This window comes from Xenopus tropicalis, chromosome 5 (genome assembly GCF_000004195.4).
Source record: "Xenopus tropicalis strain Nigerian chromosome 5, UCB_Xtro_10.0, whole genome shotgun sequence".
Classification (NCBI taxonomy): domain Eukaryota; kingdom Metazoa; phylum Chordata; class Amphibia; order Anura; family Pipidae; genus Xenopus; species Xenopus tropicalis.
In genome coordinates this window covers 43,403,410-43,547,588 of record NC_030681.2, presented here as the reverse complement: position 1 = coordinate 43,547,588, position 144,179 = coordinate 43,403,410, and the positions used below count along the sequence as shown (strand labels likewise).

Genomic DNA, 144,179 nt, shown 5'->3' with positions numbered 1-144,179 from the left:
TTTCATTTTTTCTTCCGGTAAACACACTTTTACTGATGAGCGAATCTTTATGCTTTGCCACAAAATTTGAGAAACTGTGGAAAAACTTGTGAAACGGTGAACAAATTTGCACAACCTCGCCTTTTTTTACGAAATCCATTCTCTTATCACTACAGATTTTATTCTATGCTGTTTTTCAAGGTTGTCACATTTTAGGGTTGCCACCTCACCCCCTTAATACTGATATATGGAATCCTTATAATGCATAGCGAATTAACTTTAAATCTAAATTCATGGCTGCACAGAAATCACCACAGTCTGCAGAATACCTCCCAAGTAATTGCCAATTATCATGAAGGATGTGGATTCAATATATGAGTAGTGATGTTGTGGTGCTCTTAAAGTGATACTGATAGCAGGCAGGCTTGATCTTTCCATTGCCTGCCTGCTTCAAAGGGCTACCCCCCCTTTCTGCTCTTCGCACGAAGAATTTAAATAGCTTTCCTGTGCCTGCCTGCTTCTAAGGGTTTCCCTCCCTCCTCCCCATTACACATAGACAACGGAGCTGAACTTGTCACACACCAGCTGAAAGCAGAAGGGGCATTGCAGGTTTGTGATTGGGCATATTTATTCACTTGGGAGGCATTTAAATTTAAACCCGGAAGAGGGGAACAAACATGGCTGCTCCGTGGGTCTGTAATTCGTGCTACCATAATTATGAAGCGAAAAAACTTTGCAGATTTAGTTTATAAGGAATTTAAATCTGATACAAATTAAAACACAACAGCAGGTGTAAAAAAAATTTAATTTGCTGTCAGTATCACTTTAAATTCTATCCCATGTACATGTGTGTGTGGCAGTTTTTATATATTAGGTCAAGCGTGTATATTAATGTGCTTGTGTGACTGAACAGACATTTTCTATACATATTGAAGAAAAATGATTTATTCCTAAGGTTTGTAGGTCAGCTTCTCCTTTAATAACTCATACACAAGCCACTAAAGGCTGTCCATGTACACCAAGCTGACAGTTTATTGTTTCCCAGAAGGACCTGCCTGGCTGATATCTGGCTGAAAGTTAGGAAGAAATCTATCAGATAGGTTTGAAAATCTCATCAAGCAAAGACCATATTAATGATTTGATATGGTAGGCGCACAATGGTCAACCAATTTTTGATTGAATCAGTCTGATTTGGCCCAGCATGTGGGTAACCAAATGTAAGAAGTCTGCTTGTTTGCTGACTTTAACAAATAAGCATGTGTATGGCCAGTCAATATTATACTGGCTAGGCCTAGGGTTGCCACCTTTTCCTGTGATTAATGAAATGTGGGTGGGGCTGGTAAATGGCTGGATTAATTGGGTGAATTGGTGAACTGGGCGGGGTTATAGGCAGAGCAGAGGTGGGCCCATAGTTATAAAGGTGATTGGCTGCGGAGAGAGGGTCAGGGAAGGGAGGGATCTATTGGCCATTACTAATGTACCGGCAAGTACCATTGCCAGCCCTAGCTCATGACTTACTGGCTATTATTTATTATTATTAACATTTATTTATAAAGCGCCAACATATTCCGCAGCGCTGTACAATAAGTGGGCTAGCCTGGTCGAATACTGGCCAGGTGGCAACCCTAGCAAGGCCTGTGAAATACCAACTGGATTGCAGTCTTATTTATGAACATGGAAACCATTGTAAAAAAAATAGTATATTCTTTCCCAGGCATGCCCCTTTGCATAAGCCAAAATTGTGGCCATTGGTTTTACTCTCTGTGCTGTAGAGATATGGGTAACTGGAATCAAGGTGCTAGTAGAATGGGAACAAGACTTCAGAGCACATGTTAGGGTGACTTTATTGTGTTTATTTGATGATATTAATGGAAGTTGTGTCTTTACTTTGTTTTTTTTTGCATTAAAGCTAAGGGGCTGTTCATCTCATGCACCAGCTGTTTCATAAATATTTGTGTTTTTCTCAGTACAAATTACATAATGCAGTGCCAAATGTGACCTCTTAAAGGTATTTTTCAAAGTAACCTAATATCCTTCTAGACAGTATAGCCACCTCAATGCTTCCTCATATTAAAATACAATATATATATTTTTTTCTCCCCAACTTAGCTTTGGGATAGTATCCCAGTATTCTGCAACTGCATTCAGCATAACTTGGAGCGAGGAAAGCAAAAACAAAGTTCAGCATTTGTGCTCATTAAAAGGTGCAGAAACCCCTGTTTCTGAAATCAAGGATGTTATGGCAGCTTCTGGTAACTTTAAAGGCTTAATTTCCACTGTTTTTAAACCAGAAGTTTAGTTATTTTGGTATATAACTATATATAACACTAATTAATTTGACCCCACCCCACACCCTGGTATGTGCCTCATCTAGCGCCAGACCTGAGTGGAGAGGAAAGAGAAGAAAGTCAAACAGCTCTGTAAGGGCACTGCCACATGTGGTGTTTATCTGCAGGTCAAGAATCCACCCCTACGCTCTAAAAATCCTACTAATGTGCCTGCATTTGATGCCACTGCAGACACATAGGGCAGATTTTGGTGCAAAACTGCTTGGTTATACAGTTTCACACTGAAATCAGCTGTGCAGGCACACAACCACATATTGGTTTAGGAAAATGACCCTGACGTTGCTGGACTACAGCTCCCCACATGCTTTAAAGGGGACATATATCCTAGTATTCTCCATAATATTATCAAGGGATAAAACATGAAGGTGGCTTTAGTCTATGAACCATAGATATGCAATTGATGCAAAAGGATCTATCAAGGAGACTTCACTTGAATCTCTTACACTTCTTAGTTCCATATGATTATAGCTGAAGATGTGAAGCAGAACTGCACCAAATCTGCCCTTGTAAAGTCTGATTAATGTGTAATATTGGCATTAACCACTTGCTAATTCCTATGTGTTAGATAACAATGTAATGATTGATGTACCATTGGCTTGTTCACATGGCTTGTTACATTAAGATAGGGGTGTATACATTGGAATGCTAGGGGGTGGCAAAATCAGTTTTCAGGAAGGTATATATGCAATTTTATATTCTAATTGTATTATTATTATTATTGTATAATAATATTAGCATGCTTGGATTTAATGTCCAGCATAATCTGGATAAAGTATGGTTGTGCAATAGTGTTTGGATCATATTTATGAGAACATCTGCATATTTCAGAAAATTGCTGAAATTAATATGAAATACATTTTAAGCAATAAGAAAAATAGATATTAATAATGCAGTCAATACTGAAAACTGAAATGGGCTAACCAGAACTACGTGCGCCTGAAATTGAAATGGTAACCTAAACCTTTCTCCTATTCTGCGCATTCATCTTGCTATAACCATATAACGAAGGAATATTCTTGTTATTACGTTTCATTAAAGGACTGAAAATGCTCTACACAATCATAAGAAAACAGTAAGTGCTTTTCAATCATCCCTATTGTTAATATTTGGTTGCTATGGCAACTACTTCAAAATGATGTTGAGTGATATGCTGTAGCTTTTTTTTTCACCAAGCATCTGTCTAGTTCCCTTTGGAGACCTTTCATCAAGAGAGGCATATTAATTTCCTGATGGCAAATTTAAAGACCTTTATTATCTTCAAATGGTCCTCATAGGCTTCTGATCATCTGGCACTTCTGGATGGATTGTGAATTACATCGGTATTTCAAAATAGTTCTATACATTATTTAAATGTCATTTGAGTACGTTTATTATTTATTCTAGCCCCCCCCCCCATACTGAAAAATAAATCTGTTCCTCAGTTTTCTTGTATTGTTAAAACTAATGGTTTTTACTCTATGTTGCTTGAGTCTACAGTACCTCTTAATTAATCACTAACATTATATATATATATATATAGGCCTCATTTATATATTAATATATATACATTTATGATAATGTTTTGCCCTCAGGGTCACTGTTTGTCTGTTGAAGGTCACATTTAGTGGGGGACATGTTGCCACACTACCCACTTTTTGCTGTTGTATGGTAAGCCGAAATGCAGCCTTCCATTTATTTACAGTTGTTATTTTCCCTCTATTTACAGGACTTATCTTTATAAGTGGATTAAGCAAATCATATTGGAGAAAGGGAGAAAGTATATTTGTCCTCAAAAATGCAATAAACATAACCCATAAACAATAGTTTCTATAACTATTTAGTGAGCATTTGAAAGAGGCTGTGTTGTATCTTATGAATAGTAAGGCTTTTTTATTTTGTATTTCTCCTCCAGCTGATTAAAATAATACAACTCATTTATGTCCACAAATGCAGTAAGCAAGATGCAATTTCAAGGTGCAATTACAATATTTTTTCCCATAATGCAGTGTTTTTCCCCAGAATTCCAGCTTCAGGAGCAATACACCTGAGAGAATTGTATCTGGTGCATCAAAATTTATGCAATTGTGCTCGCACTTTGCCATTATTCGGACAAAATTGTGCTGAAAGTTCTACAAGTCTGGCTGACATACTTTTCCGTTGTCTGGCACAACAGTGACACGTACAACTGATGATATTGTTCTACCTGAAGGCATGGGCTCTCATGCTCATGTGTCCAAGGCATCCACCAACAAACAGCATGGGCGGGTAGGTCCACCTTCGCCGAAGCTAGGATGAGGTCCACCAGGCCGTTGGACTCCCCTTCGCCTTGCAGCTAGGGCAATTCTGCATAAGTCTTGGCCTGGGGTCAAGCCCAAAGGACTATGACATCCACCCAGCATGCACAAATCAAACACAAAAAAGGTGCTAAAGTGTGCGGGTGCAATTGCCTTGGTTAGGCTCCAGCTGGCAGCCGGAAAGAAAAAGGGGATGGGGCAAAGGAAGTGAAGCATGATAAAGCAGAAGGTGCATGTGCAAAGTCCCTGAATTAAAATAAGTCAGGCACTCTCTCTTATGGGAACACAGCTCCTCCACTTTCATCAAGCTTCTGCTTGCCAACCTAATGGCCAGAGGACCAAGTGTTTCTCTTTCGATACTACACTTGATCTTAGCCAAAAGGCCAAGAAGTGACCCGTACAACTGATATTTTAGATGCAGATGCATTGCCCCTGTTGATGCATGGTGCTGAAGGAAATGGTCTTGTGGTGGCAGTAGCTCTGGGATTCTTCTGCGCCAATAGGTGCAACTGTGTTTGATTTAGAATTGGAGGCAGGAAGGACTGAGGGTCACAGAGCACAACTCTATGGAACTGCAAGGAGCACAATTTTACAAGTATCTTCAAGGAATGGGGTCTTACACGTAGCTGAATGCGGGAAAATTTGCGTGAATGCAAATGTGCTTGTGGATGTAAATGAGTGTCTGTCATTTCTGGGTGATGATTCAAAACAGGTTCATAGATATTTTTAGTGTGGCAACAGCTTTTCATCGGTTGTAAGACAATGTACAATATCACCACCCATGTGGTGCTATAGATAATTCCTGGTCACTGAAACATAATAAACTTTGAACAACCTGTATCCTAGAGCTACTCCCTTTAAATTAGTCTGACAACAGCATGATTGAGGTCATGGTCAGCTTTAGGAAATCACTTCTTCAGAGAAATGTACTTAGTAATTACTGTAGCTGTAGAAGCCAGACATTAGAATGCTCAATGGGTTTAAATGATTATTTTGTCTACAAATGTTTAAATGGTTGATAAACATGTCTATTTTTATATTGTGGTTTTAAATACAATAGATATACCATAAAGCAATCATAATGTTTTATGCATAACTGCTTCAATTGTTGGAAAATACATTTTTTTTTTATACTATATAGTTCCTACCACACTACATTGTAATTTAATATATTTTGTGTATTTTTGGAAAAAATCATAAGAAGGAGTATACAGTATGTCCATTATTTTAAAAAGGGCTTTAGAAAGAAGTTTTGCAATCAAATACAAGGCACTCATGCCAACAGCTTCAAGTCAAAGTCAAACTCTGTTACATAAGGGGGGGGGGGGGGGGTTCTAATTAAGTGCTCTTGTACAAGCTTATTATTATAGGTTAGCATGTCTTCACAAGTATAACAATGGTAATAAGACATTTGCAACATAATGGCAAAGAATCAGGAGTGAAACAACATGTTATGAACAAAATAAGATCTTAGGGATGATTGCAAGACTGAACATTTTAAAGAAGGTATGAAAAGGCTCATTAATACTGTAGTACAAAAGTCACTCAGGAAGTACTATGTGACGTCCATTAGCTTTCACTCTTTAATAAGATGTGTTTTTTTTGTTGCTTCCCTCTGGCATTATTGATTTAACAAAGTATGAACTATTTCAGATTTCTGAATGGTCTCTTGTGGTGAAGCATGAAAAGCTTTGCTCAAGATATTTTTTTTTCTTGCCCTAAGCATGATCTGCACTAGGAAAATACTTGACATGGGGACTCCACAATTGACCCTTTGCTTTGAGGCACCCCATTGAACCCCCTTGTTACATACCTTAATGAAACACCAGGAGTCAGAGGTGGAGTAAAATGGCCACAGCTTTTATTCACATTTTATCAAATAAATAGGACCTTGCCAGCCTAACCCAAGGCAGTATTCTAAAGTCAAGCATAGAGGGTAATGTCAACCAACCACTTCGCCATGCTGCTTCCTTAGCAGTCCATCCACTCTGTACACAAAACCCCCCAGCCCAGAGGGTATGCTCATCCGACCTTTCTGACATGCTGCTATAACCGTAGCTGGGTGAGCATGTAGCCTTGGGGTTAGACCGCCACACTGTGGCCATGCCTTGGGTTTACACCGCCACACTATGACCACGCCTTTGGGTTAGACCGCCACACTTTGGCCACGCCTTGGGGTTAGACCGCCACACTGTGGCCATGCCTTGGGGTTAGACCGCCACACTGTGGCCACGCCTTGGGGTTAGGCCACCACACTGCACCCACTCACCTTGGGGGTTAGACCACCACTCTGTGGCCACTCACCTTGGAAGTTAGACCACCACACAGCAGCTGCCCACCTTGGGGTCATCAACACCATACAGCAGTTTTCCTGAGGTTAATTAAACATGCTCCTGCTAAAATCATTGGAGTTAGACTTTGAAATGATGGTGGCTGTAGTGGCAACTAGCCAAAGAAAGAAATATTGTAACTGATAATCTTGTCAAAACTGGGATAGGGGCTATTAGTTTCTCCATTGCCTGCACCCTTAGTCCTCATTCATCCCCCCCCCCCATGTAACCCAATGTAATAGACCCATCCTTATGCATAAAATTGCCAATATTGCCAAACAGCACTAGCGAAAAAGAACTGCATACATCTTAACTGTGTTAAGCAATTTCAAGCTAAATAAATAAATTAGCAGCTTAACAGACTGACAATATAGTACTAAGAAGGTATGAAAGGTAATCAAAGGGGTTTCTAGATGATTACCAAATGTTATAAACTGCTTTTTTGCCTATACAACTAAAAACTGAGCTTTATGAAATTGAAAACTAACATTGCACCGGCATTATGTGAAATAGTCCAGGGGTGCTAAATGATAACCTAAATGTATATAAATATAGTAAACCTACCTCCCCCAGCACACAAAGGAAAGCTGTAGTGAGCAGGCCTTTTATTATATAATCTCTGAAGCTACCAAAATTCTTTATATATGCACAAATATGGTGAATTTGCATTTTACCCCAAGTCATTTACAAACTGAGTGCTGTGAAACTGAAAGCAACATTTTACAGGAGCTTAATGATATTTTCACAGGTGCTGCTGACTGCAGGCCAAGTATATATACATACAGTAGAACTGTATCTGCTCCAGGCACACAAACAAAGCGAAGCATAATGAGCCAGCCCTATATGATATGATTAAAAAAGGAGTAGCTAAATCACATTTATATCCGCAGATATGGCAAAACTCTATTTGCCCCGGTTATATATAAACTGGGCTCACACACACACACAAAGCAAAGGCCAGGCCAGTTACTGTATTTATGCTTTGCACCTATCCCTGACTCAGCCCCACAGCTCTCTGTATACTGTAATGCAGGGCTCCCTAACCTTTCTTACTCCTGAGCCACAGTCAAATGTAAAAAGACTTGGAGAGCAACACAAGCATCATAAAAGTTCATGGAGGTGCCAAATAAGGGCTAAGATTGGCTATTAGGCAGCCTCTATGCACACTATCAGCTTACAGGAGGCTTTATTTGGTAGTAAATCTTGTTTTTATTCAACCAAAACTTGCCCCCAAGTCAGGAATTCAAAAATAACTACCTAGTTTGGGGGCACTGGGAACAACATCCACGAGCCACTGGTTGGAGATCACTGCTGTAATGAGTTGCAGTAGCAGAATCTCAGTGTTACAGCCTGGATTTTTATATAATATAATACAGAGTATAATACAGAGGATACTTTTTGGGACCAGGCTGATTTCCATACTGCTAACAGCAAGTTATGGACTCTCCCAGAATACTGTCTCCAACATATGGTGATATAATGGCTGCAAAATTACCCACTATAGGGCTGATTCACTAAAGTGCGTTAAAACGTGCGCTATTTATAGCGTGCAATAAAAATTTTATCGCGTCTAAATTTTCGCCACCTAACGCACGACTCACTATAAGCATACTTGCGCATGCGCGCTAATTAACGCCTATTATTATGTGCGCTAATAGTCACCGCGTATAAATAGTAGCCACATATAAATAGTGCATATAAATAGTAGCATATAAATAGTTGCTGTATATAAATAGTGCATATAAATAGTAGCATATAAATAGTAGCCACATATAAATAGTGCATATAAATAGCAGCATATAAATAGTAGCCACATATAAATAGTGCATATAAATAGTAGCCACATATAAATAGTAGCATATAAATAGTAGCCACATATAAATAGTAGCATATAAATAGTAGCCACATATAAATAGTGCATATAAATAGTAGCATATAAATAGTAGCCGCATATAAATATTTATATGCTATTTATATGCACTATTTATATGTGGCTACTATTTATATGCTACTATTTATATGCACTATTTATATGTGGCTACTATTTATATGCTACTATTTATATGTGGCTACTATTTATATGCACTATTTATATGTGGCTACTATTTATATGCTACTATTTATATGTGGCTACTATTTATATGCACTATTTATATGTGGCTACTATTTATATGCTACTATTTATATGCACTATTTATATGTGGCTACTATTTATATGCTACTATTTTTATGCACTATTTATATACTGCTACTATTTATATGCTACTATTTATATGCACTATTTATATGTGGCTACTATTTATATGCACTATTTATATGTGGCTACTATTTATATGCTACTATTTATATGCACTATTTATATGTGGCTACTATTTATATGCTACTATTTATATGCTACTATTTATATGCACTATTTATATGTGGCTACTATTAATATGCTACTATTAATATGCTACTATTTATATGCGGCAAACTGGAGGCTGCATCACTCTGGGGCCAACACAGACTTGAATAAATAACACTGCAAAGTTCATATTTTATTGCCAAAAGCTCATTATCTGTACTTTTCTATAATTACCGCCTGCCTCAAGTAGGTGTTAATTTTCGCATAGTTTAACGCAATATTTAGCGCATGTTTGTGAATCATGCGTTAGTATTCTTTCTGCACACTAATTTACGCATGTGTTAACATTACTGCATGTGGTTGCGCGCAAATTAACGCATGCAATAATACTGTAGTGAATTGCGCGCTAATTGTCGCGTCTTTTTTAACACAAAAAAAAGTGCGATAAAAATTAACGCACTTTAGTGAATCAACCCTTATGTGTCTTCCATTTAGGTAATTATGAGCCTACTATTTTTGCCAGTACTTTTGTATTAGTAATACTACAAGCACTTTCAGAAAACTATAGAGTGTTCTGTGCTGCCCCTGTTTGAAAAATAATAATAATAAAAAAAAATAAATAAAAAAAAAAAATATATATATATACAATATTTTTTATTATTGTGCTCATATCAATAGAGTTTAAACTATAGTTGACCCAGTTAATGTTATTTGCTGTTATTAAATGTTAATCCAGTTATTGTTATTAAATTGTTTATTTTTATTTTATACATTAGGATTACCATCTTGCCCCTTTAAAAAGGACACTTATTAAATACACATGCTGTAAATTGGATGCATGGATCAAGGATTTATGTGCAGTCATGCATCCAGCTTGTAGCATACAGTATGTATTCAATAAGCTTCCTAAAGGGGTGATATGTAACCCTAATACATAAATGAAGCAGAATCTGGGACATGTGTCACTGAGCTTGTTTATAGGTGGGTAGCAGCAGAATATATCAGAATATAGCCTAGGGTGGCATTACAGGTAAATCTAGTCATTTGATTTTCTAGAAGTCTTTTTGGTTTATATTCCGTATGAGGAAGCCTTCAGTTGCCAGATGACACTGTTTGCCAATCATCACATCAAACATCCCTAAGGGCACCCATTTTTCTTAGGTTATTGTGAATGTCACATTTTTCTCTGGGGTCTACAGTTTCCCGATCTATCTAGATATAACAAGAACTAGAGCTCAAAATTGTTAATAACGTCAAATTAAGAGTAAGTATAGTATCTTGTCCAACATCTAATGAGGACCATGTTTCACTTTGTACATTCTGTAATCTCCTAAGAATGTCCCAGGGTATTCAGAGTAGCACACATGGATCTAATTGACTTATCTGTTTCAATGCTCTTTGAAGATATTCTTTTTGCTGTCAGTCATTTCCCTAGTTAATTACTTGTGAGACTTATTCTTATGACACGAAAGAAGCTTAGAAAATGCTGCTTTTACCTGTGAGAAATACAGTATATATTTTTTTTGTTAATCTAGGAATATAACAGATCAAATGCCCCACAGAAAATAAACCAACTTATTTGTGCATGGAAGCAATTTTACCCCTGTATAATCTAAAACTTAGATTTGTGTATTCATTTTTAGTTTAATTTTTTTTGCTTATTTGTCACACCTAGTTAAAGGTAGAAAAAGAGATGGGATAGAGAAAGAGATGTGACCGATATATATCCAATATAAATCTTATTTTTTAATACAGTTATATGATCTATTAATGGAGAAAAAAAGGTTAAAGCTAAGTAAGTTTTATCAGAAAGGTCTATGTAAATACACCATTAAACACTCACAGTAATGTTGCTCTGAGTCCTAATGTTGCCTATTATGTACACAGGGTTCTTTGTATTAGATTTCCTTCTCTCAGCTCAGACTTACAGGGCACAGGTTTGAGCCTGTTCAGCTTGCTACTCTTTCCACTTTCCCCCTCCCTTCTCCCTCCTCCCTTTCCTGCTGTAATCTGAGCCCACAGCTACCAGGCAGCAGAATGCAGGCAGGGAAGTGACATCAGACCAAGCTACAATGGCAGCTGCTATCTTAAACAAACAGAGAGCTGTTTACTCAGGTATGGTAAAGCATTTTGCAGAATAACTAGCATACTAGTTTACCCTATTGTGGCTAATCTATTGGCAATAAACTGCCTTTTCCTTTAACAAAATGCTCAGGACTTAGGGTTTTCTGGATAAGTGAGATCCCTTATCCAGAAAACCCTACTATATTTTAAACCACCCTAACTTAAGTCTGCTAAAAATCCTTTAAACATGAAATATACCCAATAGGATTGTTTTTCTACCAATAAGGATTCATGCAGCTTAGTTACCATCACATACAAGCTACTGTTGTATTATTACAGAGAAAAAATTAAAACATTTTGAAAAATTTTAATATTTTTCTTAAAATTGGCTCTATAGGAGATGGCCTTCCTGTAATTCTGAGCTTTCTTGGTTTCCGGATAAGGTATCCTATATACTCATTTCTGTGATAAATTCTATTCCAGGGCCGCAACTAGGGGTAGGTAGAAGAGGCACCTTCCTAGGGCACAAAGGTGGGGGAGCGCCAGGTTTGTACCTCTTTTTACCTACCTCTAGTTCTGGAACCTTTCCCCCCACGGCAGCGGCCCCGGCAACCCCACCACCCTGTGTGTGCGCATTGTGTGCTTATTTGCGCATGCACGTGCCCATACACACGGTGGGGGGGACTGGTTGGGGCGGGCCAAGCCAATCAGGTTGCCTAGGGTGCCCGGGAGGCTTGGCCCGGCACTGTGCTATTCTATTTATTATTCTAGAACAACCATTATTACCACATAAAACTGTTTGCATTATTATTTAATATAACCAAGGATTAAAAAAATATATAATTTATGCACCAAGACCAAGGCAGAATAGATTCTGAAACTGCTACAGATTATAGTGATATATCTACAGCCCTAGGGCTAGTAACACAGTGATCTTAGGCAAGCTCCTTTGAAATTCACATATAGCTTTTCTTTCAATGCAATCCACTTGTTATTAGATGTTTTCTTTCACCTTTTGCTGTTACGTTATACAGGGCACAAAGAAAATACACAACATGGTGTGTATTCTGTTACAGCTAAAAAGAGAACTGAAATCAGCAGGAGAGTCCAGAGGTGTCATTTTAAGTGTGAGATGAATGTAACAGTCTTTCAGTTCAGTATCTCGAGAGAAGAAAACTGAAAGAAAAAAAAATTAGAAGAAAGAAGCATCAAGTGTGTCCAGTGGCGTCATTTGTAGTAAGGTTGGGATTGCTGATACCAAATGGAACCAATAAAAACAACAGAAATATTATTAAAAAGATTCTACCAATATATGTTGATGTGAATGTATTTTAGGGACCTTACTTTACATTTACCCTTGTGAGTTCCCAGGACAATGATGTGTGACATGTCCACACAGTCTTTGTAAGTAAAATGGAGCAGAACGTAACATATAGTTGGATGGCGGCTAAAGGACAGCTAAAATTTCATCAAGGGTTCTTATGATCATGGATATCTTAAAGGAGAAGTAAAGGTAAAAACTAACTAAGCTCTATCAGTAAGGTCTATGTAAATACAGCCATAAGCACTCACAGAGTTCTCTGTCAAAAGAAACACAGGATTTTTTGTCTTCTTTTGTGTAAACATGTTCTTCGGTATCAGACTTCAGGGTTGAGGCATGAGTCTGTGCAGCTCTCTCTTCTCTCCCTCTTTCCCTCCCATAAGAATTCATAAGAATTCAGTCCCCCTTCCATCAGAATGTGTGATCTGAGCTACCAATGACTAGCACTACAGCAGGAAGCTACTGAAACCAAGCTAAATTGGCAGTTGCAATCTCAAACAAATGGAGGCAGCTTCTGGGGCTGTTTATGCAGGTATGGTAAAGCTTTCTGCTGGATAAATATAGCGTTCTAGGTTGCACTAATTTTGCTAATTTATTGCCAGTAAATTGCTAAATTGCCTTTCCTTCTCCTTTAAGATGCTTTTCACTTCTGAATGCATCAATTTTTGCTAACTTTTGTCCTTAAATAAGTTTAAAGGCATACTCTGATTTTAGTGGTATTAGGAGCAGATTTATCAAAATGTGAGATTCTATTCTACATCCACATACTTATACCAACCTATTTATGCACTTGAATATTATGCTTGTTAAAATTAATAATAATCCAAGCCACTCTGAAAGGCATTAATTGAATCCTTCATCACAACATCACCCAGTCGGCATTCCCAACCTCACTGCCCTCACTGTGAAGAACCTAAAGGTGTGGCCTCTGGTGCATTGATTGTTTTTATGGTAAAAAGGACACCTCCCCCCTCGCTATCTGCCTATAATCCCCACTAATGTACTTGTACAGAGTAATCATGTCCCCTCGCAAGCGCCTCTTTTCCAGAGAAAACAACCCAAACCTCGACAGTCTCACCTCATAGTTTAAATCTTCCATCCCCTTAACCAGTTTAGTTGCAGTCTCTGCACTCTCTCCAGCTCATTAATATCCTTCTTAAGGACTGGAGCCCAAAACTGCCCCCCATACTCAAGGTGAGGCCTTACCAGGGACCTATAAAGAGGCATAATTAATAACTTAAAAATGGCAGCTGTCCAAGAGGGATTTAGTATCATTAAATTAATGGGCTGCTCTCTAGTGTTCTCTGGGGAAAAAGAATGCGACAAGACAAGACTAACATCTATCAGTCTAGCAGAATCATGCTATTCATAAAGATTATTTAAGACATGACCCCAAGATTAGCGTTGCCATGGATCTGCAGTAAATTCCCAGTAGAGATATGATTTCTGGTACACACAAACACCAATTCACGGAAGCCTTCACACAAACACACCTTTACAGTTCATGAGAATATCTCATAAATGTCTGCACAGTGACGCCAACACAAAATGATGTCTTTAAGTCTTTCCCTTGTATTCTAGTATTTGTAATTATTGTCCTTAAAAAAGGGAAGAATTGGCAATTCTCCAAAGTTTTCATCTATTTGCATAACTTTCATCTCAGTGTTTACAGAACACATCTACCCACTCATTATATAGGAGGGCAGATTATTTTCAAACCATTTATCATCTAAAAAACACATTTCATTTCATGCAGATGTTTCCATGCTCTGTCAGCAGTGGAAGTGGGAATGAAGCTGACAAACTTCCTCTGAGAATCATTTTGTATTTTTAATTTCATAGAGAGGTTGATTTCTTTAATAAACTTACTGACTGCTGCAGCCAGTGTAACTGAATGTCCTGTGATCAAATGCATTATTTAGCATGAAAATGCTTTGGCCTCTCTTACTGTTATTGAAGTTATTTGTCACACCATAAAGCTCAATATCATTGCCATTCACTTCAGAAGACTTTTAGGATATTATTTTCTTCTTTTTATTTATTTGTCTGAGGACAAAAGAAGTTTGAGTAGACTTACATTTTAGCCCACTGAAAATTCCTAGCTCTATAAGCTGCACTCTGTACTAGGAATCATCACCAACGCCCAGTGGCACAACTACAGGGGACCCCGCTGGGCCTGGGGGGCAGGGGCTCAGCTTCCTCTACAGTTATAGAAATCCCCCTCCCCAGCTGCTCTCCTTCTGAAAGATATTGGGCAGCACAAGCTGGCAGGGAGTGGGGGGGTCCAAACATGGTGCTGCCCAATATCTTGGCCCCCCAAAGATTTTTTGGCAGGGGGCCTGGCGTGGGATAATTATGCACTCCCAATGCTGTTTGTTCATGTACTGTATGTATTGGCTATTGTTAGTTTTAATATGTGTAAATAAATTGTTTTCACTTTTCATCTCTTTTCCTTTAAGTATACTGAGTATGTATGTATAAGGGGGCATTTACAAAAAAAGATGCTCAGGTGTCTTATCAACCTCATCTGATCAGTTGGTATGTGTGGGGGGCTGAAAAGGTGTATAAAATGTGGACTGGACAGTAGTCAAGGGGGGGAGCACACGGAGACCATCTAGGGAGCATTTGGGAACAGAATCTGTAGTGACTGGGGCAGCATGTGGGGGCTACAGACCAGAGGGAAGCCAGGATCAGCAGGCTAGAGAAAAAGAACCAGGCCACCATGTTCTGTGTTTGGTAGATATAATAATGTAGACATTTCTAATCTAATCCCCACCAAAACCACACCATTTGTACTGCATATATCCCTCCATTTGCCAGCACCATCACATTTTTCTAAATCAAATAGCAGCTTTCAGCTGGCGGCCATTTTCTGCCCATTTTTCGGTATCATCAGTGACATTAACATCTGCAAATAGCACATGTGTGCTGTGAAGTTCATGCAATCAAGAATGCAGGCTTACACAGGCAGAACTTACTTTGTTAAAAGGCCTGCTTGGAAACCAGCAGTGCTGTCTCTTCATTGGCTGCTAGACTGGGGGGTGTGTTTGGCTCTTGGCTTACTGAGCATGCTAAGTACTTCTCAACTCAGGTTACCAAAGTCAGTTCCTAAGGGAGGGGCTGAGTGGGTTAGAGGAGGAAAAGGAATCCCAAGTGATTAAGGGAATGTAGCAGCCTTACTATTAACCTTTGAACAACTGGAGTGAAAGGTATTTAAAGAGACTGTTCACTGATTCAATTTTTGTGTGGGGGGGGGGTCTCCATGTCTTTTAAGGGTGTATTTCTTTGGCTTTAATTCTGAATCGCCCATGGTGTACATGGAGGAATTAAGCACAGTGGCTTGTTCAGTAGTCCCCTGTAACCAAAATAACCCCAGTTTTTTATGGAGTCACACTTTCAACCCACATGTTTTACTACTAATATACTTAAAGGGGGTCTGTCATCCTGACATAATCCTTTTCAAATTAAACATGAAAGCTAAATTATTTTTTTCTTATAAATACATCCATGCCTGTTATAAATGTATTTCAAAATCTCTTCTGTCAGTCATATATTACCAGTTCTGCCTCTATGGCTCAGGCACAGCAATCCCTTTCACTTTCATTTCACTGCCCCCCTCATTGTCTGTAATTTTGTAGCCTGTGCATAGACACATGTATCAGCTCCTCTTTTCTAATGCATAAACGTGATTTTGGGTAGTTGCCTCGGCAACAGCTTTCAGAAAATGACTGCACCCTGCTTGCTGTGATTGTGGATTCCAAAAGACAAAGGAAACAATATTTAAATATTTTATATAGTGTCAGAAAGTTTATTTTGACCAACTGGCACAATAAAATAGGATTCTGAATTATTTCTTAGAGTGACAGGACCTTTAATAAAATGTTGGGATTAGTCTTTTAAAGTGAACCTATTGGAAACTAATAATTGCCTTGATCATTGTTGCTTTGTCCCCTCTGACTTGTGAAGTTTTTCTCTTCTGAGTTAAGCCACATAGGGGGTTGATTCACTAAAGGTTGATAAAACAAGCGCTATTTATAGCATGCATTAAAAAGGTTATCGCTTCTTATTTTTTGCGACTTAATGCTCAATTCACTAAAAGGACAGGCGTCATAATTAAGACGCGATGCTCTTTGCGTTATTTAACTTGCGATGAGTGTTTTCCTTGTGTTAATTCCTGTTGCGTGGGTTATTTCCCGCTGCGCGCAATATATTTCGCCGCTTGCTATATTAGTGCACGATTTTCTGCACGTAACCATTACTTTTGGAAAACTACTGTTCTGAAAATGACCATTTCCCTGCAAACTGGAGGCTGCATCACTCTAGGGCCAACACATACTTGGAAAAATCCCACTGCAAAGTCCATATTGTGTTGCCAAAAGCCCACGAACCACAATTTTCTTTAAGCACCGTCTGCCCCAAATAGGTGTTAATATTCACACAGACAAATGAGATATTTAGCACGTTTAATGCTTCATATGTGTTTGTGAATCATGCATTAGTATTATTTCTATGCGAGAATTAACGCAATGCGAGGTAAACGATGCATTGCAATGCGATTGTGCATTTTTTTGCGCATGCAATTGCGTCTTAACGCATGCGAAATGACTTTGATGAATCGGGACTTAATTATCGCATTCTTAACGCAAAAAAGCATGTGATAAGCATTATCGACCTTTAGTGAATCGGCCCCATAGGGTGGCCCTTAATGCTCTCAGAGTTGTTTCCCATGGGAATACATTTAGAATAGTAATACCATAAAAAAAAAAAAGAAAAAAGGTTGAAATCTATGAATGTTTAAGTCAAGCTTTTTGGTCACTAGTTAAATCCATTAGCTCCATCATAGTATGCAGAGAAAAAATATATGAAAATATTTACAAAAAATGATATCTGCTCTGAGATTATTTGTAGATAGACAAAGGGTTGGTGAGCATTTGCTGCAATGCGCTATCTAACTAACACCTGTCATTTGTCAGTGAAAACACAGGAGCTTGTGGGACTTCCTTAGCTCTGGCCCCACAAGCCAAACATAGAATGATATCCTGATCATATTTCATCTTGGGGCCCCATACTGTGTTCAGTATTGTCTGACGGCTTATCTGACTTGTTGCCTGTCAGTAGCCTACACTGATCTTCAAAGCCTGCCTGACGGCCATGAAATGCTACCGCCTCCCAAGCCTGTTCCCTTGCCGGCCCTCCAGCCTGAATGCCAATCTCTGCTACTGTTGCCATTTGAGCCTGTGTATAAGTGTATGGGGAGGCACATTTATCAACATGATTTTTGTGTTTTTTTTGAAACCATGAATAAACTCATGTTCACTAAACCACAAATGTCTAGTCATTTATTAAAAGATCTGGATTAAAAAACACGATTGAATTAAAATGGAGAACGAAAACAAAAAACTATTTTTTTGTGGTTTTTATGTTTTTCCTTGAAATTTCATGAACTTACAAACAAAAACCTTTAAAAGTATGAATTAAAGATTGTTACAATTTGCCTAAGACAGCTCCCTTTGACTTCTACACAACCTTGACAGCTATTAGATGGCAAAGCTTTGGTGGTTTTCATGGTTTTTACACTTTATAAATCATGAAAAATGTGTTTTTTTCACTAAAAATGTGAGTTTCAGCACAAAAAAAATGAACTGTGAAAAAACAAAATTGAAACGTTAGTAAATGTCCCCCTAGTGTTTCTAACGTGGCTGCCTATACTTCTATTTACTGTTTTTAAAATATTGAGATTACATTTTACTACTTTAACAACTATTTCACTTATTATTTTTTTATTGGAAACGGTCTGAAACTTTCTGAATAGCCAATAACACTAATAAAATCAGCTGATGTGCAGAGGAATAGTAATAATTTCTGCTTTACTACTTTTTCAATAAGCCCTTTAATGTGAAAGCACTCTAGAACTATTTCCCTGTTTGTATGAATGTGGAGAGAAGTCTTGAATCCTTATTAAAATCTGCACAAGTTGTGTGCAAGGATATTGCTCTTCTGTTGTCCTTGGAGAATCAAACTCTTTATTCATATACACGGGTATCAGCATTCATATGTGGGTCCAGATGATGGAACTGACCCATCTAGTTATCAGCTCACTTTGTCCTTGGCCAAGACAGGATCTACATGTTAATATACACAGCAACTGTCGCATCCGCACCCCAATCTACCTTTCTTGTCATCTGCCATTATTAAGATGCATTCATTTCTTAAATTACTTTAAAGGACAATTAGAAATCAATACATTTTAGTGTCTAGCAAAGGAGAGAGTTTCTAAAGTGTCAAACTATTTCTGCAGTATTGTATAAGACAACCATTTTTGTTTTAAACTTAGTCTGTCACTAATTGCTAAGGCAGTGTAGCAGGTTATGAATAATGGGTCCTGTCATATTCAAATTAATATACTGGAAAACTATAAATATATCATGCAACTTTTTTCATGCCGTATTAAGAAGTGCACATTTCTAAGGGCATTTCTGTAGGGCAAAATTACACCTGCCTCTCACCCTCTGAGTACATATTTGATACCCAACTCTCATTGATAATTCTTGTTTATGGATTTTATTGCAATAATTGTTTTTTAGGCAGCTTTGCAGTTGGTAGCATTATGTTATCTAGTAGGGAACTCCAATGTGTAAATCCCAGCTGTTTCTATTTGCCAATAGTGAAGAGAGAATTTTTTCACCAGGCATGGATTCGCAGGGAATTTCTCCAATGGCAAATTGTTTCAGTGAAAATTTGTGGTGGAAATATTTGGTGCGCGCCAAAAAATTGCAGTCACGTCAAAAATGGGGATGGTCCCACCATCAGTGGGGGTGGGGGCTTATCTGAAGGCATTGATGATGTTAAAGAGTTTCTTAGGAAAGTTTAACAAACAGCCTTATTGAAATGAATTGAAGAATGTTATTACTGTTTGCTATCAACTTTTTTATGCAGATTAAATGTGATCATCTTTAACCCATTCATTGTTTTTCTTAAATATACTAGCACTGGCTATTGGAAAGAAAATGCTAATTATTTCCAGTTTTTTTTATTTAAAGGGGACATTAACCTTCTCCAAAGCAACACTTGTGCTAACCCTAACACTTCAAAGTAGGCATCTAAAGTTTACGCTACATATTCAGAAGGACATTTGATACCAGAAGGCTGTTTAAAAGGCTTTATGGATCATTTATAAATGTTAGAGCTATCTACATTTACATTGGAACTAAAAGATGTCAACGAACATCATGTTATGCCCCAACCAATATTTGATCAGATTGAAACGTTAGACATTTATTTCCTGAGCATGAACTTTTGATCACCAAGTATTCTTAGGGGCCGATTTACTAATCCACGAACGGATCGAAAGTGTCTGATTGCGTTTTTTTTCATAATGATCAGTATTTTCCGATTTTTTCGTCGCCGTCGCAACTTTTTTGTAAATTGTCGCGACTTTTTCTTAGCCATAACGACTTGCGCGAATTGTCGTGACTTTTCCGTAGCCGTCGCGAAAAGATCGGAAAGGTTTGCCCACCATTTACTAGCGCTCAATACGAAAAAGTTGCGACAATTCGCGCAAGTCGTAACGGCTACGAAAAAGTCGCGACAATTTGCGCAAGTCGTAACGGCTACGAAAAAGTCGCGACAATTTGCGAAAAAGTTGCAACGGCGACGAAAAATCACAAAAAATACGAAAAAGTCGCAAAATGTTTGTTTCCAATCCGATTTTTTCCCATTGGGGATTCATAATGGCTACGAAAAAGTCGCGACAGCATGCAGCATGGAACAGCAAGTGAACAAGCTACAAACCAGGTAAAGCAGAAAGCAAATTAACCATTAATGTCAAAGACTGAGCCAAGATGTTTTTTTAGGAAAAAGTGTAGAATTGGAACTGGGTCAGTTTGAGTAAGAATGTATAGACTTTATGGGTGTATTGTTTTGTGATTGTGCTTCTTTTTGTACTAATAATCACGATTTTTTTAATTTAAAAAAACATGATTTATTTGCAATTTATTATGTGTCAAAACTGCAAAAAGCACAAATATAAAAATACATTATCTAAAAGCTCACAAGGTTGTGTAGAAGTCAATAGGAGCTGTTCTAGGCTATTTTTTTTAAGCCCATTCTGAAGTATTTCACTTTTCTTGGTATTGTTTGGGTGAGCTATTTTAGCTATTGAGATGTAAAGTTCAAGATTTGAGATATTTGCATTTTTTATGCATTCTTGTGTCCATTTTTTGATCACAATTTGTAACAATTTTTAATGTTAAGGAAACATTCGAGTTTTTAAAAAATGTGAGTTTAATTGCGGTTGAAAAAACCTCTAAAATTACACAAATACAAATTTTGATAAATTCTTTTAATTTGTAGAGGACAAAAGGCAGCTTCTTACTGTCGGTTATTGTAATTGGTTTATGCATCTATGAGCATATCTGACTATAACAGTGATAAATGTATTTCTACAAAGAACTATACTGATAGCAGATGTCACCTTGGACTCCTGAGATCTGTATTAAAATAATGATAATTATTATTTATAACTAATCCATTTCACTAAGTGATTACATTTTTGTTGGAGTGTTAATCTGTGTATGTGTGTGACCTTAGAAGACATATATTTTGTATAAAGCCTCAGAGCACTTGTTAAGTCTCATATATTAAGACTCATGTTATATTCTTTTATGTTACTTGTGTTATATTCTTTGGTATGCATTACAAAAATGCCTTTTCTAGAAGGCCTTTCTCTTTATTGCAACAGCATGTGCTCCATCTGCATGACTCCACCCCCATCCAGGCGGAAAAGTGAGCTGTACCATTTTCACCCATGCTTAATCTGTGGATGAGATATCCTTATTTCTGTCTCTTAAAAATAAAAAAAGGCTTTTCTTTCTGTCTCCCAGTTATTAAAGTTGGGGATTTATTTTGCCTGACAAAATCAGGCCAGACATCAGCGATGGTCTAATACTCTTTGACTGAGTAGTAGTTATTTATTAATGAGATATTCCAGGCTGCTTATTTAATAAACTTGTTCATAAGTGGCACCAGTGACTGGCTGATATTTTATTTATGATCAACAACAAATCATTAATGCAATCTGATGGTTTCATAGAGTGAGACAACGTACCTCATCCTTTGATCAGCTTATACAAGTTACCGCAGGGCTTGATTTGCTCAGCTCTCCATGACAGACATAACTCATGCAGTTTTATCGAATATTATTTTAACTGAAGGTTTCCTGAAGGTTATAACTTTCACTTTGTAGACACAGTTGGATTGATTTACAACCAATAGCAGGAGGAAAATATTTTGGGGGTCATTTATGTCCTCAAGTGCAGTGTGCAAAGTGCAATTTTGAGCAATGAAGTAAAACAGAAGTCAATCGCACTCACCACTTCTTTGCTGTGCAGTTCTCGAATTTATTTATTAAATATTTATTTATTACTTATTTATTAGTCAGTGTCTATTATCTTATTTATTAGCCAGTACTACAATAAGAACTGCACAGCAAAAGTGGTGAGTGCTACTGACTTTTGTGTTACTTTATTATAGCATACATCTGGGAAGTAGGCACAACCTGTTGCCATTGCATTATACAAGTACATGTTTTTTCCCATAATGCAACATTTTTTTCTCAGTATTTTAGCACTGTTGTGGTCGCAAGAGGGAATTGAACCTGATGCAATAGTGTTGCGACGATTATGTGGTGCTGTTGCAATTACAGCCTATACATCAAAATTAGTGCCAATGCACTCACACTTCACCGTTCACACTTCAACAGTTTCCAAGTGCAGTTGGGGTAATTTCTGTTTTTTTGTTGCAATAGTGAAATCAACAAGTTTTTCAGGTCCTATGTAGGAGACTTATATATGTAGCACACCCGTAAGTGTTGGCTGGAAGTATCTGAGTGTGTTATTTGAGCCGTGTAGATATGTATGGCCTCTGACTTAAACAACTCCCTTCAACACCCGGGACCTTGGCGCCTACTTGAAAGTGCTTACCAGATAGCTGAGGATCTTCCTGTGAAGTGAATGACCAGGACACTGGAGGTTGCTTGCAAACCAACAATAACTTCCTTATTTACTCCAGAACAGAATTCAGCAGTATTATATGCAGGCTCAGGTTTCCCTTTACTTATATCCAAACCAGGGATTTCTATCACTCCAAGTGATCTCCCCTATTCAGTCAGTGATACCTGGAGGTAATAACCTCACTAATTTCCTCGGATGGACCTGAAGCTGCCCAACTAAATAATCTTGTCTATCCTTTCACTCCTAGAACAACAAATCTAACTGAATTAACTAAACTGACCCCTGTAGATACCTCTTAGTGTGGTGAAGTCCCAGAAAGAAGCATATGTGAATCATCCCCTTTTATATCGGAGAACACCTCCACTTAGTGGGCACTCCTGAACTCCAGGGGCTCTGGCTTAGTGGGCTCTCTTTAACCTGGAAAGAATAGTTTTAATAAGCACATTATTAGGATCACCTTTAGGTGTTCACATCTAAATAAGGGTCACTTGACTGGCATTCCTGCCTAAAGGGGAACCTAAGTAAAGGGAATTAAATCTTAGGATCCCTACATATATATATATATATATATATATATAGAGGGAGGATTAATACCTTCAAACCTAATATCAAGATAATTAAAAATAAGGCACTTCCTAATGCATGGCTATAAAAATCAACCAAAACATTGATGATTGTCTAATACTCTTTGTGTAGTAGTTGCTTATTTATAAAATATTGTTGGTGGTTTATTTAATAAGGCAAATCATAAGAGGAATCAGTGACTGGCTTATATTTTATTTATGTTTAATAACACATGATTAATGCCAGATAAAAGATTCCTATAGTGAGGTAACCTCAGCCTTTTGATCTGCATATATCTTCTCTGCGGGGCTTGTTTTGCTCAGCTCTCTCTCAAGAGAAGGGCTCTGTGGGATTTTATTTCATAGTTTTCACTTGTTTGTGAAGATTGGAGCCTTGAATTTGTGGATAGTGATGGAATGATTTAAAACCAACAGTGCATTTTAATATTGTTAGAAGATTTGCTATGTTATTTATTAGAATTGTTTGATTTTGGAGTGCTTTAACCCCTGGTGAGACTGTGCATACTGTACATTAAACGCACAGTTACAAACATTTCCATATTTACAATTACTTTCTTTATTATTTTTAAACCAAACACCCTTTCCAAACGCCATTTTCACCACTTATAAAACCCATATTGCAAAATGAATGCAAAAACAAAAACAAACTATTTACTTAAAGTGGTTCTCCTTCCAAAAACGGATTCTACGTAATGAAAGGAAATATCATTTTAAGAAATACTCACTGATTAAAATTTTTTAATGGTTTTAAAGTAATGTGTAAATTAAATATAGAATAGTGAAAAGAAACGTATGGATTTGCTGCAAAATTTAGCATTTTGGCACATACCTGTATTTTCATCAAACCACAAAAAAAAATTCCATGTAAAAAAGCCCATTGACTTCAATTTGCAAAATGCAAATTTGATTTTTGCCATTTTACTCAATGTTTTTGGTGAAGCAAAACAGGACAGATTCTCTTATCACTATGAACATAATCATACAATGTACAATGAAGAGTAGTTTTAAAGTATAATTATGTTCTTCATTATGCAAAAATGAGTTTTGGGTGGAAAATTTCAGTGCCAATCCACATGATTTCTGTTAAAATGCTGAGATATATTAGCCATTTCATTTGTTTTTATACAAGCATGATTTATACAGTGTACAATTAGAGGCCTATGTATCAAGCTTCAAATATATGAATTGTAGATTTTTTTTTTAATTAAAAAAATCTCAAACTCACCAAATTTGAATGTGTGCTTATTTGTTAAAAAACATGAAAACATTGCTTATATATTTACAAAATAGTCAAAGTAGCACAATCCCATTCTACCCATTATTTTCAATGGATCTACTTTTTAACTTTTAAAAAAATGTAAAATACTTGAATTGGAGTTGCTAGGGCCACTCACATAGACTTTTATATGAAGTTGCCAGTTTTTAGATGCTGAGTTTTACATTCAAGGTTTCTGCAATTAATAATTATCGAACATTTGGTTTTAGGTAATTCAAATGTGTGAGTTTTAGCACAAAAAAGCTAGAATTGGAGTAAAAACTCAAATTTGAATGTTAAATAAATCACACTCAATCCCTTCTACTGCAATTTGCAGAGCCACTGAGGAAGGAGGGAAAGTTATTTAGTTCATCTCTGTACTCTGTTACATAATGTACGTATGTAACAGGTGAAGAGGCTGCTTACTGTGTTCTTAGCCAAATGAGGAGTTCATAAAATAGTGAGCTGGGAGCTAAACTGAAACTCACTGTTCTCCCATAGAGGCAATGTAAATGCTGGACAAAGGTATTACTGTAAAAAGTAATCACATACAATGTCATTGTAATATAATATTCAAATAACTATGGGCTGCATTTATTACAGCCCCAGATAGAAATGCAAGAGTACTAAGTACAGTTTCAGGTGCTCTGCTCTACCTTTCGCCCACTGACACTTACAATAACTGTTACTGAATGACACACAAGTTAGGGGGCAAGTTAGTGCCCATATGCTGCTCCTGCTGCCCTTCTTGAATAGAGCATGGCCAACTCTACTTTAAAGTGCAGGCACCTGTAGCTAGAGTGTAAAGCAGGGCATTGTGCAGAAGTGTCAGGAACATGGTGGTTTGCCATCTTCTGTACTTACTAAATTAACCATTATAAGTTAAAGGGACAGCATTGGTTTAATGAATAGGCTGTGTTGAACATACTTGATGTCTGTTCTTATAAGGGAAAAGTTTGAAAATGAAACTAAAGCCACATTCTACTTCCTGATCCCAAAAATCTAAGTAAAAAAACAGTAGCCCACTGAGAAGCCTCTATATAATGAGTTGCTCTTTATCTAAAAATATGGAGGATGGGGGTTTATTTACATCAATCAAGAAAAAAGGATGTGGCTCCCCCCCAAAAAATGAAAAGTACTAAAGAGAGAGTAAAATTCTGAGACAATTTGCAACTGGTTTTTATTATTTATTATTTGTAGTTTTTTAATTAAATTTTATTACTCAAGTTTGAAGTTTCAACAGCTATCATAGATTTTCTAAATGAAACAACAGGTACAATGTATGTTCAGCACCACCCCTATTCATTGCACCAATGTGAAAGAAGGGGGTACTGTTCCCTTAAAAAACAAACAATAGTAATTTCAGATACTAAATCTGAGCTGTTATGTAGAAAGTACAAAGTATAGTAAAAAAAGCAACATTAAAATCAGTACACATACGCTTTCTGTCATGTTTAACATTTTCTTATCGAGAATACAAAATTAATTTGCAGAAATAAGGTCTTGTTTTCCAATAGCTATTCGAATCTTTTTAGTTCACTCTCCTGACTTCATGACTTATTTCATTTAGTTTCTCGGGAATTGAAAGCTAGCCGTACAAAATAAAACATAAACAAATAAATTGAATAGTGCAAGTCTGCATTAAAGAGACATGGGTCATGACTTGTCCACTGCCCCCAATTTAGCTGACAGGATGTAATGAATTTTAACAGCTTAAATGTCCATTTTCAAGACAAACTAAAAAAACCTATTAAGGAATTACATCATTCTATCCAATATGAACTGCTCAGTTGGGGGGAATTGTGTTCAGATAATCTAGATCTCATATGATGAACATCTCTACAAATAGGTTGATACCATAAAGCCTCAGATTTGATTACAGTGCATTTGTAACCCAGTTACATGTTTAATTTGGTTATAAATATTGGGCACCATGTTAGAATTGAAAGCCATATTTATTATATTTGGCATAGGGACTTAATAAATCAAATGAACATTAATTTGGGTACCAATAGCCATCTCAAATCACTTTCTCTTGTAAGAGCAAGGGCACACTCATAGCTGGGGGTTCTAAACTCAATATTTAATACTCAACAACTTTAAATTTTTAAAAATCATTCTCTTTTCTCTGTAATAATAAAACAGTACCTTGTACTTGATTCCAACTAAGATATAATTCATCCTTATTGGGGGCAAAACAATCCTATTGGGTTTAATTAATGTTGAAATTATTTTTTAGTAGACTTTAGGTTGGATGAGAAAAGCCATCTAGTTGTAAGGGAAGTCATAGCCCTGTTCATTCATTGGCTGATGTAAGCTTGTAGCTTGTATGTGTTCCTTGCTTTGCTTGTGAGTGCAGGTTACACAACCAAGTGGTGGTGTTTCATTGTGGAATTGTTGATTTTCACATATTACATTTAAACTATTTTTAACCTCAATTATAAATTAATGCTTTGAATATGGGCTATTTTATAATTAGTTTTATTAGAATCTGTGTTGTTCTGTGATATAGTTCAGTACATTCAGAGAGCAAGTAAAGCTATAGTTGTTTCCTTTAGTGGATAGGCCATCTTCAAATGAGACCTATTATGTTTTTGCACTATGAAATTGTCCATCTGGGGTTTCTTACTATAGTGGCAAATGCTTATGCAAAAATACTACTGATTTGTTTTTAACTGGCAACTTAGGAAACAGACCTCTTTTTTTTTACGTGAATTATGGAAAATAGCTTGTCGGGCAATATTTGCCTAAAAATGTTGCGTTTTGGGCTACTACAAATGTGGTGGGTAAAGTGACATCACCCCTTTTGCGACATCAGCCATACCCTTGCATAATTGCTTTAGCAGACCCTTGTGATGACTTTTTCAATCTTATACTAAGCCAATGGATAAAGGAAAAAATATATATATAGCTATCTGATGGTAACATTTACAAGATTAGAAAATAAAACAATTTGTTTGTGAGCACTACTGTTGCTTTAACACACTAGGGAGCTATAACTTGCTATGGCAGGAAAACATTTTCATATGGATAATACTACACAGCCCGGTCTAATCCTCAATTAATGCAATCCTCAAGATCAAAGTTAAAGTAACTGAAAATCTTGACTTAAACTAAGGAATCTAAAGCCAGGGGCGTAAGTACAGATGAAGCAGACCCTGCAGGGGGGCCCAGGAGTGTAGGGGCCATGTAAGGCCATAATTAGTGAGCAGTTTCAATATATCTTGATAGAATAGGGCAATTTACCAATAATGGTATACTAAATTGAGTTTGCTCTGCGGCCCAGTAACATCTAGTTACGCCTAAAGCTATATCTCTCTTTTTCTCTCTCTCTCTCTCACTATCTATCTATCTATCATCTATCTAATCTGATCTTGTCTGTCTATCTATTTGATTGTCTATTTGTCTAACAGTGATTATGCAATACAGGTATAGCATCGGTTATCCAGAATGCTCAGAACCAAGGGTATTCCGGATAAGGGGTCTTTCCATAATTTGGATCTCCATACCATAAGTCTACTAAAAAATCAATAAAACATTAATTAAACCCAATAGGATTGTTTTGCATCCAATAAGGATTATTTATATTTTAGTTGGGATCAATTACAAGTTACTGTTTTATTATTACAGAGAAAAAGGAAATCAGTTTTAAAATTCTGAATTATTTGATTAAAATGGAATCTATGGGCGAAGGGCTTTCCATAATTCTGAGCTTTCTGGATAATTGGTTTCCGGATAAGGGATCCCATACCTGTATATTAAATATCAGAATTCATAATTCATTGTTATGATTACTGCTGCAATTTTTCTGTCCATTTCATATTCCCAAAACTGAATATTTGCATTCCCACTCTCCTTCGAATTTTATGAATGAAGCTATTCCCCTCCTAATACTTAAAACATGTAAAATGCATGATTCTGAGATGTCCAGGTTATGGCAATATGAAACCACTAAAATAATAACTTGGGAATCCATACTGCTAAATTTATATTCTAATTTCATTAAGTATAAAGTGTACCATAATATATTATAATTTACAGTTTGGTTATTTCCCTATGGGACCAAATAAATATATATTTTATAATATATATAAATGATATCCTTATAAACGGTGTTTAGTGATGTCATCAATTATAATCGGAGCTTAGTGGTGTAATTTCTGTCACTTCAGCTTTGTCCTTTTATATGGTCATGGAACTCTGAGGTGACTTATAATACCCCTAGATTTTACAATAGGGAATACTTTATTCACTATATAATACACAAGAGCCATGAATATCCAGTAAAGTATATCCTCATAAATGGAACTTGGTGATGCTATTTATAATCAGTGCTCAGTGGCAGGAGGGGCAGCCAACATTGGGGCCCAGTCCATACCACCTGCCATGCTATATGCTAGATGCTGGATGCTAGATAGGACAGCCAATGTAATACTGATGCAAACGTGTATATACAGTATGGTGTTCAGTGATGTCATCAGTTATAATGAGTGCTTAGTGATTCCTGAAACTTGTGTATCATAATAAATGATGTAAAATTTGAAGATATTCAAAGTCATCTTGGAGTTCCATGTAGAAAAGCATTTGATTGAAGATCTCTATATGGTCATAGAGCTCTTGGTGACTTAAAATACCCTTATATTTCAGGGGGTACATTATTCACTATATAAACTATCCCTACCTAACCACCAAGTCAATATAGAAGTTAATGCGTTCTTTATAGACCACTTTCATTTCCAGTTCCTCCTGTAAGACCAAGCAGACAGAATATGTAAAGTTAAGATACAGTTCTTAACTAAATTGGCTCAATCTGCCCCACTGCATTTTTGATCTAGTGGATTGCCCACCTTGTTAGAGTTTGCACATACAGTGGCCTTCATGGTTCTTGTTTTGTGCTTAACCCTGACATTTAAAGTGCTACTACCACTTACAGTATATACAGATATGCACGCACTCCTTTTAGTACAGACAACAATGTGTGCAAACTTATTCTTGCAATGGATCTCAGTGAATGCATGCTAGATTCACTTAACCTCATAAACGTAAAATATTTTATTTACATGTAAAGGTTATTCTGTTTGTCCTGCACCTACAAATAAAAGAATTCTTGGCAGTTTCATAAAGAATGTTTTTATCCTTCGTTGTGTAGTGAGAGCTATGATTGACATCTGACCCCACTCTACATTAACAGAAACTAACGTCATTATATTCTAAAGAAAAATATTTGTTATCCACTATGCAAAGCTAGAATGGCAGCCCACTGGCTTATTTATATCGTAATAGGCAGACAAATGAGGTCACATCCATCCTGCAGATGGCAGCCTTAGGCAATCTCCAAACAGTAAGGGTGATACCATATGCAAGGAGAGATGGGAAAGAGGAAGGCAAGGCAATAAGGCAAGGAGAGAGCATGTACAGATCTGGCAGCAGGGAGAGAGAGATCCCCTGGGATGCAAGATGCAAGATGCAAGATTGGGATGCAAGATTGGTAAAGTGCAGGAAAGGCTACACCAACTACAGATTCCCCTTAGTATGTCAGTCATTGTCAGTCAGGGAAGGATTTTACTCTCCTTGCACTTTAGACTTCTTAGGTTCCAGGTCCAGTAGGCCTTCACTGTAACTAGTGCAGATATAGGGCCCAGGTAGGGACTCAGGGAATTGTTTGATAAGAACCAAAAGGTTCATTAGTCACGTACCTTCTCTGAGTAAGTTAGAGCCCCTGGTTCCGGTGCCCGTTAGGGTCAGTTACCCCTGCTTAGCTAGTGGCCCAGTTCTACCCAAGAGGAGAGCCAGAACTAAATACTAGACTGTAATCCCTGGGAACACTGGATGGATGTCCTTTAACGGATTAAAAAATCTAATGTAATGGATCTCATGGATGTTACACCTTGGATTACAGATAAATGCGCACCAACATAAAGTCTACACAACAAGCAGGCCTGAACTCTCAGTTATATGTGACACACCCCACATATTCTTTAATAACATTCTTTGTAATTGTTCTTTTATGGTTATCATTTACTTAAATAGAGAGTGCAGCATTTGCTCTCATTATAAATGCAGCAAGTGTGTTATCTTTACTTTGTGCCAGGCTGGTAAAGGAAGCCATACCTTGCCAGGCTGCCCAGAAGGTAACAGATAATTTGGTACAATATGAACTTCTTTAGCATTTACAAATCAAGCTAACAGGGTAACAGTTTATTACATTGAAATGCTTTCTAAACCATCTTAATTTTTTCGGTAATAAATGTATTCATAAGCTTATGATTAAGTGTAAATAACAGCGTGAAATGCGTAAGGCTGAGTTTATGCCTGTGTTTCAATAAATATTTTTTGGATTTTGCAAGAGTGTCTGCTCAGGGCAGTGCACTTGGGCCCTTCATTATACAGGTGAGTTACACTGTTGTTAACAGTAAAGATTTTTTGGATTTATTATATTGTTTATGGGTTTGCAATGGGTGCAGAAAAGTTCCTTTAAAGGAGAAAGAAAGTCAAAGTCACTTGGGGGTGCCAAAATGTTAGGCACCCCCAAGTGACTTTGACCACCTACCTTTTACCCCGGGCTGGTGCCCCTGTGAGGAGAAAACAGCACCAGCCCGGGGTAGCTGCAGGCGCTTCCTTCCTCTTGTTTCGCTGCGCGCGCATGCGCAGTAGAGAGAAAAGCCGAACTTAAACATTTTCACCGCTGGCATTCAGGAAGAGGAAGCCAGAACACGGAAGCGCTGCGCTCCAGGTGCCCCGGGCTGGTGCTGTTTTCTCCCAACAGGGGCACCAGCCTGGGGTACGAGGTAAGCGGTTAAAGTCACTTGGGGGTGCCTAACATTTTGGCACCCCCAAGTGACTTTACCTTTCGTTTCCCTTTAAATAAGCAGAGAAAAAAACGGTTGCAGTTTTGGAGTGGGTGTTGAGAGGGCACAAAAAAAGAAATAAAAAGAAAGGAATATGGTATAAGGTTAGATAGGAGAGAAATGCGATTGGTTCTAAATAGAAGGGATGTATTGTAGGGGTGAAAGCAAGTGAGAATATGGTATTGACCGGGTTTTGAGTGTTACGATCGGTGGGAAGGACAAAGGAAGAGGGTACAGGGAAAGATTTGAAGAGGCTGTGCTTCTGTGGTAGTAGTTGGATGTGCTAGCATTTGTGGAAAATTAACAAGTGTGTAGGAGCAGAAATCTCTATATAAGAACAGCAACAAAGTCATTTAAACAGAAGAACCACAGCCAAAGGGAGAGATGAAACACTGCTTTTAGGAATGCTAAACAGAGAAGCAGAGTCAAATTTTGTCAAATTTTGGAACATACAGTATGTACATCTATTGTCTGGGGTGATCTTTGACTCCTCTCTCCTTGTCACATTTTTTTATGCGACATTTCCACAACTCGTCATCTCCATCCTCTTGTCTCTTTGCCATAAAGCTCCATGGAATCTTTAAAGGGGTGGTGCCCATTAAAGCTTAATTTTAGTATGTTATAGAATGTTCTGTTCCTACCAACTTTGCATTGGTCTTTATTATTTATTTTCTTATAGTTTTTTTTAATTATTTGTCTTCCTTCTTTTGCCTTTTTTCAGCTTTCACATGGGGGTCACTGAAAATCTATTGCTCTGTAAGCTTTCAATTTTAATGTTCTTTAATGTTGAACTTGATGGACCTATGGTTGAACTTGATGGACGTATGTCTTTTTTCAACCCAACTTACTATGTTACTAATGTTACTTTATATTACTTATACTTTTATACAGACCCTCTCCTATTCATATTTCAAACGCTGCCTGGTTACGAGGGTAAATAAGATCCTAGTTACCAGATAGCTGCTGAAATACTAAACAGAAGAGCTACTGAACAGAAAGGTAAATAACTGAAAAACTACAAAAAATAAAAAATGAAGACCAACTGCAAATAGAATATCACTGTCTATCGTTTGATGACTGTTGAATGCAAAATTGCGGTGTCAACTGGTCTACATTATACGAATAGTTAATTTAAAGGTAAACTACCACTTTAATGTAACCATACTCATTATATATTTGTATTCATTATTGTAATTTGTATTTATCTATTAATATAATGACCTCATTTGTTGTATTAATGTATTGTTCTGCAGTATAGCACTGTGTACATAAGTAGCGCTATATAAATACAAATATACATACATACATACATCAATTAATGCAATTTTTATCCAAATAATATAGGGGCAGTTTCTAAGGTATTTTGTCACGGTTGTTCTTGTTGGTCTCCTTATTGAACTCCTTGTTTAGACTCCTTCTAAGTCACTTATAACTGATTCAACTGGAAATGATTTACCCAACCCTTAGTGTTGCTGTCTCCATAGAGTTTCCATAGAAAGCCTGAAGATATATCAAGCTGAAGTGGAACACTTCTGGTAATTAGAGGTGATTGTAGCTAATTAAGCAATCTGTCACAGGATGTGAGAACTGCAAAGTCAAAAGTGTTTATGAAGGGGTCATAAAGTTGCCAATACAAAGGATAGATGGTGATGAAAAATAAATAAGGCAGCACAATTAGCAGTAAATGTATGAAGAAACACTCCACAACTGCTTGATAATATGTGTTTAATTTCACTGAGTTGTCTTTTCCAGCACAGATTTTTGCTAATGCCAAATCTGTCCCCCAGGGATTATTTTCCTTTTCTCTGAGTTTTTCTTGCTTTCCCTTTCCTAAAGAATTGTATTCCATTATTTATTCAGAATCTTCCGAAGCACTGTGTTCAAACACTGTCTACTATTCATATTATTTAAATATAAATGCATTTTATAACCTGTACACTTTTTTCTTTGTTTTAAACACATGACAAGGAGACTCCTCAATCAACCTTTGTGCCATCCCTCTGAACCCCCTTAATGAAACACCAGAAGCCAGAAATGAGGTAAAATGGCCACAGCATTTAGTCGCATTTTATCAAATAAATCAGACCTTACCAGCCTAACCCAAGGCAATATTTAAAAGAGAGAATTCCATAAGAGAGCTCTATTATGCTCTGCGGTTGCTCACTCAAGACTTGAGTTTCACTTCCATAGTTGCCATTTCAGATCAGTACTATGTCATCATATCCTCCACTGAGTATTAGGCTGCCTCTAACTACAGAGAGGATGGCCCCAAACTCTGATACCAGCAGGAATTGCATCATTAACCATGAGAGAAGTCCAGCAGCCCTACTGCCGGTCTTGAATCTGTAGTGTCTTGATGATTGAAAATCCAAGCAGGCTGTCACCTAGCACAAGCAGTAGTAGCATCTGTATCTATCAATTCACTGTGCAGTCACAGGAGAGAACCTCCTTTTTACCCTCTTCTAAGTTTACCTATGCAGTACTCTGGCAAGGTCCTACTGTTGCTGTGACAAATACAATTTATCATATATCCACTTTTTGATCTATAGGAAGACAAAAACCCAGCTTGAAGTCAGTGCCAATTATGCCCCAAAAGTGCAAAAATTCCTTTCCGACCCCAATAGCGATCTTAAATGTTTCCTGGATCAAGCATTTGGAATTGACATGAATTAATACAATGGTGACTTTCACATTTCTACTGTTTTAAGATATGTTGATAATTTTAATTTACCAGAACCTTATTATAGAACGAGACAAGGTTCTCAGCATAACTGATGCTTTATTTATTAATCAAAGACAGAGTCTTGTGGAAGCTTTCAGCAACACAGAACAATAGCTGGAATGTTTCACAAACAGCTTCAAGTGAGACCTTGAAAGTTTTAGCCTTTTATAGATCATAGTATACCTTATCTCAAAAGTATATAACACAACTTTAACACAACAACTATAACATAACTTTCTGTGTGCTCTGTGGTTATAGCTGTGCAAATAGCAAAGTGCATGTGGGGGCTTAGCCAGTCAGCACTATCATGTCAGGCCCTTGTGATTTTATAAGATGGCATATTAGACTTATATTTTATACTTCACATATATAGCATGTATACTTTAATCCCCTACCTCACCTGCCTTGGGTTGTCTTAATAGGGGACACTGGGGGATTTTATGTGTCCCTTTATACAGAACTTACATAAGTGAGTGTCACATCCACATTAACATATTAATAGATCTTTTGAGAACATAAAGAAGAAAATTCCTGACATTTAGCAAAATATGCAAAAACAAGGGAGGTTGTGTGGGATATTTGTACCTGCTCAGAAGATAAGGAAGTAAAATGCTTCTTCCCCTGCCTTAACTCTTTCCTTTTTACTTAAAAGACATGTCAACACCAAAAATAATTAAAAAAAAAAAACAACTTAATTCTAAGCAGCTTTGCTACATACATTCATTACATATTTTTAATGGTTTTTTTAGTTATTTGTATATATAACTGCTATTAAAAGCAGTGTGTGTCTGTCTTTTCTATTCTCTGCCCTGGGGGCTCCGGCATTTGAAACAATGTAACACAAGCCAGCAGATTATACAGACCTGTCTAGCTAGAGGAGCCTGGCATATGCAACATTGTTTAAAAAGTAACAACCAGGAGTTCAGCAAATGCTGCTTTCTATACTAATTACATTTACAAATAACTTTTAAATCACTAATAATTTTTAATACATTCATACTGGAAAGTTGCTTAGAATTATGTTTTCTTTTATTAGGCAAAAACTTATTTTTGGGGTTGACATGTCCTTAAAAGCTACATCTGATTCTTCCAGTCTCTAAACATAAACCAGTGTAACTGGCAGCTGATTATTTGGATCCCTGCACTTATAGCTCCAGGGCTTTCCTATCTATCTCCATAACCTTAATACTGTCATCATCAAATATCTGGAACAATATACTCAGTGATCTCTTCTGTGATCAATTTCATGAAATTTTGGTGCTGAACATATTGTCCCAGATATGGCAGCCAGGTGGTATTGTGTAGGCATTGTGCAAAGATAGATTATACAAATTAGGGGGGCATTTACCACATTAATTTTTTTCACAATTTATATTTTCACAGTTTTTGCCCTTTTTCCTGCATCTTTTTTATTCATGATTTGTCAACTCTTTTATAAATGACTAGAAATTTGTGGTTTTTGTTGAAATGAGTTTAGTCCTTGTTTCAAAAAAACATGAAAACCTGAATGTTGATAAATCTTCCCACTTAAAGTGATAACATTTGAGATTTCAATGAACTATTTATTATTAATAGATATTAAAAAAAATATATAATATCAGACATGGATGATGTAAATGAATGTGAGAAGGTAATTAACTCTACTTCTAATCAAATAAGCTTGCTTTAATACAAATATTGACTATATGTCGTACTGAATATTTCAAAGAAGAATAACACAAATAAAAATGATCAATCAATATATTTCTAGGAGCTTAAGTAATAAGTGCACTGACGCATACATGTACAATGTTCTCAAAGCAATAATCACCTAGCGTAAAAGAAAACAAATGATACTTAAGAGTCAGTCAGCTTGTCCTGAGACAGATACTATTGTTAGCTATTATTATTAGATGTTATTGCTATGTGTTCATTATTTTATTTATTTGTTTTAGGAATTGTTGGGCACATATGAGTGTCCAAGGGGCCATTTTGAAAACAAAAGAATGATGGTCTCCTGGGGATGACATACATAGGGTTTAAAGTATTTTATTAGTTTGTAGTAAGCTTATGACTGTATTCTGAAAGTCATTTTGGGGTCATTTTGTTTGAAAGTACAGTTTTGGGATCCCTTATCACCCCCCTTAAACCTGTTATCCATAAAGTTCCAAATTACGGAAAGGCCATCTCCCATAGACTCCATTCTAAGCAAATAATTTTAAATTTTAAAAATAATTCTCTGTAATAATAAAACAGTACCTTGTACTTAATCCCAACTAAGATATAATTAATCCTTGTTGGAGGCAGCACAAGCCTAATGGGTTTATATAATATTTAAATGATTTTTAGCAGACTTAAGTTATGGAGATCCAAATTACGGAAAGGTCCCATACCTGTATCTCTTTTTGAAAGCTACATTGCCATGTATGACAGTGTATAGCTAATAAAAAAATGACAGGAAGGCAAAAAAGTACATTAATTTAGTGACATGGCTATTTCAATTAACTGCTAAGGCTGTTCCACCAATCCTGCTGTAAACTATACAATAAAATATTTATTTCCCTTCCAGTCTTTATCTTTACAGAAACAAGTGAGGACATGTTAATCGATTTTGTAATAATAACACAAATTATATTTAATAATTATTCTTTGCCTTTTTTTCAGGGTGACAGAAATGTTAATGATTTTTTGATCAATGTATTATTGCTAGCTTTGCTGCATTTGATGAAGACATCTAATTAAATTCCACAGAGCAGTGAAATGATGGCACAATAAATATCAGAATTTCAATTTGGGTTTTGTCAGTATTCCTTACCATGTGTATGTCTCATGCATTGGTTCTGTGACATTGGATTATTATTTGTTCAAGTAGGAAAGACGGCACCAAACCTGCACTTTCTCAGCACTTAAAGCACCACTACACATTACACCACATACAGAACGGTACTAAATACTGGATACAGAACAGCTTTGCAAGCACAGAATTATGTTTTTTTTCTCTACAGGTTGGGGTGGGGCTGTTTCTGCAAATGGTAACCTTGGAGAACTCCATCTTTGGTAACTTGTGGCTGCCAGGATTTATTGTTGTCAAACTTTGCTATTTTTTTTCCTACAGGGCCATGCCCCCGCTATTGGAGATGATAGGAAATGGTGTAGACAGCCAGACTGAGGCAATGGCATCTCAATCATGATCCCATATGTTTGAAATAGAAATATTGACATTCATTGTTACTTTAAATGCATTTTCTCTGTTTGAGTGAACTGTTTGATTCTACTGAAACTTGTATTTGAGCCATGATATACAGTAGATATTCACATTAAAGAGGATTTGCATTTTGATTTTATTCATTGATTGGAAGGTTTTTTATTTTGTAATATATTTGCTCTACGGATCTAGTTTGTTGTTTAAAATACCAAATGCCTTTACTAACAATGTGTGGCACTATTGCCTTAACCCATACCAACCAATCACATTATTTCATTCAGGGCTGTATTTATTTACGGTGCCTGTCGTGTTCCTTTATGTGTGATGTCACACCCACCAGACGCCCGGTATAGCGCATACATTGACCTGTTATTGCTACTTTCCACTATGCTACAGCAGTTCTTCATAAAAAAATGGCTTCCAAAAAAATTTTTTTTTCTATACACATAAACCAGAAGGCTCCTTAGAGACAGGGGAAGGGCTCCGATCTGACAAGTTATGAAAGGCAAGGGGTTTATAATAATGACACTGACAAGTATTTTCAAGTGCAAAGGACTTTGGGTTTTTTTTCAGTGAAACAAAATGCATGGCAAATACTGATGTATATCCACACAAATTTTTGCCGCTGGCAGAACCGCAAATTTAATTATAAAATTGTTTCAGGCATAACAGTTTGTTCAACTACATTTATATAAATATGATCTCTAACTGCTGCCACTGTAGAGACCTCCCATTCAGGTACTGAAATAGTTACAAAGCGGCTGGATGCCAGAGCATGCTGTGCAATTTATCAATTTCCTGTATGACAGAAGATCCATCTCATAGCAATCATCTACATTTATTTCATTGATCAATCTTGTGCCTGATGCACATTTGTCATTAATTCGAAAAGCCACGTTGTACGGGAAGGATAAAATGTATGCTCTTTCAATATTTTACTCTTCCTTATTTCTAAAATCACTGTATTCATCTCAATAAAAAAAATGTGCTACAGATATAACAGAGATAATGTATGCTACTAGAGGAATATATATATATATATATATTATTAGGAAGAATGTTAACAAGGACAAGGAAAGGCAAAGTCACTTGGGGGTGCCAAAATGCTTACCTCATACCCCAGGCTGGTGCCCCTGTTAGGAGAAAACAGCACCAGCCCGGGGTACCTGTAGCGAGCGCTTCCTCCTTCCTATTCGCGCTGCTGCTGATTGTCCAGGACAGACGCATGCGCAGTAGAGTGAAAAGTCGACTTCTCTGTTAAAGTTCGGCTTTTCACTCTAGTGCGCATGCGCGTGCAGCGAAGAAGGAAGGAGGGAGCGCTACAGGTACCCCGGGTTGCTGCTGTTCTCTCAAAACAGGGGCACCAGCCCGGGGTACGGGGTAAGCGATTCAAGTCACTTGGGGGTGCCTAACATTTTGGCACCCCCAAGTGACTTTGACTTTCCTTCTCCTTTAAAAGACACTAAACTTAACAGGGCGCATTCACACAGTAAACAGAGTGCTAATTCGGACACACTCACCAAGATTTTTTCCCACAATGCCCATTTTCCTAGAATTCATGCGTCATTGCAGATGCAGCGAGGATGTTGAATTGGACACAATTGTGCTGTGTCTGACTCAACTGTGCTGTGTTTGCCACAACTGTGCTTGAGTTATCAAAATCGATGCAACTTCAGATGAAGTTGCACCACATATTTTCACAGTCTGCCTGTAGTCAGTTCTGGTGAAGACACACAGAGCTACCAGTAGCAGCTACTTGTCACAACTACAAAAATAGACAATGCTGATCATTTACTGATAAATATCTCTATGGGGCTGATTTATCAAAGTCTGAATTTCAGACTTTTAAAAGTATGTTTGGGAAAAATTTGGATGAAATACGAAAATTTCTGATGTGTTAATTGCGTGAAAATTCGCATTGTGGTTGTACAAAAATATCGTAGTACAATCTGAAAGTTCCAAAACTTTCTGACTTTGACTGAACCTTCTGTGCATGTTTTTGGAAGCCTCCCATAGGACTCAATGGCACTCTGCAGCTTCAACCTGGCCCAAGGAAAGTCTCCCATAGGGCTCAATGGCACTCTGCAGCTCCAACCTGGCCCAAGGAAAGTCTCCCATAGGGCTCAATGGCACTCTGCAGCTCCAACCTGGCCCAAGGAAAGTCTCCCATAGGGCTCAATGGCACTCTGCAGCTCCAACCTGGCCCAAGGAAAGTCTCCCATAGGGCTCAATGGCACTCTGCAGCTCCAACCCGGCCCAAGGAAAGTCTCCCATAGGGCTCAATGGCACTCTGCAGCTCCAACCCGGCCCAAGGAAAGTCTCCCATAGGGCTCAATGGCACTCTGCAGCTTCAACCCGGCCCAAGGAAAGTCTCCCATAGGGCTCAATGGCACTCTGCAGCTCCAACCCGGCCCAAGGAAAGTCTCCCATAGGGCTCAATGGCACTCTGCAGCTCCAACCCGGCCCAAGGAAAGTCTCCCATAGGGCTCAATGGCACTCTGCAGCTCCAACCCGGCCCAAGGAAAGTCTCCCATAGGGCTCAATGGCACTCTGCAGCTCCAACCCGGCCCAAGGAAAGTCTCCCATAGGGCTCAATGGCACTCTGCAGCTCCAACCTGGCCCAAGGAAAGTCTCCCATAGGGCTCAATGGCACTCTGCAGCTCCAACCTGGCCCAAGGAAAGTCTCCCATAGGGCTCAATGGCACTCTGCAGCTCCAACCTGGCCCAAGGAAAGTCTCCCATAGGGCTCAATGGCACTCTGCAGCTCCAACCTGGCCCAAGGAAAGTCTCCCATAGGGCTCAATGGCACTCTGCAGCTCCAACCTGGCCCAAGGAAAGCCTCCCATAGGGCTCAATGGCACTCTGCAGCTTCAACCTGGCCCAAGGAAAGTCTCCCATAGGGCTCAATGGCACTCTGCAGCTCCAACCTGGCCCAAGGAAAGTCTCCCATAGGGCTCAATGGCACTCTGCAGCTCCAACCTGGCCCAAGGAAAGTCTCCCATAGGGCTCAATGGCACTCTGCAGCTCCAACCTGGCCCAAGGAAAGTCTCCCATAGGGCTCAATGGCACTCTGCAGCTTCAACCTGTCCCAAGGAAAGTCATGATACCGAAGCTTGAATGAATAACGAAACTTTCGTACTCATTGCGACAAATACGATTTTGTGGCACAAATTGTCGCAAATTGTCGCAAAGTAACGGAAAAATCGCAGAAAATACGCACAATTCTAAAAGTTAGAAAAAATACGATTTTTTTCCATTCGTTCTCATTCGGACTTTAATGAATGGGCAGTGTGTTCTAGCAGAGGCAATTCCAGTATTGTCTATGGCAGGGTGTTTCCTAGTGTTTAGGGTGAAGACAAGGAGCTACTAGTAGCAGTTACTTTTTCACGGTGCCTGAGCTGTAAGCCTGCTTAGCAGTATTCAACTGATAATATCTCTGAAACCACTTGATATAAAATATAGAATAAATGTAATTTTCAGAAGAGCTCAGAGGACCACCATGAATAAGTTTACACAAATTCTTCTTTTTTGGGGTGGGGTTAGAGTCTATTTCTATATATGATTTTGTCTGCAATCTCATCTTACAGTATACTATCTTGAATAAGCAACAGAAATCATCTGGTGCAAAGCAGTTTTATTTTTTAATAGAATAATCAGTGTAAGATTTCATGAATAAACTTTTGCAGATGGCACATTATTTCTTTACACATGGTGGCACATATAAGCGTATCTGTTCTCTCTTAGGTAACATTATCATTCTCCCTTTACATTATGTAATTGCTTACCATTCATGGGATGATAAATATTTTAGATAAAATTGGATAAAACAGTATATACAAATTATATACAGAATACATTTCAGCACAGTGCTTATGGACATGGCAATAAAATATACTGATATATTGATATTTTTATCAAATGTATCTACCTTTATACATCACACAGCTTCATTTATTTTTACAGACAAATGAATTTTAGTGGTGCAGTTTTTATACACATTTTTGAAATATGCCATTTTGGATGCCAAAGCAAACATTATACAGATAATATACAATATCAAACAGCTGATATCAGACAAAAAGATGCACATAACATTCTTGTCATTTTTTTGTTGCTCTTGTAAATTTATTAATACCCTAATACTTAATGAATGCTTAAACCTGTTTCCATTCTAAAATACAAATGTACGCAGTCACAACCATCAGTTCTTGTGATTCATGTTTCCCAATTCCAGGGGCATACTTATATACAAAATCCAGAGTAGGAGAAGATTTATACAAATGGTTTTTACAGTAATGGCTCAAGAAAATAAATGTTTCAGCTTCTCATGTTGCAGTGCATTTAATTCATTTACAGTCCCTGGACAATATTATGTGATATCATGACTACACCACAGGATTTGAAATCTATACAATGACAAAATACTTTCTATATTTATTAGAAAATTATAAAGCAATTTATTGTAAAAAGAATTTTGGAGAAATGTAATAAAGAGCCCCATATTTATTGATAGCAAATTATAGTTTATGTTTAAACAGATGCCAAAGAAATGCAGCCTGCTAATTGGCTGCCATAGGTTACTAGACCTGTTTTGCACTTTTTATCCCTTATTTAAGAAAAAAATAAATGCAGTCAGATTTGTTATTATTTTTTTGTAGGACAAAGGATACTCGTGCAAGATAAACAGTTTTGTTACCAATAGAAGGAGGTGGTTTTAGTGAAGCTATAGATTAAGAATATATATATATAATACACAAGAGTCATGCATATCCATCACATGATTTACTGCAACTGGTGTATCATAATCAATTATGTGCCCCTTGTTGTAAAATATGAGGATATTAGAAGTCATCTCGAACTTCCATAACCTATATAAAAGCACTTCGGCCTCATGCCTTTACATTGTCATGGAATGCCTCGGTAACTAATAATATCATTATATTTTACAATAGACAGTATCTTATTTAATATATATATCTTATAAATTGCAAATGTGTAATGTTAAATAGTCCAGTTTTTATACAAAAGTTATTTATCTTCCCACTGAACCTCCTGTTTTTATAGTAAGAAAGTAAACTTATAAATTACTGGCAAAAGCATTGTTAATGACCACTATACTAAATTGTGCTTTTAACACAGGAATGCCTATGCTGGCACCACTTTATCTCTTCTCTGTATGGGCTAGGAACAAAATGTTATTCCTCCTGGATGTCCATCGTTATGGGAGGACAACTGAAACTTACACAAGACAGAAACTGCAAACTGATCCAATATGACCTTCATAGAAGGCAGGGAAAACAAACATGAGTGAAATCAATTTTACAGTCACCACTTAGTATTTTACAATATAAACAGAAATATATTTTCTTTAAATTTGAGGTACAGTGGCTTTTAAGTCTCTCAATACCATAGGGTAATAGTTAATCTCTTTATCAGTTCAAGTTTTTTTTTAGAGAATTTATTAATAAAATAATTTCAGATTCATTTACTTAGTCTGAAAATGTACTGGAAAGTGTATAATAGAAAATCTAAACACCCCATTGGTTAACACACATATACATACATGATGAAACAAGGTATTATTAACTAATGCAATGCATTATATACTATCTCTAATAGAATTTTTTTATGACTTTATTCTCTTCTAATATACATGCACAAGCTTTTATTCATCAAACAGCAATAAACAATCTGCAGATACTAGGTGTGTCTCGTGCAGGCCTATGTCACCTCCTGCGTCATGAATTGCTTGAAGGTGGGATGTTCCGCCAGGGAGTCTCCAGTGTCGCTGCTGCTCAGCCAATCAACATGCCCACCCACCCGTATTCAGCATGACCGCCCGTCAGTGTTTCATGTGTACACACAGACAGACATGCTGCATACAATGGGTGAAATTGTCCCTAAGTGTAACACACCTAAAAACAAAAACCATTGCATGCAAAATCATGTTTGATTAAATTACAGACCAACAGACTAGATTTCTATAATCCTGAAATCTAATTAATGAAGCAAAAGCTGATTTTCCACAATTAAAAGCAATAAGCTACATTGGTTGGTTTACAGTTCCAGATCACAGAGTTTATATAATGTTATAGTATTACAATATGGCTATAAACCAAATATTAGTCTGTTGTAATCTGCCAGTAAGATATATGACATTTAGAAGAAAAATAATGTTTCCCTACACAATAAAAGGGCATGTCAAATAAAAGTTGCATGATACTTGGGTAATCCTTTCAAAGTAACTCCACAGCATTCACACCTCTGTGAGTTTCAGATGTCACCTTTCTGAAGAGTTACATAGTGCCATTGTTATTGGATTAGTGGAAGAGTATATATGCTGAGGACTTCCCATACCAGTCAGTTGAACTGAAGAAGTTGCTCGGATGAGTAGTGAAACGTCTTCAATGATTACTAAACAAGTCCAGTTGCTTCAAATTTATTTATACTAGATATACCATGACCTGGATGAATGAAAATCTTCATAGACATGTCAGACACCTTTCTTATTTGAGAAATAGAAGAAATAAAAATAAACAAATACTTTGATTTAAATAAAAACTAATTAATTTACCAAAAATAATTGCTTATTGTTTATTGGTTATTTCATATAGTTTATTACTATCTGCTATTTTGCTCCACAGTCCAAAACACTGGAATAGACACTATACATTCAAACAGATCTAATTTACCAGTGGTTGCTGGCTACAGAGACCCAGGCACAAGACATGGCACATTAGATCTGGTACATTGGTAAGGTAAATGTCGCCTAAATAAATTTGAAGGAGAAGGAAAGGTGTCACTTGGGGGGGGGGGGGCGTGCAAAAAGTAGGCACTCACCAGTGATTATATTTGCTTATGTAAGCCCTTGGGCTGGTGCTGGAAAATGGTATCGCCCCAGGGTACTTCTGTAGGGGGCCTCAGGCACCCTCAGTGGTTTAAATGACTTACCTAACATTTTGGCACAACAAATAAATCAAAATCTATCAAAGTTGCTAGGAATAGGGCATGCTTTAATCTATAAAAAGTAAATTTTAATATGAACCAGCCCTTTAAAATACCCGGTATTTGTAAGTAAGAACATAGTGGGAGATATCAGCAATGGTAAAAGTCAATGCCTTTTAAAAATCTTAGGCTGACAATTCAATGGCCTGTCTCATTTAAGCAAGTGCTGTAGTGGATTAGCAAATTATCTTTCAGAAGATAAATAAATAAAGCTTTAGAATCAATACAAGAATGCATTTTCCTTTCAAGCTGTCACCTGTAAAACACCACATGCTGTTTTCCACCCCTCTCTGTTTTAAACTAGGATATAGCTGGTTTAAATCTGGTTTCTGTCAAACCACAGAAGTGGAACATTTGTTACCACAGTCATTACATTCCATGCTTTAGGAGGCAAGGCTTATTTATGGGTTGGCCTTTTGACTGAGTTCATAATATGGCTGTTTCCTATACCCATGTAAACAATAACTGGTTCTGGTCTTGTGTGTGTCTCCTCCGCTGTGGGCCACTATCAGACAAGGCACCAGGGGGGCTTCAAATAAGGGCATGAAGTGTCAACTGCTAATTAACCTGTATATTGCATGTAAACTTCAGTCTGAACGGAGGTGGTGGGAAACAATAAAACTAATTACGTCTACTTCAAATCTACCATATAGATTATAGGTGTATATCTACTATATAGCTCCCAATAGATTGCACTAGTTCTACTGATTTATAGGCGTGTTGATTACATTGGAGACAAACCAGTGAGGTTGCCCATTGCAACCAATCAGTCCTTTGCTTTTGTTTTCTAACTTGTAGGTGATCGTTCAAACTAATTGCTGATTGGTTACTATTGGCAACATCACCAGTGTTAATAAATACACCCCTTAGGGGCCTATTTATTATGCTGTGTAAGATGAAATTTGTTGAATGTGGTGAATTTTGTTGCTGTTTTTTACACTTCATAATAAATTTGGCCCTTAATGTATAGTTTCACACTATGGGCAGGGGGGGGGGTATGGATGTATGTTACACAAAGTGCACAGTTGATTTTCTGCCGCATGGCACATATAGGGGTATCCATTTTCACAAACTTTGGCATTGATCTTGCTGGCACTTTAGAAATTAAATATACTGTATAAATAAAGACTCTGGCATCCTTGTATATGTCTATATATATATATATATATATATATATTTTTTTTTTTTTTTTTTTTTCTTGCAATGTAATAGCAAACTTTTTTACCTTTTTCAATGATAAGGTATGTATATGTAAGAACTGTATCAGACCAGGCATGGGCCTCGAGTACTTGTGGGGAAAAAATGACGCCAAATGGTGCTTAAAGGAATATAAAATCACTGATAAAAGGCTAGGACAGTACCCATGTTAAAGATACAAGCCTGTGCAACCCTTTTAAATACTTTAATAAACAAACTATTTATCACTATGTAACACAGGCATCTAGACACGTTAGGAACTGTTGTAGCACATAACCCAAACCAAAACATTAAATCTATGTTTAAAATGACCTGTACAGTATTAATGTACATTGCCATATGGCTTTTTTTTAAATATAGTTTGCTAATTTACATTTCTACAATAATGCCCTTCTGAAATGTCACGGGCATGTTTCAGGTCTTTTTTTTTTTCTCAAGAATTGCAACTACTTATGACAATACCATTTTTCTTTTTAGTGCCTGGAAAGTATCAAGCTTGAAAACAACAATGCTCCATTGATCTAATGCCAGCAAGCATATTAAAGGCCTGTAGTTATTTGAGTAACTTCTGAATTCATGTCATCTCTTGCAGGAACTGTTGAATCCAGAGATGACATTTCCACTGCTAGTCATACCTGATGATTAGTCCTGTCCACCGTATTGGCAGTGGAGGCACGGTCACGTGTATTGTGCCGCATACGGGTGGAGTTCTGCTGCTCAATGGTTGATGATGTAGGAATGCAAAATTCTCTGAAGCACCTCTTAAAGTTTTCATCAAGAAAAGCATAAAGTACTGGATTTAAGCAGCTGTTTGTGTAGCCTAAGGCAATGCAAACATGCCAGGTGACAGTCTGAAAAAGAGAAGGAGGGATATTGATCAACGCTTTTATAATAACATAAATGTGGATTGGAGTCCAGCAGACAATAAACACTGCCACCACCACAAGGACCATCCTGGTGATTCTTCTCAGGTTCCTATCTTTTTCTTTGGAGCCAGAAAGCATTCGAACACTCTTGAGTCGCAGAATCATCATTCCGTAGCACACTGTAATGATTAGCACTGGCATTATAAAAGCGAAAATGAAAACACAGATTTTCAATAGGTTGTCCCAATACCATGATGGGTGTGGAAAGAGAAGCGCACAGTCAGTAGAACCTAGATAAAAAAATAACAGAAATGCATACATTATTTATATGTTTCATATAAATAACAGTTTCATCTCAGCAAGTAGTATTTATTTATACATGCTATTTTTGAATCCATTTATAGCAATTTCCCTTATAGAAAAAATATTTTCAGACAAAATCTAAGGCATTGTCACTGCTCCGTATGCAAGTTTGGCCTACGGCACATGCCCGCTTGCATCCCTACCCCCCGCCCCCGCTGTTCGTGCATGCGCGTGCACCCCCTAAACACCCCCCGCTGTTCACGCACGCATGCGCACTTGGGGGGGGGGGGGCGTGTGACCGGGGGTGGCCAGTTTTGAAATCCGGCCCTGCATCTTTGAGGCTTGCTAATCTGTGATAGGAGGAGCATTTTGGTGATGCTGAGTGATAGCTATGTAAACAATAGAATCGGTTTCCAGGTGGATTATAAGTGGTTGAACCAATATCCCTTCCCTGTGTCCTGCTTCACTATCAAAAACTAAAAAAATCCTAAGGGTTCCACAGTGTATGGCACTACAATTGATGCTGGAATTGTCATGTACAAATTTTCTTAGCTAAGAGGCAAAGCGCTACCACCTCGCTTCAGTCAGGAAAAATACAGCTTTATTAATGAGAATTATAAGCTACAACTAGAACGTATATATAAATATATCTAATATTCCATAAAATTGAGTTGAACTGGCTCTTTAATGTATCCTTCAGTTTAAAATAGCAAAACATATGCTTATAAGCTTATTTATCAATTTCCAAATTTGTGAATTTTAGAATTTTTTTTCCTATTTGAATAAACCCAAGATTTTATTAAACTCAAATGTTTGCTAACTTGTGAAAAAGTTAAAATATAAAAACTTACAAAAATTTGAAGAACAAACAAAAAAAAAAATACATTTTGCCTAGGACAACTCCCATTGACGTCTACATGAACTCACTAGCTTTTAGATTCTGAAGATTTAGGGGTGATTTATCAACGGTTGATTCTGTTTTTTTCTCGATTTGAGTTTTTTGAGCTTAAATAAACTTGAATTCGAATTATGGTTTGAAAATTCAAATGTCTGATATTTATTAAGTGCAAAAAAACAGAAAATGGAAATGTAAAAAGTCACCATGCAAAAGCTTGAGAGTTTCTATAGAAGGGAAACTCATAGAAACTCAAAAGGGAGTTGTCATAGGCAAAGTTAAGCCATATTCTCAAACTGAAATTGTTTCAAGTTTTTCGAGCTCGTAAACTCCAAAAATTCAAGATATTTGAGTTTTTTTATTGGAATGAGTTTTCCTTATTAATTAATAAGCGACCATTCAATATGCATGTTTCTTTTCTTAGAAAAACAAACTCAAATGCACAAACAAACCAATTACAGCCAAGTTTTTCAAATCTTTTGGAAACCATTATTGGAATTTAGTAGTTTTGGGGCAAACAAAAATCTGAATTCAAATGCTGATAAATCAGCCCCTTAGTGCCAACTTCTAAACACACTTATTCATAGAAATATTGTTAGATAATTTTAGATAAACAAAATGTCTTTATTGATTTGTATATGTATGTAAGTTAAGTACACAGTATTATTAAGGGGTGAAATTGCATGCTCTTCCCACATTGTTTGGTAGCTGACAGGTGACATTGACTATGCTCTGTCCTGGTGTGCATACATCGCTTGTTTTGATGGTGACAGATTGAACTATTCCATATAGTCCATGTTTGCTAAGAATTTTACATTGCCTGTTGTACACATTATACATCAGTATATTTTGCCAGTGTGAATTCGTGATTTACTAGTCATTGAAGAGCAAGGGAACAACAGTAATGCTTCTGAAACTAAGAATGTTCTGATATAAATGGTTTCCGGCATGTGTCATGTTCCTGTCGCTTTGGCTCAAGGTTTCTTAGTTACCTTCTGAAATGTTCAAAGGGAAAATAATTTCTGCAAAATTAATATGAGTGAGAAAGGATGAGTGGTGATTTGTCTTGATAAAGTAAATTGCGTGTGACAGTTTCTTTATGTGAGATATATTATTCAAGGCATTGTTGTTGCAGAACATAAAATAAAGATAGGTAGCAGACTGAGTTTTGAATAGGTATATATAAGAATACATTATATACAGCTGCATTTTAGTATTGCAGTTTGTTCTCTGGGCAAGGAGCCAGTCCTATTTATCACTGTTAACTGGCCCAAATCAATGCTTCTACTGTGCAGCAAACACCTTTCTAATACAGTATAAACAGTACAATATAACTGCCTATAGCACTTGTGTAGCATACAGAAAAAGTATTAAATCCCTTGACTGGGTCTAATATTTTTTTTACTAAACAGCAAATCCTAAAATGAAATTTTGTAATACAGAATCATAAACATAATGACCCAGTCAGAGCACCGATCTCAATCCACTGGAGAATATGTGGTACAAGTACTGAAACTGAATACTTATGCAAACAGCAGATTGATGTTTTTTACAACAAAAGTGTATTAACATAAAATGTTACAGAAAAATATTATTTAAAAAATGAATTGTTAGCTAGTTTGTTATTTTTATTATCAGCTTAAAAGTAAAAATATTCGAGAAAACAAAATTGCAGTGTAAGGCTTGTAATTTAGTAAAATCAAAGCAGAATATAAAGTTTGCCTGTCATATAAGCTGATGCTACAGGGCTGATTATTAAATTCTGATGCTAATTGCACTGGGTTCTGAGCTGCCATGTAGTAATTATCTGTATTTATTACAAATCAGTAGCGAATCTGTCCTGTTATGCTGCGCAGAAAAATTTGAAACAGCGAAAAATTAGCAAAACAACGAAAATGTTGTGCATCAAAAGTAATTGTCATTAATGACACGTGCGACAATTTTCTTTTTACATGGTTGACAATTTTTGGTCATGCACCAAATTTTTCCGTATTAAATTTTGTTGCCAGTTTCACGAAAAAATCCACCAATGCCAAAACGTGGACATTCGCCACAAATCCATGCCCGGTGAAAAATTCTGCAAATCACTATTAATCAGCCTTATATTGCAATATTTATTTCTGTATATACAGTATATTGTGAGTCTCTACCTAAGCTCAGTAAGTGACAGCAGCACAGAGCATGTGCAGGGAATCAGCAGAAAAGATGATGGGGGTTACTGGGGCATCTTTGGGGGCACAGATCTTCCCTGCTAAAGGGCTGGTACAGAACCCCAAAAATACAACACACAACCTTTCTGCCCTACTTCTTTAGTTAGGTTTTAGTTCTGCTTTAAACAGATGTGGCACTCAGTTTTACTACTGTTGGATTTAACTGGCATTTGTTTTCACCGTAATAAAAGCCTACATAAAATGTACTGTACAATGCCTGACAGCCAAAACAAATACTTTTTGAGATGTTAGGAAAATATATTTTACATTTCTAAAAAAAATCAAATGATTAAAAATGTTTCATTTCAGAAAAAAATCATTGTTGTTAGTCACCTGTACCTGTTTAATCTATGTAGCAATTTAAGCTTGGCTTTATGGGCTTTCCTCAAATCCCACGGCATTGTGTATAGTGTCAAGTCAAGTCTTATTGGAAATGTAATGAATTCATTGTGCATAGAGAAATAAACCGTGAACTATAACAATTGAAGAAAAGCACGGCAGGTTGTGGTTAGAGAAAAACTAGTTGATCTGTATGTGGCAACAATGTGATTTGTTCATCTGGAACATTCAATATCATTTATTCTGAATGGAAAATGGATGTGACTGGGGGTGTCAGATGCTGATTCTGTTTGGTTCTTTCTTGCTGTTTTGTACAGGAACTGTGCTGTGTTAAAATTCATTTGGATTTTCATCCTCAGCATTGTCTAAATCTCCTGTGCCAGGCATCCACTGTGATTATTGTTAATATACAAAATAGTCTAACTCAAAACAACATTTCCATCATAGATTCATACCTGCAAGCACTAGATTTAATAAAAAGTTTTGTTCTCAGCATGTATCTCGGCACAACTCTTCACCAAGAACTTTCTAATATTGGAGTTTGTGTTACAATAAAATTTCAATTCCAAAGTTTCAATAACCTATGGTTTGGGATTAACAAATACTGTTAACTATTTTTTTGTTCATATTCATATATGAATACATAATATAATAAACATAATATATATAATATAATAAACATCTACATTTTAATGTGAAAGAATTCATTACTCCTATCCAAACTGAGGAGGAAGGGTTTTCCTACTAGAAAAGTTATTTTTCAAGTGAACAGAAGCTCTTGGATCCATAGTGCTTTACTGGACTAAACATACAAGACATAATCAGGCTCATGCTCAATTTTAATTAAATTATTTGAACTTTATTTACTTAAATGTCATATTATAGAATAAGGTAGGCTGTGTGCATGATGTTGAGGAAGTGTTAGGAACTATTGAGACTTGAACCCAGCATGGCCTGTTCGGTGGCTGTGTAGGTAGATCTCAGCCATAGGAGACTTTGGGCCCCTGGCGTGCCATGATTATTTCTGGGAGTTCCTTGTAGCCTTATTTTCCTGCCTCTTACCAGGTGTAGGCAATTATTTATATTGTTCCCTCCCCCGTTTGGTCCTTGCTGGGTCATTTTTATTTGTTGGTTGTTCTTGTATCTGTATCCTGTTTTGTTCCTGAATTGGTTACCTTGTTATGCAAAGCTCTGCGCTCAAGATTCCTTGTTCCTGTCTCCTAGTAACCTGCTACCCCTAACCTGCTAGATACCTAGCCATGGGGTGAATCTGCACCGCCATGACCTCCCTGACAGGAAGATAAGGCCATAAGGACTTGCCCCCGTAGTTGACAGTTTACAATGCCAGATAGCTCAGGCCGAGTTTGAATACAAACATTAGCCCCTCATTATTCTGGATGTTCATCGCTCTTGAAGTCTCACATAAGATCTCCCTGTACACTTGGAGACACATTTATCATAGTGTGAAGTTAGAGCATATTATTTGATAAATAAAAAATAAAAGAATAGTACAATTTCACTGTGGTGAACTCTTATTTTACACTTGGCTACAACCTACCTTATCTTAATTCTTAATTGCTAAGCAAGAACCATCTGGCTAATGGTGCATAGTCTAGATGAAACACAAGTGTTACAGCATTTTAAACCAACCTCTTTCAGATTTAGTAGTAGCCATGAACATCACAGGTAGCCCAATTGCAGATGAAAGTATCCAGTTGCAGACATTTACTATTTTAGCATTTCTTGGAGTTCTGAAGTCTAGTGCTTTCACGGGATGGCAAACAGCTATGTAGCGATCAACACTCATAGTGGTCAAAGTAAAAATGCTTGTAAACATGTTATAATAATCTATTGATATGACTATTTTGCACACAATATTGCCAAATGGCCACGTTCCCATCAAATAATTTACACTTTGAAAAGGGAGGGTGCTCGTTGCGAGGGCATCAGCTAGGGCAAGATTAAAAATGTAGATGTTGGTTGCAGTCTTCATTTTCGTGTACCTAAAAGAGAATACAAATATAAAAACCTTAATGCATTAAGCCAATATTATTCATAATTTATAATTAATACAGTGATTTATTTAAAAAGACAATCTGGTTACGGGTGCAATGTTTGCTTCAGGTCTAGTAAGTTGCAATAACCAACCAGATTTCTTCTACCTGCAGATTGGTTCTTATGGGTCACTAGCGCTGGTATAAATATTGGACTTTTTATTACATTACCCCTAAGTATCTTGGTTAATCCAACAAATAGTCCTGATTAATTATGGGCTATATGACTTAGTGAAAGATAAAATAATTAATCCTAATGATGCAACAATATATGACCAATATACTGGGTGAAAATGGAGCCTACACTGTTGCATGACAAAACAACATTCACAATAAAGCTTTTTTTGGGGGGGGGTATAATGAAAGTTATAAGAAGCAAACAAACTGTATAAATAAGACTGATGAAGCTTTTATAAGTGAAACGTGTAGCAAACAACAATCTGAAGACCATGTTTACAGCAATAATACAGATACATTGCTTAATAAGATTTGGAGCCGTTTTGGCCTTATTACTTCCTGTTGGTAGAACGCACACAAGTGGAACACAGTGTGTTTAGGCAAAGAAGCTCCAAACACACCTGACACAGAAGGTTCGCTAAAACTCGATCTTTATTATTCCATTTAAAATCAGTACGCCGGATGCGTTTTGTGCGTTTGCGCACTTAATCATAGGCAGTCAATAGTGACAAAACAATGATGGACATAACAAAACCACACCCATCACTAATTGTATAAAGGAAAAATGGGAAAATTAAATCGAGTGGAAATGTTCATAGCAAACCTCTTAATTTTACAAAATAAGTATAAAAAACAATAATAACAGTAAAGTCAATCAAATAATTATATCAAAATAATATAAGTTATTGATTATTGATATAATTATTGTTGATATAATTATTTTGATATATTTTGATATAATTATTTTGATATAATTATCAAAGTGGATGGGGCGATAAGGGGTGAAGCGGGTAAGTGGCTGGTTCGGTGAGATCTGTCCACACTTACCTCTAATGTGGGTGGGTGCCACTACAGTTCATGTTATACTCATTTGGATAGTATCCCCTATGAAACTGATAAATTGACTGCCCATTTTTCATCAATATTTTTTCACCTCTATCAATTATTGCTATTATTTTGATATCACACAAGTTATGAAGGGTTGCTGAACTGTAACTAACCTCTACTTGATTGCATTTACAATGAGAGGTTGCTGAACTATAACTCACTGCAGCTTGACTGCACTGGCATTTTAAAAATACTACGGCTGCTGTTTCAACTGGTATTGTGAATAATTGGGGCTGCTGACTGCACTAGCACTGCTTATTGATTTTCTGGAATTGTTTGAAGGCTTGATTTCTTGCTAAGGAATTCTGAAATGAATTTTAGTAGATAAATTTGAGTGGCCAATTACATTTTATATTTTTATAATGTGTATGAATTGGTAGACAGTCACGCAATCTATTTATATTTATAATTTCTTGCTGAAATTTTAGTTGGTTGCAGACATCAATTTGTGGAATGAAAACTATTATTTAACACTGGGATTTGGTATCTTGAAACCTTATTATAATAAACAAGATACTGTAGTCCGGAGTGTTGCTAGAGGAAGAGAAAAACTATGGAGTGGTTATTTTGTACCTTATAGACTGTATTTTACCATTAATAGAGCCTGAGGAATAGAGAAAGTGCTTTATGACCTAGAAGGATGTATCTGCCAATTAAGGGACTCAACTATATGTTGCACATTTTAGTAATCGATAACCCTCTCATGACTGGGGCCGGCTACTAGGAATTCAGGTTAGTTACCAAAAGCAATGGACATGATAGTCCCACCAGTAATCAGGTGCTTATGATAAAGCCATTCTGAGCTTCTGAGCTGACCAGATATCAGCAGGGCAACTTGTAAATTTATCACCTGTCTTATAAGGCTGGCTTTTTTTAAAAGCGGTGTTATAAATAAAACAATAAATATGCATATGCCATTCTGTTTTGCACAAAACCATACCTGCATATTGTGGCATAAAACACCCTGCTCTGTGAAAGTTTCTTCTTTGCAAATTAGACATATAGGGCCCGATTCACTAAAGTCCGAAATAAGGAGTGCTATTTATAGCATGCGTTAAAAATCTTATCACTTCTTATTTTTCACTCGATTCACTAAAAGGACACTTGCAGAGCGCAATATATTACGCACGTAACCATTACTTTCTGAAAACCACCATTTCCCTGAAAACTGGAGGATGCATCACTCTAGGGCCAACATATACTTGAAAAAATATGACTGCAAACTCCATGTTGTGTTGCCAATAGCTCACGAACCGCAATTTTCTTTAAGTAGCGCCTGCCCCAAGTAGGGTTAATATTCACACAGATTAACACGATATTTTGCACGTTTAACGCTTCATATGTGTTTGTGAATCATGCATTAGTACTATTTCTTTTCGCTAATTAACGCAATGCGTTTTTTTTGTGCATGCGATATGCGGATTAACACATGTGAAATGACTTTGATGAATCGGTACTTAATTATCGCATGCTTTTTAATGAAAAAAACTATGCGATAAGCGTTATTGACCTTTAGTGAATCGGCCCCTATAACGCTTATTGCATAGTTTTTTTCATTAAAATATGTCATTGTAAGATAAATAACGCCAAGAACATCGCTTCTTAATTATGACAAGTGTCCTTTTAGTGAATCGAGCGAAAAATAAGAAGTGATAAGATTTTTAGCGCATGCTATAAATAGCACTCCTTATTTCAGACTTAAAAAACACACTGTAGTGTTTGTATAAGTTTATAAGACATAGCACAAGTGTTTGTAAAGGGGAAAACTGGAATTCATTTCTGTAAAAATATGATTTCAGTTCTAGTGAAACCTAGCTTTACATCAAAGCATTATATTTACATGTAATATTTTTATGTATATAATCTCATTGGACTGTACTGAATTGCCATTTCTAGTCTGTTGCTACTTATAATGCATATATTAATACCTATAATGCATATATTCATACATATGTGAGCAGTAGAGTAATAGATTTGCAGAGAAACTTTAAAGGTTTTTGTTTGATTTGTTAAAAATGTAAATAATTAAGTGACTTGATTCAAATTCTTAAAGGATGTGTAATGTCTATTTCAATATTAGAAGTCACCTTAGAGTTCCATTGTCTTTACCTTACCTTACCATATAATATCCTTATACTTTACAAAGAGGGTGCATTTTTCCCTTTATCTAAACATGAATTTTAGCAGCAACAAGAAGTGACTTTATACAAGCTGACAAATGAAAAAGTAACAGATGCTTATGCCATTTAAATAGCCAGCTAGAGAGGAAACACAAGTGTTGTTTTATGTATCTGATACAATTACAAAGAAAAAGACTGAGTGAGTGAGTGAGGGTTAACAGTACAGTCCATTTTTGAAAAATGAACCAATATTTTCCCACTAAATATAAAAATGGTCTCTGCCCCCGAGCTTGTAGGCATGAATATTCAAAAATGTATCTCATTTGTTTTAAAGTATGGATAGATTAATTAGCGTTGCTTTGAGGTGTGGATTTACCGATCCTTGAGGAGAAGGAATACGACAAATTAGCCACTAATTAAACTAAAAATAACGTTCTTGTAATAATGAAAGCAAAATACGTATTAGAATGTCATGTTCTGCAAACCTTGTCTGGCGATAGTCCTTGGGGATATAAACTGAGATCCTCTGTCTTTCCAGATTAATTCCAGGATTTAGTTTACCAAGTACACTAGGTAATAAAATCAATTACATTTATATCGTAAAAGAAGCTTTTTTTTTCAAGTATATGTATTATCCTACCTTTTTAATGTAGAATATTATCGTATAATAAAATATCTTTTTATAATTTGGTAACCACAAAATGCCAAATAACTTCCTTGTGGATGAATGAGTTCTTTTAGATACAAAAAATGTATTAGGGAACCTGATTTTTAGTTCACTGTTGAATAACGTTCACCAGCACGACTACGCGACTACTGAGCTGCACAAGATATCTTTGTCAATAAATGTGCAAATGCCACAAATAATATGAGTTGATCAGCACTCACGAAGGCAACTTGATTATGGGAGTCAAGCTAACATGCGGTGCAGCCTGCTAGATCACAATAAACTATCATTAATAATTAATTGAATAAATTCTACAATATTATATATATATATATATATATATATAAGGACAGAGAGCCGCACGCACAAGGACTTAGTGATTAGTGAAAAAACTTATTTGAGATATATATATATATATAGGTCTCAATTGCTTATGCAGAGAGAAGTTTTTTGGATCAAAACGCTCAATACATTATCCCGCTTTGGACTGAACGAGTATTGTTCCTACACGTGTTTTCTGAAGCAACGTTAAAGTATGTTCCAAGTGGCCTGTGGTATATATTTTTTGATTAATTTGTTTCTGATAATGTTATTTTACAGTGTTTAGCAATACATATGTAACATTGTTTGCATGTTGTGGCAAATCTTGTATTTTTTGTTAATGTTCTATGCTATATTGTCAGTTCACTTTAACTTGCACTCTGCACTTGAGGGTTAACTCTCCTAATTTTCCTCCTTATGTGTTTTAATATGGTTTCTCCTCGGTACAGGGTTTCTGTCTTTTTGGTGTCTGTTTCACTCACAGGATTGGGTGGAACCCTGTCTCTGGGGGTGTGTGTCTGTCTTGTTATTACTATTTATATTTGAATTGGTTTTAAAGTGACTATGGTCTTGATAAAAGTCTCAGATACAGACCGAAACGTTGTCCTGTCGCGTAATGTATTTATTATAATAAAATTTATGTTTAAAATGATTCCCGGTGTGCACCGATATTCACTAGATTTTAATATATATATATCTACACATTATATTTATATATTAATATATTAATATTAATTACAATATGTATTTATAATAATAGGCCCTTACATTATTTAATTGAATGCAAGAGCATATATTAAACATGGTATTTGAGACATATGCAAGTCTCCTTTCACTGCACTATCCCTTCATAAATGCAGGCAGCATATGAAAAGGTAAATTAAAAGAAAGTGGGTCCCAAGGTAGGGTAGTGATAATGGGGGGGGGGGATTCATTATGATCTTATTAATTATAATAATCTTTGAAATGATCTTTGCATATTTTTCCAGCAACAAGCCTATGGCTCCTACACGTATAAAACAATTAAAGACATATAAGATGTAATTACATTTTAAATGGATTTTTAACGTTAACTGAACTAAAAATAAAATGTTTAACATTTAGATGGCATAATTATGCTAGATATTATAAGCCTTCTTTAAATTACATGATTGTAGAAGTAGTCCCTGAGGAGTTTTTTGACCTTTTTATATTCCATACAGAGAGGTGCAGGATTAACTGTTGGAGCTGCTAAATGTTAATGTTGAGGTTGAGCCAGTTCCATGGCTGTTTTGGCATTCATTCTTTCTGAATGTAGAGCAGAACTTGATCAGATCAAATGCACATTAGGAGTAGAGCCAAAAGACTCAAGCGATTTAAAATCTGCCCCATAGTAAAGAATTATGTCTCACAGAGTAAACAAGATGCACTGAATAGTGTTATAAAGCTGCTTACGTTGAGCTAGATTCAATAAGATGAGAAAGACTTATATCCTTGTTTAATTCCAGATTGTCCCATAGAGCCACATGCAATTCAATGGGAAAAACTTACTGTTTATCACATTAAAACTCTATTGAAGTCTATAGGAAAAACTGGACCTGAATTAGGAGAAAAGATTTCTCTCCTTAAATAGAACCTCGCACATAAATTTTCATGTGTTAAACCATAATGTATGCTTTCTCATAAAACTGAATCAAGGCCAGTGTTTTCCCATTGATTTGATATTTTGTTTTACCACTATAAATGTTAAGCTTTATCCATAAAACAAAACAGTATCTGTAGTATATTTATATCAAAGATTTGTGATTTAGCTACACCTCATAATGCTAGTAAATGTGGGGCAAAGATCAAAGAAAAAATGTAAAATCCACACAGTTGGCACAATATAATTTGGAACAGATTACGTGAAGGACTAAAGCTTCCCTGCTCTATAGAATCAAGTATTTTTTTTTCTTCTTATTTTCTTACTGCTTTATTGTTGTATTCTTTAGGGAGTATAGTGCTATTGACTTCATTTGTCTATTTTTTCCAGCTGGTTTGTTCAGCTATACAGTGTGCTTTGCTCTTAAATTGCTTGTCCTTTGCTTAAGTTGATCTGCTTTACAGGGCTAGTAAATCATTATATTCTCATTACAGCCATCTACAGATTAGACACATAAACATTGTTTCTTAAAGAGATGCACTGTTACTTTGTGGTTTCTTTGCTGACTTTGCAACAATGTTTTGTGAACATATTATGCTTGGCTGTAGGTAAATTATAACCCTGTCCACTCCCGTGTTGGTTATACACACAAGCAAGCAAAATAATTACAGTAGGTGATGACAGGTGAGTTAAATATCCCTCAAATTGTTTCAAACATGAGTTATGGTTGGCAGAAAAATTTGTGCTAAATAGAAAATATATCCCCCCTCACCCTTGTTGACATGAGTTCATTCAGTCGGGCTTATGTAGAAAGGTAGCATAAACACTATACATAAAAATGTATTTTTTTCATGCAGACACAGATGACAGGTGCCATTATAGTCTATGCTCACAGGGATGAGCCCCACACACTTAAGCATGTAGTGTAATGCAACCTCTTAACATTTTAAAATCTGATTTGATGGATTCTGGGACTAAAGGTGGCCATACACAGGCCAATTGTAGCTGCTGATATTGGTTCCTTGGACCAATTCGGTAGCTTATCAGCCCTTGTAGGGGCAACAACAACTGGCTTGCCCGACCAATATCTGGCCTGTTAAAAAATTCAGTCGGATCTGGGACCAAATTGGCTCATTGATGCGGTCCCCATTATAGTCCTTATAATTTGATTTGACCTAATTAGCCTAAATTCCCCCGATATTGCCCACCCGTAGGTGAGGATATCGAGAGAAGATCCGCTCGCTTGGCAACCTCGCCAGGCAAGCGGATCTTTACATGTATGGCCACCTTGAAAATGCTTTGCAGAAAATCTAGGTAGAACCCTCTATGGTAAGCAGAATCCATCACTTCACAGTGGAACAGGGTGAGAGAAGGGTTGCATTACAACTACAGGGATGTTGGAAAATGGTAATGTAAGTATTATGGTTTGTTTTCAATCTGTTCAGCCTTTAATTATTCCACCCCCTCTTCAGCTTGAAATTTGGACTGTATCCACATAAATATTAAGATATAAATATCATTTTTGGTGATATTTTTGAAAGTAGATAAAACACACAAAATGAATTTTAGACCTTCATTATTAAATTCCAATTATGCCTCTTTTTCTGCAAGTATATGCTTGTACATAATGACATAGTACAAGTACTGAGTGGGCTTTATAACTGAAATGTACAAATATGAAGGAGACAATACAATACAAAAAGTGCCTAGCCAACCAAGATGCAGCTGACAAGAGGACAATCATAGACTGGAACAGTGGAGGTTCATACATTGACAAATGAAGAATTTCATTACTGCAAGGGTAGCAAATGAAGTTCAGTAGTACAAATTTCTTTGCTAGAAGTGCAGCTAAATAAAGGCAGGTAAATACTGGAATTGCCTCTCAAGAGGGGTGGGAATCATGGTTAATTAGGGGGCTAAAAATAGTACTGGGCAGAAAAGATAAAATTCTTAAGGGAAAAATCAATTAAAAACAGATTATTTTATTTAAAATGTATGTCATATGTTTTAACAACATCAATGCTTTAAGGCAAAGCTGGATCTCCTGTGGCAAATATCATGACAAAAATAATAACAAACATACATTAATAAAGTGTGTCTTTTTAGTAGATGCAGGTCCATTTGGACCTGGAGCAGAAGTTAGGATAGGAGTTTTGGGAGTATAGGGAGTTTTTTTAATTCTGATACAATATAAGAAAAGAAAACAAAAAAGCACACGTGAATGTAATTTCCATTGAAGGCTATACATATGGGATCCCTTATCCAGAAACCCGTTATCCAGAAAGCTCCAAATTACGGAAAGCCCGTCTCCCATAGACTCCATTTTAATCAAATAATTCAGAATTGTAAAACTGAATTCCTTTTTCTCTGTAATAATAAAACAGCACCTTGTAATTGATCCCAACTATGATATAATTACCCCTTATTGGAGGCAAAACAATCATATTGGGTTTAATTAATGTTTTATTGATTTTTTAGTAGACTTAAGGTATGGAGATCTAAATTACAGAAAGACCCCTTATCAGGAATACCCTTGGACCTGAGCATTCTGGATAACAGGTCCTGTACCTGTACTATATTTTGTACAACTTCTGCACTAACTTTTGATACAATGTAGCAACAGCCACCTGGTTAATTAACTTGTAGGAGCACCTATATGGTACTTCTTCTAGGGTCAGAACCAGTAAATACATATGAATTAACAAATACTGTTAACTAACAAATTTACAGATACCTTTGTATGAAAATATTTAGTTAATGCATACTGGACTATACCAATGAAATTTATAGATGTACTTTAAAGCACTGAAACAGTGTAATTAATGCATGCTGAAAAGCTGCTGTGCAATATTGAGTTTCTTTAATTATTTGCTGCTGCTGTTCAATAATAACGTCTTCCATTTAGGAAAGTGACAGCAGCACAGAGCATGGGCAGGGAATCAGCAGAAGAGAAGATGGAGAGCTATTGGGGCATCTTTGGTCTTCCCTGCTAAAGGGCTGTGTGTGCCTTGGGCTGGTACAGAAGCCCAAAACATAATGGGCAGCATTTCTAGCATTGTAGCATTTCTTTGTTAGCTTCAGCTCTCCTATAAAACAATGGGCAGAATGTAATTCCAACACAAGTCCTATTTACTGTGTTCATTTTTAGCAAAGGTGGATACTGTGTATATGGAAGATCTTAGTCGTTTAAAGTCAAGATGCCATTTCTTTCTTATAAAGCTACAGTATTTTTAGATATATTTAATTCTCCAGGTTAATGCAAAAAGCACAGATAGGAAAATACAGCTCAACAGGCTGGTTAAGCAGAATGTGACCTTTGATGATAATTGTATTAATTCTAGTAAAATTCACTAAATTGTTAATTAGAGAGAACTAAATTTTTGTGGAAAATCTAAGAAACACATAGAACAAATCCAACAATGGAGCTGTATTAGATATAAATATCCCCTCAGCTTTATATAAATAGTTTGCTATGAAAAATACTTCTGCTATTGTGAGGTATACAAAGATATAGAGCAACAAAAAAGCCTTATAATTTGCTCTATTACTGCAGCTAAATAACAGGTTACTCTTGCCACGTACTTTATAGCTTTGTGTATATTTACAGAAAACCAAATGCAACCTAGCATTGTAACTTCGTTTTCATGAACGAATGAATGATGTTGTAATTTCTATTTTTAAATTACACTGAACCATAAGAATGTATTTATTTTAATTACTACAGATTAGTACAGAATATCCAGGCTATATTCTTGCTGTTTGAAAATCATCATAGTATGGAAATCAGTGTGTAATTTACTTTACTTACAGCTATTGCCTATTAAAGCTGTATAATATTGGTTTAAATGTTGATTAATTACATCACTTAGTAGGAAAATCAATATGGCTCATTCTCAAGTCATAAATAGTTAAACTTCCACATTTAAAAATAGATTTTTACTCCATTACCATTTTATTTTGTAGTTTTAATATTTTAAAGTAGTCACTGGGTGTCACTGGGTGTTAATAAAGGGTTGGGTTACTGCTCTGTTAATGTATTACAGTGAAATAATTTGTTAATATGTACGGAACTGATAAATAGAGTCATTGAAAGGAAATGTAGGGCAATAATGCTTCAGGGTAAAATGCACAGCTTCACTGTATATCAATAATTTTCTGAAATAAAGATGTCTCCTATACAGAAAGTCTAACAATAAAATATAAAGCATCAATTATCCAGCATGCTCAGGGCCTTGGGTTTTACAGATAAGGAAGAATTCGGCAATATGGATCACTAGACAGATAAACTGGGCCGGATTTGTGATTGGGGCGTCCAGAGGGCCCAAATCCGGGGCCTCGCCACAAATCCGGGCCTGCAGATAAAAAGGAAATTACTTTAAAAAAATTGAATTATTTGATCAAAATGGACTTTATAGAAGTTGGCCATTAGCGATGGGTGAAAAAATTCAGCAGGCATGGATTCACGGTGAATTGTTTCGCAATTGGTGGATTTTTTTGGGGAAACAAGCAACAAAATTTGCTGCTAGTCCCAAAATTCCCCCCCCCCCCGTTAAAAGAATTGTTGGGTGTCAAAAAGAATTGTCTCTCTCATCAAAAGAATTGTCTCTCTCATCAAAAGAATTGTCTCTCGCGTCAAAAAGAATAGTTGCACATCAAAAGAATTGTTGCACACAACTTTTTTTGACATGCAAGATTTTTGCCGTTTCATTTGCGCCTTTTCTGGCAAAGCGAAACAGGACAGATTCGCTCATCACTATTGGCCATCCCATAATTCAGAGCTTTCTGCATAACGGGATTCTGTATAACAGATCCCATACCTGTTGTTGAAAAAATAGTTATTTTACTGCAACTGAGTAAAATCTTAGGCTTGCCATGTAGTTTATGAGGTTGTGTGTTATTTAAAATGTACTATTTAACTGGCATTTATATAACAATGCACGTGGCTTGTTTCCAGCATTAAACTGAGGTTCAATAAATTCAATTCTTAGGTCTAGTTGGTCAGAGGACAATGCAAGCTTCCCCAGCTGAAAGATGAAAATGTGAGATGATAAACAACTGGAGATTTGTAAGGTTACAGCTCTGACTCAGGACCTGCATTAATCTGGGAATCACTGCTTGCACCATATTTGAGTGAACCATAAGTCCTGTAGGCAGAAGATACTCCTGTGGATCTACCACTTTTATAAATCCTTTGAATCCTTAAAAGACTTAAGGCAAAAGAAAAAACATTCCAGTAAATGTCCAGTAAAAGGAGTAAAAAAACAAAAACTACAAAGACCTTTTAATGGTTAATACCTATTGGCAGCTATGTTTACTACAGCTTAATACGATCAATAGGTTGTTAGAAAAAGCTCTCAAAAGGTTCCGATTTAGGTTTCTGCAAATGCAGCCCTTGACTAGGCAAAATATTACAGAAGCTGAAAAGATGATTATATCATCAGACATGACTGCAAATAATATAGCCAAAAGGAACAAAATATGTTTAATTCAGAACACATTTAACTTTCTCAGCAGAGATTGTTATATTTCTAATGATTATAGTGAACCAGCCTCTATGGAAAGCAGAAGAACTTCATGTCCCATATTCCAACAGTGGAAAAAGGTGTGGGAAGGAGCCAAAGCCAAATGATGGTTGGGAAATGGTCCCTATGAAGCACATAGATAGACAGTATATACACCTGTATTATACCTCTCAACATTTGAAAAACTGGAAAAGGGACAAAAAGATATTGTGCACATAGCATGGCGAAATATTTTTGATCACACCTAAATCCCACTTCCATTTTACAAAATTTTGCAGGTTATTTAAAGTTTGAACACATTTCTGGGGGTCATTTTATGTGTTATTACAGTTTTGCTAATACAGGTCAAATTGCCCTTTAAGCTGCGAGTCTCAGTTCCCCTCAAGAGACCTGTTTAGCTTATTAGTTACAATTGTATTTCAGTGCAGGTGTGGCTTGTTAACTTTCTGGGCTCTCTGCCAAAAGCCCATTTATTTAATTAAGTCTGAGAAACAATGTATCTAAGTGCATGTATAGCTTGTTAAGATTTCTGGGCTCTCTGCCAAAAGCCCACTTATTTAATTAAGTCTGAGAAACAATGTATCTAAGTGCAGGTGTAGCTTGTCAAGTTTCTGGGTTCTCTGCCAAAAGCTACTTTTTAATTAAAGGATCAAAGGGAAATGAAGGACTTTTCAGTAAGAATCTGGGACTGTGGGTTGAGCTGTCAAAAGAGGGACTGTGCCGCAAAAATCGGGACATTTGGGAGGTATGCTGTATATATATATATATATATATGTGTAATAAAAACAATGTAAAGAGCGTATAATTCTTCTTCTACATAATTCCAATTGAATTAGGTCATTTTAAAAAGAGGGATTTTTTTCATTTTCAAGTTCCTCCTATATTGGTAATGTATGTGGGCAGTCTTTCAATCTGGCATCATTTGTTATTTACTTTTCCTAATATTCAGCATAAATATTCCCTTTCTAACTACTAATAATCGTTAATAATAATAATAATAATAATATTCCTTGTATAACTAATAATGGATATTCGCCAAGCTAAGTATTACTGTATACCCTGGCAGGACCCTTGAATAGGAATATTAAATTCTCCTAAGGTTTTCAGCAAGCCCCCCAGTATGTTGCAGAGAAGTGCAAGTGTTCCTTCAGGGAACTGAACATCAGCCTTAAGCTGGCCATACACGCACCGATACTATCGTACGAAACCTTGTTTCGTACGATATTCGGTGCGTGTATGGCATGTCGGCGAGTTGACCGATATCGCAGGAAGCTGCTGATATCGGACGACTCGCCGATCGGCCAGGTTAGAAAATTTTGATCGGGCGCCATAGAAGGCGCCTGACCAAAATCTGCCGTCAGGGCTGAATCGGCAGAAGGAGGTAGAAATCCTATTGTTTCTACCTCCTTATCTGCCGTTTCAGCCCTGACTGTGTGTGGCGGATCTGACGATGAAACATTGTTAGATCGCCACGTGTATGGCCAGCTTTAGACTTTGATCTGTGTAACAAATGGCCTTTCTGTTAGGGATAGATAGGTCTTTTATGTATTAACCTCAAGGCTTATACTGCTCTTTGCCACTTTACTTTAAAATTTACACATTTATTAAACAGGCATCTTCCAAAATCCAAATATCTAACTTCTGTATAAATGTCTCAAGTTTTTAGTGGAATTTTCCATTTCAGATATTTTTGTCTTTTATTGTTCTTTTCATGTTGTATTACAATATTCATTGCATGAAATTAGTGTGAAACCCAATCCTCCCCCCGCCCCCCATTTCAGATGTTAACTTAGTAAGTTCAAATTAAAGGAAACTAATGATATGCAAACCTTATGGAATTAATTTTTCATTCATGTATTTTTTTGACACAAATGTAAATGTAAGCAAGATCTGCAGTGTTTCAAAATGTAATTATCGGATGAAATAAAGGCTTATTGAAGTATGCAAATACAATTCATCCCCTTTGGCATCAAATATGCTTTCAACTTTGCCTTTCTTTTGACATCTTATATAATATAAGGATCAAGGTGAAAGTTAATGCTCCAGGATAAAAAAAGATGATGGGCTTTGAGAAAACCAAGAGACGTGCAATAGAATAATAAGTTAACCTATTCTGTAACTAAAATATGGTGGGAATAGGCCTCAATCTTGGGAGCAACTACACAAAATTGAGGGAAATGGAGTAAGTCATTCACCTATTAATTACTATAACTCAGTCCATATATAACCTGTCTATAACGGAATGTAATGAACTAGAAATGAAGGGCTTTAAAGATGATGATAGTCTTGGTTTTCTGTGATGTTATTTAATTGTTTAAAATATTTTAAGTCTAGACAGAATATGCCTTTATGGTTAATGCCTTTATAAATAGGATTATATAGCTAAGACTTAATTAGTGTTATGGTCAACAAAGTTGAATCTCCTTGCCTGATACTTTGAATACAACCATAAATATATTCCTTGCAGAGTTCCCCTGCCCTGCCAGTCTAGTTTCACAGGGCACCTAACAACATAGATTCATATTTCACAAAGTCCTTCTCCCTATCTAGTAAAGAGGTTAAAATGCATTTGTCTAAGTAATAGTTGCTGTATAGTTTTTGGCAGTAAGTCTAGACACAAAATCAACTACTGTATATACTTGAGTATAAGCCTAGTTTTTCAGCACCCAAGATGTGCTGAAAAAGTCGCCCTAGGCTTATACTCGAGTTGGGTGCCATGGGTCTCTCCAGACTAGCACCCTCTGTCCTTTGTATGCAAATCACACCCCAACCAGACCCTCCAGTGCCCTGGCCCACTCCCAAATTCATCTTCATCTACCATCCTCACCTGTCCCATTCTGCACTAGACATTGCACTTTATATTCTATATGAAGGATTTTAACTCTTTGTGTTTTAGCTTGGTTTCTGATTGAGCTAAGGGGGTAGTACTCTTAAGGTATCATTGTTGATACCATATAGTTTCCCACCCTAGGCTTATACTCGAGTCAATAAGTTTTTCCAGCTTTCTTAGGTAAAATTAGGTACCTGGGCTTATATTTGGATCGACTTATACTCGAGTATATACGGTAGTTATGAATTTGTACAAGTATTCATATCTCTGGTATGTTTTTAGTTTATTGGGTCATTGTAATAATTTGTCGATGTTCACATTTTAGTTGACATGTACAAGTAAGAGGAAATTATTCCACTACACTAATAAGTAGACAGTTCAATAGTACTGTGTTGTGACTTTATGCTTTCCCATAGGCCAATGACTGATCTAGGATATACTGTATGGACACAGCTAACTTTATGCATAAAAAGGAAAGAAAAAGAGTATCTAGTAGAATTAAGTCTAAAACAACTGGACTTTTCGGAGTTTTTTCTTGAAAACGTTTCACCACTCATCCGAGTGGCTTCTTCAGTTCAAATGAATGGTAGGGAATTCCCCAGTATTTAAACTCTTGATGGTAGTAGAGTCACAGACATCCAATCACAATGGTTCCATTGAACTTGTTCAGTTAGGTGTTAGCTGAAACTGACAGGTGTAAGAAGGTATGAGCCAATCACAATGGTACCAAGATTCTCATTGATGAAGGTGTTAATCCTTCAAAGTACATGACTGGAAGTGTGAACTGTTGTGAAACTGCCAACAGCTAACACCTAACTGAACAAGTTCAATGGAACCATTGTGATTGGATGTCTGTGACTCTACTACCAATTAGAGTTTAAATACCGGGGAATTCCCTACCAGTCATTTGAACTGAAGAAGCCACTCGGATGAGTGGTGAAAGGTTTTCAAGAAAAAACTCCGAAAAGTCCAGTTGTTTTAGACTTAATTCTACTTGATACTGTATATCATGACCTGGATGAACGAGAATCTTCATAGACAAAGAAAAAGAGTGCATCCACAATACATAGTAACATAGTAACACAGTAAGTTGGGTTGAAAAAAGACATACGTCCATCAAGTTCAACCATAATGCCTATATATAACCTGCCTAACTACTAGTTGATCCAGAGGAAGGCAAAAAACCCCATCTGAAGCCTCTCTAATTTGCCTCAGAGGGGAAAAAATTCCTTCCTGACTCCAAGATGGCAATCGGACCAGTCCCTGGATCAACTAGTACTAAGAGCTATCTCCCATAACCCTGTATTCCCTCACTTGCTAAGAATCCATCCAGCCCCTTCTTGAAGTTATATAATGTATCAGCCAGCACGACTGATTCGGGGAGGGAATTCCAGAACTTCACAGCTCTCACAGTAAAAAATCCTTTCCGAATGTTTAAATGGAACCTCCCTTCTTCTAAACGGAGTGGGTGCCCTCGTGTCCGTTGGAAGGACCTACTGGTAAATAAAACATTAGAGAGGTTATTATATGATCCCTTTATATATTTATACATAGATATTATGTCACCTCTTAAGCGCCTCTTCTCCAGTGTAAACAGACCCAACTTGGCCAGTCTTTCTTCATAACTGAGACTTTCCATACCCTTTACCAGCTTAGTTGCCCTTCTCTGGACCCTCTCTAACTCAATAATGTCCCGTTTGAGCACTGGAGACCAAAACTGAACAGCATATTCTAGATGGGGCCTTACCAGCGCTCTGTAAAGGGGAAGAATAACCCCCTCCTCCCGTGAATCTATACCCCTTTTAATACAGCTCAAAACCTTGTTTGCCCTTGCAGCTGCTGCCTGGCATTGCTTGCTACAGCCAAGTTTATTATCTACAAGGACTCCAAGGTCCTTCTCCATTATGGATTTGCCTAGTGCAGTCCCATTAAGGGTATACGGGGCTTGCATATTTTTACATCCCAGGTGCATGACCTTACATTTATCCACATTAAATCTCATCTGCCACTTAGCTGCCCAGATTGCCAGTTGGTCAAGATCCTGCTGCAGGGATGTCACATCCTGGATATAATTGACTGGTCTGCAGAGTTTTGTGTCATCTGCAAACACTGATACATTACTCATAATACCCTCCCCTAAGTCATTTATGAACAAATTAAACAAAAGTGGACCCAGTACAGAACCCTGAGGGACCCCACTGAGAACCTTACTCCAAGTAGAGAATGTGCCATTAACAACCACCCTCTGTACCCGATCCTGTAGCCAGTTTTCTATCCATGTGCAAACGACTTCACTAAGACCAATAGACCTTAGCTTAGAAAGCAGTCGTTTGTGGGGAACGGTATCAAATGCTTTGGCAAAATCCAAATAGATTATATCTACTGCATCCCCACTGTCCAGCTTCTTACTTACCTCATCATAAAAAGCAATTAAATTGGTCTGACATGACCTGTCCTTCATAAAGCCATGCTGATTACTGCTCATAATGGCATTCTCCACTACATAATTTTGAATGTGATCCCTTAACAAGCCTTCAAATAACTTGCCCACCACGGATGTCAAACTTACAGGCCTATAATTGCCAGGCTGAGATCTTACTCCCTTTTTAAATATGGGAATGACATTCGCCTTCTTCCAATCCCTAGGTACCATACCTGATGAAAGAGAGTCTGAGAATATCAGAAACAAGGGCCACTGCAATTCTGCCCCTAGGTTGTGTCAGGATCTGCCTGTAACAAAACTCTAGGCTATGTGATTTTGTGGCAGTCCAATGTTAATAGGTATTGCTATTCCCAATCCTATGTCCACACTAGACTCCCTTGTTAAGTCCATGTGGTTTCAATTAACAATGATGACCTTTATAAGCCTGCCTCCTGCAACAGATAGTTGCCCTACGATTGAAGCCTCCTAGACTGACCCAGCCTGTATGATTTCCTGTGTATCCTTTGCCTGGTTCCTTGCCTTTGTTCCTGATTCCTTGCCTTGTAACCTGTTCCTTGCCTTTGTCATCGTGTTTCAGTCTCTATACTTGCCTGATTCCTGTTTGTCCTCCTGGTATTGACCTCTGCCTGTTTACTGGACTTTCCTTGCCTACTGCCTGCCATTGATCTCAGCTTGCCTATTGGACATTCCTTGCCAGCCACCTGCTCAGACCTTCTGTTAGTTTACAGACTTGTTATTGTTTGCTGCCTGCCTCCGACCACTGACCTGGTATAAAGACTAGAGTATTTCATCTCACCTTGCTCTGTATCTGTTCTACTGTTTCCTTGTTTCATCTTCATTAAATCAGGTTCTTCATAATAGCATGGTCCCTGCCTTTCATTAAGTTAAATATGTAGCACCCTGGTTATACATCACATAGGCTCCTACCTGCCATCTCTAGCTGTTACTCACCTTAGTGTGGCAGAATAACCTAAACGTGTTAGAAATAAGAAAACCTTCCAGTTTAATTCTCCTAGCAATAGGTGACAGCTGGTCAATATAGACAGATCAATAACATTACAGTACAAATACACATTACAAATATTCTGGCTACCAGGAAGAACATCAGGTTGGATTCATTCTGCTTGGAGGCAAAAAAAAAAGGTCAGCATGAGTTTAAAGGGCCTTATGGAAACATGAAAGCCATAAAAACACCTAGCATGCCCCTAGCACCCTCATGGCTGTAGGGATGCAGAAACCTGGCAAGGCAGCTACTAAGAGTTAGAGGGGTAAATAAATGCATTTTAGCATACCTGTTTTTCCATGATTTTTATAAATTGCAGCAAAAAATAAATTGCTGTTGATTTTTGTCACAAATCGTTTTTCCTTCAATTGCATTTTTTGCATCTCAGCAGACACTGCAAGTAGCAGGATTTTACAGAATTATTTGAAAAAAACAGGACAAACTCTTCTAGCTTGATTTTCTAGATGTCCAAATTTTGTAAAAAAAAATTGAACTGAACATGTCTTACCAGGCCCAAATTTGTGGCCCAGGACTAGGGCGGCAAAAATTTAGGGCTGGCACGTCGCCCAGCCGCATTGTAATTTTGCTCAAATGGAGTAATGGGAACTGGACGCATAGAGACGTTAGCGCGTCCTCTCCCCACTGCTCCGTATGTGACCGAAGCAGCGCGCATGTGTGTGTGTGGGTCAATGGGCCGGGGTCTGGTGGCAAAAGGAGCAGCCTCGGGACACCCCATTCTCAAAACAGGCCCTGAGTCTTACAGATGGCAAACATAAATCTACATAAAGAAATACATTTTGAACAGACTAGGCATTTCTCTTTCAGCGGGCTTTAAACTAGAAATATTCCGTATGCATTTTATGCAATATATTCCCTTTATGCAATAATTCACTTTTTATTAAACCATGTATATCACTGAATGTTACAAACAAATTACACTCATTCTAACTGTAGTAGGGCCCTAGGGAAATCTAGGAAAGCAGCGGCAGTTAGTTACCTGAAGCTAATAATAGAGATTTTAATATAATTAATGATGAATATATTTGTCCTGTATATTTTAATTGTTGGCAATGTTATTTAATAAATATGTATATCTTGCATAAAATATTTGAAATATATTGATGATCATACAGGCCTGGAAGCATCTATTATACTATTATTATAATTATTATAATAAGAAATGGGTGATTTTCTCTTTCCTGTAGATATGTAATATGTATTGTATATAACAGGTTCCTTATAGCTTACTATACAGAAGCTAGTTTAGTTGCAAAATGTGTCCCCAAATACAGTTTAAAAGATACATTCTTTTCTGACTTTCATAATGTATTTTTCATTACTGAGTTATTTTTTTTGTTAGCAACATATTAAACATACACTGGCTGACCCTATAATTACTGACATAGACTGTAAAGGTGAAGACAATTAACCCTGCTTTGTTTTTGACACCCTAAATATTGTATAATGTTTTCCAGGTCCCATATGGCAAAAGTCTACAAAGAATCCTTGGCCATTTGATAAAGGGTCTATTCTATCATGGTCACACTGAGGAACTTTTGATCTATATGGAACTTGGCCTTTAGTCTTTATCTTGCCCCCTCATAAAATATAGCCAAGGGAAGCATAGAAGGGTCTAGAAGTAGCTCTAAGTCATGGGATGCATTCTCAGCAGTGAATACCAAAATATAGTGATAAGCGAATCTGTCCCGTGAAAAAATTGTCTGTGAAAAAATTTGTCAAACAGCGAAAAATGTAGCATCAATGAAGGGATCTTAGTTCAAAAATAAAAAACGAAAGGACAAAAGGCTTTTCCCCTGAAACCATGCAAATGGTTCTTAAACCTAAGGGTGGTGTAGCTAGGAGAAGCTTGCCTGGAGATGATTTGTTGACTGATTCCCAAGAAGGACTTGGACAGACAAAATCTCCAGGGCTATAGTTTGATAATATTTGTAAATATATATGTCCGTGTGTGCTTGTATGTTGGCAAGTGTTTTATTCCTCTTGCTGTGGGTCAGTCAGGGCCGGATTTGTAAGCCGGGCGCCCTGAGGCCGCCCCCTGCCCGTCAACCCCCCCGTGCGCACATGCGCAAATGGCGTGCATGCGCACCCCCCCCCGTGCGATCGTGCATTCGCGGGTCTTTACAATCACATACGGAGCAGTGGGGGAGAGGACCCCATTGCTTCGTATGCAAGAAAAACTTTAATATTTTGGTGCGGCGGGGTGGCATGCCGCCCCCCAATTTGTGCAACCCTAGGCCCAGGCCTTTGTGGCCTTTCCACAAATCCGTCAGTGACTCTGGGAAATGATCTTATTATACAGTTACTTTTTAATATATGATCCCAATAATCAGCATTATGGTTGGATACTGTTTTAAAATAAAATGAACCTGCTATTTAGCCTTGTTGTTGACAATTGAGATTTTAGTTATACCACATGGCATGATATATCTGATATCCTTTCCCTTAGTTATACAATGTTTCTAAACAACTTCCTAGGAATGTGTTGAGTGGTTCCTATTACTCATTAAGATGTCTAGCAAATTCATTAACAACACAGTCTGACACACTTCACAGCACTAAATATTTCTAAGTACCATATTATAAAAACTGTAGAACAACTTATTATTCAGAGATCAGATCATGCTGTGTGCAGAACAAATGTTCAATGCTTTGTCTTCCCAAAAGCCCATTAAAGATAGAATACTTTCATAACAATGATTAGATTGAATAAAGGCAAAAATGATCTGTAGCTGAGATTTAATCAGTAGTGATGCATGAAATTTTTCACCAGACATGGATTTGCAGCATATTTCGCAATTGGCGAACATGTTGCGCATCAAAAAATGTTCTGGGTGCGTCAAATTAGGCTCTGGAGTGTCAAAATATGCACAGCTGCATCAAAATAGGCGTGTTCGTGTAAAAAAAAAGCCGCGTTTTGCACCTTTTTAGCTGTTTCATGAATCTTTCTGTCGTTTTGCAAATTTGAAGGCGAAGCAAAATGGGACAGATTCGCTTATCACTATCAGTGTATATCTAACTTTTAGGGTTTTCCCTGACCAAAGCATGTGAAGATTTGTTAACGCTCTTATTCCTCATCATAAAAAATGCTGATCTTTTATGAGGAAAGGGCTTGCCATTAGAGATATGTGAATGCATTTATACCAATTTGAAGATCAGTTTAAGATTCAAATAGATTTTTATAAATATGTCTCAAATTTTGCGCTGAAGTGAAATGGGGAAGATTTGCTCAGTGTTAGCAATGACACATACCAATCACTTAGGGGCCTATATATTATAACTCAAGATTTTTGGTCTGATTGGTAGGGATGAGCAAATTAGTCCAATGATGGATGAAAAATCGCTAGATGTACGATCACACTGAAATTGGTCGGGAGAGAAAAATCTTAATGTGTATGGCCACCTTTAGTCTGAATCTAATACAAGGCACTGTTTATTTATACAGAAAAAAAGAATAATAAGGCAGATGTGGTCCAGGTGCCCACTTTCTTCAGGTTTGAGAAACGCACATTTTTCTACAAATATGTACCTGCCTTTTATCACAAGAAGGTTCAAACTGCAGTAGGTTATGTGGAAAAAAGTCTGCTCATTCTGCTGCTACAGACCAATGCACATTTTTTATTATTATTATTATTTGTACAAAGCACGATCCCCATACAGGTTTGGTAGGACTCCCGCATACTAATCAGAGCAGTAGCCAAGAGAAAATGAGTAGATTTTTTTTTACTGCTGAACACACTGGCTTTTAAAATGCTCTGCAGTGACAAACACATCTGCTCACTTCCCATTAGCTATTGTCCCACTCAGAATACTGCAGTAGTGTTTCCCTCTTAAAAAGAGTATTGGAGCATATTTTTTTAAATGGCACATGAGAGCAGTCACTTATTTTAATGTAACTTTTATTTTGATTGAGCAACCTATTTTGTTCTATAATCAGAAAACAATACAAGCTATTTCTTTTTCATGGCGGGTGTTGCTCTTTAAAACATGGAAGCATTTATCTAATTGTTCTAAAGGTTACTATATGGTCACTAGATGCTTATAACTATTTAGCAGCTCTGTTCTGTTGCTCTCTTGTTTTCTGCCCTTATCTTGTTGAACTTTTGCTTTAATTTTTGTTTCAAAGAGAAACAAAGAGTGTTAAACATTTGTTAAGAGAGTGATAAAATAAGCAGAATGATGGTCATTTGTCTTTATTTAGTGAAAAAGTAGCAAGACACAAAGAAGTATTTGAGTAGGGTGGTGAGGGTGTTTGTAAGGGTAGCAGTATGGACATTAATAATCCCTCGCTCAACAATAATCAAATGAAAAGTGAAACAACTGTAAAGTATAGCTAACTCTTCCTGAGATATCAACCTAGTAGTGTTCAAAGGGAATTTAGAGTGCCCAAAAGGAAACATGGGACTTTAATCTGTGATAGGCTTTGTGTATCTGTATATGATGGGCATCTGATAACTCCAAGGAATCTGTACAGATCTACTAAGGTCATCGCTTCGGAAGCTTTCATCGGAGAACTGAAATTTTGTACAGGTCTTGCATCTCTGCCTTATACTGATGTGCTTTGTATTTTCAGCATCATCTTTAAAATGTTTCCTAAAGAAGGGAATAAAGAGTCTTAAAGTTTGCCTTTATTGCAATCCATGAAAAACATTACAGTAGATTTTTCCAGTAAAATGTACCTTTTTATTTTTATACATTCACTAGCTTCAATCTGTTTTTAAACAATGTATTATAAGTTATCAATACTATCCAAATTATCAATTATCAATACTATCTAATTCCAAATAACAAATTGGGGGATTCACTGGAAGGTGCCAAGTAGAGATGTAGCAAACTGTTCGCCGGCGAACTAATTCGTACGAAAATCGGGTGTTCGCAAGTTCGCGAACTTTTAGCGATGTTCGCAATTTTGGGTTCGCCTTAGCTGGAGCCAAATTTTGACCTCTCACCCCAGAGCCAGCAGATACATGGCAGCCAATCAGGCAGCTCTCCCTCCTGGACCACCCCCGGACCACTCCCTTCCATATATAAACCGAAGCCCAGCAGCCATTTTACATTCTGTCTGTGTGTGCTTGATGAGTTAGCATAGGGAGAGAGCTGTGCAGGGGTTTGAGGGACAGTTTAGGTAGCTTTGCTGACTAGTAATCTACTTTCTACTGCTCTGTATGTAGCTGCTGGGGACAGCTGTCCTGCTGATCTCATCTGCTGTAACCCAATAGTCCTTTTTATTTGCTTTTATTTTCTGATTACTGATTACAACAACGTATTTTTCAGAGAAATGTTTGCCCTTGATCCCCCTCTGGCATGCCACTATCCAGGTCGTGGCACCCTTTAAAGAACTATAAAATCAGTTTTCTGGCCATAAATGGCTTTTATAGGTTTCAAAGTTCGCCTTCTCATTGAAGTCTATGGGGTTCGCAAAGTTCGCAAAAGTTCGCACTTTTTGGCAGAAGTTCGCGAACGGGTTTGCGAACTTTTTTTGTGAGGTTCGCTACATCTCTAGTGCCAAGGATAGTGCAAAGTTAGAACAATTTGATGGAATGTGCCAATTAGTGTATAGAGAGCTAGAAATTTCTACATGTAAGTAATGTATCATTATGAAGCCATGCATTAGTGTTTCCTTTTAAATATAAATACAGATGGTAAACAACACTATTTACTCAACTGCCAAGAGTACCTGGGGGCTGTGTTATTTGCTATGGATATATGTTAGGGTTTTCTATTATTTGGATCTTTATACCTGAAGTCTACTAAAAATCATTAACTACTAAAAATGAACTTTAACTAAACCCAATAGGATTGTTTTCCCACCAATATGAATTCATGCAGCGTAGCGACAAAGGAAATCATTTTTAAAAATGTTAATTATTCACTGAAAATGGGCTCTATGGCGATGGCCTGCCTGTAATTCAGAACTTTTTATTTTTTACAATTCATTTTTTCGGCATTTATTATACATCAGAACTGCAACAAATCCGCAAGTATAAGGGGCTGATTTACTTACCCACGAACGGGTCGAATGGAGTCCGATTGCATTTTTTTCGTAATGATCGGTATTTTGCGATTTTTTCGTATGTTTTGCGATTTTTTCGGATTCTTTACGAATTTTTCGTTACCAATACGATTTTTGCGTAAAAACGCGAGTTTTCCTATCCATTACGAAAGTTGCGTAAAAAGTTGCGCATTTTGCGTAGCGTTAAAACTTACGCGAAAAGTTGCGCATTTTTCGTAGCGATAAGTTTTAACGCTACGAAAAATGCGCAACTTTTCGCGTAAGTTTTAACGCTACGAAAAATGCGCAACTTTTTACGCAACTTTCGTAATGGATACGAAAAACTCGCGTTTTTACGCAAAAACCGTATTGGTAACGAAAAATCGCAAAACATACGAAAAAGTCGCAAAATGTTTGTTTTCAAGTCGGAACTTTTCCAATTCGGGTCGGATTCGTGGGTTAGTAAATCAGCCCCTAAGTATACCATCTAACATGATCATCATGAAAGAACAATCTTTATTTTTTTTTTGTGGTTTTAGATGTTTTTGTTGTTTTTTTGTTTGTAAGTGCACAAAGATTCTTACAAACATAGAAAATGTGAGAATTTTTCAGGTCCACATTTTTTTGTCGGTGTTCTTAATAACAGACTGGACATTCATGCTTTTTTAAAAAGTGAGTTAAGTTGTGGTAGAAATAAGAGCAAAAATTACACAAACACACATTTTAATATATCTGCTCCTATGACTTATGTAAGACAAATAACCACTTTTCAGACTCTTTCCTGCATGTTTATGCTGACTTTAGCATTGTAGCCACAACTTTAGTACATTAAAAGCAATCTGCTCCCTCTGTGATAAAGAGATTGTTTGTTCCAACACTGCCCTTTTATTCTTTGCTGACTATAACCTACTGTGTTGAAGTGCTCAGGGCAATGTCTAAACCGATTGCTGTTTTTATTATACATTTTATCACTATTGGTCATTTGTATGGGTTTAATAACACAGTAGATGAACTATAACCATACAATGCACCTGTCCGAATGTTCTAATGATAAAAGACTTTACCTGCACTCCTACCAGACATAGGTATTATACAGATCTCAATATTCTTATATAGGATTTTAATGTTATAACCTGCCTGGTCCACTTCTGTAAATACTATGCCCACCCTAAACATGTACACATTAAGCCACTTTGGTTTGTGTGTCAAACACAGAATAAATAAACTCATTTAACTCACTTATCCCATTTAACACAGGAACACAGTCCCATCTAATTAAGGCGTTGCCTTATGTAGACAATGGTGCTCTTTATTAAATGAGTTTACATGACTTAAGAAAACACATTTAACTCACAAATCCATGTGGCGACATCTGTATATGCGTGTTGTAGGAGAGTTCATATCTAAAATAATGTGCCATAGAAAAGGTTGTTTAAGGGACTTTATTACTGTACCCTACCAAGAAGGTAACAGAAGTATGTTTTAGGTTGAAAAGAGGTCCCGTACACTAGTTTTTTTATTGAATGTTCACTGTTACATAAATGACTAATAAAGATGAAGTGTTTTCATTCACTTAAGCTATACAGGGCTTTGCAACAATATTTTATTTTATATCTATAATACTGTAGAAATCCAATGTACCAAACAATCCATAGAAATGCACATAACTGTATATATTCATAATTGACTAGTGAACTAGTAAAGTTTTTGTCATTTAAAAAGTTTGCTGTAAAAGTAGTGTAAAATAAAAGGCTATCAATGTGGGTGCATTTGGGCCATGCTCCTAACATACCCAGTGAGGCATTACTACAGCTCTCTTTCTGTAACCCACTCGCTCCCTCCCACCAGGAATTTGCTTTGGCTTTTGGCTTGTGGGCATGCTCAGTTGTTCTGAGCTCAGATTACTAAACATGCCCTCCAGTCTAGCAGCCAGTGCAAAGATGGCTGGTTCCCATAGAAACTCAGCTCTAGCTGTCTGCTTTTTTTTTTTTTCTCCCAACCTTCTCTCCTGAGCTCAGCTTAAACAAAGCAGAACTTTTATCAAAGACAGTTCTGCCTGTGTGAGCCTGTATTCTTGATGAAATGTATGATGAACAAGGGTCTGTGTGTGTATGCTGTTTGCAGATTTAAATGTAACTGATTATGTATCAGAGGAAAAATGGCCGCCGGGTGAAAGCTGCCATTTGCTTTGGGAAAATGTGATGGTGCTGGCAAACGGAGGAGATATATGCAGTACAAATGATGCCATTTGGGTGGGGGAGACATGCCCAACTGATATCCATTGTAGGCAAATGTAGGCTTTACATGTCCTCTGCCTTCCCTGCCCCCCCCCCGGGTCTGACCCCTATGCCCTGCACCAAACAATCAATCAATAGAATACTGTACAGCCATAACAAGCAGCTTTCTGTGAGACTATTTCATAACCAATACTATTTATGTGCAGAATGCTTTACCCCAATTATCTAGTGCCTTTAAATGAGGCATAAATAAAAGGAGTTATATAAAGTGGAAATTTTAAGTATTATTGCGCAATGCCATTAATGTGTGCCTTCTGTGCTGCCTCCATGCATGATTTCCCACAATGTAATTTTAAGTTGAAATCCTTTCGTTCACTTTTAAACGTTTTTGTTGGTTGCCTTGGTAACCCAATCCTATCTCGTCCTCATGCCAGCTGCCCCATGAAAAAAAAAAAATCTATGTTGTACTTTCTCAGGGCACTACAGACAGATGTGGATGTTTCTACTTCCATTTCACAGAATATGTTTTTTAGTGCAAGCAATTTCCAACCAGCCATCTGTGCCAAGCCTACGCCGCATTATATTCCATTCATGTCCAATGTACTGGGAGTTCAACAGCGGCGTTATTTGATTTACAATTACCAATAATAATGTTTTGTTGTCGCAATACTTAATTATACAGTCTATGTTTTGGGACCATCATACAAAACAAGAGACTGCAGAAATATTCAGCAAGTCTGTGCAACCATAAAAGCCTATAATGGCTGTTTCTTGGAGCAATTATATAAAGGGAAATGTTGAAATACCAGAGAAGAAAACATGTTTTGCTATCAACAATGCTGCTGATCAGTTAATAAGATCTGTATCCATCTTTAGTGTCAAATCCCATTTTTATTATGTATTAGAGCAAACTGTAGGCATTTTCTTTGTGCAAAGCAAAAATAAACACATTTCTATATTTAGCACTGAATTGTTTTTCATTGGCTGAGAATTCAGATAAAAACTGCCCATTTTTGCAGAGTAGTAAAGTAACACTTTGACCAAAATATATATATATTGACCATATATGTGGGAGATTTTCTTTAAAGGAGAAGGAAAGGCATTTTGGTATTTTATTGGCAATAGATTTGCCACAAGAGTGCAGACTAAAATGCTATATTTATTCTGCAGAAAGCTTTACTATACCTTAATAAACATCCCTAGAAGCTTCCTCTGTTTAAGATATCAGCTGCCATTTTAGCTTTGTCTCAGTAGCTTCACTGCTGCGGCTTTGGCTGCTGGCAACTCAGATTACACAGCACAATTAGGAGGGGGAGAGAAAGATGAAGGGGGGGGGGCAGAAGAAAGAAGAGGGAGAGGGTCGAGATGGGAGGGGGAGCAGGATAAGGGAGCAAACTGAGCAGACTCGTACCGTGCCCTGAAGGATTTTTCTGAGAGAAGGAAATATGATACTGAAGAACATGTATACACAAAAGAAGACAAGAAATCCTGTGTTTCTTTTGGTAGAGGAATCAGTGCAGCATTACTGTAAGTGATTATGGCTGTATTTACATAGACCTATCTGATAAAGTTTACTTAGTTTTTACCTTTCCTTCTACTTTAAGCAAAAAAGTTATTCTTGTGTGGCTTGCATTTATATTTCATCATCATTAGTAGTAGTAGTATGAGAAGGTACGGGGGCATGGGAGTGCCAGCCTTTGAAAAATATGACCAGAGGTAAATAGATATGACCCCCATATGGGGTTTACCTTGACGTAGTATGGTGGATTACCAATCTTATGATCATAATTTTGTAACTAAACCCCTGTTTTTTGTGAATACATGCACTAGCATAGACAATTTACTTATGAAACAGGGGACCAGGGAATGTGCATTGATCAATCCCCCTCTCTTTTTGTATGCTTGTAGTTAATTTGGCCAGATCAGTCGCACTTCCATTGCATTTGTATATTCTATTTAGCCTTGGAGTGCTCCCACAAGCCCTTTCAGTGTATCTATTTTTGAAGTTAGCAGGATCTGATTTAGAGAGCCTGGTTTTTAATACTTCGCAGAGAAATAAGAAAAGTAACTTGTACCTAACAGTAGCGCTGCTTGCAGAAAAAATCATTATTTATTAATCTGTAAACTGCAGCCATATTCTGTTATTTTCTATTTCATACACGCAAATACGTTCCTTCTTTTCTGCTATTCTTCCATCCATTTACCTCCTGCTGTGTAGATCAATGAACAGTGACTGCATGCAGACAGTCAACAGCAAGGAGTTACAATATTGTCTGTTTATTGTACAAAATACTTGGACACTGGTTCACCCACTATTGCTGTTTGTTCCACCTCACTGCTATCTTACATTTATTTTGCTATTGTCCAAGTAATGACTCCACATTTTCTCTCTAACGATTCTTGTATCTATGCCTCAGTGCAAAAGTGAAACTAGAGTTTATTGAAAGCATTGCCTTGCAGTGAGAATCTAGTGGGATAAATACTGCAGGTGTTGCACTAGGAAATGGGCAAAAAAGTATTTTCTATTTATTTTGTAGCCCTTTTATTTTCATACATGAGTAGTTACATGTCTAATGACACATATCTAAGTGTTATAGAAGCTGGTGAAGAATGCACCATAGGACAATGGAGTTAAAGAGTAACACACCATAATTAAAATATATATTTAGTATAATAAACACATCAGCATAGCATATGTTGTACAAGGAAGTGACTGAAATAAGCCAGCATTCCAGTTGGACCAAATGTATCCATGACCATAGTGGCCAAAAATGCTAAATTGAAATTCCATGACATACTGTACAACTGTTGGATCTACCCAACACATATCTCAAGGCAGCAGCTTTGCTAATCAGCAGTATAAGTAACAGTTGCTGGAGCTGGAATAAAGTACTGTAAACACAGGTATGAAGCTATTTAACCAAACATGGGGTGCTGGATAACATAAGCAGCAACCTGCTGCATACAGTAAACTTTGCCATTTCCCCCTCCACATCCCTTCTGATTTATTACAAAGGAATTTTTCATGATATTTAATGTTAAATATCCCAAACAGTAATGAACTAAATCAGGGGTGGTCAGACTTTCCCCCCCCCTGCGGCTGACTTTTGGCCCCTCCCCTCATACGTACACAATGCAGCATGCCTACGTACGCATACCCAATAAAACTGTGGAACCGCCACATTTTCCGGGTTCGATGTGGTCCACCAGAAATCCACGAGGGGATCGACTGGTGGACCGCGATCAACGTTTTGGCCACCCCTGCACTGAATCATGGATTTAAGCCCTCTTAAGGATTAGCATTTTGCCAACTGTTAGCCTGTTTTAATATTACAAGATTTTAAAGCACTGAAGTCTTCTTTTATTTTCAACTTCTCATATCTGAATATTCTTTTTAAGGATTGGATTTAGTTTAGTATTCGGGCAAATCTTTTCTTAAAGGAGAATGCAAGTCAAAATTTAAAAAGCATACTGCCCAATAGTCCTCCTATTGTTTAGTAAAAACGCCCCACTTTTGGCTCACCTAATCAAATATTTACTCAGTCACACTTACTTCACATTTTCTAGAACAGGCAGCCATCTCTAAAATGGTATTCTCCCTTCCTTTCCCTCCTTGCTTCATACTGCACATGTGTTTCATTCCCTCCCCCCATCCCCTCTGCCAGATCCGCTTCTGATTGGCTGGTGGGCATGTGTAGCTCAGAACAGGAGACAGGATCAAGTTACACACATGCTCAGAGAATAGGAAGGCTGCCGCTGGCACCTACAGGAAGGGGAGAGAGATTTCAGTGATATCACTGTAGGCTTCACACTGCTGTAGGCTGCCAGCACCATATCTCAGAGAAGAAAGCAGGGATCTGGGAATTTAGATATGCAGTAAGTACTTAAAAAGAATGCCTTTAGACTTACTTTTAATTTATATTAACCTTTCCTTGTCCTTTAAAAGGGGCCTGTCACCCTAAGAAATAATTCCTAAGCCATAGGGGGGCAGGCAATATATGACTGACAGCTGGGATTTTTAAATGCCTTTATAATGGGTTTGGATGTGTTAATATAAAAATGAATTTGGGTTTCATGGTTAATTTGAAAAGGACTTTTATTATACAGCTTTTTATGTCTGGGATTTGGATAAATCAACATATTGTGGATTTGGTTCATTCTAGTAACAATCACTTTATCTCATTATAAAGAACAAGTCTCAAACTCAAGGTGGTGGATAATACACCTTAATGTATTCTTCTTCTTCCAAGATACTGGAATACTTAAAAATTTCTTAGTTGTTTACATGGTCTTCTCACTGAGAGAACAAGTCTTTTTCATATAGTGGTTCTTTTATGATACTAAACCTAACTGCATAGATGGCTGGGCATTTAAAGTCAGTGTATCAATGTAATCAGTCTTGTCACCATGTTCAGACTGCATTGTGAATCCTGACATCCCAAACATAAAAAGCAGGGTCTATGATGAATAGGGATGATATAGATTGTTCTGCAAACTGCAAAGCATAAGCAGTTCAAGTAAGCTCAAAGCTTGCCGGCATCAGCAAAGCACTAAACACTGTATTCTGTGTCCATAGTGTTATGTTAAAAGCATCAATACATTTCTGACAAGATTGTTTCATTTCTACTTCTTAGGGTTCCCCTGTGCATTCACAGCTGAAAAATGAAGCGGCTTCAATTCATTAATATATAAGAAAAATGTTGAATTTTTATAAGCAAAGTACTGTACCTTCTGTGGTAAATTTTGTTTGCACACTAGACACATACCTGTATACGAATAAACAACATAACAGTTTATGTTACATGTGGGCAAGTGTTGTGTCTAGTGTGCAAACTTATCCAGAAACCTGTTATCCAGAAAGCTTCGAATTACAGAAAGCCCATCTCCCATAGACTCCATTTTAATCAAATAATTCAGAATTTTAAAACTGATTTTCTTTTTCTCTGTAATAATAAAACAGTACCTTGTACTTGATAAAATAATCCTTATTGGATGCAAAATAAACCTATTGGGTTTAATAAATGTTTTATTGATTTTTTAGTAGACTTAAGGTATAGAGATCCAAATTATGAAAAGACCCCTTATCTGGAATACCCTTGGTCCCGAGCATTCTGGATAATGGGTCCCATACCTGTATTATAGTATATTGTGGCATCCAAAGGGACATGCAAAGGGAGCCCTGAGGTCTCATTACATATATGTGGCAAAGTGGCAAAGTGGCAAAGTCTAAAGCACAGCAATTTGCGCTTCTAAACTAGTAACAAAGAACTGCACCTTACTTGGAAACTTAGAGAGGGCATGTTGTTGTGGTTCAAATGCAAGTTAAGTGTTATCACACTTGCACTTGGTGCATTAGAAAGAAAGATAGATTATGCATATTTCTTCTAGAAATATACAGTACATATCAAGAATTGAATGCCTATGTTATGTTATTGTTGCATGCATTATGTCTTTGTTATTTCGAACACAACAAAGTAAATATTTGTTTGTGGTCTATTCCTCTCTATTGTGCGCTCATTCTTAAGTTAAGCTAGGCTAGCAATCATATTTTCAATTGACCAGTCACAAAGCAAGTAGAAATTTTCCTGATTTAGCCACCTGTTGGGCAGGCCAAATGGATCTGTCCCAAATGTTCAATATTCAAATTTTTGTATCTTGTATGTTTTTAGACTGAATAAAATTGTTTTTGCAACACTTGAAATTTACAGTGTGCTGCTGGTAATCCTTTTTGCCTACCCAGTAGGACTTTCTAACTTTTTTGATCAATTTATCAATGTGTCCATTTCATATATCAGTCAGGGAGGCAGCCATTATGGCTCAGTCAAGAGGAAATGGGCAGCCAAAATCCACTGTAAACAGGATAAAACATAACAGTGTTGCTCTAGCTAAATTTTGCAGAATTTTCCAGCACATAATAAAGGATGAAAGCATGATGGATCCACAAAAAATACTCCTAAAAGCAACATTACACAACATTACGTCAGTCGCCTTGTTATTATCTAACATATTAGGATTACAGTGTAATTTTTGCTCACCAATATTACACTGTAATCAATCTCCAGAAAGGCAGATATAATTGTGATTTGGAAATTATCTTATTTTGTTGCATCTAGTGGTCCCTGGAAGATTAAGAATTTTATTAAGCAGTGTTGCGCTTAGGAAAAGAAATACTACTGTACACCTCCCACCATTCTTCAACTTTTGCTCATATGATAAAACAGTGGAAAGTTTGTGTCTGTCCTACTTTGGGCAGCATTGTCAATTTTAGGACCTGTTAGTGTTCTTATAAAAAATGGATGTTTTTCATGCCTTTGTAGAGACCTGACGATGGAAGATTACTAAATAATCTTTTCCTGTATCATATGCTAAGATACTTCATACAGGAACTAATGGCAGAAAATTCTGTTCCATTACAGTAAGTAAAATTCTTCAATAATGAGCACTCATTCCAGTTTGTGAATGTTACTGCATAAAACATTTAGGGCAGCTGGGCTTTGGGAAAAAGTCCTTTTATACAAACGATCAGGAAAAGTAACTTCACTAGTTATTATTTAGATGCCTGGGGTAGAATGGATCTACAGGCAGATTGCTTTCATATGACTTCTATTCAGCTTCATGTTTTAGAGAATCCTTAGAGAGAGAGACACACACACATGAGCCTGAAGTAATTGCATTCACAGATCATTTTTTTTTCTTTTACAGTAATTATTGCTGTTGATATGTTGCATTTCATTTTGCTTCTATAAGCTGTTTATCATTAGAGTTGTCAGATCAGTGAAAAAACAAAAAAATAAAAACCTGTCCACACTTCTCTTGAAATGTATGAAATATTCCTCACTGACTGTGTAAATTGCAGCAGAAATCTGCACCAGTCTCTTTTCTTTAAAGACATATCAGAAATCCATAATGTTGAACTGTCAGCTCTCCCAGCCCAATACTTGCATAATCCTTATGTAGCATGACGAATTAGCAGTTTCTACCAATGCACCTTTCTCTATGCAAACATATTATGCGATAACATGACGTGAGCAACGTCGGATCTTGACCCGCCATTCTCCCAGCCCTTCCAGCCCGGAACCCCCTACCCAACAAAACTCACCTCCTAATCCACTTACTTACCCCTGAGGTTCCAGGCATGCCATCCCCAAACAATTAACAAACTCCCTTCCTAACCCAACCATTGTTTTCCCCCAACTGAATCACCCCGCCAACACCACTTGTTGCCTCCACCTCTATAGGGAGGGAGGGTGGGCGTTTTCCTATGCTGCCTAAAATGGATGAGGAGCGGGAACGTTTTCCAGCTATTTATACCCCAATACAAAATAACCAATCAGATAAAAAACTGGGAGTGGCTATGTCTGTCCTACTGCTACGTCATGCCCCTGCTTCCCTACGTTTCCCTACGGGTCATTGGGCTACTTGCCTTGCTTGTATCATGCATTCTGCATTACTGTATGGTATTTATACATAAGCATACCAACCAGATGCTTAGAAACCAGTGCAGTCTGAAGCACAAATCTATGTTGAAGTGTGGTCAATGCAGTTCTAGGTCACATGGCCCTAATACAGATTTCTAATAGTGCTCATAATTCAGCTATAAATGAATTTGGCAACACTCTTCATGCTTCATAAATCCACCTTTATTTCATAAATTGGCACATATGTCAGCTCAGTCACAACAACAGGGAAAAGCCTCATGGACTGCTCCATTCGGCCCTTGGGTCTCTCTGTGGCAAGGTTCTTCCTTTGTCAAATTCATTACAATTTCCAAGTGGATTAAGTTTGAGATGCTTGAGCTCTTGTTAAAGGATTTCATGTTATGATACAATATACGAAAGACTATATATCACTTATATAATCCTGGCAAGATCTAGCTTTGATTAGATTGGCTGTACAGATGGAGCTTAAGTTATTGCTCTGTAATCCTCACTCCCACACAATTGTCACTCAGGATTAATAGACACGTAGGCCATGCATACATGAGCAGTATTGTCATTGCTAGAGTGGAAATAATATTACCCCTTAAAAATGATGGTGCCATTTGTCTTGTGTTATCACTTCCACTGACGTGAGAGTATGTGTAAGAGTTGGTAAAAATATCTATTTATATTAGAGTGACCAGATAACTTGGACATTCATGGACACGTCCAAGGGCTGAAATGATTGCAGTTTAATTACAATTAATATGTATTTATTAGACTTGTACCTGAATTTTTAAGTGATCTGGTCACCCTAATTATATTAGTTGAAGATATATTGGTCAAAATTTTAGTACTAATGTATGGGTGTTTTCCTGATGTCTCTAATTCAATCAGGGCACCTCTTAAAGTGGGTATAAAGTATTCTATATTTGTGTTATTATTAATACATAACCAATGTTACACTATATGACTTTTAGAACTTAGTTTTTTAACACTGCTTTCCATTGAAAAAGCTAATTTTGTGTTTCCCAATGAATTGCTTACAAATATATAAATTCAACCAAATTTCCATTTTGGAATAAACAACGTTAATAACAGAAAAGATATTTGGTCAGACTCCATTACTGCAGGCTACTACAGAAACTGAACTTGTTGGCTTGTAATAAAATAATGTTATTCATTTGCATTGCATCGATATATGCAATTTTAGATACACTGGAGTTTTAAGAAGAAGCAAGGTTCACTAATAAAATGAAAATGTTTTTTGGAGTTTGTGCTGCATAAGGATTGTAGATAGTCATGTTCATGCCTCTAAAGCCAATTCATGCAAGTAAATGTGCTGGCAAGCATGAAAGTGGCAACACATGTTCATTTCTCTCTAAGGCTAATTTCACATATACCAAAAGCTTTCGTAATACAGTATAATATATTTAGTGCTAGCATATGTACACTGTATATGTAATATTTGCGCAACACATTAAGGTTATTTTAATCAACCAAGCTGGGCAGGCGCCCTGGGCGACCCAGCCGGCCACCTAGCCCCCACTACTGCTTCCCCACCCCCCGCGCATGCACGAACGCGCATCATTGAGGGGGGAGCGCTGCGTCTAAAGCGTGCATTCGCTATGCACAGGGGGGAGCACCATAAAATTAGCAGTGGGGGTAAGAGATTCCGGACAATGGGTGGGCAACAGAGATACCTGCCTAGTGCCCCCTCACGATTGGGCCCTAGGCAGGTGCCTCTTCTGCCTACCCCTAGTTCCGGCCCTGTCATGAGCCAATAAACCTGCCTATTCAATCAGAGGAAACCTACTCATACAAAATGATTGTGGATAATAATGTTCCTAGGTTGGAATTGAGCTCAGAACCCTGGCTCTGAAAGGCAGCAAAGCTAACCATGGAGTCACCATAACTAGATGCTTCACAGAGTATTCTTAGATTCATTTATGGCTGGGGTAAATCCAAACCCCAGATGAATGTGTGCACCTCTTTTAGTAAACATCCCTGACTTAACTTACCTTTTTCTACTTCCCATATAATCGACTAAGCAGTACCTTTTCCCTTGACATGTGCAGCATTAAGATTCACAGTATCCCGTCCCTCCTTTACCCCCCAAAACTCAATAACCAGACCACCCTTGGGGAAAAAAGGCAGCAGATGTTTATTAACATGTTAAGATGGGCAGTATTTGTATTGTGCTTGTGCCTGGAATATGTATTTTCTTTTAAAGCTACACTATGGTGGAAGACCAATTGCTTGGTAGTTCCTGGGCCATGTATAAAAAATAACTTTGGACTTTAAGAAGTTTTTTTGGGGTTAGGCTCCTAACTGAGTGCCCTGGATCAGTAACCCCTGCACTGCTTGGAACCAATGGTGCTAAGGGGGAGGTTGGACTTGGGTCTTGGAACCACTTAAATGTTATTTGTACAGATGTTATGTAGTGGAAACATGTAGTGGAACACACTAATAAAGACTAATTTGCAGCAAAGCCCTGCCTTGTCAGGTGTCCTCCAATATCCTATATGATGTCTACATGTAATTAGTGCTACAACAGGAGCACAGGAGTGATAGCCTGCCTGAATGAGGTAGCTGAACTGGAGTTCTGGATTTGGAAAGATTTTGTTTTTTTTACATGACCGTGTCTATTTTGACGTGACCGCAACTTTTTTTGAGGCACAATGAATTTTTCTGAGGCACATTTTCGCTGCAGTTTTGCGAAACAATTTGCTAATGGCAAAATGTGGAAATTTGTTGCAAATCCATGCCTGGCGAAAAAATTTGCTCATCACTAAATAGCAGTAACAATGCCACAAATCCTCCAAGGCAGTCCTGGTCCTGCCTGCTATTCAAACCCCCATTCCAGTTTATTCACCTCCCTTCAGGACTCCAGGCCTACCCAGTTAACCCCTTACCTTACCAACTATCCACCTCCTGCCAACTGGACACAGGACACCTCTGCCATCTGTAGGGAGGGAGGGATGATTCTGTGCTCCTACACCTTGGAAGGAACTGATAAGTCCAACTTCCAGGCTAACCCTTTGGTCCCTAACCCAGGAAACTTGTAGACAATCTTGGAAACTTATTGTCCAGCCCCTAGGATCCTGCTGTTTAATTGCCTTGGCCTTTTCGATGCTTACCCCATGTGCAGTAAAGTAGAGACAATAATGTATTCTCACTAACATGCTACAAAAGAAATTACCATTAGCGTTCAGCTAATCCTCTTCCTTGCTTCTCTGCATAATTGAAGGGAGAATGCTCCTGTACCTGGCTGTCCTGTTAAAATAATTGTTCAGCTTCATTATCATTTCTTCCAATCCTATTTAATTTTCAGGCAATTACAGAGAATAACCTCTACTATAATTTGCAGGAAAATAAGATAATTTAACTTGATTACATTTATTCTGTCAATTAACGTGTGTGTTAATCAGATATACCCATAGTAATCATTAGTCCAAGCTGGGAACTAATATTGTTAATCTACAACAATTCTGTAACTGTAATTGTTCTAGGCACCGTGTTGTCAAACTGTTACATTTCTGTAGCTGTGATTATATATTTATATGTGTGTGTGTGTCTCTTCTATTACTTGTATTACAGATCCCATTTCATTTTGTTAAGATGGTAAGATTATTATGATTGACATGTACATTGACAGCACTGCAGATACCAGTGATTTAGAAAGAGAAATCCCCAATCATTAGTATTCTCTGCCTTTCTGCTTTCAGTAAAGACCAGCCATGAAAGATAATACTGAAACATTTTACACCTAAAGCTAATGCTGCTCATTAGACTAAGGGGAAGAGGTTGTCATACTGAATAGGAATGATAAGAGCAAATTATAGTGTGACATAAGGGCTTTTGATGTTCCATCATGATTAGGTTCCCTGATGAGAATACAGCTACAGCGGGTAATTTCATGAGCATCCAGTGCAACATCTAAAGCAAATAAAGCCATTGGGCTCACCAGTAATAATAAGAATCAATAGGGATAAGTTGAAAGAAGCATATTTCTGCAAATATAATTTGACAGCTGAGCTAAAATATTGCAGGGAAATCTGTATACAGCCACTGCATTCTCAGTAATATATGCTATAATGCTGTGTAATGTTGTGCCATAAACAGAATTCCTATCCATAGAGCTAACCATTTAATTTTGATAACGGAAGCCTGTATAAAGTAAAGGGTAGCTGGTGTGGAAAGTGAGCAAGGATTCCATGTTTCACATCTCAGTGCTTTGGTCAATTCTGTGATTTATTCCAAGACCATCACTATATTACAATAATAAATATATATTGCCCGCCTGCTATTTCTAAAAAAGTTAGTAAGGAAATACAAATGATTGGGACAATTATGACTTTTTGGGCCAGAGTTTTTTCTCATTGATTCGCATCTGCTCTATGGCACAATATGAATTAGGAAATAAGCTTTTTTCATCAAACTGAATCTGGCCCTAAGTGTATTAACAATTATTCAATGCACATTTTGGTAAACCACAAAAATATATAATGACTCATTTGCTGAGGGAGAAAAAGTGTGGTTACATCACAAAAAGAGCTTTTTGCTTATGTTTATTTTGCTAATGATGTTGATTCCTTTCCCCCTGTGTTATTTCTAGGAACACAAAAAAGTGCTAATTAACAAAGGAAAATATCACTCTAAGATGGATGAAAAACAATGGTATTATACAGAAGAGTGCGATGTTATTATTGTTAAATTTGAGGAAAACACTCATATTTTAAATAGGTAAGAGATATGGCGTAGAAAATATATCTGCTGTAAGGCATAGAATGGATCAGGATCTCCAAAATGTCCTTTGAAACAGGAGAGTTGATCTTTGCTATGGGTAATGGGAGATCTACATATAGCTCTAAGGATGAGGGTAAACATCAATAGGTGAGGGTAAACATCACTAGTATGTGCAGAAGAACATTGTGATCTTAGGGGCTGCACTAAGCATATAAAGGAGCATGCAGTGACCAGCTTGTAATCCATTTAAAGGCTTAGAAACTGAGAATGATGTGACTAATGCATGACAATGGAAGGACAGAACACCGCATGGATCTAGGGATTGTCATGAAATACAAGTCTGACAATGTTGCAAACAATCTCCTTAATAGCATGACACTATAGACTGTTAGTATTAAAAAAGTTTAGTGGTACAAGAAAAGTGTTGTATGGATAGTAATAATAGGTTCCAATGAACAACGACTCAGAGTGTGATCCAGCTATGTCAATGGGCACCGTACAGACCGCAGAAGCACTAATAGCAATATAGCCAATGTCGTTGCTATAGAAACTGTAAACTAAATATAGACTGGATAGTAAAGTGCATTAGTACATAATCTAGCGTAACCATAATGGATATATATATAAATATATGGTGGTAACAGACTCAAGCATTTATTGAAAATTGTTGAATGAAAGTAATTGTATCTTTTAAAAATATTAATGTTCCAGTACTTCAGTTCTGTAATTCCCATGATCCATATGTATCATCAAAGATGTCTGTATATTCATTTCCATTCACAATTATGCAATCTGTCTTGCTAACAATTTCCTGCCAAGGCAGACTGATGTTTGTATCTTACCATTGTTACTAGGATATTGCACCCAACAACAGCAAAGGTAGGTGACAACAGACCATGACCTACAGATGGAGCAAACTTAATCAAGGCATTCGGGCCTGATGGTTCACCATGTTACTTTATTTAATGAATTAATCAGCTTCTCATTGAAATGAATGCTGTAATATGTTGTGTGGCTGTGTACAACTGTGAGTTGTGTTATGTCAAAACAAGGTTTGTTCTGTCTATATTAGCACTGCTAGCCACATTCAAACACCAGATTTGGTGCAAAAATCCCCAAGCATTCTCTCTGTGGCAGATTTAAGCATACCCACAATGCTTGCATTCTTCCAGTCTTTACCCTTCCATGCATATCTCTCCTGGCATTTTTATGACCGTTTGTTACCAGTGCTTACTTTAAGGAACAAGGGTACACATTGGGCACAAGGTGGTTTAAGCCTGTTAATGTTTTAAAGATTTGATTGAGTAAAACTGGTTATAGTTAGTGATGAGCAATATATTTAACCAGGTACGGCAAATTTCCACATTTTGCCATCAACAAATAATTTCATGAAACCACAGCAAATTTTTGCCACAAAGAAACACATGACAGAACAACCACAGACCCCACTGTATTTTACACCAAGAAAAGTAACCATGAAAAATGTCCCTTTATTTAATGGGTTTTGCAACTGTTTGCTGTTTTACAAATTTTTCAACAAATATTCACTCATTACTAGATCTAGTTGCTCACATTTAATAGTAGGGGCTAAACATTTATAATAGAGGTTGTGTAAGTTGCTGGGGACGTGATGTCAACCTGCAACTGGACATCCTTCCTCCTGTTATGGGTAAATAATAACCATAAATATCATATTGCTCCTGTTCGCAGTAAGTCATTGATCTAGATTTTGGTTTTCTGTATACTGTAGAGGAGCAGGTTCCTTGGCATCAAGAAAACATGTCTAAGCATGACTTGAGTTTAATAGTGGCAACAAGTACAGGTACTATTTCTGGCAATAACCTATGAGTCCAGGGTACACGAGGAGTATGAACTGACCCTATTGTAAAAGTCATGCCCGTGCTACAATCAAAATGTCGCTGCTTGAGGCAAGGAGCTAATTTGCCTTAGCACATACACCTATTGGCAGTAACAGTGTACAGCCCCCATATAATAAATATTAACATGCTCTAAAACTGCTCGGAATAAGAACTGCCAGCAAGCTGCTTAAAACCACTTTGGTGAAACCTTGAATTATTTGCATGTATTAATAATTCATCTCAAATTCTCTGCAGCAGCATGTGAATACTAATATCAAAGAATCTGACATTTATATGAAACTTAAAAATATGTCAAAATCTAGTACTTATTATAAATGTCAAAATACTTAAATATAAAGTCTTTGTAATTGATATGACGCTTCGGGGTATTGCTTCTCAATGACATTCTCTATTCTAATGTTATTCCACAATCTTTGTTTTCGTTTTGCTTTAATTTCCTTAATCTTTTCTCCTTTTGATTATTTCCTTTTATTTTTCCCCTTTTCATCCTTTCTTTATCCCCTTGCTCTTTGTCTTTTGTTATCAGATTATTGCTACAGAGCTGTCAAACATTACTAGCCCTTGTTTGGCTTTGCGATTCTTGTCCCTCTTGCTTTCCATTTCCTTCCCTCTTGCTTTCCATTTCTGTCTGCTCTTCTCATCCCATTCCTTTCTCTGCACTCCACATATTTTGTTTTCTGCTTTTCCCTTTTTAATGTAAAATGAGGTTCCGTTGTGCAACTGAACTGGGACCCAAATACTGCAGGGTGGCCCACAAGCACAAATAATTTGCTCTTTTACACTAGAACTTTTCTGGTTAAAGGGGATGTCGCAAAATTAGTCCGGGCTTAAGGGGAATGGGTGGATAAGAGTGCCTGGATTTAATAATTTAGTGGTAATTGGAAAGGGGCCTGTCGTTATTCCACTGGCTCTCCATTTGCCACAGTTCACGTTCTTGCCTCTCCTATTCTTTCATATATATATATATCGATTTGGAGATCCAATAAAGAATTTTCTTATAGCCTACTTGCCATGAGTGCCTACTATGGAGCGAATATATTTATATATATATATATATATAGAAAATAATAATCATCCGTGGCCAGCACACCCTTCAATGCTTTATCAAAAATTTATTGAAAATATATTGTTTAAAACCGACGTTTGGTCCTCATTAGGACGTTTCTCAACCGAAACGTCGGTTTTAAACAATATATTTTCAATAAATTTTTGATAAAGCATTGAAGGGTGTGCTGGCCACGGATGATTATTATTTTCTGTATATACATAATTTTGGCTATGCACTCCGCAGAATATTGAGCCTTGGAGTGCGGACACCATTTGGATTGATATATATATATATATATATATATATATACAGTATATTGCTTTTACCCATTTACTTTAATCCCACAATCTGCAAAGCAAATTGAAACAGTGCTTGAAATACCTAATAGACAACACTCCACCTACCCCTTATGCCACATAACTTTCTTTTATATATTTAATTCAGATGATTTTATTTTTGCTTATTTGCAGTATTTATTATGAATTTGTGCTTATAATAAAACAGGAAGCCTTATGAAGTGTGGAGGCTTTACTTAAATGCACACGATGTTGCTGTTTCCACTCCATAAATTGTGCATCATTGCTAACACAGCATATCTATGAAATTCATATTTGGAAGCAATTAATGTTAGCATATGTGTACAGCAGAAATGTAGTTTTTTTTATTTTCATTTTATTCACCTGGCTAGCTGAATTGAACAACACACAGGGCCAGCTTGTCAACCATGGAGATGGTGAAGGTCTTCTGTGTTTGTCCATTTTACTATGTCCTTGTTCCTATCCAAGACTATTTATAGCACTTATTACCTAGAAATCTGTGAAATATCTTTGTAGAAATGTGTTGTTTGCTGAATCTATTTTTAACTCTACCAATATTACATAGAAATTTCATTATATCTACATTTTACTCATTACTCATAACTTTCATTCATGGATGGTTTCCCTTGGAGCTCTGAAAGCTCTTCCACCACTATTTTTTCCTTAGGCTCCAAAACTGTGGATCTGCTCTCAGGAGCCCAGGCCCAAAGTTCAATTAGGTTCATTTAGGCACATTAGGTTCAATTAGGCACATAATTGCTGTTCTCAATACTAAAGCAACAATAAGAAGGTAACTATTCCACCACTGTTTCTAATATATCTATAGTGTTATGTATTAAACGATGGTCCATTAATATTATCATAATTTTGTAACATTCTAATGAAGTTGGTTGATCAAATACTAAAACTGGGGATTCAAATCTAAAAAGTAAAAATAACCTCTATTCTTCTTTCTCTATGCCTTATACTTTGTGACATGTCTGTAACTACAATAAGAACTAGGGATCCAGCGATTCCCAGATTTGGTTTGGAATTTGGCGAAATCCAAGTAGGATTCAGTCAAATCAAATTACCTTCACAAAAATGAGGCCAAACCTTTAACAATACCTGACTTTAGACCACATGACTATGGGAAGTACCATTTTTTCTGCACATTTTGCATTTGGATTCAGTTCACCCAATTCCAAAAAAGTGGCTTTGGTCCATATTATGCACTAACTGAACACAAATTTCTCCTCCATTTGTATGAGTTTGCCTTTGCTTGACATTACTTGACTTTTACAAATAAATGGTGCTTCCTATAATCTAAATTCCCTTCATAGCTAAATAAATATATTAATATATTAAACTCCTTTTAATTTTAAAAAGACCATGAACACAATAATATGGATCATCTGGTACAAAGATGGCTGTATCTTTGCAAAGAGTCTCAAAACAACCATACAAACAAGGAAACATGACAAGGACACAATTTTTCATCTGAGACAAATAAAAATAAATAAAAACAAATATTTATGTGCACATGTAAGCTCACATATTGCTTTACAATGAAACAGTCAAGTTTTATTCAAAACATACCAGCCTTTCTGAGCATGGGATTTTTTTGTTTTATTTCCCCATATTATTGTTAATATTAACACATTCTGTATGTATAACTCTTCAGCAAATTTTGACTTCTGGGTCCCTACATTGTTCACTTTCTTGGCAATCTTTCAAATGTTGCATTACTTCCTATTTAATGCATATAACTAAGTGCACTTATATTGTCTGTTTTATTTTAAAATTATAAATAAACTAATGCCTTTTTGCTTCATGATTGTTTAGCAATGTAATCAGTAAATGCCTCATTCTCTACTTTCATATTTGTGGATGCGCCTTCGTTTCTCATGCTGCTGGCACAATTCCAGTATCTTCCTATGCAATGGTAATAGGTTGCTGGGCAATATACAAGCAGGAAGCATTTAGTGGCCAGCTTCTTCCTCCAAACATGTGACTGATTTCAACAGGTTACTAGACCTTAGCAAACTTTGTACTTTTTTTTATTTTACCCCTAAAGTTCCTCTGATGTGCACATTCTAGTTTCGTGGAACACGGCAACATGTCCGAATGCTTGGAGAGTAGAGTGCCTTCCTGTGTAAGAACCATGCAAGAAAGCTGTATAGGTTGTTTGTGTTCCCATCAGAAACTGGTATGTGTAGCTCCAATGCTTGTGAAAGTCTAGGGAGTGGCAAAATCCCTCTGGGCGCTGCTATAGTTGCACAGATTACAAAGACTGGTGATAAAGTTTGGCAGAGAATGCACAAAGGAAGGCCAATGAAAGGAAGTAAGACAACACAACCCCTCTTCAGAATGACTACTTAAAAAAGAAGGTAAAAGTGTATAGAAGTGTATGACTAGAAACAAAATATATTTGCAATAAACTTAAAGAGACAGTGTATACCTAAAAACATCTTTGATAAAATGAGCACATTGCATAAGTGCATTCTTAGCTTACTCTTTTAATTAAAAAAATCATATAGTCCTAATTTTTTGCTATTCTTAATCACTAATCTAACAGTTGGTATTTTTCAACGATCATCTTCATCCCTTTCCTTTACAAACAGGGCAATTTGTTCAGAGTTCCTTTTCTACCTTTAAAAAACAAACTCCTCCCATCTCTATCAAAGCAGCCTTTGAGCAGCTCATCATCAGAGGTTATTCGTTTTATCAGCCTTTTCTGTGCTCTGTGGGACCAGGAAGTGACAGGAAGTGCTAAAGTGAAACATTTATTTTCTTGTTTATTGTGAGAAATAAAACAAATATATCTTTTTTTCATTAAAAAGATTGGAAAAAAGAACTTCAGCACAAAATAAAAGGGTTTAGTACGAACGAAAAAGGCTACCTTCACCTATTAGGAATAGCTGCTAGTGGTAGCCATCTAAAACCTTAAACCTGTAGTTTATCTGTTTCATGTGATAGGATAATCTCCGTGTCTTCACTTTATCTCCCCCAAACGGCTTGACATTTCAGAAAATGTTACTTGTTATATAAAAAACCAGGGCTGTACCAATGCGATAGAGAGCAAGAATGGCCAGTGCCACCATTCATTAATTCTGTAGGCTGCAGGATAGCCATTCTAATACATTCCATTAGCTTTGGCCCCTACTTCCACTCTCATCTTCATCTGGGAAAAAATCCAACAAGAAGCATTTTCCTGTCACTAACATAAAACAACAATAGGAATGACTCTTCCAAAAATATCATACCTGAGGGGACCCCTTTACATTTTGATGTGCTTCCAGCCCTTTTTTAAAATAATAAATAATACTCTCTTTCTCTTTAAATTAGTAAATTGCTTTACTGGCAAGAAATCAGTAAAATGTGTTAATTTGTTTTGATTATTTGTTTTACTTGATTGGCATTTGCTAAGGGCTCTGGCACACGGGGAGATTAGTCGGCCGCGACAAAACTCCCTGTTCGCGGGCGACTAATCTCCCCGAGTTGTCATGACCCACCATCCCACCGGCGAACATGTAAGTCGCCGGCGGGATGGCACACGCGGCGGCGCGATTTCCCGAAATCGGCGAAAAAGACTCGCGATTCTTACATTCTCGCCGATGGGATGGCAGGGGAAGGCAACTCGGGGAGATTAGTCGCCCGCGAACAGGGAGTTTTGTCGCGGCCGACTAATCTCCCCGTGTGCCAGAGCCCTAAAGGGAAGCTTTTTTACTCATCTACTAATCTTGGTATGCATTAGATCTTGGATCCTTGAGGGACTGTGACCTAAAGGTGAACCACAACATTTGGGAGACTTGTTCTGTTGTGACTGCATACTAAGGACTGTTGTACTCCTGCAGAGCACAGGCATAAGACCACAGCACCCCCCAAATCAAAATGCCACACTCTCCATTTTGGATGTAGATAGCCGTATCCTGATAGAGATCCAAAGAAAAATATCTCTGGGATATCAAATCTGTCACACGAGTAAGAAAAAGTCTTTAAGTTTATAGTATTAAAGGGGACCTGTCACCCTAAGAAATAACTCCAAATTATTTAATTGAGCAAAATAAAGTTTAATTACTCTTTATAAATAATAAAAATCTTGTTTCCTTCCGTCTTGGAATTACTCAAAGCAAGCAGGCAGGCACCATTTTGTGGAGGCAAGCTTTGTATCATACCAAAATCTTGTTTATGTGCCAGAATAGGGGATCAAATGTCCATATCATGAACTGGCTACAAAATTAGATGATGAGGAGGGAGGGGAAAAGTGAGATGTACAGTGACATGTAGGTAGTGCTGAACGGAAAGCTAAAGGTATTGTCTGCCCCGCCTCTGTGCCTAAGGCATAGAGGCGGGGCAGGCAATATGTGATTGACAGCTCGGATTTTTAAATGCCTTTATAATGGGTTTGAATGTGTTAATATAAAAATGAATTTGGGTTTCATGTTTAATTTGAAAAGGACTTTTATTATACAGATTTTTATGCCTGGATGACAGGCCCTCTTTAACACAACAGTGTTATATTTCTCCTCTTCTTTTTTGTGCTTCTTTCACATTTCTTAACAAGTAATGTAATGGCTTATATACTAGCTGTAAAAATATCATAAAGCCTTTAGGAAAATCAATATAATGACAAGAAAACTTGATAAAGAAGGTGAAGTTACAGAAGAAACTACTCAACCATTCCAACAATGGTATTGTCAAAACTACAGCAGATATTGTACCGTTACTTCATTTCAGGGGTATCTATTTTTCTGCTTATACATAGAGAAGCTACAAAACATTAACAGATAAAGTAGATGACAGAGTCTGTAAAATAAAGAGCTGTTGTTTATAATCAAAAAATCTCATTAAGTTTCTGGGAGGTAATTTTGTGTTTACCACTCATTTATACTGACTGCTGTTTTTTACTTCAGTAATTAATCATAACTCATGTTCAGGCACTCACAAATTGTGTGCCTGTAGGCCTTTAAAACTAAGCAACATATGTGTGATTGGCATAAAGCACCACTTTAGAGCTAAGGATCTAGAGCGAGATAAAAAAAATAGAAAGCTGACAGTAAATGTGGAATAAAGGAAGTGTGCTAATTCTTGTCTGTTGGAAAGAAAAAGAGGGAAAAAGGCAAAGTGAGATATATTCTGGAAAATATTTTGCTTTCCAGAGATGTAAGGGTAAAATGTTACTTCCCCTGCTCTAGAAGCACACTTGGCAGTACTGTGGGGTTGCCTAGTCTTTGTCAATGATGGCAGGAAGAACATATTGGTGTTGAACTATTAAAGACTTAAAGGAGAAGGAAAGTCATTTTGGCATTTTACTGCCAATAGATTTGCCGCATTAGTGCCACCTCGAACACTATATTTATTCTGCAGGAAGCTTTACTATACCTGAGTAAAGAGCCCTAAAAGCTCCCTCCATTTGTTCAAGATTGCAGCTGCCATTTTAGCTTGGTCTTCATAGCTTCCTGCTTGCAGCTTAGCCATTGGTAGCTCAGATTACACATTCCTAAGGGAGGGGGGGTGAGTTGTATTAATTCTTATGGGAGGGGGAGAAACAGGAGATAGGAGAGAGGAGCAGACTCTGGCCCCAGGAATGAAGGATTTTTCTGAGAGAGGAAGTTAGATACCCTATGAACATGTTTACAAAAAAGCAGAAATCCTGTGTTTCCTTTGATAGAGGATTCCTTTGATAGAGGATAGAGTGCAGCTTTTCTGTAAGTGGTTATTGCTATTTTTACATAGACCTTTCTAATAAAGCATACTTAGTTTTTACCTTTTCTTCTCCTTTAATTTGTATTTTTTCAAACCAAATTAGTTGTATAATATTCTCTATGTTAAGTAATGTGTTCAGGTTGCTTCGTATAGACATTTATAAAAAGAAAGAAAGAGATACCGTAACTCTGGAAATAGAAGAAATAGGAACAGAAGAAACTAATTTGCTGAAAACAAGGTATAAGAGATATGGGATGAAGCACAAGGTATTTCTGGGAATGGTACATTAGTCTAGGTAAAGTAGATAGGGCTGATACAAATAGAAGCTACGAGTATCTACAAGATTAAGGAGCTCAGTATCAGTATCTCACTAGCTGCATCTCTTTGTAATAGCACATTAGTTTGCTGCTCGGTTTTTCTACCAGGTGGAAAAGACAAAAGCAAGAGCAGGACAGAGAGCATGTGTGGTAGAGATGCATAGAGGGAAAATAATGAAAATACATAAATGTAAAGACTTGAGGGAAGAAGAGGAAACTATGGAATATAAACAAGAAAAGAAAGTGGTGCAACTGAGGGAAAGAACACTAGGACTGGTACCAAAAAAGAAGTAAATGATTGGGGTGCTAATACAGGGGAAGAAAGCAATACACAAGGTAAATATATAGAAACAGGGGCACAGGAAAGAATGTGTTGGGAAAAACCAGGGTAAAATAGAAAAATGAAGTAAAAGAAGGTGCAGTGAAAAGGGGTATTAAGAAGGGAGAAAAAGGAGTATGAAAGGGGATAGGAAGAAGGGGGAATTTCCCTGTGAAAGAGGAAAACAGTACACATGGCTATAAACACATATGGAAGAGAGGGACTAAAGAAAATGAGGTGGGATCTGTAATTAGAGAGAGGAGCTTGGAAAAGAGACAAGGTAAATAGGGAAAGAATATGAAGGGTAGACTAAAGAGACTTATTAAGACAGGTAAAATATAGAATTCTCTCCAAAAGAGCACCAAAAACATTTCATAAACAGATTACTTGGAGTAAATACACATTATACTAACATTGAAAAAAATGAGAGATAACTGTCAAAAGGAGAGTGTATAATAATAATAATAATATTCATTAACAAGTTGGTCTTTCTCTGTTTAACAGAACAAACACACTTCATTGAGTCTAAGCCAATTTAAGCTTCATTTGTGATTTTTAAAGTCCCATTTAACTTAAAGCCAAAGGGTTTGGAGATGTTCACTTCCTCCATATGTTTTGATAAATCAAATGCGTACATGATTACACTGCTCAGGTGAAAATATCAAAGAGAATGGTGTGAAAAAAAGTAATAGTTTCCTGTCCTTTTTATGGCTGACTTAGTGCTGGATCAATATAAAGTCATATATTTTGTCACTTGTCAGTAGCTACTTCATTAGAGTACAGCAGGCACACCGTTACACACAGACCCCCAACCAGCAGAGCAGGGAATATTCTGGGCATTGACTGATCTATATGCAATAGAAATAAATGTTACTGTACTGTTTCATATTATACTATGCCAAATATAACTACAGAGATAATGTACTAATTACTCCAGTCTCCAGGCAGCTTTTCAAGAGCAAGAAACTATAATAAAGTGGTTGCTGCAGCCTCACATAAATGGATGACTGGCTCTGAAACATAACTGGGCTGCATAAAACTGTCTTTGCTGTTTTATGATCTTGCTGTTTTTGCTGTACCTATATATAAATCATATACATATAACTATATCAACATGTCAAGGATGCTGTGTAATACAGAACCAATTACTTCACGGCGAATGGACTGCAATGATGAAAAACAAAACAAAAAATAAAAAAAACTTTAAATGTTTCCAGGAAAATCATTCACTTAGAGCCCTGTTTGTAGCGCAAATGAACTGATATGAGACATCATTTACAAAAGCCAGATACAAGTGCACTAAGGAGGATGAAGTTTCTTATTCACTCAGCACTTTGCCCCTGGGGTATAACTGTGCTCTGCACTGGCAGGAACATGGCAGCCCATTTAGGGGGCAGGTAGTGAGTGGGAAGGTGGACACCTTCTTGCCTTCCTCAGGCAACCCTTTATAAATATGGTGCTGCTAAAGACAGGCAGTACTGCATTAATCCAAAAAGAGTCAGGTCTTTAGGTGACCATGACTAGGCACCCTGCTCCACTGATTGTCAATGAGCCCTTAGGTGTCCTGTTGTGGAAGAATAAAGGAAAATATACAAGGCACAGGTTTATTAGCTCCTGATAAAATTGACCATAGTGTGTGATTGCAATCAAGACTAGATTGTAAGCTCTGTAAGCATTGGGGCAGGGACTGTTAGGAATAATGTATAATCATTGTAAAAGCATTGCGGAATATGTTGTATTGACTAATAATACAGGTAAATAAAGGAAAAATGCACATAAAGTAACACAAAAATAATGTTTATTCTAAAGCCAAATAATCTTCAAGGCCTTGCACTCTGACACTCTAATGAAGCATCTAGTGCTGACTTGGCACACCAAGATATGTCGCTTGTATATAGTACATGTGCACAGAATTAGAATTAAGCAACAGCCTACTTGTATGACTGGCCCCTTGGTGCAAACCACCAACATAAAACAAAAAAATGGACAGAATGCTTTTGTTTGCTATTTTTTTCCAGTTCAATGTTATTAGCCACAATGGCTTGGTCTGGAAAACGTACTCCCTGATTCCTGTTAAGGATGTCACTATCACTTCCAATAGATGGCACTGTGTACATATTGATACTGTTTCACTGATCATTATAGGTATAGGAAAAGTTATATGTAATAAAACTACTTTAATTAACAGCAATGTCTTTATCTCTCTGTAGCAACACCTATACTATACTGTATTGATAATGGGAACAAAATGATTCTATCATCTCTAAGTTCATCTATTGCTTTATTTTAACAGAAGCTTGATAAGTGATATTTATTATCCAAAAATAATCTAAGTGCTCCTGGCATCAAGCCTTTGATGAGCGTGTGTACGATTTAGCAGGGGAAGAGGGACCTGTGGGAAGGTTGGCTCTAGGGCAGGTCCACTGGGCACAGGGAAACTTTATATTCATTTCAACATAGAGGAAGACCATGGATCTAGATGGGAAGTATTGTACTTTATGCACCTTCTCTAGTAGTAGGGAAAAGGCACCCACTGTATGATACTTGTGGAACACAGGATAGTATATACATCTGTGCAAATACATATGATCATTGCTTCTTAATGAAACAATTCACATTGCTAGTGTTTGATTTGATCACATCCCCTTTCCTCCCAAGAGTTTGCAATGAGTGGGTTTCCCAATGTACTGTGTGATACAGTGTTATAGTGAATCCACTTAAATAATACATGATCTCTAGTAAGTAGCAATTAGCGACAGTAATCCCACTGCCTGCGAGAGACATCAGACTGCGAAATGCCAGGGTGGGGTGCCAGGCATGAAGGAAGGGGCACTGGCTTAAGCCCTTACCTGACAATGACATACATGATCAGGAGTCAAGTGTTTACCTGACAACTACATACATGATCAGGAGTCAAGTGCTTACCATACAACTACATACATGATCAGGAGTCAAGTGCTTACCATACAACTACATACATGATCAGGAGTGAAGTGTTTACCTGACAACTACATACATGATCAGGAGTCAAGTGTTTACCTAACAACTACATACATGATCAGGAGTCAAGTGTTTACCTGACAACTACATACATGATCAGGAGTCAAGTGTTTACCTGACAACTACATACATGATCAGGAGTCAAGTGTTTACCTGACAACTACATACATGATCAAGAGTGAAGTGCTTACCTGACAATGACATACATGATCAGGAGTCAAGTGCTTACCATACAACTACATACATGATCAGGAGTCAAGTGCTTACCATACAACTACATACATGATCAGGAGTCAAGTGCTTACCATACAACTACATACATGATCAGGAGTGAAGTGCTTACCTGACAATGACATACATGACCAAGACGTTGCCAAAGAGTCCCATCACACAGATCATGGAGTAGAGAGCGGTGATGATGATGGCTATAATAATGGAATCGCTGTCCTCCGGGAAAGTCTCTGACTGGTTGCACAAGTATGACTGGTTGCCTTCCAGTCTGCTCCAGTTGCCCATGCCGCCAACCGGACATATCATTGGAATCTGAGAGCCATTGTCACCCAAGCCGCTAAGGGTGCTATTGAGCAGGCTGTCGGCAGATCGAAGGGAGCTGTTCGGGGTACCGTCCATTTTGAGCTTAGCGAGTGCTAGTTTGGTGCTAAGAGGCGCTAGGATGTGAGCGCTGGATGTAGAGTGGCTCCAATGAGGCTCTCCTCCTCCTCCTCCTCCCCCCGCACTGCTGCCCCTTCTGCTCTCCCCCCTCTCCTGTCAGTCACAGAGAAAGCGCTCAGCCAGCTGCAAGGGGCCAGGGAGCGGGCAAGGAGGGTGATAGCAAAGCGCTGGGAAAGCGCAAGGAATGGCTGTACCCAACAGTGCGAGAGCCGTGCGTGTCTTCTCTTCCAGGCATTAATCCTCCACTTCTAGTCCCCTCTGCATCCACCTATTATATACACCCCGCCTCTTCTCTTCTCCTCACCGCCAGCAGCCACCGCACCAGCAGCCCCATTAGCCTCCCCGCCGCCGTCAGGCGCTAATTGACTCGCACTAACACTGCCCAGCTCCGCTAATAATGAGTCGCTTGCTCATCTGACGTTGGGCTACAAAGAGTTAAACAAAGGAGTACAGACTCAGCACCAACCCATACACCCTACTAACTACCTCTATCAGCACAGTACTACCAAACCATATACACCACCTTATACACACTCACCAACCCATACACACTGCCAACCCCACTCACCAACCCATACACACTGCCAACCCCACTCACCAACCCATACACACTGCCAACCCCACTCACCAACCCATACACACTGCCAACCCCACTCACCAACCCATACACACACTACTAACCCCACTCACCAACCCATACACACTGCCAACCCCACTCACCAACCCATACACACTACCAACCCCACTCACCAACCCATACACACTGCCAACCCCACTCACCAACCCATACACACTACCAACCCCACTCACCAACCCATACACACATCCAACCCCACTCACCAACCCATACACACTACCAACCCCACTCACCAACCCATACACACTGCTAACCCCACTCACCAACCCATACACACTACCAACCCCACTCACCAACCCATACACACTGCCAACCCCACTCACCAACCCATACACACTGTTAACCCCACTCACCAACCCATACACACTACCAACCCCACTCACCAACCCATACACACTACCAACCCCACTCACCATCCCATACATACTACCAACCCCACTCACCAACCCATACACACTGCCAACCCCACTCACCAACCCATACACACACTACTAACCCCACTCACCAACCCATACACACACTACTAACCCCACTCACCAACCCATACACACACTACTAACCCCACTCACCAAACCATACACACACTACTAACCCCACTCACCAACCCATACACACACTACTAACCCCACTCACCAAACCATACACACACTACTAACCCCACTAACCAACCAATAAACACACTACTAACCCCACTCACCAACCCATACACACTTACTAGCTTACCAACACACACATACTTGCTGCCTCTACCAACACACATAATATTTTTCATTATTTGTTAATCCCTTGGAATTTAAATGACAAGACAGATGTGAGACAAAAAATGGCATGAGATGAGCTTGTTTTACTGACTCCGCTACAAACCACTGCTCTGCCATAGCCTGGTCAGGTGTGGGTGGGGGTGCCTATCTGGTTTATTGTACAGTTCATAGGGGTCAGTTATTCTGCCTTTATTTCACAACATGATTCAAATAAAAATAATATCCTTATCATTTCCCTGGCCTTTATCTGCAGCAAGAGGAAAAGCTATATGTAATCCTTTCTCACACCTTCACAAGCTTGGTGCCCAGGAATAGCTTGCTTTCTGCACTTTCTGAAATATGTTGTGATTAGGAAGACACCAACACGCTTGCTTTCTTTCTTTCTTTCTTTCTTTCACACATAGTAGATTATTAGATTTCAGGTGTATTCAGTCCTGATTGCAGGTAAACTGGAAATACTTTATAATGCACAGCCTTTGAGTTGGCTGATATCAACTTGATTCAGACCCTTCCTTGCCCAATCTTTGCACTACAGTAACCCTGCTTCCAGGAGATTTGCCCAAGGGTGCATGTGTTATAGAACTCTGTTCTCCTAGGGAAAGCATGCAACCAGTAAACAGAGGAAGCTTCAGAAGTCAAAGGTGAAAACAGAGAGTTGAAATCAAAGCAACTTTAGATTCAGTGCTCAAATTCAGGAAAAATCATACCAAGTACCTAATCAATAATATGAAATACATATATAGTTTTTTTAAAGACTATATTATTTTTAAGTGAATGTTTTTTGGGCACATATATTTTTGTAGTGTCAGTTTATTCTTACATATTACAAACAATGATATGAAATTAAAGCTTCCCTTGACGGTATATATTAATAATGTTTAGTATAACTGTTTTATATTCATCCCACCCATGTATAGTATATGCCATGTACACTGTCATCCCCTGATTAGAGATGACTCTGGAAATTGCCCGGAGGATGCCAGAATAATTTTGCTGTATTGGTGTTGCTTGACTCTAATGACTGAAGACATTTAATATTTTGCATATTTCTCTATGTGGTTACTAGTGATACATCTGATGTGTTTCCTTCTTATCCCACACGTGCTGTTGCTATAATGGTATAATGGTCATAGTGACCACCTTTTGCCCTTACGCACGTCACATCAGGAACAACAATGTCAATTTTATAGGTTATTTGGTATTCTAAATCGTCATACATTCTGTGGTTGATCCAATTTCAATTCTGATAACTTATAGAAAGAGACCTTTGCTCTTGGTTTTCCATGAAAACAGCTGGGTAAGTAGAAACCACTCTCCCCCTTGTGCTGTTCTATGAATACAAAAAGATGCATCTCAGGGTTCAGCACAGAGTGCAAGGTGCCAAAAACAGGACCCATATTTGTTCCTATTATCAACAGAATTTATTGTTAAAACACAGGGGCTCATTTATCCTCCCAGGGCAAATTTGCACCTGTAGCGTAACCCATAGCAACAAATGTGTGATTAGATTTTTTTGCAGCCAGATCCTGGAAGAACAATGAAAGAAAAAAATTGATTGGTTGTTTAAGGTTACTGCCCAGATGCAAATTCACCTCATGCTGTTAATTGAGCCCACAATGTTTTTATTCACATACATGCTCTGCAGAGGAAACCTACCAGGTTTTTTTTTTATTTTTTAAAGGGGTAATGTTATCATTTAACAGGTTTTTCTGTTCTTCAACATATTACCTCCTCCACTGTGAAGGGGCAGTTCACCTTTAAGTTAACTTTTAGTATGTTATAGAATGCCCTATTCCTAGCAGCTTTGTGATTGGTTTAATTATTTATTTTTTATAGTTTTTGGATTTTTTGCCTTTCTCTTCTGCCTATAAACTATTGCTCTGTAAGGTTACAATTGTATTATTTTTGTTACTTTTTCAATTTTTTTTTTAAATATTTCAAAATGAACACAGTTGTGCAAATTTCTCACAAATTGGTCACAATTGCACAGAACATTTTCTGGTTGGCATCATTTCCAGCATTCTGTATGAGAGTGACCTGTGAACCTGATCCTTTTGATGAAAAATGCTCTTCAGCCACTGACACAGGCCACTGTGGGAACCATATAGTAACCCCCTGCTTTAGAGGTGACGGTAGCTCCAGAGTTCCTACCACTGGTGTACTACAGAGAAATCAGACCCTGTGGGGGGGCCTGGACCACAGATGGGAGGGGGGCCAGATTAAAGTAGATGTGTGCGGGACCCTGCGCAGACTAGTAACACCACTGGTTTCCATTACTGCCTGCATCAGTAGGTGCAACTGCACTCAATTTATAACTGGAGGCAGGAAAAGGGCAGAGGCTGAACACAGCTACACATACTATAGTTGAACCCAATTGTATTAAAGTGATACTGACACGAAAAAACAACATTTCAAATTATGAATCTACATAAAAAGTTACCTATAGGTCATGTTGATATTTTTTCACTGTTAGGGCTGGTTTTGTAAGTAATTGTTGCTTGGAGTTCCTAAACCTGACTGTTTTGCCAGCCTGACTGTCCCTCTCAGCCTGTCAGTTATAGCTTCTAATGCTAACGGCCTACTGCTGCACAAATATGGCCGCCCCCTCATAGAAGAACATGGAGGATCAGATAAGGAATGGAAAAGAATCAGCAAATACTTTTATGGCAAAATTATAAAGCTCATGCAAAGACAATGTTATGATAGATGTAAAAATTGTTTAATTTCTGTATCTCTTTAATGCTTAATTGGTCTAGAAATGTCTCTAGGCCCAAGTTCGGATGCATTGCTCCTTTCTTCAACTACTGAGCATATATAAAGTGGTTGATGCACAGCTGGAATTCTGTGCCTCATATAATGATAGTACAGTACAAAATGTGCTTACTTAGATAGCTTACAGCTCAGTATGACTACCTGTAGTGACCAGGCAACCATGGCTCTCAACTCCTATTTGTCTGTATGATATTTAACCAAATAATTGCACATCTTGCTGCATTTCATAATATTAGATGTAGACACCTTCCTATTGATCCAATAAAATATGTGTCTACCTACCTACCTGTCTATCTAGCTATCATCTGTCTCTGTCAAAGTCCATTGTGTTACAGTAGTAAGCAGTGCTACCTTTCAGGGATAAGAACTTGGGATATATTTGCACAGGGAACTTTCAGCAGAGTGTTTGTGTAACACTTATGCATTACTTACAGACAGCACGAGCAGGACAGTATCTTCTTTAAAAGCCTTTATTGGAATTAAGCAGTGGTTCTCAACCTGCGGGTCAGGACCCCTTAGGGGGTCGAACAACTTTTCACAGGGGTCGCCTATCGGAAAACACATATTTCCGATCGTCTTAGGAACCGAGACACAGCTCCTCTCCCAACATGAGGAACTGTATTAAAGGGTCATGGCATTAGGAAGGTTGAGAACCACTGGAATAAAGGTTCTGACCTGGGCACTAGAAACCCTTATTCCAATTAAGGCATTTAAAGAAGATACTGTCCTGCCTGTGCGGTCTGTTACCAAATATTGGATTGGTGGATGGATGTGGCCATCACACCGAGTCAAAGTTTTGTACTGTGAGTGTGCTGACCAGAGATCATTCTGTGAATATTATTACATTTTTGCCTTTCCTCTGGGTACTCTGGTTTCATTCCAAATATATAAATAATTATAAGTGAATTGAAACTGACCCTGGGAACGTAGGGCTCTCTGTAAAGCACTAAGGAATATGCAGGTTCCTTATAAATAAAGATATATACTTCTCCTTGAGTCTGCCTTGTATTACTTTCACTTAGTTTACTTTAGAACAGAGAAGAAAGCATTTAATGGAAAAGATGCAGCGTCCCTTGCCATACGATACATCAAAACAATTGTCACAGATGTTTCCTCTGATCCACAGTTCTCAGCACACATTGGAGATTATCAGATTTCAGATGTCTTCAGTCCAGACTGTAACTAAATTGGAAATACTTTATGTCTGGCAGACTAATCCTCTAGCCCTAGAGTTGGCTGATACCTTGTTGATTGGGAGTCCTTTCCCTTCCTTGGCTCACAGAAGGTGTTATTTGTTTGAAGACCTCTAAGTATTTGCTGCTTTGAAATTTTTTCTCATCTATACATTTTTTTCTGCTCGTTTTCGGTGATCAAATGAAAGTCCCCATTCTCTGGCCTGTATAAACTTCTGATAGATTTAATATTTTATGTACTGCTCATATAAAATGCAGTCTACAAAGCTGAAATTCTGAGCGGGACTATATTATGTTGCGGTGAAAACTTTATTACACAGCCTTAACTTTAAATCATTCATGAAAGAAAAAAAGCAATAATATGTTATTAGCGGGAATCAGGTTAGTCTTTATGCTTTGCCCCAGAATATAAGCTATATATATATATATATATAAATAATATATATGTGCACAATAAGACACTGGCTTTTATACTATTTTATTGCAATGTCTTAAAACATGAGTGATAATAGATACATCGGCACATATTTGAAAAATAAATATTAATAAATATTGTGGCAGTGAATAAAACCATATTAGTTGATTATCTGTGCATGATGCAGAGGAACTCATGGCTTCAGCAACTCTGGAGCTGCAATGCTCAATACATGTATTTTTGTATGTTTACATTTGTTTCAGAAGCCAACCTCTGCAGAAGTAATGTCCCTTACATTGTGTTTTGATTTTGCCTTATTGTCTGACATATTTTCATGTATATTGTGCTGCCGCAGCACTAGTTCTGCCCACATTTTAGGTATAACAATTCTTAAGTGTTGCAAATTTCTTCATATGTAATAATTCCTTATGTGTATTGGGCTTTATGTATCCTTGCGCTTCCCCCTCCTCTGGTCACTTCTAGTACTGCATCCTTGCAGCTGTTTATTATTAATTTGAATATTCACTCTGCCACCTCTGATTACATCACTTCCTGGTGCTGAGAGGAAGCAGCCATTTCTGTGGTACCAGCCACACTTTCATAGGGCTGGTGAAACCCCACACTCATCTCAAAGCAGGCCCCCCTTTTTACTCCCTATTTATCTGTTGTTCTTACTTTTGGGCTTTCATTCTTTTTTTCATTTTGACTTTCTCTGTATTTTTACCCTCTTGGCTCTTTTTGCAAAATAAATTGGATAAAAAAAGTTTGTATAGCAACTCCAGTTCCCCAATAAAAAAACAGTATTTATTAGCTCTGCATTAAAACAAATATGTATAACATCAAGCCCTTATGCGTTTTAGGGAGCATCCACCCTTACGCATTTTGACTTTCTCTCTTTATAGTTTCTGGCTCTTTTTTCAAATTAAATTGCCATTATTCATCTAATTATTAATACAGCTATGGGGCCTGTTATTATGAATGCTTGGGACCTGGGGTTTTCTGGATATGGAGTCTTTGCCATACATTAAGGGGCCCATTTACTAAACAATTTTCAGATACATTCGTATTTTTTCTAAATTATAGAACATTTTGGAGTGTAAAAATTTGTTAAAATTCCACGCGTTTTTCGTGAATTTCGGTAAATTTCCACAAGAAAAATATAAACATTTTGAAATTCGTTAACGCTTTGGTTGCACTTTCATTGGGACTATCTTTTCACCAGGTTTGATCTGTCGAGTGCCATTGAGTCCTATGGAAGGCTTCCAAAGCCGGACACGGAAGGCATCAAAGCCAGAAAGGTTTTCATGGTGTTAACAAACTTTTCGGCGTGAAAATTTTGTGACTTTTGAAAGGCAATTGCGATATTTTCAAATGAACGATAAAAGCATTGTTGAGATATTTTAGAACTTCAGAAATTATCATGGTTACTACTTATACCATATCGCGTTTCGAGGCCAGAAAAAAATGCATTTTAGTAAATGTGCCCCTATGTCTACTAAAAATCATTTAAGCAATTATTAAACCAATAGGGATATATATCGTATCCAGTAAGGATTAATTATACCTTAGTTGGACAGGTTAGAAAATTTCTGTTGGATAATGATAATATCTTTGCATGGATTGCCTATCTGACAATAACCATAAGAACTTTATGTACATATGTCATAACATACGTTGCACGCTGAATTGTTATTTTCCCAACTTTAATCTGAATGTTACTTTTAGATCATTGCATTAAAATGTATAATCGATATCCGAACATGGATATGCGATAAGCTTCCGTAAATAATTTCTGTAATCAGTATCTTGATAGTGAGGATATTGCTGATATTGGACTATTGGCCCTGTCTACATCTATTGTATAGTAATGTAATGTATATCTATGTAAGTGCTATTTTACTAATACATTATATATTTATATAAAGTATTTTTATTTATATAAAGTCAGCACTGAAAATGTAAGTATTTATGGAAAATGGTAACTGTTCCAATAAATGAATGCTCTGCTAGAATACATTGGATACAATCTAGCATATAATGCATAGGGTTATTGTTCTTTAGTTAATGAGCTAAGCATTATTTATGCATTCATTTATCCTTGAGGCTGATGATTACAATTATTGTATGGCTTAATAAATGTGTAAAACTTCTATTAAAGGTGTAAAAATCTATTTTCTATCCTCATACAGTATAGGACCCATTATCTGGAAAACTGTTGTCCAGATAGCTCTGAATTACAGAAAGGCCATAGACTCCATTACAATCATATAATTCCATTTTTTTTTTTTTTTAAATAATTTTCTTTTTCCCCAAAAAACAAAACAGTACCTTGTTTCCAGATAGGAAAAGGATTCATTCTTATTGGGTTCATTTAATGTTTAAATGCTTTATTTAGTAGACTTAGGGATCCAAATTACGGAAAACCCCAGGTCCCAAGCATTCTAGATAATACTTCCCATGCCTGTATATTGTATATCACTGAGCTTTCATACAGAGATCTGTATTCGGAGGTTTATTAAATATTTTTTTAGTGCAAAACAATTGTGCTTTTTCCACAAAAAATTCAAGTCGTAACCCAAGAAAACACAAATCATAATAAAAAAACAAATGTTAGTAAATGCCCTCATAATAAATATAATCGTTTTTACATAAGGTTGTAGAACAATATAAAATGATTTAAGGTAAACATATACAGTATTATTATACATGTTATTACTACACAGTAACACTTTATTTCTTAAAACTCAAAGGAAGTTTAAATAACAGAGAACATTAGAGAACATTTACAAGTTGGTAAATATATATATGTTTTTTGTTTTTAACAAAACTGAAACTCTGAAGATGATTAAGAAACACCTTCCATATGTTTGGTTTTTAGAACCTGCACTGATTGAGAATCTGTTTCATGCTCTGTGTATTTTCTATGATAAAACAGTTAGTACTGTACCTTGACAGCACAGACACCTCTTTTATATCATTTTGCAGTTAAAGACGTTTAACAAAGAAAATACCATCTGTTCAGTTTTCTGCAATATACCTGTAGCATGCTTGGTACCAAATACATGAATAAATATATATTTATTTATTTCCAGCCATTATATTGATTTGTGAAACCAGTGCTACTGTATGTTATGTATTATTCTCCCAAATATTGTATTTTCCTTTTAATTATTCTATTATTTGCCAGACAAAATAAAAAAAACAAACAGAATTTTATTCCATTCACCACTTACTCATGCATCATAATGGGTCAAACCAAGGTCCAAAGCACAAGGATTCAGTGCAAAAATAAATAAATAAATAAAAGCAGAAGCTGCACATCTTGAATAGCAGTGATTTTATACCACATCATGACTTGAACATATTAATATACTAATATCACGTTTCTATTATGTACAAAGCAGTTTCTTAGTAACCCTTTACATATAGAGCCTTTGTACTTTTTATGCTGATTTCAATAGCTGATGACAAGTGAAAGGATGAATTGTGAAGCATAACTGACACAAACTAAAGGAATTCCAAATCAGACAACATATCATTTTGCAGACCAGATGATCATTAAGGCTTAAAAGGTAAAGGCATGGGACCGGTTATGCTTGGGAACTGGGGTTTTCTGGATAAGGGGTCTTTCTGTAATTTAGAACTCCATACCATAAGTCTACTGATAAATCATTTAAATGTTATTTAAACCCAAAAGGATTGATTTGCCTCCAGTAAAGATAAATGATATCTTAGCTCGGATCTGGATTTATTACTACAAAGAAAAATGGAATTCTTTTAAATTTGAATTATTCACTTATAATGGAGTCACTTGGCAATCTTTCTGTAATTCTGAACTTTCTGGATACTGGGTTTCTGAATAATGAATCCTATGTCTGTACTTTAAAATAATAATAATAAAAAAATACATATATATATATATATATATATACAGACAGTAACAAGAGATCTTCTGCACTCACCCATTATCAATATACAGTATATAGGACATAAAGACATTCTGTGCATTAAGCTGCCAAGAAATGACCTCCCCTTTAAACAAAACAGGGAATGTTTGTCCATATTTTGCTATATATCCAAGCTGGCCAATTATGTTATCCCCAGTTTGGCAAGTCCTACAGTCACTTTTTTTCTGATTCCAAAACCACAAAATTCATACAGACAGCAACAAGAGATTCTGTGCACTCACCCATTAATAATATATATATATATATGACATTAAGAATGTCTTAAAAGTCTTGAATAGCAAACATTATACCTAAAAACATCTTTATTAAAATAAGCAATAAATAGGGCTTGTGATTAAATGCATCCTGACTATTCTTTTAAAGGAGAAGGTAAGGTAAAATCTCTGGGGGGTGCCAAAATGTAAGGCACCAAGGCCCCCCCCCCCCAAGTGATTGTAATCGCTTACCTTTTACCCAGGGCTTGTGGGAAGGCACCAGCCCGGGGTAACAGTGAGGGAGTAATCCTCTTCCTTTTCTTGTCTGGCTTTTGAATCCCGGGGCCGGTGCATGCGCAGTGAAAAAGACAACGTTTTTGTTAAAGTTCAACTTTTCACTCTACTGTTCATGTGCAAGCGGCATCGCCGAGGATCACTCCTTCAGAGCTACCCCGGGCTGGTGTGGTTTTCTCCTAACAGGAGCATCAACCAGGGGTATAAGGTAAGCAATTACAATCACTGGGGGCAGCCCAAAATTTTGGAACCCCCCAGTGATTGTACCTTTCCTTCTCCTTTACATATAAAGCACTTTTTTGCCTTTATAAAGCACTAAATCAATATTGGTCTTTTTTTTTTACGGAACTGCCTCCCCCTCTTTTATTATAAACACTGCTTTGTCCAGAGCGCCTTATCTACCTTAAAACAAACAAAGCCCAAGCTCCAGCCTTTCAGCAACTCATTATCAGGCGCCTCTAAGTAGATTAGTCATTAGTTTTAATAGCTCTTTATCTGCTCTTTGGGACCAGGAATTTACAGTAAGTGCTAAAGTGAAACTGGTCTCATTTTCTTGTTTAGTGCCAGAAATAACAAAAAACCATAACTATTTCTTGATTTAAACATTAAGCAAAAAGTATGTTTAGCACAAGCCCAATTCACTGAGCTTATGTTGAAAAGGGGTGTATACTGCACCTTTAAATTATTATATGCATGTTAATAAGATTCTGTTTCACTCATTAGTTATATCTGCAGAGGTAGCCATATATGCATGTACAAATAGGTGGTATATTATTTGAAAAGCTTCAGACCTGGGTTTTTCCAGATAGCTTTTCCAATAGATCATTCTAATAGGTTGCTGGACAGTAGATCTGGTCAGTGTTGGGCTGGGCTGGTGGGGCACTGGGAAAATACCCAATCCTGCTCCCAGGGCTGCCATTGGTGGGTTATTGGGTGTTAGGGTGGCCTGGCCATGCTGCTCTTACCTGATTAGCTAGGCCGTCAGTGAGCTGCAGACTTCAGTAGTGAGGGCAGGTGCCTGCATTTTCTTTCCTCTCTGTAAACCCCAGTAAAGCTGCATGGGGATTTTATGGCCTAAAGGGAAGTTCAAACGTCACCCATCCAATCCCTGTGTGACTTAACCAGGACTTAACTAACGTGACAAATGAGCATCCAGAAAGCTTCCCGCCCTCCCTTCCCAAGTCTGCAGCTCACTGAAAGCAGGATGGACTGGCTAATCCACACAGGTGCTGCACTGCAGGGACCCCCTTGGAGGGAAGATTTGTGACTTGGGTGGGGGGCCCTTAAGGTGACAGCCCTGGTGGGCCCCAGGCACCTCAATCCAACACTGGATCTGGTTTGTAAATGTTAGTCTATTAAATGATTAGTGATTGGGATTAGTAATGCAGAATGTGGCAGAATACATATTTTTTATAGAAATATACAAAATGTTATCTGAATGTAACAACTAGGGGCTTATTCATTCTTTTTACATGTATCTACCAACTTTCCTTAATCTTTACTATAGATAAGCAGCTGGGATTATATTGTGTTTACATGTTGATGTTCTATCTGCTGCAGCCTGCAAAAGCTCTTTTGGGAGAGCCACCAGTGATCAATATTATCTTGCAACCAACTGTTAGATATGTTCCTGCGCTGCTGCTCACCATAAAAAAGAAGGTGTGATTCATAAAGAGATAAATAATCACTTGTGTTATTACAGAAGTCATCTTCTAGGATCAAGACCTCCAAAAATTCCCCAGGACCCCAGAGTGCCCTAACTACAGCTGAGGGCTAAGGCAGAGCTTTCTGGGTGAACAATGAGCTTTCCTATATCAAAGCTCTGGGCTGAGAGGAAGGAATTATACTGCATATTTGTTGGCTGTCTAACAGAAGGTATTTTTTATTTAAAGTAGCTGACAACCCATATGGATTTTTTTATGGTATTGCCTGTTACACAGTAATTTGCATTAAAAATCAGCTACCTCAATTGACACAGAGGCATATTGAGAGGTCTCTGCAGGAGAATATCCAGCAGAGTGAAGAAAACATGAGCTATACCTGTATAGAATGCTTACAGGGTAAAAGACTGAATGATTTTATTGATGTATCATAAAAAATGTACAAACAATTTTAACCCTTATTATTTTACTGAATCCTTAGAGTTTTAAATCAGATCTATGCATGAAGCAAACAATCCCTAAACTGTTCTTTATGTACAGCACATAATTAAGGAAACAAGAACGCTATAGCTGAAAAAGATAGACAGTTCTGCATAATGAACCTGAAACTTCCAGTGGTGTGTGCAAAATGCATCTTGATGTACTTGTAAAATAAGAGATGAGAAATTAGAGAAAAATCAGCAGCAATCAAACTATGCTCCTGAGAGGGGAAGGAAATAGAACGTGGGAAGGATTTTATGCTAGATTTACTATATGTAAAATTGAGGAATATTGGCCTAGAACATAATATTTGTAATTGGATAGAGAGTGGGGGTAAATGGAACATTTTCTAATTGGACCAGTGTGGTTAGTGGAGTACCGCAGGGGTCAGTCCTTGGTCCTTTGCTTTTTAACTTGTTTATTAATGACCTGGAGGTGGGCATAGAGAGTACTGTTTCTATTTTTGCTGACGACACTAAATTATACAAAACTATAAGTTCCATGCCGGATGCTGCCGCTTTGCAGAGCGATTTGACAAAATTAGAAAACTGGGCAGCGAAATGGAAAATGTGGACAAGTGCAAAGTTATGCATTTTGGTAGAAATAATATAAACGCGAACTATCTACTGAATGGTAGTGTGTTGGGGGTATCCTTAATGGAGAAGGTTCAGGGGATTTTTGTTGATAACAAGTTGTCTAATTCCAGGCAGTGTCATTCTGTGGCTACTAAAGCAAATAAAGTGCTGTCTTGTATAAAAAAGGGCATTGACTCAAGGGATGAAAACATAATTTTGCCCCTTTATAGGTCCCTGGTAAGGCCTCACCTTGAGTATGCAGTGCAGTTTTGGGCTCCAGTCCTTAAGAAGGATATTAATGAGCTGGAGAGAGTGCAGAGACTGCAACTAAACTGGTAAAGGGGATGGAAGATTTAAACTATGAGGTGAGACTGTCGAGGTTGAGGTTGTTTTCTCTGGAAAAGAGGCGCTTGCGAGGGGACATGATTACTCTGTACAAGTACATTAGAGGGGATTATAGGCAGTTGGGGGATGTTCTTTTTTCTCATAAAAACAATCAGCGCACCAGAGGTCACCCCTTTAGATTAGAGGAAAGGAGCTTCCATTTGAAGCAGCGTAGGTGGTTTTTCACGGTGAGGGCAGTGAGGTTGGGGAATGCCCTTCCTAGTAATGTTGTAATGGCAGAATCTGTTAATGCTTTTAAAGTGATACTGACACACAATATACTTTTTTTATTATTATTATTTTTAAACCTGCCATGGTGTTTTTATTGTTATAAGATACTAAACTGTTAAAAAAAAATTCAAACAAGTAGTTGCATTACCATAGGGAACGCTTCAACCAAAGCTCAACAGGGCAGTCATTTTTTCTTTCCTCTTCAGTGCTACGTTTCACACACCTTCAATAAAAAAAAAAACCCAGAGGAGTCATCCAATCTGATGACCTGTGCTTTCTCCCTTCATGTGCTCCTTAGTTCATCGCACATGAAGGCTTAGCTCAAGTCCCTGCTCTGTGTGCCTGCCTGCTCTTTGAGGCAGGCAGGCAACAGAAATCTCTGTGTCTTCTATCTGATTGTGCGATGAGAGGAGCTTCTTTATACTGCCGATGTCAGGGCACTTGTTTATTTATGCCGGCTCAAAGTATGGGAAAGTGAAAAGGGAGGGTTTATGACGTCTGCTAGCTCCTTTTTTGACAGGCAGCTTGAGAAGCTACAGTCAGGTTGCCAGACAGTCGGGTCCAGGATTTCCTATAGGATTTATTTAGAGAACCAGACCTTTCAGAAAAACATCAACATGGTCAACATCAACATGGTCAACAGGTAGGTTTGAATGTAGATTAACATGTTGATAAGATTTTTTTTGGTGTCAGTATCACTTTAAGAGGGGCCTGGATGAATTCAAGTGATGCATTGGTTTGGCAATAGGAGAGGTGGCAGAAGCTCAGTGATGGACAAAAGACACAATATATATAGTATATTATACATTATCCCTCGATATGCCCACCAAGGTGATCCATGCAGTTGGCCCAAAATAATGGGGAGCTAGGCCAGTATTCTGGATCCAGGTTATAACAATGCGTTTGCTTTGGTTAATCAGATTTTGAAAAATCTCCTCCCTGCTGATTCAGACTCAACACCTAAAGTAAAAAAAAATAAAAAAATATGGACTCTATATAAGTGCAACATTTCTTACACACTTTAAAACTAGATAAAGGTGAAAGTATAAGTTTGAGAAACTTTGAAAACATATGTGCAATTAATGTTAGTGTTAGACATACACTTTTTTTTTATAAAATACTAAGAGATGGTAAATATGCCAGTCTCCCAACTTATACTAAATCATGGGAAAGAGATTGGGGAATCAGTATTACGTTAGAGGAATGGGAACGGTATTTCCCACAAATGCCAAATGCTCAATAACTAATAGATTCCAAGAGTTTTTGCTGTTTTGCAAATTTTTGGCCATTTCAATGGTTCCCGAATCTGTCTGCAAAGTAAAACGAGACAGATTCGCTCATCACTGGCCATCTGTTCTGAGATAATAGGTTGCCAAGTTAAATAAGATGTGCCTTTAATAGTATTGTTTTATAAATGTGAACCAACTGATATTAGTAAAAGAGATCTCCTACTTCAATTGCTTTTAGCAGCGGAAGCACTTATTGCAATATATTGGAGGAAGGAGACTCCACCCACAATAGATAAGTGGTACCAAATGGCAAATGAAATATGTTTAATGGAAGACTTAACAGCATCAATAAAAAATAAATATCTTGACTACACAATTACTTGGTTACCATGGAAGGGGTATATAGGGAGAAACACTTGGCCAGATAGTTCTTTATAGGAAAAAAATTGGCACAAAAATTGGCACTTTGTAAGGATTATTACAAACTAAGGTTGTATTAGGTTAGGTACCATTGTAGATTAAGACTGGAAATTAAGCAGTTAAACTTGAGTAGCAGATTTTCTATTTTAATCGAGAGTAACGGAATTAGTCATCTGTTTATGATTTTTTCTATGTTTGTGTCATTTTCTTAAGTTTGTTATTCTCCCCCCTTGTTGTTTTTGTACCCTCTTAAAACAAACAATTTACCATGTAAAAGCTTGTGAGTTTCTATAGAAGTCAATGGGAGTTGTTATAGGCAAAGTCAAGCCATAGTCTAAAACTCACATTTTCCACGTTTTTACAAGTTTTTAAAGCTCATAAACTCGAAAAATTCGAGATATTCAAGTTTTTTTATTTGAACAAGTTTTCCTTTTTAATAAATAAGCGACCTTTCGATATGCAAATAAACCCTTGACTTCTAAACTCACATCTTGATGATTCTGCCCCTTAATGCTAACCCTCCTTCCTAGCTGCCTATACAGTCTGGCAAATATACTAGATTTTTGAACGATGCAAGGTGGATTACAAAAGAATACAGTAAACAAGATTTAAAAAAATGAAATAGTGTAAGTGTTTTGGATTACATTAATGGAGAACTAAAGCTTAACAAAGAAGTAGGGTAGAAATGTTGTGCATTGTGTTTTGTGCTTCTGTACCAGCCCAAGGCAACCATAGCCCTTTAGCAGGACGATCTGTGCCTCCAAAGATGCCCCAGTAGCTCCCCATCTTCTTTTCTGCTGATTCACTGCACATGCTCTGTGCTGCTGTCAGTTACTGAGCTTAGGCCAAACACAAGGACTGCGGGCCAAATCCGGCCCTCCTGGCTGTTTTATGTGGCCCTTGGTGAGTGTGTCTGACCATCCAGCATAATCAATTTCCATTCTCCTCACATAGTAACTAAAAAAATTCGGCCCGCAACTTAGCCTGTGTTTTAGATTTCGGCCCCCTTATGTGATTGAGTTTGACACCCCTGAGATAGAATATCAATGTAATTATACAAAGCTGATGAGTAAGGCATTCTGATTTTTATTAAATGGCATCTCAGAAACCAGTGCATCAGAATGTAATAATCAGCCCTGTGGCATCAACTTCTATGACAGGCAAACCTTATTTTCTGTTTGTAAATTTGCTGCGACCGCTAAGCTTAGCTTCTCAACAGCTGCTCTATACTGAGCATGTGCAGTGTCAGTGACACTCCTGAAAAAAATCCAATCCATTGCACAATTTTGAAGGCCTAAATCATTACTGTTATAGAGATTCTGAAACTAGTAATTTCAGTAGTAGTAATTGTAGTAATTTCAGCAGATAAAATACATGATTTCAATCCTTATTTGTTTTTATGGTTTGTTTTCTTCATTTTAACAAAATGCAGACATGATACCTAAGGAATTTTACTATTTATCTGCATGAATAATTACTTATACAAAATGTGAAGCATAGGTAGAAATTATGTTCTAAGAAATCATTTCAGTACAATGTTCAATGAACATTTGTTTTAACCTTTCCTTATCAGGTCTCATTTTGCTTTCTTTAGGTTTGATAAATCATTTCAGCCCAGAGTGTTCCTTTGTTGAAGCAGGAAGCTACTTCCACTTTGAGAATGATTAATGAATTCTTTCCCAGTTCGATTCTTTTCAGACATATAAAAATACCTTTATTATGCTTTTCCAGAAAGGGCAGGATTAATTAACAGGGCAATTAACCCTTTTGTACAGAAATGAGTGTCTTGGTCAGTATTATATATTGATCATCCCCAGAATGGCTAAGGGAAAAGGGCATGAAGATCATACCAATAGCTCTAGGCTTTTATATAACACAGTTCATGTTATTATGGAATTCTTTTTGCTATAGGCTAATACTGGACTGACAGGAGAAACGCTGATCAGGACATTCAGTACATTAATCATATCCACTGCTCAGTCTCTAATTTTGTTTAAATATATTAGGTGAGTATATATTCAAGATGCAATGAAGCTATATTTTTTGAACTTAGCGAAATACTTAATTCAGAAGGGTTCAATCATTACTCTGTCATGTTTTCTTCCCAGAATTCCCAGCTTTCTCCCCAGAATTATCTTTGCCACAGACCTGCAGAAATTGTAAGTAGTGTTGTGAGAAGTGATTGAAAATACAGGTATGGGATCCATTATCCGGAAACCCAGTATCGAGAAAGTTCAAATATAGGGGAAGGCCATCTCCCAGGGACTCTTTTTGAATCAAATAACATCAAATTTTAAAATTGATTTCCTTTTTCTCAGTGCCTTGTACTGTACTTGATCCCCACTTTTGGAGACAAAACAATCCTATTAGGTTTTATTAAGGTTTAAATGACTAGCAGACTTAAAGGGCTTCTGCCATGGGAAAATATGTTTTTTTTACAAAACACATCAGTTAATAGAGCTTCTCCAACAGAATCCAGCACTGAAATCCATTTTTCAGATTTTTTATGTTTAATTTGGAATTTGACTTGGGGTTAGACATATTTTTAGTTTCCTAGGTGCCCACAGCCATGTGACTTGTGCTCTGATAAACTTCAGTTGCTCTTTACTGCTGTGCTGCAAGCTGGAGACATATCACCCCTCCCTTCCCCCCCAGCAGTTTATCAGCAGAACAATGGGCAGGTAACAGAATAACAGCTCCATGACACCTACATTACTAAAAATGCTCCATGCTCCCATGACCTAGTGGTAGATATAAGAACAGCACTCAATAGTAAAAATCCAAGTCTGGCTCAGCCAACTCATGACTCCTCCAGTTACATTGAGAAGGAGAAACAATAACTAAAAGCAGTTTCACTGTAAAATGCTGGCTCCTTTTGAAAGCTCAGACTCAGGCACAATGCACATGGCTGTCTACACACCAATATTACAGCTAAAAAAACATTTGTTGGTTCAAGAGTAAAATTTTAAACGGCAGAGTAAATTATTTGCTATGTAAACAGTGTAATTTAGAAAAAAACGTACACCATAAAAATCATGACATAATCCCTTTAAGGTATGGAGATCCAAATTATGGAAAGACCCCTTATACAGGAAAACCCCAGGTCCCAAGCATTTTGGATAACAGGTCCCATAACTGTAATCGTGAATAGCACATTAAAGACTATTATGTCCTTACAAATCCCTATCTCAAGTAACGGATTAAATGCGCTTTATTTTATTATCATGAACAAGGTGTTTTTCTGGTCTTGTAGGCTTTTTCCTAGGTCTATTTTATTTGTCGCAGTTGACCAAATGATGAAACATCCCAAAACCAATAAGCAATCAATTCTCATCATTCTGATGTTCCCCAAAGGTCCCATGGGCGGTCTGTTATGATGGGAGATATATATATATATATAGTATAGACGATGGAGGTGCATCCACAGAATTCTGGTAGCACAGACTTTATTTATGCAGACTTTTATCTGCACATACCTGCAAGTATTTTTAGTATTCTTACTCTTACACCAATCTGAAAAATTAAGACCTCTAGAGGCTAAATCTAAAATAGTGTGTAACAGATAATGTTAGGTTGTGGCCAGTCATACATAGTCACTGAGGTGTGCCAGCTTTCCGCATATTCTCCTAGACTTTGACACATCAGGTGTGAATGTGATACTCCTTCTAAGATATACAAATCATTGTCTATTGACAACTGCCCTCCACATATTTCAAGGGGATCCTGAAGAGCGTTTCCTTGAGGCTCTGCTGTTTCCGTTGATGGCATAGTTTGACCTACAGTACATCAAGTGTTTTTTGTGACTTCAACCATCAGGTTTTCACCCCTGGGTGCCACTGAAAGAGCCACATAAAAGCTTAACTCCTCTTTCAAGTATGTTCAAGCTTGTGACAGGGAAGATATTATATTAAGGGGCCAATTTAACCAGGCATTACAGCATGCAAAATGGCATACTTATCAAGCTGTCTATTGATTTTCCGCAATTTTATGTAAAAATATGGTGTTAAAGAAAGCAGCTGCTTGAAAATGCAAGGGGAAACATCACATTCATTTATTTTTTTCCTATGTTTTTTACAGAATGACTTCCACTGGAACTTACCCCTTGAATGTTACCCATTGACTTTTGCCCATTGACTTTATGGATTTCATATCTATAGCGGTGTAAAATAACAGCTTTTACACTGTTTTTTTCTGGTGTTTATCATTTTACACAGTACAGGTATGGGAACTAGTATCCAGAATGCTCGGGACCTTTTCGAAATAAGGAACCCAATAGGATTGTTTTGCCTCCAACAAGGATTAATTATACTTCAGTTTGGATCAAGTACAAGGTACTGTTTTATAATTAGAGAGAAAGAGAAAATAATTTTCAAAATTTAGAATTATTTGCTTATAATGGAGTCTATGGGAGATGGCCTTTCCGTAATTTGGAACTTTCTGGATAACGGGTTTCCGGATAACGGATCCCATACCTGTACAATAAATAGGCCCCTTATTCTTTCAAACACAATTTATATCTATATATTTATATAATATATATTAAATGCAAATAAAAGATTCTCATTTTTTTAGTGTTTCTGTTCTTTTAAGACTATTTATGATACCCTAAACATACATTAGGGTAGGGCTCTAGTTTTAAATAGTGATTTTTCAATACAACTGTATAAACTGATTTAAAAAATCAGCAATTAAATTTGTTTTCCACACATAGCACATATAAGAATTCTGAGTAAAATAAACCATCTGATCTCCATCTTTGCTATTCTCTTGTCATTTACACCTCCCTTTTGTACTGGGACATACACTGTTACATATTTGTAAAGTGGTTTATGTCCCAGCGGGGAAAAGGCACAGAAAAAGGCAACAAGAGAATTCAGGTATCATTTACAAAGGGATAGGCTCAAGTATGTATCGTTGGTCCCAGGGACTCTAAGCAGCAATTTGTATGTCTCCTTCCATCATTTCTTAACTAAGGGTTAAAGCGGACCTGTCACCCTAAGAAATAAGTCCAAATTATTTTCTATATTGTTAGTTGAGCAAAATAAACTTTACTTACGCTATATAAATAATATAAATCTTGTTTCCTTCCGTCTTGGAATTACTCAATCAAAGCAAGCAGGAAGGCACCATTTTGTGGACACTGTTATTAAGGCAAGCTTTGTATCAAGCCAAAATCTTGTTTATGTGATAGAATGGGGGACCTGATGCCCATGCACTGGCTACACAGTTAGATAAGGAGGAGGGAGGGGAGAAGTGAGATGTGCAGTGACATCTAGGAAGTGCTGAATGGAAAGCTAAAGTTACTGTCTGCCCCGCCTCTATGCCTAAGGCATAGAGGTGGGGCAAGCAATATATGATTGACAGCTGTGATTTTTAAATGCCTTTATAATGGGTTTGGATGTGTTAATATAAAAATGAATTTGGGTTTCATGTTTAATTTGAACAGGACTTTTATTATACAGATTTTCATGTCTGGGTGACAGGTCTACTTTAAAGCCTATCATGTTCAGTTTTATGACAGTGCTATGTGTAGAATGAACCATGTAAATACCTTCTGCTTTGCATGTTTTGTATTGTGTAGGGTTTTTTTTGGCTACTTTAAGCCCATTTTATCCCAAATCGGATGGTTTCAGAAAATACATTAACCAAATTATGTTTTAAACATATGGTATAAACCCCCTACATTATGTCATTACACTTTGCACATTTATTTCCCTTACATATTCCATTAAAGGAGAACTAAAGCTTAACAAAGAAGTAGGGTAAACATGTTGCACATTATGTTTTGGGTTTCTGTACCAGCCCAATAATAATAGTAACCACATATAAATAGTAACCACATATAAATAGTGCATATAAATAGTAGCATATAAATAGTAGCCACATATAAATAGTGCATATAAATAGTAGCATATAAATAGTAGCCACATATAAATAGTAACCACATATAAATAGTGCATATAAATAGTAGCATATAAATAGTAGCCACATATAAATAGTAACCACATATAAATAGTGCATATAAATAGTAGCATATAAATAGTAGCCACATATAAATAGTGCATATAAATAGTAGCATATAAATAGTAGCCACATATAAATAGTGCATACAAATAGAAGCATATAAATAGTAGCCACATATAAATAGTGCAAATAAATAGTAGCATATAAATAGTAGCCGCATATAAATAGTAGCTGCATATAAATAGTAGCATATAAATAGTAGCCGCATATAAATAGTGCATATAAATAGTAGCATTTAAATAGTAGCCACATATAAATAGTGCATACAAATAGTAGCATATAAATAGTAGCCACATATAAATAGTAGCCACATATAAATAGTAGCCGCATATAAATAGTAGCCACATATAAATAGTGCATATAAATAGTAGCCGCATATAAATAGTACATATAAATAGTAGCATATAAACAGTAGCCACATATAAATAGTAGCATATAAATAGTAGCCACATATAAATAGTGCATATAAATAGATGCATATAAACAGTAGCCACATATAAATAGTGCATATAAATAGCAGCATATAAATACTACTATTTATATGCGGCTACTAATTATACGCGGCTACTATTTATATGCTACTATTTATATGCACTATTTATATGCTACTATTTATATGCACTATAAATAGTAGCCACATATAAATAGTGCATATAAATAGTAGCATATAAATAGTAGCCACATATAAATAGTAACCACATATAAATAGTGCATATAAATAGTAGCATATAAATAGTAGCCACATATAAATAATGCATATAAATAGTAGCATATAAATAGTAGCCACATATAAATAGTGCATATAAATAGTAGCATATAAATAGTAGCCACATATAAATAGTGCATATAAATAGTAGCATATAAATAGTAGCCACATATAAATAGTAGCCACATATAAAAAAAGACGCTACAATTAGCGCGCGATTCACTATAGTATTATCGCATGCGTTAATTTGCACGCAAGAAAAGAATACTAACGCATGATTCACAAACACTTAGACTCGCTAAATATCGCATTAGGCTATGCGAAAATTAACACCTACTTGAGGCAGGCGGTAATTATAGAAAAGTACAGATAATGAGCTTTTGGCAATAAAATATGGACTTTGCAGTGTTATTTATTCAAGTCTGTGTTTTCCCTAGAGTGATGCAGCCTCCAGTGTGCCGCATATAAATAGTAGCATATAAAAAGTAGCCACATATAAATAGTAACCACATATAAATAGTGCATATAAATAGTAGCATATAAATAGTAGCCACATATAAATAGTGCATATAAATAGTAGCATATAAATAGTAGCCACATATAAATAGTAACCACATATAAATAGTGCATATAAATAGTAGCATATAAATAGTAGCCACATATAAATAGTAACCACATATAAATAGTGCATATAAATAGTAGCATATAAATAGTAGCCACATATAAATAGTGCATACAAATAGAAGCATATAAATAGTAGCCACATATAAATAGTGCAAATAAATAGTAGCATATAAATAGTAGCCGCATATAAATAGTAGCTGCATATAAATAGTAGCATATAAATAGTAGCCGCATATAAATAGTGCATATAAATAGTAGCATTTAAATAGTAGCCACATATAAATAGTGCATACAAATAGTAGCATATAAATAGTAGCCACATATAAATAGTAGCCACATAAAAATAGTGCATATAAATATCTAGTATAAATAAATTTAAAGCAACTGGACTTGTTAAGTAATCATTGAAGACGTTTCACTACTCATCCGAGCAGCTTCTTCAGTTCAACTGACTGGTATAAATAGTAGCATATAAATAGTAGCCGCATATAAATAGTGCATATAAATAGTAGCATATAAATAGTAGCCGCGTATAATTAGTAGCCGCATATAAATAGTAGTATTTATATGCTGCTATTTATATGCACTATTTATATGTGGCTACTGTTTATATGCATCTATTTATATGCACTATTTATATGTGGCTACTATTTATATGCTACTATTTATATGTGGCTACTGTTTATATGCTACTATTTATATGTACTATTTATATGCGGCTACTATTTATATGCACTATTTATATGTGGCTACTATTTATATGCGGCTACTATTTATATGTGGCTACTATTTATATGCTACTATTTATATGCACTATTTATATGTGGCTACTATTTAAATGCACTATTTATATGCGGCTACTATTTATATGCTATTATTTATATGCACTATTTATATGTGGCTACTATTTATATGCTACTATTTATATGCACTATTTATATGTGGCTACTATTTATTTGCACTATTTATATGTGGCTACTATTTATATGCACTATTTATATGCACTATTTATATGTGGCTACTATTTATATGCGGCTACTATTTATATGCACTATTTATATGTGGCTACTATTTATATGCGGCTACTATTTATACGCGGTGACTATTAGCGCACATAATAATAGGTGTTAATTAGCGTGCATGCAGTAAATGCCGCATGCAATATCGTGCGTAAATTAGCGCAAGTATGCTTATAGTGAATCGTGCGTTAAGTGGCGAAAATTTAGATGCAATAAAATTTTTATTGCATGCTATAAATAGCGCACGTTTTAACGCACTTTAGTGAATCAGCCCTATAATGTTAATTTTTTTTAAAAATGTAACTGAAAATTCACAGTTAAAATAATATAAGATTTATGATTTGGTACTTGAACTTTCGAAGAGTATTGAAAGGAGAGTAAAAACACAATGTTCCCATTCACTGCAATAACTATACAATTTTCTTTTTCAGATAGGCTGACATAGTGAGCGATTGAACAGGTTCATGCACACTGCAGGGATGCTGATAAAATGAAGAAACTGTTCAGACAATACATATTCATTCCTATTCAGGTGAGCTTCAGGTGAACACAATATTATAGCTTAGATGGGATAATAATAATCATCTATTGTGTGTTTTCTGTTTAATTAGTTAATGGACAGTTATGTAATCTCTCTGGGATCTCTCTTCCTTCACTTACAACAAGGGACCTTACTTCAGCAATCTTTTTGTAGCCTTGATATCCATGATTATGTTAAATACATATACAAACACACAAGAGAGATTTTTCTTTGCAGCTTTATTTATAATGATCAATAATTGAAGAAGAAATGGTGTTTCCATGGTCCTTAGTGTACAAACACCCAATATTGTTCCTTGCCCATACCAGGGTGTGAAACATAACTGACCGTTCTACTAACAGCTTAAGAACTCATTTGAAATAAAAGCTTTCCTTTAGATGTGACTCACTCTGCTAACAGAATGTTACAGGGAGCATTTCTGTCAATAGCATTTAGAGTAAGCTGACCATCCAAAGACAACCATTTCAAGCACTTTGGTTTTTAAAAAAACATGTTTAAATTAAGAGGTGAGGTTTTGAAAATGTGGGGTTCACCTTTGGGGTATCCAAAGTAGTGGTGGTTTATGATATAGGATTAATACTTCCCATGGAGCACGATAAAGGGGACACTGTAGTGACTAAGGAGCAAACAATGGCCTAATCAGATGTTGGATGAAAATATTTTTTTTATATATATATATATAATGTATACTATAACAATAGAATTGAACTGCAAATCACTGCACTCAAACTTTGTCTGCAAATTAAATCATTGGAATGCTTTTCAAAGAGCATGTCCCTTCATTGCACACTGATATTTTGGACAATGGAATGCACATTTATATATCATTTTTCAAAGGGTTTTACAGCCTCTGCTGTCTACAGAGTCTATGGAGTCTACCTCCCCGAGAGTACATCTCTGTCTATGAAGTCAACCTCCCTGAGAGTACATCTCTGTCTATGGAGTCAACCTCCCTGAGAGTACATCTCTGTCTATGGAGTCTATGAAGTCTACCTCCCCGAGAGTACATCTCTGTCTATTGAGTCAGCCCCCCCGAGAGTACATCTCTGTCTATGGAGTCAACCTCCCTGAGAGTACATCTCTGTCTATGGAGTCTACCTCCCCGAGAGTACATCTCTGTCTATTGAGTCAGCCTTCCCGAGAGTACATCTCTGTCTATGGAGTCAACCTTCCTGAGAGTACATCTCTGTCTATGGAGTCTACCTCCCCGAGAGTACATCTCTGTCTATTGAGTCAGCCTTCCCGAGAGTACATCTCTGTCTATGGAGTCAACCTTCCTGAGAGTACATCTCTGTCTATGGAATCAACCTCACCGCGAGTACATCTCTGTCTATGGAGTCAGCTTCCCCGAGAGTACATCCCTGTCTATGGAGTCAACCTTCCCGAGAGTACATCTCTGTCTATGGAGTCAGCTTCCCCGAGAGTACATCTCTGTCTATGGTGTCAGCCTCCCCGAGAGTACATCTCTGTCTATGGAGTCAGCCTCCCCGAGAGTACATCTCTGTCTATGGAGTCAGCCTCCCCGAGAGTACATCTCTGTCTATGGAGTCAGCCCCCCCGAGAGTACATCTCTGTCTATGGAGTCAGCCGCCCCGAGAGTACATCTCTGTCTATGAAGTCAACCTCCCTGAGAGTACATCTCTGTCTATGGAGTCAACCTCCCTGAGAGTACATCTCTGTCTATGGAGTCTATGGAGTCTACCTCCCCGAGAGTACATCTCTGTCTATTGAGTCAGCCCTCCCGTGAGTACATCTCTGTCTATGGAGTCAACCTCCCTGAGAGTACATCTCTGTCTATGGAGTCTACCTCCCCGAGAGTACATCTCTGTCTATTGAGTCAGCCTCCCTGAGAGTACATCTCTGTCTATGGAGTCAACCTCCCTGAGAGTACATCTCTGTCTATGGAATCAACCTCCCCGCGAGTACATCTCTGTCTATGGAGTCAGCTTCCCCGAGAGTACATCCCTGTCTATGGAGTCAACCTTCCCGAGAGTACATCTCTGTCTATGGAGTCAGCTTCCCCGAGAGTACATCTCTGTCTATGGAGTCAGCCTCCCCGAGAGTACATCTCTGTCTATGGAGTCAGCCTCCCCTAGAGTACATCTCTGTCTATGGAGTCAGCCCCCCCGAGAGTACATCTCTGTCTATGGAGTCAGCTTCCCCGAGAGTACTTCTCTGTCTATGGAGTCAGCCTCCCCGAGAGTACATCTCTGTCTATGGAGTCAGCCCCCCCGAGAGTACATCTCTGTCTATGGAGTCAGCCGCCCCGAGAGTACATCTCTGTCTATGAAGTCAACCTCCCTGAGAGTACATCTCTGTCTATGGAGTCAACCTCCCTGAGAGTACATCTCTGTCTATGGAATCTATGGAGTCTACCTCCCTGAGAGTACATCTATGTCTATTGAGTCAGCCCCCCCGAGAGTACATCTCTGTCTATGGAGTCAACCTCCCTGAGAGTACATCTCTGTCTATGGAGTCTACCTCCCTGAGAGTACATCTCTGTCTATTGAGTCAGCCTCCCCGAGAGTACATCTCTGTCTATGGAATCAACCTCCCCGCGAGTACATCTCTGTCTATGGAGTCAGCCTCCCCGAGAGTACATCCATGTCTATGGAGTCAGCTTCCCCGAGAGTACATCTCTGTCTATGGAGTCAGCCTCCCCGAGAGTACATCTCTGTCTATGGAGTCAGCCTCCCCGAGAGTACATCTCTGTCTATGGAGTCAGCCTCCCCGAGAGTACATCTCTGTCTATGGAGTCAGCCTCCCCGAGAGTACATCTCTGTCTATGGAGTCAGCCCCCCGAGAGTACATCTCTGTCTATGGAGTCAGCCGCCCCGAGAGTACATCTCTGTCTATGAAGTCAACCTCCCTGAGAGTACATCTCTGTCTATGGAGTCAACCTCCCTGAGAGTACATCTCTGTCTATGGAGTCTATGGAGTCTACCTCCCCGAGAGTACATCTCTGTCTATTGAGTCAGCCCCCCGAGAGTACATCTCTGTCTATGGAGTCAACCTCACAGAGAGTACATCTCTGTCTATGGAGTCAACCTCCCCGCGAGTACATCTCTGTCTATGGAGTCAGCCTCCCCGAGAGTACATCCCTGTCTATGGAGTCAACCTTCCCGAGAGTACATCTCTGTCTATGGTGTCAGCCTCCCCGAGAGTACATTTCTGTCTATGGAGTCAGCCCCCCCGAGAGTACATCTCTGTCTATGGAGTCAGCCCCCCCGAGAGTACATCTCTGTCTATGGAGTCAGCCCCCCCGAGAGTACATCTCTGTCTATGGAGTCGACCTCCCTGAAAGTACATCTCTGTCTATGGAGTCAACCTCCCTGAGAGTACATCTCTGTCTATGGAATCAACCTCCCCGCGAGTACATCTCTGTCTATGGAGTCAGCCTCCCCAAGAGTACATCCCTGTCTATGGAGTCAAGCTTCCTGAGAGTACATTTCTGTCTATGGTGTCAGCCTCCCTGAGAGTACATCTCTGTCTATGGAGTCAGCCTCCCCGAGAGTACATCTCTGTCTATGGAGTCAGCTTCCCAGAGAGTACATCTCTATGGAGTCAGCCCCCCCGAGAGTACATCTCTGTCTATTGAGTCAGCCGCCCCGAGAGTACATCTCTGTCTATTGAGTCAGCCGCCCCGAGAGTACATCTCTGTCTATGAAGTCAATCTCCCTGAGAGTACATCTCTGTCTATGAAGTCAACCTCCCCGAGAGTACATCTCTGTCTATTGAGTCAGCCTCCCCGAGAGTACATCTCTGTCTATGGAGTCAACCTCCCTGAGAGTACATCTCTGTCTATGGAGTTAACCTTCCCGCGAGTACATCTCTGTCTATGGAGTCAGCCGCCCCGAGTGTACATCTCTGTCTATGGAGTCAGCCTCCCCAAGAGTACATCTCTGTCTATGGAGTCAACCTCCCCAAGAGTACATCTCTGTCTATGGAGTCAACCTCCCTGAGAGTACATCTCTGTCTATGGAGTCAACCTCCCCGAGAGTTCATCTCTGCCTATGGAGTCAACCTCCCTGAGAGTATGTCTTGATTAAAGGGTTTTTTCAAATATTAGCAAGTTTCAGTGAGAGGCTGTAGGTGAATTGGTCTCCAAAGAAGATAGATATTATTGGTCAGGTGGGCTGATTTTGCTCCAGTGATGAATACAGATAAAGCCACCATCTACATTACTTCTTCTCTTGACCCTGGGGTGAGTTTTGCAATTTTTATGTTAATGTAAAAGTAAAGACAAAGAAAAACACTTATTTTGTTGCAGTCTTGTAATAAATGTGCAGTGACAATAATTGCCAGGGAAAATTTCCTTGACACCCTTCCCTAATAAATACAAAATATATTCAAAATCTATGGTGGAGAGATGATCCAAAAATGAAACAAAATAGATTGTTCTGACACTGGGGTGCTACTAATTCTCCTTCCCTTTAAAACTTGAAAAGTAGTTATGCCAGATAGCTTATGATTTTGGTCTATATAATGAAATTTTCTCTAAAAGGGACATTCAGTTGTCCTGTTCTGAACTTAGAAACCGACAGAGGCTATGAATAACATTACTTACACAATAACATAAGGGAAGACTCATGACTCAAAGGGCACTTGCTAGGGGACATGATTACTCTGTACAAGTACATTAGAGGGGATTATAGGCAGTTGGGGGATGTTCTTTTTTCCCATAAAAACGATCAGCGCACCAGAGGCCACCCCTTTAGATTAGAGGAACGGAGCTTCCATTTGAAGCAGCGTAGGTGGTTTTCACAGTGAGGGCAGTGAGGTTGGGGAATGCCCTTCCTAGAGATGTTATGATGGCAGATTCTGTTAATGCCTTTAAGAGGGGCCTGGATGAGTTCTTGACCAAACATAGTATCCAAGGCTATTGTGATACTAATATCTACAGTTAGTATTGATGTTGGTATATATAGTTTATGTATGTGAGTATAGATAGGTCAGTATAGGTTTGTGTGTGCTGGGTTTACTTGGAAGGGTTGAACTTTTTGGACTTTTTGGACTTTTTGACTGGTAGAATAACTTTTTTTTCAAATCTTCCAGTCCTTTAATCTTTTTTAGATCCTTTCATGAGCATAAAAATTCCTTACTGACATTTAGTTTTTCTGGAGACCTCAGTTAGCAATGGCACTTACTCTGCGTATAGTTCCTACCTATATTAAGAGTGGAACTAAGGGTTCAGCCATGCATCATTTGCTTTTGCTTCCTTGCTTTCAGCGCTTTAGTATTGTCTGAGCTTTTTGCCCTTCAGATCCCTTTCTTTTAAGTTTTTTTGGTTGACATACAGTATATTAATATAAAAGTATTATCTGAGACTTTATGAGGGTGCAACAACAAATGGAAAATACTGCTGCCAAACATGACTTACTTCCTGCTGTTTTATATATAAATGGAAGGTGCAAATGCAGTTACTAGTGGGAATCCGCCCAATCAGATGCCATACACTATGTTGGTGAGCCCAAAAAGTGTGACGCCCAGGCTGTGCTTCAAAAGTACATATCAGCCACAACAAGAGAAGGGGATTCAGGAAAATGGAAAACTTTGGGATGGGGTGGAGAAGAGTTTATTTCCTGATTGAACACAAATGAGGTGGTTCTTTGGTTACTGTGCTCTTCTTATTGGAAATATGGCCATAAACTTTCTTAATTTCGGATTTATATTTCATTTTAGCTTACAGTTTTTGGATATTAGAGTTTTCTAATCGATTCTAACTGCTCTATTTGCAGTGTATTTTTCTGTCTGAAGCCGAGCATAAAATATCCTTGATTTATTCATCTGGCAAATATATGATTTTCTAGTAGCATAAAAATTTGATGAAACTGGTACCCTCCTTGCCATAAATGCTCTCTCATCCATTAACATTCCACATTAATAAACAAAGTGCTTTAAAGATCAGTTTACTTTTAAGCAGTATTCTTCTGCTGTGCTTACACAAACATTTTACATAACATAAAGCATTTTGAGCATACGTAAGTGCAAAGAAAACCAAAGTATATAAACAGGTTTCACAAAAATTAGAAATCATCTATCTATCTATCTATCTACCCAGCGCCGGATTTTAAATCCTGACGGGCCAAGGCCGCCCCCCATTCGCGTCCCCACCTTGCGTGCATGTGCGAACGTGTGACCAAACATCTCTCCACCCCCCCTCCGCAAGCGTGCATGTGCGGGCTTTTAAACTCCCATACGCAGCAGTGGGGAGAAGTCCCCATTGCTCCGTATGGGAGCAAAATGTCAAATTTTCGTTGCGGCGGGGTGGCATGCCACCCCTAAATTTGTGCTGTCCTAGGCCCGGGCCTTTGTGGCCTCGCCACAAATCCGGGCCTGTATCTATCTATCTGTCTATTTATCTATTTCTATCTATCATCATTATTACTATTATTAACATTTATTTATAAAGCGCCAGCATATTTCGCAGCGCTGTACAATAAATGCGTTTATACATTGGACATACAGAATTATATGCAAAGCAACCAATAATGATGTAAGTGAACAGGGCCCTGTCTAAATGAGCTTACAACCTATAAGCAGAAGAGGAAGATCTATACGAAAAGGACTATTATCATCTATCTATGTATCTATCTGTGCCACCTTTAACCTTGGGCACCCAATAACGTATGCATACAAAATAGCTCGTAGCTGTTTTTTTACTCTTCTATTGCCCTAAGCTACAATAATAGGTGGGGAAACGTTTTATTATTAGGCAATATGTTATTTATACACTATGCATTTATCTGTGACAACAATTTCCAAATATAGGGTTAAATAATGCAGACATCTTTAATGGTGACAATGATGTTTAATGCCCCTTACCAGTGTTCATTTACCTAACCCATCAGAACCAATCTTATTTTGCTTTCTACTTGCAGCTGGCTGAACTAAGCTGATCACTGACTGGTTGCTATGGGTCCAGGTGCCAATGTACCCAGGATTTGCAAATGAGCCTGATGCTAATGCTCCATCCCCAGCAGATATGCAAACCAGCACTAATGGACATCTGTATGGCTGTATAATTACTGACACAATTATTTGTTTTGTGCTTTTAGATAAAGGCCTACATTTGGTAAAAGAAAATAAGACCAATTGAAAAGTTGCCTTTCAGGCTTTCAAGCCTGTTGGGAGTGTGTTTAAATAAAAGGGCCCACAATTATCAAAGTGAGCAATAAGAAAAAAATTACAATATAGAAATAATTAGGCTTTTTTATTAGCAACTCCTTTCTTCATCTGCAATAATTCTTTAAAGATTTACAGTTTGGGTTTCTTCTATTTCTTATCCCTCTACCTAACAGCTATAGGTTAGCAGAAGCTTGTCCTGACCTTGGTATAAATAGAATAGGATAGTGGGTCTCAAAGCATTTAATTAAATACTGGTATGAGACATTTCATCCAGTATTTTCGGGACCAATGATTTTATGGATAAGGGATTTTTCTATAATTTTTTCTACATTTTGGCTCACCATACCAAAAATCATTTAAATATTAATTAACCCCAATAGGATTGTTTTGCCTCCAATAAGGATTAATTATAGCTTAGTTGGGATCAAGTACAAGGTACTGTTTTATTATTACAGAGAAAGAGAAAATCATTTTTAAAAATTAGAATTATTTGATTAAAATAGGCTCTGTAGGAATTAGCCTTCCAGTAATTCGAAACTCTCTGGATAATGGGTTTTGATATAATGAATCCCATACCTGTATTTCAATCCCCCTTTTTATATTCAAACCAAGGAAAAAGTAAGTCTTATAGTTAATGTATCAGTTTATCTGCACTGGTTTGAGCTATTTCATAACTGATTTGTTGTGATGTTAGAGGCCAGAGTTCTGACTGTAATTATATTTTAGGCTGTTCGCCCTCGAAAGCAGAACACAACATGTCATACATTAAATAATTCAGTTATTTAATTCGTTTTCATGAAAGGTTATGAAGTGCAACTGGCAGGTTGCTGACTTGGGCACTTTTTCTTTTGGGTAATGAATATATAGTAGGTTTCCGTACCCCCCTATGCTCATGTCAGATGAGTCATGCCCCCTATTGCCAAACTATATGAATTTACGTTGCTCACAACAGATTGGTTATTGTTAAAATTGCACCTTATTTGTCTAAATTCATTGAATAGGACATTTCTTCACCAGCATTTGTATTATGTGCAGTTGGAGCTAATAATATTGTTAGTGTGACAGCTTTAATGTGCCTCAGTCGCAGTTCTACTGATGGGAGATGAGTCATTCCCTTTCTCTCTAAACCACTATACCAATATTTGTACATTCATTTAGCACAAAAATGATGCTTAAGCCATCTAAATTCAATAAGTGAGCTATTTTCTCAGCCAGCATCCTGAGTGATTTTTATTAAAGAATTAATATTATGGCAATATGTCTATGTTGTATAATTGAAAAGTTCATACAACTGATATATACAACTGTATATATAACAAGTCATGGCAGAATGAGTGCTGGGTCAAAGTAAATGAATAGACAGTAAGAGGCTAATTTATCATTCTTTGAATTTGTGAATTTAAAATGTTTTTCTATTTAAATAAACTCGTCATTGTTACTAAACACGAATGTTTGCTTATTTTTTTTCAAAATGTGCATATAAAAAACTTAAATTAAACTGTGCAAAAAAATCATTTTCAATGGGCCAACAAACTCTCATAAAAACTCTAAAAACTTCACTATGCGACGATCGATTGATTGACCCTAGCCTTCCTTTTGTATAGAAAGGAGTCAGGCTAGGATTGATCAATCCATCGTCTCATAGTGGATTCTGCCCTACATCGCCATATCACTCTATTTCAATGACCGGAAGCCAAGTTTTAGCAGGTATTTTCTAATAAAGCATTCAAAATAATAAATGGTGTGCAGGATAGGGCAATTATTGGGGCAGGGTAGAATAGATTTTTTATTTGAAAATTTTTAGTGTTACTTTTCCTTTAATAGGGCTACCCGGATGTAAGAATGGAGGCAGGGGTGCTTTGACTGGGTTAGGCAGGCTTAGGAAGGAGAGGGTTAACAGGTAGTGAGAGGGGAGAAGGAGTCAGTGAGCAAGGAAGGAGCAGGAGCATAGTCGGTAGCCTCACTTTGTCGCCAGCAGCAGGGGGAGCAGCATCTCATCCACCAGCCCAGGAGTTAAGAGATACAATCCGTAGTTAATGGTGGGTATAGTCACAGTTCAGTTGACGGCGAATGTTTGCAGGAGTGAGGAATGGGGGCGGTATTCCCCCCCATTCTGTAGAGTGGGTTGTTACCTCCTTGGTTATGGTCCTGGGAGGGTTAGAGTAAGGCTTACTCGCTTCTACTTGCCCATCCAAATGCAGCAGCTGGGGGATGGCTGGCATGGCGCGGGGCCCATTCCCTCGGTGAAGTACTATGGGCAAGCATTCCAGTTGAGTAATTATTCTGTAATAGTTCTTGCATTGTTGATTGACATTGTTAATATAGCTGCAGCCTATTCAATCCACCCAGGTGTCTCAGGGTTGAATTTAAGTTTTTTGCACTTAATAAATATCAAACAGTTTTGAAAACCATTATTCGAATTTGAGCATTTTCTACAAAAAAAATCAAATAGCAGAAATAATTTTTATTTGAACATTAATAAATCAGCACCTGTGGGTCTAGTTTATATTCTTCTTTCTCTGGCTTATGTTTAGTTGTTTTACAGAAGTAGGAATTGCTCTTTTCAAAACCCAAGGAAAAGTAAAATAGTTATAGATACTAGAATAGACATTCCCTGTAATGTTTTATATAATTTCAATAGTATATATATACTGTATATTGATGTCTCCCTGCTGCAGCTGTTTCTTTAGTAGTATTACTTTATGCCTTTACTTTATGCACTTTGGGCCAGATTCAATTTGATGAGAAAAGCTTACCTCCTATTTTAATTCCAGATTTCCCCATAGAGCCGATGACAAAAACTTATCTCACTGTTTATGGCAAAAAAACTCATTTGAAATTTATTGGAAAAAACTGAATTAGGATAATTTTTTTTTTCTACTGAAATTGAATCTATCCTATCTGTTTTCATGTGTTAAAACATAAAATAATGTTTTTTCATGGAATTGTATCTGGCCCATTATGTGGACTGCTGGCACGCTGAAATGTTTTACTTAAAGAACCTATTCTCGGCATTGCTGGGCAACAGGATCCAGCAGTCAACCCTTGATAATGTGGTGGCATGTCCTGGAAAATACAGTGCAGTAACCATTGGGCAACCCAATACTGTGTAGTTTTTTATCATCCAATGTTGTGTAGGATTCTATCACCCAATGCTGTGTAGGGTTCTATCACCCAATGCTGTGTAGGGTTCTATCACCCAATGCTGTGTAGGGTTCTATAACCTAATGCTGTGTAGGGTTCTATCACCAAATGCTGTGTAGGGTTCTATCATCCAATGCTGTGTAGGGTTTGATCACCCAATGCTGTGTAGGGTTCTATCATCCAATGTTGTGTAGAGTTCTATCATCCAGTGCCGTGTAGGGTTCTATCAGCCAATGCCGTGTAGGGTTCTATCATCCAGTGCCATGTAGGGTTCTATCACCCAATTCTGTGTAGGGTTCTATAACCCAATGCTGTGTAGGGTTCTATCACCCAATGCTGTGTAGGGTTCTATCACAAAATGCTGTGTAGGGTTCTATTACCCAATGCTGTGTAGGGTTCTATCATACAATGCTGTGTAGGGTTCTATTATCCAATGCCGTGTAGGCTTCTATCACCCAATGCTGTGTAGGGTTCTATCACCCAATGCTGTGTAGGGTTAAATCACCCAATGCTGTGTAGGGTTCTATCATCCAATGCTGTGTAGGGTTCTATCATACAATGCTGTGTAGGGTTATATCATCCAATGCTGTGTAGGGTTCTATCATACAATGCTGTGTAGGGTTCTATCATGCAAAACCACAGAACACAGGATTTTTTTATGCTGCTACTAGGGCTAGTAAAAGGTGGCAAGCAAATATCATCTTTATGACTCAGGACCGGAACTAGAGTTATAATATTAAAAAAGTTTAAAAAAAAAACAATTTGAAAAACTATAATTACTTGTTTAAAATGCACTCTATGGGAGATGGTCTTGTAATTCTGGATAAAGGGTTTCAGAGTAATGGGTCCCACCACTATACCACTAGAATCTTGTTGTTTATGATCCCCAAATTACAGCTGCTTGTCAGACTTCTCTTTCTAATCTAGAATATCCAAAGTCACCCACAGGCTATACAGTAAGTTTATTTACATTAAGAGTTGTAATTGATTTATTTTTAAAAGTAATATTTAATCAATACCAGCCAGAGACTAGTTAACCATTTCTACCAGTATTATTGGTTATTTGTGTGTAAGTGTATAGAAATCCAAGCCAAGCTAATTGCCCTCAGATTGGAAGTGAAGCAATAATGTTATTTAGAAAGTAATTATTGTTCAACTCCCAATTCTAAAACCTAGGGCATGTTAAGTTATTTGCTGAAATGGCTTTAACTTCAGATAAAATAGCTGAATTCTGTCTTGGAAATACTTATTTGGTTGGAAGGAATGGGTAGTGAAGACTAGTTATAAACCTTAGATAAACAACAAAAAAACAATTACAGAAGGTCATACAATGTTACCTTTATGCTACAAGTAACCTAACGCACTTTGCATCACACCAAGCTCCCGGGATATAAAAAGCGCAGAGCAATTGTCTGTATGGCAAAGTTCCTTATGAAAAATTTCTGCTTTGAGACTGGCAAAGTGCAGAAGAGACAAATGGAATAACCTTCAGCCTTGACTTGAATGGATATACAGTAGCAAACTGCTGATGCTAATAGCAGTACCTCGGCACATCACACTACTTGCCAAAAGAAAAATGAATCCTCCAGTGAGTATTTTATTTGCCTTTACTATCAGATACACAAGCGTTTGCACTAGTAATTGTTATGGCTTTATGGACAGAAAATAAAAAGCAGTGTAGCGGAAGCTTTACGCTAAAGAGGGTGATGCACAGAGGAAAATAAGGATAGTGCTAATTTACAATGCAGTTCTTACCTTTTATTCCTATTACACAAAATGCAGACAGTATGTTTTAATCCTGTTGTATATTTTCAACTTAAGAACACCAGAAATTCAGAATATTGGCAGGAAAGGGAAAGAAAAGGTATGCAAGGTAGTATGTGTATATGCAGGGACCTTTTATTAGCTATCAACTACAGTGTATTTTATTTTGTGCCAAGATCTAAGGATCCTTTTATATACACATACTACATAATATGCATTCCTTTTCCTTCCCCCATTCCCTGCTAAGGACCGTTAAAGTTGAAATTGTCATGTCCTGGGTGAGACTACACATACCAGACAGTGGCCTATTTGTTGAACAGACTTATAACTTATTATTCCAGTAAGGATTCTTCCTCATGTCTGCCCTCTACACAGACTCACACTTTGAATCAAGCTCAGAACACCAGTGGGTATAAACATCTATCTGCCACTTTATCTTTGTGTGCAATACACTTGGCTGGAATTTTGCACAGATGAAAAGTCCCTGTGTAAACACTTGGCCATACTGTCAGTTTTATACATGTTATACATACCATTTCTATTTGCAATTAATTAGCACCCTACTATAGTTGTATATATAATTTTATTTAGTAAATGTGTGCATCATATGACAGAATTACCTTCACGTATAAATATATAACAGGATCATATAATAATCTCTCTAATGCTTTATTTACCAGAAGGTCCTTCCAGCAGACATGAGGGCACTCATTCCAATTAGAAGAAAGGAGGTTCCATCTAAATATTTGAAAATTATTTTTTACTGTGAGAGCTGTGAAGTTGTGGAATTCCCTCCCCGAATCAGTTGTACTGGCTGATACATTATATAACTTTAAGAAGGGGCTGGATGGATTCTTAGCAAGTGTGGGAATACAGGGGTAGGGGAGATAGCTCTCAGTACAAGTGAGGGAATACAGGGGTAGGGGAGATAGCTCTCAGTACAAGTGAGGGAATACAGGGGTATGGGAGATAGCTCTCAGTACAAGTGAGGGAATACAGGGGTATGGGAGATAGCTCTCAGTACAAGTGAGGGAATACAGGGGTAGGGGAGATAGCTCTCAGTACAAGTGAGGGAATACAGGGGTATGGGAGATAGCTCTCAGTACAAGTGAGGGAATACAGGGGTAGGGGAGATAGCTCTCAGTACAAGTGAGGGAATACAGGGGTATGGGGGATAGCTCTCAGTACAAGTGAGGGAATACAGGGTTATGGGAGATAGCTCTCAGTACAAGTGAGGGAATACAGGGTTATGGGAGATAGCTCTCAGTACAAGTGAGGGAATACAGGGGTAGGGGAGATAGCTCTCAGTACAAGTGAGGGAATACAGGGGTAGGGGGGATAGCTCTCAGTACAAGTGAGGGAATACAGGGTTATGGGAGATAGCTCTCAGTACAAGTGAGGGAATACAGGGTTATGGGAGATAGCTCTCAGTACAAGTGAGGGAATACAGGGGTAGGGGAGATAGCTCTTAGTACAAGTGAGGGAATACAGGGTTATGGGAGATAGCTCTTAGTACAAGTTGATCCAGGGACTGGTCCGATTGCCATCTTGGGAAGGATTTTTTTCCCCTCTGTGGCAAATTAGAGAGGATTCAGATGGGGTATTTGCATCTCTGGTTTAACTAGCAGTTAGGCAGGTTAAATATAGGCATTATGGTTGAACAGAAAACTGCAAAAATAACTACTACAAAAAATAAAAAAATGTAAACAGGAAGGGCATGATCTGTTTCTGATTATGATCTCTGTAACCCATATAACTATGTAGTGTGCAGTAATTTAAGGTACATTATAACCATTCCCCCATTTATTTAAATGTTGTTTTACTTGCCAACCAGCACTACACTATTACTAAGGTACTAAGTGCTGTATATATGTACAGACTTCAGGGCTTAATTTTCATGGTGGCAACGCATAAAGCACCATTGTTTGTTCTCACAGTGCATAGGACAATGTTTACAGTGCAATAACGGTTAGTATTGATTTCTAAATATTACCAAAAAAGAATAAGCCAATAGTAGTGTGAAACAAGTCGACAAACTCTAATATCACTAATCTATGCTGCAGTGTAAATTACCACTGTTTAATCCATTGTTCATAAATCTTAGTGATTAGTGTATTGGATGAATTGGCTAACTAGGTTAGACAGACAAAATTAAGTAGATTAAACCAAATAAATCATCATTATTATACAGTAGTCCACTGAAACACAAGGTCACCTTCTCAAGTATTTGTTAAGCAAATTAAATGTAAAATACAGTTTAATTTCTTCTTGGACAGATGTGATGGGGTTAACAGTGCATGGTTTGCCAGTATGCTTATTTGTTCTAAATTTCCATGCCAACTCGACTTACTATCTTAAGATAAACCTGTCTCCCTGCCCTGCAATTCACATAAGTACGCTTAATTGAGAGCTTTCATTTGTGAGATGGAAAGAAGATTGCTATAATGGTAATAAACATGTTTTAAAAGTAGGTGTCATAAAATACCAATTAACCTAGCCAAAATGAACACTTACATTTTTCTGTATCTGGCATAAAGTGACAGCCTTCCAAAGTCCAGTAGCTCAGACTGAAAAAAACCCCCAGGAGCTTTTGATATTCATGCAATATTATGTAAAGTGTGTATCTAGCCTGTATGTATTTTTCTGGGCTTTAATATGTCATTACTTCCAAAAATCTCAAGAGAACACCATTCTTTGAATATACAGCAAAAGCTTAGACTTTTATTTAGAACATACCGTACCTCCTCTGCTGAATCTACAAATGTATTGAGGCTCTATTCCACCAGTGCTGGGACGGATTTTCTAAATAAAAATCTAAATGGGAAATATATTCTCAAAATAAGAACAAAAACTTGCATTGCACAATGTAGTATTCTTAATTAGACAATTGCATAGCAAATTAGGATTTTTAGACCTGATTCAAGATGGTGTGTTTTTTCTAATACAAAATAAATCAAGCCAATTAAGAGAACCCTGAGAGAGTAACTTGCTGACCAATAAACGGCACCTATGGTCATAGTAAGAAAAACAAGTAACACTTGTATGAAACTGTATACTGCATATTAAATTAATTTAAAAAAATTGAAAATGATAAAGCACTAAGGGCTCTGGCACACGGGGAGATTAGTCCCTCGCGAGTCTTTTTCGGCGATTTTGGGAAATCGCGCTGCCGCGTGTGCCATCCCGCCAGCGACTTACATGTTCGCTGGTGGGATGGCAGGGGAAGGCAACTCGGGGAGATTAGTCGCCCGCGAACAGGGAGTTTTGTTGCAGGCGACTAATCTCCCCGTGTGCCAGAGCCCTAAATGATAATTGTTTTGTTTTGAACCTTACAGCCACCTCATCCTCCCCCCTGTAATCAGGAGTCTTTAACCCTGTCTATGCCACCAGCACAGTGGCATTCTAAATACACAGAAATGGTAAGAAAGATATCATGAGCTCTGTATAAACAAGCTTCTCCCTTTCACAGCTTCAACCTGTGTATAAGGTTAGGAGGATTTAATTATACAGAGGGTTTAATTGGGATAGATAATTTAATTAATTTTCTTCTTCTATTGCCACAACTGAACAGAAGAAGCAGGCAATTTTGAATTAAGAACAATAAACAAAAAACCTATAGCTATATCCTAATTAAAATAGTAGGTTAAAAAATTAGTTCTGCACAAGCAATTTTCATTGAATTCATGTTGAACAAGGGGGTGTATTGTCCATTTCAATTCAGTACCCTGTGAGCGCACTTTAACTGCAGTGGTTAGTACACTGTTGCTTTAGTCTTTAGCAGTAGGCCCATGGGGTACACAGCCAAGCATGCCTGCAAGCAATAACAGTCTGTATTAGCCTATACTATACAGTTTTTTACTATACAGTAATTTCCCTATGGGATCAAACTGTATGTGAAATCCTTAGAAAGCTTAGTGATGGAGTTTCTGTCACATGACTCACTAAAACTTGGGTCTTGTGCTTTTATATGTCCATGGAACTCCTCTGTGACTGTAATAATAATAATAATAATAATAATAATAATATCCTTTATTACTTTATTCACTATATAAAAATATATTTTTTTATTAAATGTGGAACAGACTTTTGGGGCAAGGGGTAGTGATGAGCAAATCTGTCCTGTTTCGCTTTGCCAAACAATTTGCAAAACTGTGAAAAAATTAGCAAAATGGCAAAAAATTTGTGAAACGTGAAAAATGATGCGGGGCAAAAAAAAAAAATTTGTTGCATGTGTTTAAAAAAAAGTGTGCAACAATGTTTTTAACACTCAATTTATGAGAAAGAAACTTCTTTTAATCCATAAATAAAACCAAATAGAGCGAAATAAAGGAGCTTTCTTCCTATACATTTTGCATAATAAACTATAGAATTACAACCAATGTATCAATGTGTTTATTATAGTTTTTAAGGGATCAAACCAGATGAACGGGAGTAATATTCAAGTTATATGAATGAGATATGGGGCAGATTTATCAATGTCAGAATTTGAAAAAGTGAAAGTGAAAAATTGCAGACATGCCAAAAAAATCCCATTGTTCCATTTATTTTCAATGAGGCTGAAAATGTTTAATATTTTATCAAACTGGGTAAAAAGTAAATAAGGTTGTTAGAGACGTTTCTCTTTGACAATAGGATTG

The 144,179-nt window shown here is 37.3% G+C and overlaps 1 protein-coding gene across 1 annotated transcript; it reads right to left on the bottom strand.

Moving 5' to 3' along the window:
* Positions 1-45,452: 45,452 nt before the first annotated feature.
* oprm1 (opioid receptor, mu 1) lies at positions 45,453-103,825 on the bottom strand. Its single transcript, XM_002933863.3, has 3 exons — positions 103,050-103,825; positions 51,728-52,080; positions 45,453-46,620 (listed from the first exon to the last, which is right to left on the bottom strand). The coding sequence occupies exons 1-3, from the start codon at positions 103,334-103,336 to the stop codon at positions 46,094-46,096; spliced, it is 1,167 nt and encodes a 388-aa protein (XP_002933909.1). The 5' UTR covers positions 103,337-103,825; the 3' UTR covers positions 45,453-46,093.
* Positions 103,826-144,179: the final 40,354 nt, after the last annotated feature.

What these genes read in the sequence shown, in the direction of transcription:
- oprm1 (XM_002933863.3), bottom strand. Translation starts at nt 103,336, where the DNA reads ATGGACGGTACCCCGAACAGCTCCCTTCGATCTGCCGACAGCCTGCTC. An exon ending in GTCATGTATGTCATTGTCAG is followed by an intron (nt 52,081 to 103,049) that starts GTAAGCACTTCA and finishes ATTCTCTTTTAG; the next exon opens with GTACACGAAAATGAAGACTG. An exon ending in TACTACTAAATCTGAAAGAG is followed by an intron (nt 46,621 to 51,727) that starts GTTGGTTTAAAA and finishes TTTTTTATCTAG; the next exon opens with GTTCTACTGACTGTGCGCTT.